We start from the raw sequence: 144179 nt of genomic DNA on the forward strand, positions 1-144179 counted from the left end.
AGATCCCCCACTGGCAATAGGTGATCTCATTGACCCTTATACACTATATACTCACAATCAGTTGAATTACATTATTCAGCAAAACAATCACATGCAAAACTACAGGGGTCAGTGGAGTGCATATGACCATAACCATGTGGATCAGCTTAACACTTTGGTTAATCGATTGACATTGAATGAATATGAGCAAAACTATTTCCAGTACCCATCAGAGTTTCATCCATACTAGTCACATCCCCCTCTCTCGCACCTCCATATAGATGTTGTATCATTGTTTGGGTAAGTCCTATTTCCTTTTATTTTTTTGTCACATAAGTTTGGGGGGAGAGTTTTTGTTTGTTTGTTTGTCTATTATTTTAGGGTTTTATGTTTTGTGTTAGTTTTTGTGTGTGTCAAGTTGTAATATGAGCTAATGTTACTAAATGCCATGCTATATGAGTGATGATTTGGAAACTGTTGTAAATTCGTGTCCTTAGTGAGACTTCTTTTTCGATTAGCTTTGATCTAAAAGTGTAACATCCCAAATTTGCTAATACGGCTTAGTGCCCTAACTAGCATTTCGGGAGGGCAATAATTGAATTAATTATGTTATTACGTGGATTAAATGATTATGTGATTAGAAATGCATGTTTAGGTGAATTAAATATGCATGTGGGCCCATTTTGGTTAATAGGGGCATATTTGTAATTTTGGCCCGTTGAGGGCATAAATGTAAATTATATGTGTGTTGTGCTTGAGACCACAAGATTGTGGAGATTTAATTGTGATGTGTGATCCGAGATGGTCCTAGGGAGCGGAGTAGAGAAATAGTCACAATGGGGTCGAATACCCGGCTCGGGGCGAGCCTAGGAGTATTTTGGGAATATAGCGCGTGTTCGGGGTTGCCGAGCAGTCATTTCACAGTTATTTTGTTATGCCGGGATTAATTGGGGATTTATAGGAATACTCGAGGAATTAGCGGAAATGGTGCAAATGACAGAGTTTTCCTGGTGGCATTAAAGGGGCTAGAATTGGTCTAAGGGGCGTTTTGGTCATTTTGAGGAAAATGATAGACTTGGATAGGCCAATAGAAAGTGACCAGAACACAATAGCACACTTTCAGCCTTCCTCTTTCTCTTTCTTCGGTTCACACTCTCTATTGGTGGCTTGGAGGGCTTTGGGAAATTTTGGAGGTAAAGCTTAGAATCAAGGCTAGGATTGCTCAGGATTTGAAGCTAGAAGTGTTGGGGAATTAGCTCAGGGTCAAAATCATTACAGAGGATTTTACGTCAAGGCTTGGTTTAGGGGATCGTGCTCGGGATCACATGAATCAGTTAGCTCGAGACACAAGTAAGAGAATTGTTTGTGCCCGTAGAGCAGGGCATGACCTGATTATCTGTGTTTAATGTTTTATGTGGATGTTTATGACTTGTTATATTATGTTTGTATGACTGTGAATGAACGGCAAAGGCTGGGAATGGCGAAGGCGACGACAAAGGTCGGGTTCGGTATTAAGCATGCTGGATGCAGGCTACTAGGGCGAGACCCTCTAAGGGTGTTGTACTCACCCGCTCGGTGAAGACCGTGAACGCAGTGCCTAGTGAAGCACTTGGGTTGGCATAGGCTGCTATATGTTTAATTGATTATATGTTTAAGTTGTTTATTACTGGATTGAATTGTGATATGTTTTATGTTGAGTTTTCTTGCTGGGCCTCGACTCACGGGTGCTCTGTGGTGCAGGTAAGGGCAAGGGAAAGGTTGACCAACCATGAGTTGGAGAGCATGGAGCGATGTGTACATGTTTGGCCTACCTGGCTGCCACAACTGGGGTTGTTTTGAGGAATTTACTGTAGATGGTTGGCTTTGTTGCTTAGGTCGACAATATTGTAACTTTTGAATTGTAAAACATTTTTGAAATAGTATTTTGGGATCCTAATGTATAAATTTTATGGATTTAAATGAATGGCCAAATCTTTATAACTAACGTTCCTCAAATGAGTCTTTATTTCAATTTAATCACACTTGTCAACCTAAAACTCGATAAGCGAGCTAATGGCACATTTATAAAGCACATGGTAACAACTCTAAGGTAGTAGGGCATTACAAAAAGCATAATGATATTTGAGCCATTATTTTTAAATTTCTTGCAATTGAGTATTCTATGCATGTTGCATTGGGAATGTGGTCTGTTGGATGCTAAATATTTTAGAACTTACATTGGTTGCTGCTTGAGAAGAAATCGTAGAAAATGCATGTGTAAGGAAAATGATTTAGGCATTTTGTTTGGAACGTTTGAGCCTTTCAAGCCAACCTTGTAAAAATTTATAACCCCAGTACCTTATTTTGAGCCTAAGGTGATACCATTTGTTCTTAACACCAATTTTTCCTTAATCAAACCCTATTAATTTTTCCCTTCCTAGAACTAACTCATAAGTATATAAATTGATTCTGGGAAATTGTAATGGGGTTAATGGTGAGAATTGTGTTGAGAGAAAAATATTAAAAAAAATCTTTAAAAAATCCAAACAAAAAATATGTCATTGAGGTTCGCACTCCCTTAGGTTATAACTATGAATATAAATAAGTTTGGGGGGTGTTGCTTTTAAAGAAAAAAAATGAGAAAAAAATGATGATGATTGTCTTCTTCTTGATCCCAAAGAAAATGGGGTGTTGGGTTTATTATCTGTAATAGTGCTTGTTTGGTTCATATGCTTGTGGTTTGGTTAAGCCTGAATGACTATCTCATCTATTTGTACCTACGCCATTCATTACAAGTCACAAAGTCCTATTGATCCTTGAGCATGTGTTTTCTATATTAGTGTTGGTCAGTGAGTTATGCAAGCATATGAAGTATTTTGTTTTGATGGAAATAATTTGGTGAGATTTGACATGTATATGGTATTTCAATTGTGTGTTATTTATCGATCGTGGTTAATTAAGCATAATTAAGGATCAAAGTTGATTGTTGAAGTAATTTGACTAAAAATTTGGATGTAACTAACAGTTGAAAATTCTGAATCTTGTATTGCATGGTGTTCTCTAGGTTGAGGCTCGTTTTGTTAACAACTTGATTGAGTTATTGTGTTTAGGTTGTTTTAATGGGTTTGTGTTTAGTAGTCTTTACTCAAGGTTGAGTAAATGTTAAGTTTGGGGGAGTTTGTGTTGGGAATTGTTATCCCTCAAAAATCCAGGGATGACGTGGCGAATGAGAAAGCGGCACGTGATATCACAAATCAGGAAAAAACAACGACGTATTGAAAAAAGACTGATGAGAAAAAAAGATAAGTCTAGGACCTATAGGAAGTTGACCAGGCCTAAACCCCCTAGGGGTGGTCAGCCTGACCCCAACCCCTAGGAGTAGTCGGCCTAAGCATGCCCAAGAAACGTGGTCAGCCCGTCCTATCCTTCATTGGGCGGTCGCCCTACACTCCCAAAGACACTTCACTGGGTAAAACTCACGCTCGTTCAAACTAAGATCAACAAGCCTAACACCCATAAAACAACAGGCCTAGCACCCAAAAGATCAATAGGCCTAGCACCCAGAGGGTCATCAAGCCTAGCACCCAGAAGATCAGCATGCCTAGCACCCAAGCTCCAAAGGGTCGTCGGGCCTAGCACCTAAGTTCCATAAACCAATCAAGACATAGCATTTTATCAAAGGTCTCATTCGTGCATTATCAACCACGATCCAGAGAAACAAAGAGAAGACTCCACGATCTCATAATTATGGGGAGGTTGACACGTATCTCCACTCACAATGATTGTGTACTAAACCATGATCTACAGTACTACTGATCATGTAACAGCCCCTGGGTACTATAAATAAAGGACCCAAGGCTTCATAAAGGGGACTTTTTTGGGACTCTTTTCCCTGGGGCTCTTTTTCTGGAATTTTTGGGATTGATCTTTTTGACGAGTGAACTCTTCAATTCGTATTTGTAATTGTCAATCGAGTGATTCAATACTAAAGACTAAGTGGATTATGTTATTACTGTTCATCAGAATAGGGCTGAACCACTATAAATTCATGTGTGTTTGTTTGAGATATTTATACTCTGTCATATTTTGTATTCATTCTGTTCAAAAGGTGTCGTATATTGTACATACGACCGTTGGCCAATTTCACAGGTTAACATTTTGGTGCTTTCATTGAGAGCATGAAATCAAGAAACACACTTTCATCAGTTTAACGATGCCTAAAAAATCCAGTCAGACAAAGAAGATGACTCCCAGGGATTCCACCACTCAGGATCCCATCGATCCCGTTAACAAACCTTAGGTGGAGGTTGGAAATCAACCTGATGAGAAAGATCCACAAGATGCTCACCAAGAGGAAATAGCGCAATTTCTGGCGAGGCCGTTCCTGACTTATGAGTCAACACTGTGTGACCAGTGCCCAGTACCACTGCCGAACTTGACTAATGAATCATAGCTTCACAGTTGATACTGACACCTTTGCCAATTCTGACTAATTAGTCAATGCCATGCACAAGTAAGCAATGCTACCAAGCATATGTCATATGTCGAATATTCAAACGTAGGGCATTCAGCATGCTTACTTAATAGTTGCTAGCACAATTATGATCATCCACAAACACAGAGACTCAAGCTCTGATCAATCTCATAGTCAATATTCATGGCATGACCTAATCACATGTTTCTCGAGCATCACATGCATCACACTTAATCATCCAGCATGCCTCAATAATAGCCATATGCAAATGAGCAAGATTGCTAAGCATTCAATATGCTATCAATGTTCACATTTAAACATCCAACATGCATCAAGAATAACCATACATGTCACATATCGGGTGCAGTTTTCTTACCTTTGGTCCAAGCACAGGTTACCAATAAACAAGCCACAAGCACGATCTCGATTCCAAGTCTCTAGAGATAACCTAGTCACAACCACAAATGGTGATCCAATGAGTTCAAGTTCAAAACCAATCCCGGAACCAAGACCTAGCCTCCAAGACATCAAACCCCCACTAATCCAGGTAGTAGGAATGATCCTGAGGCCTAAAACTAAGTTCCCGAGGTCAAAACACCCAAACGGGCTAAAAAACCTACCTGAGTCGCGACCCTAGCACCTTGGGCCACGGCCCCAGCCATCCTAGGAGAAAGGTCCGCGGCGCCCCACACATAGGGCTGCGGCGCCCAGCAAGGCCAACAAGCCCCCACCAGCTTCTTCGAACTAGGGCCATTGCGCCCAAGAACAGGGTCGTGGCCCCTAACCCAGAACCATCCATAAACCCGATTTTAACGTTTTAAAACCACCCAAAAACATACCTAAACACCTCCAAATCCAAACCGAAACATCCCCATGATCCAAAACCCATAAAACCCAAGCTTCAAATCTAACAAAAACTCATCAAAACACAAAGTCCAATTCAAGCTTAAAAACTTTAAAAAACTTAAAACTTGAATTACCTCCAATTGAGTTGTTTCCAACTAAATCCTTCGGCTAATAAGATTCTAATCTTCCCTAGGATCGCTATGCCTCGATCCTCACTTGAATCTGAGTCTTAGAACTCAAGTTATCTTCGAAAATGCGATTAGGAGACGAAAATGGAACTTAGAGGGAAAGAGAACGTACATAACGTTCTTTTATTCTTTTAAAAGGTTACTTCAAGCTTAAGTAGCCTCAACCAAATCCTAACGCTCGGGGTCCCGAAAACACCCCCGGGGACAAAATAGTCAAAACCTCCAGAATTTACCCTTGATCTGACTAACTCCCAATTTATCACCAAATATTAATTCCCATTACCCAATAACCCGGTAATGCTCTAAATACCCCCTCGACTCACTCCGAGTCAAGAATAAATCTCGTTGTGACTTTCCCATTAGCTTACCTCCTAGGATCGTCTTGTGCAGAGTAACCCTAGCATAACCAAACAATAATAAAGCACCACACACATATCACATATATGCCAAATATGCCTGAAATGGCCAAAATATGAAAATTACCCAATTACTCAAAAATGGGTTCACATGCATATTTAATACACCTAAACATGAATATAATCATTTCATAACACAATAAATCAATTATGGCCCTCCCGACCTCCTAATCAAGGTCCTAAACCTTATTAGGAAATTTGGGGCATTACAACTATCCCCTCGTTATAGAAATTTCATCCTCGAAATTTATTTAAACTGTCGGAATATCAATTCCGCACAACTGATTCCAGTTTCCCAGGTTACTCCCTTGACCTCACTGTTTTTGTAAAATTACCTTAACTCAAGGTACACTTTGTTCCTCAGAATCTTATTCTTTCTGTCTCATATCTGGACTGGCTATTCTTTACAGGATACCTTAGCCTCAATCTCCAGACTCTCATGACTCAACTCATGAGTTTCTTTCAACCCATGTCCTCAGCATGTAAATACAAAATACATTGTTCACAACTGACAGTGCCAAAGACAAGATCGAATCAAAGTCAACCTAACCAGTCCTATCCATGACTCAAACTGTTATACTTTTCTAGGGCTCAACTTGCCCTTAACTCATCACCCCTTTCCATGGTGATACTTGTAGGAAGAAATGATCTTCTACTTGAAACTCTATGTTCCAGCTTTTCAATTCAGTAAGACTTTTCCATTTACTCTAAGAAGTGAGCATCGAAGCTCCAACCTCTAATAGTCTCAATGGTCCCTTGAACCATCTCATGATCTAGATATAACATCTCACCCATCTTATTCCAATGAATGGGTGACGAACACGCTCTACCATACCTTATCTCATAAGGTACCCTTTCAACACTGGATAACTCTCTTCCTCTCTCAAAGAGATCTGAATATTGATTAGCTGTGATACTTATCCTTACAGACAAAAATAAACTCACTTGGACTACTGGTCCATAATGACTCAATGCCAACTCACACTGGCCCACTAACTTGGGCAATCCCACCACGATACCCATCGCGATGCTTTCTTATTTCCATTATAAAATACTCAAAGGCTACAATGGCTTCACCGATTTCCGATACTCTGACTTGACCTGCTAACAGGTTAAGAACTTTACCACGCATTCCATTACGCCATTCTCCATCTCAGACCATCACTATAAAGCTTTCATATCCTGTTACATTTCCATGATGCCTGAATGAAGAGAATAAAAAAGCAGCATGAGATTCATCCAGAATCTCCCAATTAATCCTAGTGTCCATCGGATCCCAAATCCGATCCTTATATCACAATACGTTCATACCTGACACTGTTCAATCCTTAGCTAATCCAGCTAAGACTTTCCACTCAATCTTTCTTATCTGCAGTTCACTAAGTCATCTTTCCTTTTTATCCTTTCCGAAATGATAATCTCAAACATAAAACTGACCACCTGGCCCACCAGAAACTTTACTCTAGTTCTGGTTAGATCTTTTAATCAACATGTTGCATAAGCAAACTTTTTCTCTGTATCACTGAGGGGTCATAACCACCTACTAACTGATTCTGATATGCAAGAAGACTCATAAATATTTCCCAAAGTACATGTAATATCCTGCACGTCCAAGGAAACTCCTGCCCCTAAGGCGTTCCTTGACCTTGGCAAATTTTCGTCGAGAAAATACCACAATACCATCGTCTAAGACAATCACAAATCCTATTCAAATAATCCTTTGAATGCTTTGTTCATCTGATTCATAAACACTTGGCATTAAATAAATTCTCAAGACATACTCAGCACTCCCAGTGCCCTTATCTGATACAAACACAGTCTTTTATATAACTTCCTCTCTGATCTCTAACTGGTCCTAACTAGATCCAAGATCCACCTTGGAGAACACCATCTTACTCACTGACTGAGATTTTAATTATAACAACTCTGTTGAGCCATTAAAAACAATGCCCTAAAACCTGAATCCATTCCTGGCACCAATCCAATCACCATACTATCTCTCCATATAAAAGAAACCTTGGCAAACCACCTGGAAACACATTCAGAACTCACAGACTAATCCAATCTGTCTTGACTCCGCCGACACAATATACGTGGTATCCACCACACTAGCTAAGAGTTCTATGCATCTCACTGCCATAAAACTCTAGCTCTCAATACAAATGTCATCAGCATACCAAATCTATGCACGATGCCAACTGCCATAAGGCTTTCCACTCTCAAGCCCAAGGAATGCTATTCTTTCCTTGCCATTTAAAATTGCCCCACACTTACTTAACTTATCCATATCCCAGATCAAACCAAAGCCAGTCATAACCAGCTTTATCAAAACCACTGAGGAGTCCTTTTTATCACAACCCCACTTATTTCTTAAGTCACCAATACAGTATCATCTTCCCATCACAGCATGACCATGTGATCTACATATCATCTTTATGCTTCTATATATGCAACAAACAAAGGAACAGCATGGCACCAAAACCAATCAGCATAACTTAGAAATCAGAACTAGAAAACTGACCTACCACCCCTGAGGAACTAGTCTCCGTCTCAGACTCTGACGGCCTCGGAATAAACACTCAAGCTGGAGTCGAGCTATCCATCCCCTTTTGCTCATCTTTTTTTTAGCCTTGGGAAATTCTTCATGATATGCCCAACCATATCACATGCAAAACATGCCTTTGCTTTGCATTCTCCCAAATGTCATCCCCTGCACCGAGTGCATATTGGATAAGTCTTCCAGCTTTTCTTTTTGCTTACTCCAATAAGTGGAGATACCACTATCTGAGCTCTGTGCTCCCCATCATTCTTCTTCTCATTCTTTATGCTTTCAACAGCAAGAGCCTTCTCTACCACCTGAGCATAGGTAGATATTTCATGCACTGGGGCAACTCTAATGCCCTGAGCTATTCCAGGATTCAATCCCTCAACAAACCTTTCCTTCCGAGCTACATCTGTGGGTACCATGTCTAAAGTAAACTTGGCCAACCCATCAAATTTATTAACATACTCGGTTACTATTGCATTACCCTGAACGAGATTCAGAAACTCATCCATCTTAGCAGTCTTGGCTGCATCACAATAATAATTCTCATTGAACAGCTACCTAAATTCCTTCGAGTCCATCATAGCTGTGTCTCGTGTCTGGGATAATACTTCCCACCATGTCCGGGCATCATCCCACAATACATATGTCGCACAAGCCACCCTATCGTGACCTACCAGCCCCATACTGTCAAGAATGGAACTGATCATGGTCATCCATTGCTCAACTCCAAATGGATCTAGGCCTCCCTTGAAGACTGGAGGGTAATATTCTTGGAATATTCCACAAAGAAATTCCCATTTTTCCTCAACCCTAGGCTGAACCAAAGCTGATGCCACTCCTAGCATAACAAAGGAAGGGGTGCTCCCCAACAGATTTTGCTGTTGTCTCAGACACCTAATCTCTTCCTCATGCCTCTGCAATCTTGATTTCAAATTTGTGAACATCTGCAGAAAAATCTGAGAGGCAGATGAAGAACTCAACCCCTGATTGAAACTCCCAGCCTCTATATAACCACCACCAAGCCTCATTATCTGCCTTGGATATAAATCTGCTGATTGAATCTGCAGTCAATAACTTGACCCATTAATCATGAAGAGAATATCAAGAATTTTCCCCATGGGATCAATCTTACGACACCACAATCAAAAACCACTTGCAGTGCTAAAAACATGCCCACAGCATTAATACATCAATCATAATCCCTGCTCTTCAAACATTCACACCATGCCTCCAACTCCAGCATGCAAATATTACAATTATATATTCATAGAGCAGGTAATCATATGATCACATTCATATATATATATATTCACGGAGCATATAATCATTTAGTCAAGAGCCAGGCTCTATCAAAATCTCATGCTCCCTAATACAATGTGCAGGTAAAGCATTTACATTCTATTTAAGCAGTTAAGCACATAACTACAGAAATAGTTACCATTCCCTGAGTGAAGCTATCTTCAGTGACGAGTGTACATTCCCAGCTTGTCTTTAGGAACCCATAAACCTTGACAGGCTCTGATACCAAAATTGTAACGCCCTAAACTCTAGGGACTGTTACGGTGCACATTGCAAACAGTGCTAAACTCGCTAATCGAGTCATTTGGGCATAAACATGTAACTAAATATGATTAGCGGTTTAGGGACTAAAAATTTCGGTTAAGACATAACGTTTCACTAGAACGTTTACTGTATACATTGGGATCCCAAAAATATAATTTAAAGGTCTATTACAAGAAAATATTTACAACCAGCCGATCTAAGCGGCAAAACAGGGTTTAACCCTAGTTCATCTCCTTCAAACCTCGGTCGTGGCGGTCGAGCAGATGCATATGTACACATTGTCACCTAAGCTCTCCAACTCAAGGATGGTCCAGCTTTCTTTTGCCTTTACCTGCACCACATAGCACTCGTGAGCCGAAGCCCAGCAAGAAAAATCAATATGCTCATGAACAATCATATCTGGCATGCCTAGCAAACATAACTTTATTTAAGCATGCAAATAAATTCAAACAATGTTGGGGAATTGAGGATAAGAAATCTTGCCCTCCTGATTGGATGACTATCAAGTCAATCCTAATCAGATGAGTGATTTAACACTTGAGGTTCTGGTAAACCATACTGAGTGACTGACAAGCAAGTCACTACGGGGCTCAGCACCCAAAGCCATGCAAATGATTATCAGAATAATCAACCAGAGCTTATAGCTCTGAACAGATGGGTGAATATCACTTGGAGGTTCTGTTAACCATACTGAGTGACTGACAAGCAAGTCACTATGGGGCTCGGTGCCCATAGCCGTGTAATGAAACCGTTACCTGGGCTTTCCTACTATGGCTCTAATCGGATGAGTGACTGATGGGTAGTCACTAGCTTAAACAGATGAGTGACTGATGGGTAAGTCACACAAGCGCTTCTAGTTTTCATCGAACTTGAGGTCGGTCCGGCATTAATGCTCTTGTTGAGTCATATAATGCAGATGTCAATTAGATCTAATCTTTGTTGGCTTGCGTTAAATACGCTTAGGCCATTCCTGACTTATGAGTCAGCACTGTGTGACCAGTTCCCAGTACCACTGCCGAACTTGACTAATGAATCATAGCTTCACAGTTGATACTGACACCTTTGCCAATTCTGACTAATTAGTCAGTGCCATGCACAAGTAAGCAATGCTACCAAGCATATGTCATATGTCGAATATTCAAATGTAGGGCATTCAGCATGCTTACTTAACAGTTGCTAGCACAATTATGATCATCCACAAACATAGAGACTCAAGCTCTGATCAATCTCATAGTCAATATTCATGTCATGCCCTAATCACATATTTCTCGTGCATCACATGCATCACACTTAATCATCCAGCATGACTCAATAATAACCATATGCAAATGATCAAGATTGCTAAGCATTCAATATGCTATCAATGTTCACATTTAAACATCCAACATGCATCAAGAATAACCATGCATGTCACATATGGGGTGCAGTTTTCTTACCTTTGGTCCAAGCACAGGTTACCAATAAACAAGCCACAAGCACGATCTCGATTCCAAGTCTCTAGAGATAACCTAGTCACAACCACAAATGGTGATCCAATGAGTTCAAGTTCAAAACCAATCCCGGAACCAAGACCTAGCCTCCAAGACATCAAACCCCCACTAATCCGGGTAGTAGGAATGATCCTGAGGCCTAAAACCAAGTTCCCGAGGTCAAAACATCTAAACGGGCTCAAAAACCTGTCTGAGCTGTGGCCCTAGCACCTTGGGCCACGGCCCCCAGCCATCCTAGGGGCAAGGGCTGCGGTGCCCCACACACAGGGCCACGGTGCCCAGCAAGGCCAACAAGCCCCCACCAGCTTCTTCGAACTAGCACTACTACAAAAATGGATTTTTAGGACTCGCAGGGCGCGAGTCCTCTATTTGAGAGCCTTAAAAACTAAGGTTTTTTAGGACTCGTGTTGCGAGTCCTAAAAATCTGGTTGAGTGCCTTTAATTAAGTTTTTAGGACTCACATTGCGAGTCCTAAAAAATCTGGTTGAGTGCCTTTAATTAAGTTTTTTAGGACTCGCATTGTTAGTCCTAAAAGAATGTTTTTTGCGAGTCCTAAAAAATCTAGTTGAGTGCCTTTAAGTAATTTTTTAGAACTCGCTTTGCATGACCTTAAAAGTAATTTTTTTTTTTAAATGTAGCTACAATTTTCAGTTTGATTTAGAAAAAATATATCCCTTTGAGTGTCCAAAATGTATTATATATGTTAGATTTCTAAAAATTTCAAAAGAAAATACAACAAAATAATTTTTTATTAATTACTCAAAAATATAATTTGAGTCTCGGCTTACAAAATCATATTACATGATAGTTTATACTACAATCAAATTTTATCATCACCAAATATTAACACAAGAAATGTATCCAATGTTAGTGAAATATATTTTTTATTCTAAAAACTTCAACTGTCAATGTTGTTTAGTATTGCGCCAAAGAAATGCATCTCAATATAGACCTGCACATTATAAAAAAAATTCTTTAATTATAAATATATTATAATTCAAACTTATAAATAAGTAGACACACAACAATTATAAATATATATATAATAAATGCGAGAATTAAACTATCATTATCATTATAGGTATTCATATAGTCAAGGAGCAAATAATTTCTTGTTGGATAGTACTATTTCATAAAATGTTATTCATCCAGTACATAGAGGTATTTCAAAACAGTAGCAAACTACACCAAAATCAGCAACAAAATAGACCATAAATCTACCATATTAATCCATTCAACTTAGTTAACAAAATACACCAAAAATCTGTCACAAAATACACCAAAAAAACTAGTTGCACAATACAGAAAATATACCATTAAAACAATAGCAAAATATACTATTAACACTCTAGATCACAAGATCATGCTCCAATCTTTGACAGACCTCAGTTAGTCTCCATTGCACAATAGCAAACTAAATTTGTAACAAAATTTTAATAATTATACTATTTAATTTTGTTATAACTTTGTAATATAATTCGGCACTTACTAAGTTTGGGGGCTCAACTTCCCCTAATTTTCTCTTTGTATTTTAAATTTGTAAAAAAAATAGATATTAACATAAAATTTTATGAAAATTTGTTAAAAAAAGTCTCATTTTTTAAATGCAATTAGTCCCTTAAGAAAAACTTTTAGCTCCATCAATTATTATTAACTAGCATGTATATCTTCTGAAAAAAATAATTGAAAAATAATTTGTTAATTTGCCAAAACTTCGTGATAGCATTGATTTTATTATTATTATTATTATTATTAAGAAATGATAGAGTTGCATTATAATGTATTTCTCTTTTTTCTCATATATTTGACTCATGTCAAAGCCACAAATCCCATCTATCTTTCTCTATTTTGACAATATGATAATACAATTTTTACTTTTTATTGATCCAACTTTATGGATGCCAATAATACACATAGCCGACAATAAAAATAAAATAATAACTAAACAAAAAAACAAACAATGCACACATCATCATCATCATTTGGCTTTTAACAATCAAATCAAAGTGAAAATGCATAATTAAGCTACGCAAATTGCATTCAAATCAAATAGTTTTGACTAAATTAAGCATCTAATTAAGCATCTTTTAAGAGACCCTTTTATATATAATCCACCTCTTAATCTCTAATTTCGTTAAAACTTTAATGCTGGCTTATTACTTATTATGATGTTATGGTTCAAGTGGGAAGGAGCTTAAGTGATAAGACATTAGTACTACTTAGTTACTTGATTAATTAAGAAAGAAACATCACTAATTTGAATCCTATCTTGGATGTATAGTGGGTTTCAATTAAACATAATTTTTTTAGCCTATTCTAGTAATTAAAAATTTATCTCAGATCTAAGTATGTATTTAAAATTCTATAATCAACTTAATTATTAATTAGACCGTCAAATATTAAATATCCGGATCACAAATTTATCATTATGGCAGTCATCTTTTACATATTTCCACACAAAACTAAGTATAAAAAAATCTATAGAAAATCGGACAGCATATCCCCTAATTTACTAGTCTAGCCATCTGTCACAATCAACACCAACATGTCAAACAAATCAAACAACACACAGGTTTTCATCCATATATCACTGCAGCATACAAAATTCTCAGAACCTACTTCACTAAGACATGCAAGTTCTCAATCTTCCGTTATCACTGCAGCACACAGAATTCCCAGAACCTACTTCACTACGGATGAATATCTAAGATATTCAAACTCCACTAAAGTGCAATACTAAAGCAATTGGAGAATAAACACATACACATTCCTTCATTTGATCAAAGGGAAACATAATTACCAAATCAATTACTAATTCTATTGTTAAGAGACAAACTCAGAATAAGACATTATCCACTCTAAGTTTAAAAGTAGATATCAAGAGCTACATTAGATTTGAATAAATATTTTAATATCATGCCATGTAACTCATAAATCATGGATGATGAACTAGACTAGGGGTGAATTTTTATTGAAATGGTTTCAAAAATCCTTGATGGAAAAAATTGTCTAATAGAAAGCAACACCTCATTTATTTGAAAAACATTTCCCTGAACAACTTCTTAATGATTAAAAAAAAAGAGATGAAAAGGTTAACATGAAAAGAGTACTAAGTTATACTCATACCTGCTTCCATAGCTCTTCAACTTCCTTTATACAGACGCACATTTTTGCTCTATTAGATATTGCTATGGCCCAAAAGCCTATCCAGAAATACAATAAATAAAACTCGACTTAGTTGAGTTGCAGAAACCGCAAAAAGATTGGCTAACGATAGAAAAAAGGGACAAAAAATGATGCTAATTCCAAACTTAAACCCATTTAATCACACACCCATTACCAAAAACAAAAACTACAGAAGTTGAGAGTTGAAAAAGAATACATGAACAAGCTTTCCTTGGTTCTGTTGTTTAGGCGCAACAGCAAGTAATCTTCTTAAATTTACTTCCGTTTTGCTAGTTCCCATATTTCAAAAACCTACAAAAGCAAAACTCAATTTTAAGCCCAAAAATATCAATCAATTCAGAATTGACCAAATTAATCATATTAATCCATTCAAACCGGTTGCAAAATGCACCAAAATCCAGTCAACAAATATATCAAAAGCTAGTAGCAAAATACAAGTAGTAGCCATTAAAGAAGCAGCAAAAAAATGAGTAATTACACACAGCTACACATAGATACCCTATTTCACATTATATGGTACACATACTGGAGTGGTTTCCATTCTTTAGTTTGTCAATGATCTTGAATATGAAATCAAATATTCAAATATGTGTAATTACACACAGCTACACATAGATACCCTATTTCACATTATATGGTTCCTTTCCCTTTCATTTTAAAATTCGATTAAGACATCAAACATGAGATTGATTCTATAGAAAAAAATATGCATACTATTTCAAAGAATACAAAAAGGTCAAAACATGTAAGTTATCTTCCCAGATCTGCAAACCTTTAGTGTGATGACCGCCGTTCTCTTTCCTTGGTCCGTGCTGCAATTTTCCATGGTCCAAGTCATCGAATTGAGGTGCGGAAAAATTCCCTGAATATTAGTTGAAAGCCATTTATTTAAACGTGAGTCTCTAGTAGTTTAAACAAAGAGAAACTCATAATGAAGTTGCAACCAACTAAACCAAGAATTGATAAACCTCTAGCTCTAACATTTGATATCATAACAAAAGGTTTGATAAATCCACATTTATCAATGGTGTATACCAGGAATGTATGTGCTAAGAAATAGGTTGTCCAAAGCACAAAATACAATAAATCAAACCCCAACAAAAGAAATAAAGAAACAAACAAGTGAGAGGTTCCTCCTACCATGTTTTCAGGAATAATTGGTGCGGTAGCAGTAGCCCCAAGCCCAGCCATCGTCCCAGCCCGAGCCCCTCCCTGTACAGTCGACCCAGACCCAGCCCAGCCCAACCCGAACCCCTCCCTTCGCCGTCCTTGCACGATCGATCCCACCCCCCGAGACCCCTGCGCCATCGAGCCCAGCCAGCCCAGAGAACCCCACTCGCCGTCGAGCCCACCCCCTGAGCCCCAAGCCATTGTCGAGCCCTTGAACCCCTAGCCGACATCGAGCCCAGGCAGAGTGAGAGATGGGAGGACAAAGGAGTGAGAGAGCCGAGCCCCCTGCCTCTGCATCGAACCCGTCGCCGTGATCCAACCACCAGCCACCCAACTGTCATGACCCATGCACGCTGTCAAAGAGGAGGGCTTAGGGCTGGTTTTTGAGTTGAGGAAAAGAACGAGAGAGAGAGTGAGATTGAGGTTGAGGGATAGGGTTTAGTTATTATTATTATTATTATTTGTTAAAAAAATATATAGTTATTATTATAAAAATATATAAATACAAAGTATAATGATATTAAGAAAAAATAATATTAGTTTTTATTTTTTAAGTATATTTAAAAAATAACTTATAATTTTTTTTAAGAAATTATTAAAACATTTAACCACATATAAATAACTTACTTTCAACTATTACTTTCAGCCCAGCTGTTTTTAGGACTCGCAAAGTGAGTCCTTAAAGAGTATTAAGGACTCCCAAAGCAAGTTCTTAAAATTGTTAAGTAAAACACTCATTTTTTAGCCCAGATTTTTTTAGGACTCACATTTTTTTTAGGACACTCATTGCGAGTCCTAAATTGTATTTTTTCAGGACTCTCAATGAGTGTCCTAAAATCTCCATAAATATTTTTAAGGACTTGCATTTATGTGCGAGTCCTAAAAAAGTGTCCCGTAAAGGGTATTTTGTAGTAGTGTAAGGTCGCGGCGCCCAAGAACAGGGTCGCGGACCCAAACCAAGAACCAGCCATAAACCCGATTTTAACCTTTTAAAACCTCCCAAAAACATACCTAAACACCTCCAAATCCAAAAATCAAAGTTCCCAAACATCCCCATGATCCAAAACCCATAAAACCCAAGCTTCAAATCTAACAAAAACTCATCAAAACACAAAGTCCAATTCAAGCTTAAAAACTTTAAAAACTTAAAACTTGAATTACCTCCAATTGAGTTGTTTCCAACTAAATCCTTCGGCTAATAAGATTCTAATCTTCCCTAGGATCGATATGCCTCGATCCTTGCTTGAATCTGAGTCCTAGAACTCAAGTTATCTTCGAAAATGCGATCGGGAGACGAAAATGGAACTTAGAGGGAGAGAGAACATACATAACGTTCTTTTATTCTTTTAAAAGGTTACTTCAAGCTTATGTAGCCACAACCAAATCCTAACGCTCGCAGTCCCGAAAACACCTCCGGGGACAAAATAGTCAAAACCTCCAGAATTTCCCCCTGATCTTACTAACTCCCAATTTATCACCAAATATTAATTCCCATTACCCAATAACTCGGTAATGCTCTAAATACCCCCTTGACTCACTCCAAGTCAAGAATAAATCTCGTTGTGACTTTCCCACTAGCTTACCTCCTAGGATCGTCTTATGCTGAGTAATCCTAGCATAACCAAAAAATAATAAAGCACCACACACATATCACATATATGCCAAATATGCCCAAAATGGCCAAAATATGAAAATCACCCAATTACTCAGAAATGGGTTCACATGCATATTTAATACACCTAAACATGCATATAATCATTTCATAACACAATAAATCAATTATGGCCCTCCCGGCCTCCTAATCAAGGTCCTAAACCTTATTTGGAAATTTTGGTCATTACAAATACTATCATTCATGGATGCGTATTCTGGGTATAATCAAATAAGTAAGCTCCCTCCCGATGAGGAACATACCAGCTTCTGGATAGATAATGGATTGTATTGTTATAAGGTGATGCCATTCAACTTGAAGAACGCAGGAGCTACCTACCAGCATTTAGTGAATGGCATGTTCCAAGACTTAATCGGCAAAAATATGGAGGTATATGTCGATGACATGTTGGTCAAGTCCAAAGAAGCTGGAGGGCATGTTCAAGACTTGGAGGAATGCTTTGCAATACTTAGAAAGTATAGCATGAAGTTAAACCTTCTCAAGTGCTCGTTTAGAGTTGGTTCTTGCAAGTTTCTCGGATACACAGTCAATTCATGTGGAATCGAGGCTAACCCTGAGAAGATCAAAGCATTGATCGACATGAAGTCACCTACCACAATCAAAGAAGTGGAAAGCTTAACAGGGAGAGTAGTTGCCCTCAGTAGGTTCATATCAAAGTCTACGGACAGGTGTGTCCCTTTCTTTAACTTACTGAAGGGCAGCAAGAAGATCCAATGGACCAAGGAATGTGAGGAAGCTTTCCAAGCCTTGAAGGAGCACCTCGCTCAACCTCCTGTCCTAGCAAAACCAATATATGGTGAAGTACTATTCATGTATTTGGCAATCACCGAGCATGCAATCAACGCTGCTTTGGTAAAAGAAGAAAACAGGGTACAACACCCTATGTACTATATCAGTAAAATGCTAGTAGGTGCGGAGTCTAGGTATCCTTCTCTTGAAAAGCTAGCCTATTGTTTAGTAATCGCCTTTCAAAAGTTATGTCCATAATTCCAAGCTCACTCAATCCAAGTTCTGACCGATCAATCGCTGAGACAAGTTCTTCAGAAACTAGAGTCCTTGAGATGATTGCTCAAGTGGGCAGTGGAACTAGGACAGTTTGATATCATTTATCATTCGAGGACAACAATAAAAGTACAAGCATTAGTAGACTTTAGAGTCGAAGGTACCAACCTTGAAGACCCTTCCTACCAATCGGAGAATGGAGATACCGAGAAGGAAGAAGATACTCTTGTATAGAAGCTATATGTTGATGGAGCATCCAATGAACACAACTCAGGCACATGAATCATACTGATCCCTCTGGAGAATCACCGAATCCATTGTTCTCTCAGATTTGGATTCAACGATTCAAACAACGAAGCCAAGTACGAGGCATTATTAGCAGGGTTATGCTTGTCTCGAGATGTGCATGCACGATCCATGGAGATATTCAGCGATTCCTAGCTAGTGGTGTACCAGGTACTGGGGGAGTATCAAGCCAAAGGACTTAGGATGGTGGAGTACCTGAACAAGGTGAAGGACTTGTTGACACAGTTCAAGAGATACTCAATTACACAAGTCCTAAAGGAGCAAAATGTCAATGTTGATGCCTTAGCCAAGCTTGCCAGTGCCAAAGACGCGGACACCCTACATTTCATTCACGTCGAATACTTGGCAGACAGAAGTGTAGTTGAGCTGGAGGCAAATGTATTATTGTCGAATGATCAATGTAACCTCCAACGTGCTTCAATGAATGAATGAATTTAATTTCATAAGTTTCACTTAATTCTTTAAATTTCTTTCAATGAGGGACTGGTTACTTTAGACCTGTCAACCCCATCGGATCATGTTCGATTCTGGTCCTTGAGGGACCTATCGAACCATACGATCCAAAAGAGAGACAGGTCTTAGGACCTTGTTGTCAAAATTATGGATCATGTTCGATCTTCATTCTTGAGGAGCCTATCGACCCATACGAGGCAAAAGAGAGACAGGTCCTAGGACCTTGTCACCAAATTATGGATCATGTTCGATCTTAGTTCTTGAGGAGCCTATTGATCCATACGATCCAAAAGAAAGACAGGTCCTAGGACCTTGTCGTCATATTATGGATCATGTTCGATCTTGGTTCTTGAGGAGCCTATCGACCAATACGATCCAAACGAGAGACAGGTCCTAGGACCTTGTTGCCAAATTAATGGATCATGTTCGATCTTGGTTCTTGAGGAGCCTATCGACCCATACAATCCAAAAAAGAGACAGGTCCTAGGACCTTGTTGCCAAACTATTTGATATGTTCGATCTTGGTTCTTGAGGAACCTATCGACCCATACGATCAACAAGAGCGACAGGTCCTAAGACCTTGTCGCCAAATTATGGATCAAGTTCGATCTTGGTTCTTGAGGAGCCTATCAACCCATGCTATCCAAACAAGAGACTGGTCTGAGGACCTTGTCGCCAATTTATTTGATCATGTTCGATCCTTGTTCTTAAGGAACCTATTGGCCTATACGATCAACAAAAGAGACTGGTCCGAGGATTGATTGCCATTATTTGATCACGTTCGATCCTGGTTCTTGAGGAACCTATTGACCTATACAATAAAAAAAGAGACTGGTCCGAAGACCAATCGCCATCATCAGATCATAATCGAATCTGGTTCTTGATCTAAGACTCATTACATGCTCGATTAGCCAATCTAGACCCGATTGGTCCTACTTAGACACTTCTGTCTACAATCATTATAACGTGTACACGAGAGATTACATAGATCGTGATCGAAAATTGCTACACAATCTACATCTGTGTATAGGTATCATTACTACTGAGTATGAAACGATCACCTGATTACCAATGAGGGACAAACATTTGCTGCTTGCATCATTGAATGAAAAGGATAGTACTATGTGTCTAAACGCTCGAAGCAAGGCATAGTCAAGTAGTAAGTGACCAAGGCTTTTAAACCCATGATCACTTGGGGGGCATACAGTACATACTGATCGAGTTATACACGAGCAATGAGGGCGTGACCTTAAGTACTAAGAAAGCTCACGTTTTTCTAGGACATTTTTTCAACATATGTCATGAAAATGAAAAAAACAAAAACAAAAAAGGCATTGGTAGGGAGACTCCTAGCCAAGTCCCTTATAGGGTGGTCGGCCAGATCATTAACCCTATAGGGTGGTCGGCCTATCACCTATGGGGTGGCCAACCTGTTTTGTTCATGGTACTTGGTGAAGTATCATACTACTCACATTACTGTGGTTATTAGCATGAAAAACGTAAATGAGTAAGGTTAGTATGGCACGTAAAATACATGAACCAATGAGGGTTATGAGATGATATACTTAGTAAGCATTGGAAATAAAAAATTTCAATCAATACACTGAATACTCATAACAAAAAAAAAAGCATAATGGCATAAAATTTCATATGTAAAAATTGTCAAGTACAAGGTGCCCCACCAATGGCATGAAAGAAAAGACAGAGTAAAAGATCAAAGAAGACTAACTAGGGGGAGGAGTATCATCTGAAAGACCACCCTGAGCCTCAGTAGCCTCACAAGCTAGACACTTCCTAAGCTCCTTCGCTCGCGTTTTCTCGGGAAGGAAATCCAAGTTCAGATCTTTGTTGGACTTCCAGATCAAGTAGAAGCAAGAGAAAGTTGTCTCTAAATACTCCTCTCAAGCCTTGTCCCGGGCAACCTTGACCTCTTGCTCCTTCTCGACAAGAGCATTTTTTCGCAATTGCTCTATGTTAGCAATCAGCTTCTCTTTCTCAGCTTCGGACTGTTGGAGCTAATCGGCAAGTTTCCCCTCTATCTGGGTTATCCTGAGAGTCAATCGCTCACTTCCTGATGTTTGAGCTCCACGATACTGCGGAGGGTGTCAATTTCTCCATCCTTCGAAACAGTGTTAGCATCCCTAGAGCCAAGAACACGCCTAAGGTCTAGCACTTCCTGGCGAACAGCTTCAAGCTCAAAATGAAGGTTGGAGAGCGTAGAGGTATACTCTACCGACCTATCACAGACATGAGAGGCCAACATCAGTGCCTGCAAAAATAAATACAAGTGTTAAATAAACATCAGCACACAAGCTAACGAGACAAGGTGAGAACTGTAAAAGACTCACACTCTGAATGTCAATGAGTGAATTCATTAGGATGGTTCTCAATTCCTCATTCTTAATCCCATTAAAATTCGTTGTCGTCTGCTTCATATGAGATGCTCGGTACATGATGGCACCTAGGTTTCATATAGCAGACTGGTGTGGCTCAGATAAGGGAGCAGGCGCAGAACAGGAGGTACCCACATCAGTGAAGATGGGAGGAACCGGTGTAGGCAAAGATGCCTCTACCTCTATGACAGGACTAGATTCCAAAGGAATCAGAGGAGGCACCTCGGGAGGGACCTCCATCATCGACTCAGCCTCAACCCTGGCCCTTTTATCCACTCGGATAGAAGGACTGGCCTCGGTGGGAGTTGACCTCTACTGGGCATGAACAAAACCGAACATGTATGAACCTGCAAAAGAAGATCAAATGTTAGAAGGATATTAAGCATAGATGAATCATAAAATAAAGGTGATAAAGTGTCGAACCTTCAGAATGAGATCCGGGCTCGAACGTAGTCTCATCAAAGTCATGTGAAGCAAGTGATGAGTATGCAACAGATGCACCCACCTCATTACCCTCCTGCCCAGCTAGCACAGGCAAAGAGGGTACCTCCTCGACATGAATAGGTCTCGGGGATTCTATGTCATTCATGGGCTTGGGACCATCATCATCCGGAACATCGACTATAGTAGGAGGAAACAACTCGACCTTCCTAAGGTTCTCTGAAGTAACGAGGGTCTTGACATTCTTTTCCTCAGGGGTCATGGCAATCAATGTCTTGGACCTAACTGTCATAGCCTAGGTCGGGAGCGGTCTATAAAAAGCCCAACGTGCTTAAACTTGGAGTAGTTGTCCTTTTTGTCCTTAGTGAAGAAATAGTTGTCGGTATATCTAACCGCCTTACTATTTCTAGAGATCTCTTCCAAGAAGGTGTTGGTACCCTCGCTCATATAATGGTGGAAATGGAAATACCCCGAGTTGCATTGAGAAGGGTTCATCTTTAGGTCGAATAAGTAGTGGTTCTCGTGAGGCACTGGAGCAGCCCATTTTCTGCGGTGATAGATAATGTACAACACAGATAACACCAAGATCGCATTAGGACACAGTTGAGAAGAACTAATACCAAAATAATCTGCAACGCTACGAAAGCATGGATAAAGAGGAAGTAGGGCGCCAAACTTGATGGCAGAACGTGTCCAAGTGCGCATACCTAAAGGGGGGTCCTTAGCTTTATCATTTGGACTAGGGATAGTAATAGACAAGCCAGAGAGGTCAAAGGTCTTCCTTAAGTTCTTTACCTTCTCTTCAGTCATGTCAAAGGCAGCCCCCTTGAACCACACAACCTTGTAATCAGCAGGGCGAGGCTTCTCAACCAGTTTCCATATGATCTCACTAGCCAAAGTGGCTCCAGAATTTGATAAATGGAATTCTTTTTGTCGTCTCTTCTTCTGCTGTGCGGTTGGCGAGACTGTCTTGCTCTTTGAAGGAGGGCGAACCACCTTAGGCCAGAATTTGTGAATAGAATGCTCCTGAGGATGATTAGCATGAAGATGAGAGCCCTCAGTATGTTCTTGCTGAGAAGAAGAGTGACGGGGAACACAAATGGTATCCCGATGCAAAGGGCGTTGCAATGAATCTCGCTGACCCAACATATCCTGCTGAGAAGAATGACTTCGCTGAGATGTGCCTTGAGAGCCATGGGGCGTACTATGCTGAGAAGAAATTTGAGAAGAGCCAGGCGAAGAGTCCTGAGTAATGTGCCTGGAAATATGAGGATCATCTTCGGAAGGTTGTCAACTTGTATATTTTACTCTCGCCATTGGGCTATACCTTTTCAAGAAGTCTTCCTCACTGAAAAAATATAAAGCGGAGCGAGGAAAATCCTTTTCACCCATTCCAAGAACTCTTGGGGAGTATGCTCGCTTATAGACTTGTCTGACAAAGAGGGGCTGGACATTTGCAACAAAGGAAAAATACAGAGTAAAGTTAGTAAGTGAACATAATGAAGTCAATAGCTGGGGGCATATCCATGAAATAAGGAGCAAAAAGGAAGAAATCAGGGGAAATATATATATAGGGGGTCGGCCCATAGAGACTAAGCTCAGGTCAACCACCATAGGAATCCCCTAGATTTTGGAAAAATTGATCGAAGTCTTAAAGAGGGGGGTTGGCCTAGTGGAACTAAGCCTGGGCTGACCACCCTGAGTCCCTAAGATTATAGAACATGAAAGTAAGGGCATAGGTGGTCAGCCTACCACCTTATGCTGACCACCCTAGGGATGTAAACCTCAGAAAAATGATATAGGAATAAAGTTCAAGTCTCCAATAAATTTTACAGTACAAGGAAGACCCCAAAGAGATCAGTAAATGAGGAGAAATTTTTTTAGGGTCCCAGGTTGTCGACTTATGCTTGGGCCGACCACCCTGGATCCCTGGAAGTCGCACAGGGGTGTGGTGGTCGGCCCATGATGTAAACCCTAGGGTGCTCGGCCTGTGATAGGTATGTACACCTAGAAGTCACCAGGAGCATGAGGAATACGGCCTAGGCTTGGATTTGAACCCTGGAAATTTCCCAGCTAAGGAAACCTTAGGGGTAGTCAGCCTAAAACCCTAATCCCCTAGGCCTGTAAATCGCATAAGGCAAGGGAAATGCACGGGAAGTCCTAGAGGTGGTCGGCCCATGATGGAAACCCTAGGGTTGTTTGGCCCATGATGGAATTTACATCCCTGGAAATCGCCTATGCCTGTTTCTGGAACCCTGGAAATTGCTAGGCTAGTGAATCTCAAAGAAGTGGTCAGCCTAGGGTTTTACAAACCTGAAATCGCCTATGCTAGTGTTTGGAACCCTAGAAATCGTCCAGGCTAAGGAAATCATAGGGAAATCAAAGACTTGATTCAAAAAATTCAATTATTTTGGATCAAAATAAAGCAAAGTAAGGAGATTCAGACAGATTCATCAAAGATGTAAAGATTAGGAGAAAATACTTACCAAAGTAAAGATCTGTTTGATGAAGAATTGAAGAAATCACGCTTGGAGAACCCTACAGCTTAGGCGCACAGAGCAAAGACTGAGAAGTGAATACCTTACTTATAGCCTCTCAGGTTAACCATATATTTTTAGGCTTAGCAACCAAGCTCCAAAGGGTCGTCGGGACTAGCACCTAAGTTTCATAAACAAATCAAGACTTAGTATTTTCTCAAAGGTCTCAATCATGCATTATCAACCACGATCCAGAGAAACAAAGAGAAGACTCCACAATCTCATAATCATGGGGAGGTGAACACGTATCTCCTCTCACAATGATCGTGTACCAAACCACGATCTCCAGTACTACTAATCATGTAACAGCCCCTGGGTACTATAAATAAAGGACCCAGAGCTTCATAAATGAGACTTTTTTGGGACTCTTTTCCTTGGGGCTCTTTTTTCTGAAATTTTTGGGATCGATCTTTTTGACGAGTGAACTCTTCAGTTTGTATTTGTAATTGTCAATTGAGTGATTCAATACTAAAGACTAAGTGGATTAGGTTATTACTATTCATTAGAACAGGGCTAAACCACTATAAATTCATGTGTGTTTATTTAAGATATTTAAACTCTGTCATATTTTGTATTCATTCTGTTCAAAAGGTGTCGTATATTGTACATACGACCGTTGGCCAATTTCACAGGTCAACAGGAATAGTGCCCTTAAAGCAATTGTAGTTGACAAATGTTTTAAATGAAATAAATAATTGAATTGAATTATTATATATATAGACTATGTCCGATATTATATTGATAATATTAAGTGAATATCATAAAATTCTAAAGTTTATCTATGTGGTCTTAATCTCATATTGGTATGAGAGGATCGAGATTAAGATAATAAACTTAAAACAGTTCACAGTAAATTAAAGTTATGGAATATTTAGATTAATTACTGCTAGTACGGTTCGCTAGTATTATGAATACAAGTGACCTAGATCCGGGTCACTAGTGTAGTAGGACACTTTAGTGAATGTGCTTTATATATAGTGATATATAAACTATACCAAATGTGATTTGTTAATACTTGTTTAAACATTGTTTAATATTATTAATCAAACGATGATCATATACACGATGATCTTCATCTTGAGGTTGCTATGAACTCCTATATATGTCCTCTGATCCTTTGATTCATGAGTTAAGGTTTGTCAGAATGATCAGGCTAAGAACAATTGTTTTGGGGACTCAATGATATATGTGGCTGGGGACGTAGTTTAACAAACATGGAATTCGTACCTTCTTATAGATTGAATAATGGTTCCATATTGGGTTAACTTTTGGAACTCAAAAGGTTATGAACGCTCACATCGCAAACTTGTTGTGACACTGATTAGTGCTCGAAAATATCATTTTATTAGTCTTAAAGTTTAAAATTAATTAAGTTTTAATTAATATTTTCATGGATTTATTGTCATATATTTTATATTTGAAAATATTAATTTTAATTTATTTTGTGTTCAATTTTCAGGAAATAAAATGTATTTTGACACAAAGAAAAAAAAAGAAGAAAGAAAGGATTTTAATTGAAGAAATCATGAAAAAATGGCATTTTTGAAGATGAATTGGCCCAAATAAGCCTAGGATGAGCCCAGGCCCAAGTTTTTAGCTGTGCCCACTTGTCCAAGTCAAGCCACGGAGCCAAGCCGAGCCACCTTGACACCTGCCACCTGACGCGCCTGCCATGCGGGTCCCACGCCTCCTGACACGTGCCCACGTTGTCCCACCACTAGCCAGCCACGCCTGACGCGCACTGCCAGCCTGCCAGGCATGCCTGCCGAGCCAACTAGAGAATTACACGCATCCCACTCGCCTAGCGAATGTCCCCCACGCCCCAACAATTCTCTGCCGAGCCAACCAGTGATTGACACGTGGCCTCCTTGTCCCACATGGTCCAACACTACTTACCCCACTTCCATCAGTTTTTGTAGCCATTTCCCCACTATTTTGTACACGATTTTACATATTTTTTGGTCCTATTTCCACTATAAATATAGAGCAAAATGGAGAAAAAATCATCAGATTGTGGAATTAAGGTGGAGAGTATAATTAGAGAGAAAAACATTCTTTTTCCTATTTTTCTTTCATTTCTTTGAGTGAAAACAATGCCTATTTTAGGGTAAATTCTCTTGTGGAAAGGCTAGAGTGAAGTTCATGTTTCACATTATATTTTTAATATATTGATTCTTTATTTTGTTCTTCATTTCTATATCTTTGTTACAATTAAATTTGTTTTCTTCTAATTTTTACTAAATTTATTAGTGTCTTTTATATAAGTCTAGTCATGCTCTTCTTATGTAATTTAGACTCTTAATTTAATTTAGGATATTTGGTATATTATATGCTTTTTACTGCATTCTGCCATTGGTATTTTGTCACTCTAAGGTATATAATATGATAGGATTTTAAAATTAGAAGTTCGTATAATTTAATTAAAGAACATATTTTAAGGTGAGCTTTATTATATATATTTTCCAACTATAATTATGTAAAGAACGCCCTAAACTAATACTAATAAAACATTCACATAACATTGTTTGTAAAAGAATACCACTCATTATCAAGGTCTCAGTGGGGACTTGCTTAAAACCATGCAAGTTGGCGCAATTAGTTTTAAAAGAAAACATGAATTTTTATGCAAAGTTCAAAAGAAACAAAAATTAAATAACTAAGTCCTACTGATAATTTGGAAAGTCTCTTAAAACATAACATAATTTAAATGGCGTCCTAAGATGATTGTTTTTTCCGTCCATAGGATGCCCCACGCCATACACCCCACGACGATAGAACTCCTCACGTCACCACGCGTGCCATAAAGAAATCCTATTTTCTACCTGGAAGGAAAGTAAGGGGGTGAGCTAAAAGCCCAGTAAGGAAGTACAAACAATAAGCAAGTAAGGATACAACAAATACGAACACTAACGTTCATCTAACACATCATGGCATATCATAACATTATCGTAACATATCATCATAGCATATCATAACGTTTTCGTAACATATCATCATAGCATATCATAACGTAATCGTATCATATCATCATATCACATTCATACAGCATACATGATGAGCATGGCCCGCTAGTTGTCCATGTCACCCTATGAGGTAAAGAAGAGTCTCTGGTCCTTGAATAACCTCGGCGCGTCCGCCCTAGGAGTTACGTCTTTATATCCTTAGTAACTCGGGTTACGTCTTTATATCCTTAGTAACCCATTTGATGTGTTGCGTTCATCACGCTAACATCCATTCATAAACATATCATATTCATACAAGCCACACATTATCACAATATGGCATTCATAATTCATAACAATTCATTCATACAATAGTCTTACCATTCATAGCATAAAATCATAGAATCTATCTAACTTCCTTACCTCAGGTCCGAGCTAAGAAATTTCACAACCTCTCAACGAGCCTATACCATAACCAAAATAGCATTTCTTAGGTTCATAAAAATTACTATATTGCCCTTTCATACAACTCATGTGTGCATGGGTCATGCACACATAATAAGAGTTACACACATGCAATTATTCTTAACTACACATAAAGCCATAAAAGAATAATGCTCATTTTACCTATTTTACATGCATGATCTTTCTATAAAAACCATATAGTTGAATAATAAACATAATTTTGGACGTAAAAGTGGATTTGCATGTAACATGCATACGTGAGAACATTGCGTAATTGAGACATTTTAAAAATGATAATTCAACATTTCTTACTTTTATCGTTTTAAAATTAATTGACATATAACATGCTTTATTTTTCTTAAAATTTCTAGGTTGATTAAATTTCTCAAAACATTATTTTATTTTATAAAATAATTTGATTTAGCTTTAAAAAAAAAATATGTGACAATTTCATTTATTATTCTCAAATTACAAAGAAGTAACAAAAAGCTTTAAAATACCTATGATTAATATGTTTCTTTAGAAAAATCAAATTTGATATTGGTTAATTGTGTTACATAAATGATGTGAGAAAAATATATATTTAAGTGTGGGAAAAATATATTTTATTTAAATTATTTAAGACTTAGTTTTATGTAACATAAATCCATATGTGACAATTAAATAATCATTTTTAAACTTTTTAAATCAAACTTTCAGCCACTATTTAATTTCTTTAAAAATCACAAATAAATTGAATTTAAATATTTTTTCAATCAAAATAAAGAAAAATCATAACTTATCAAAATATGCATTCATACCATATTAAAATACCACTTTTAATATTACCATAATTCAGGGTATTAATTTTATTTCAAAAACTCATCAAATTTATTTTAGTGAAACACACTTCACATTTTTTTACAAAAATTCCAGCAACCATTTTTATCTTTAAAAATCACTATATTCAATTTAAAACCTCATATTTTTCTAAAAATACAATAAAAATTCTGTAGGTATTTATTTGAGTAAAATATCATTTTATTGTGACTTAACATACCTTTTTTAATTTCATAAAATTAACATAACCATAGCAATATAAACATAAAATATATCCTCATATAAACCCTATCGAATCCATTTTCTCAATCATTCCCATGAGCCCTTTTGCAACAAAACATATTCCCTTTAAAAATACAAATCACAATCATCAATCCTACAATAATCAAACCATTAACATCACCATCAACAACCTCAAAGATAAACCCATTAAAACCAATATATAGGCTAAGAAAAACCATTACCTCTCTTGATTGTTGAATCAAGAACACTCTAGCAAGAAAACCTTGTCACCTATAGAGGATTTCCAAACACCATACACCCAAAGAAAGAAACCACGAAATCAACCTTAGATTAGAGAAGAGGAGAAGATCCAAATGCACATATGTGAAACACTAGTTGATAGATTCTTACCTAGGGTTCGAAACCCTCTTCTTTTCCTCCTTCTCTTTCTTTTCTTCTTCTTCTTCTCTAGAAAAAATATGGCAGCCCTTCCTTTCTCTCTCTCTAGCTCGCCTCCCTCTCTCTCTATCTTCTCTCTAGGTCACGGCCAAATGGCCTATTCGCTTCTTAATCCCCTTTTTAAATTCTCATTTCCATAAAGTCACCATCAAGAGGAAATGGTAAGTTTCCTTTCTTCTCTATTCTCCTTTAATTTCTTTTATTTTTCTTTTATTATAAAAGATTAGAGTCAAATGGTGGTTTCCCAAAATGACTATCCTCATCCAATTAAATTTTATTCCCTTAAAAAGAAAAATGGAAAGATATCAATCAATCCCCCTAATATCCTACACTACACGTCCACACCACTTGCCTCTTTGTATTTTATTTATTTATTTTCCTATCAATTAAATAAAACTACCCAAAAAATATCAAGTAAATGGAAATTATAAAATGTGTAGAAAATCCCACATGTGCACCTTATTACCATATACTTGCACACACTAAATCACTAGGGTGCATCACTATCTACCATGCACCTTAGTGCATTCAACCAAATCCCACATAATCACATCAATTTTCACACTTATATAAAATGTAACACTAATAGTAAAATAAACATGTTACACAATTATTCACTTATTAAAATAATTAACCAAACAAACAATTAACAAATTTAAATTCAAAAGATTATACCAAACAATTCTAACAATTAAATCAAACAAATCAAATAAAACAAACAACAACTAAATAAAATAAACAACATTTAAATAAAACAATTCATCACACTTAACATTTAAATAAAATAAAACACAGAATTTAAATAATCTAAAAAAAAAATTTGGTGCACTACAAATTAATGGTGTAGAATTATAGTTGAGTAAAATGAATTAATTTTATTAATATATATATATATATATGTTTGCATGAATGAAACTTATGCCTTCCATATTTTCTTTCTGATTCTAATTCCTCAATTTTGTTTATTTAATGTTTAAAAAAATATATTCTTTTCCAAAGTTACATTATTTCAAAGTTTATTATTTCTAATTTACTAATCTTTATTTTTACTTGTATTTTACCTCTCTGTGGATATGACATAGCCTGATAACAACTGCGACCGCTTAGGAGTTATTGGCGGATATCAATTTTTGGCACCATTGTCGGGGAGGTAATTCTACAATTAAAGGTTTGCATAGTAAATTAATTTTTATTTATTTCTCTTTCATTTTATTTATTTATTTTATTTCTAGGTTTAGAATTTCATTTTCTAGATTTAGGTTTTTTATGAAAAAAAAGCATAAAATTTAAAAAAAAAAAAGTAATGAGAATATTTGTGTAATTTTTGAAATTAGTAAAAACCAAACTTGTTCTGTCTTAGAAAAATTGGTTCTTAAATAAGATCTATGTTAGCGTTACCCTCCAATCTTTTCTACGAACCTCGGGGAGTTCTAGAAAAGCTCTTGGGCCTAAAGTGGTACCTTGGCAGCCTTCCCAATTGGCCTGGGAATATTTTTGGTGTATACTTATTACACTATTACACACTTGTGCTTATAATACTTACAAAATAAAAAAAAAAATTATGTCACAAAATAGAGACGCATTAGGGAGATTCATGAGACAACAAGTAGAAACTTTAGACTTCCTGAACCACCCATGATGGCTCATCAAGATGAAGTCCAACCAAGAACGCTACAGGATTATTTACATCCTACGCGTACAGCCACACCTTCATGCATAATGTATCCCAACAATATGCCAAATTTCGATTTCAAACCCAGCATGATTAACCTCTTACCAACCTTCCATGGGTTGGAAAATGAGAGTATGTACGTGCATATAGGGGAATTCGAAGAGGTGGTGGCTACATTCAACAACCGAGCTGATGTCACCAACATTGTGAGATTGAAATTTTTTCCTTTCTCTCTGTTGACGCGGTTCTTCGCCAACAGGTAATTAAGAAAATAAGAGAAAGAGATTAGTGCTTAATAATGAACCGAAATAGATAAATGATCTTTTAATGGACTGATGACACCACTACGTTTTTAGGTGGTTCAAAGGTTAAAATCCTTCTACTCCACCAGCCAATATTATTGCTATATTTCTGGTATTCTTTACAGGGTATTTCATTACACAATAGAATCCAACCCCTTCCAACTCCTAGGGTCTCCATATTTATAGGAGAGGGCACCTAGGAGTTGGTAAGGGGGGTCATCCCGTGACCCCCTTCCCCATCATGTCACTTCTGTGACATTCATGATTAAATCCTAAAACCTGACAAATGAAGTGTGGTCTAATCAATAGGTAAGGGGGATAATGGGCCGCACGGCCTAACCCAGTCGTGGGTGCCTGAATACGCACGTTCATGCTGCGTGTCCAAGAAGTCAGGGATATATCAGACATGTGATGTCAGATATATGCACGTTTACATTGCGTGGTTAACTTTATAAAAGTCATAGCTTCCAACTCCAGCTCGTACCACGAGCTAGATGCCTCCCGGACCTGCGGCCTTCATAGTCCTGACTCGGTCCTTAAGTAATCTTGGTGAACCCTTGGCTACCTCGAGCTAAAGAGGTAGGACCTGACGACGACAGCTCCGGTCATGGGGTATCCACGTGGCTGATATAATTAGGCCATATCTCAGCTCGCTAATAGCCCGTTGGAAAATCAAGGCGTACATTTGCCCCCTAAGCCCCTGCTCATGGTACACGACGTCGTGTAAGGCCACAGTAGAGGCTTTTAGGCTTCTCCATGGACTCTCCATATTCCACCTTTTACGCAGGCGCCGAATACGTGGAACATCGTGGTTGGCGACGGTATGTCTTCCGAGAACCGCATTAAATGGCCTAGCCTATACTCAACCGTCGTTTCGCCTTTCGAGTGGAGAGCCTTGGATCCTACATCAAGGCAATCCAACGGCCCTCCTCACGTGGCCTTTCACGTATATAAAAGGGGTGGCCACCTTACGCATGGGCCAACCGTTTATTTGAAAATTTTCCAAATCTCCCATCTTCTTCTTTTTTTCTCATCCTTAAAAAACCCTCTTTTTCTCCCGGTTACCATTCCCAGCATTCCAGAAGTTCATGCACAAGGGTCCCTTTGAGGTTTTGGAACCAGTCACTCCGTCGACGCCACAACCCAGACGATCCCTTCATCCTTCCCACAGCAAACTACTTCGTAAGTTCTCTGACTGTGCATGTTTTAAATTTTCTTTTCACTATAGCCTAGGTAAATAGTTCCTGTAGCCGCATGCAATATTCTGTTGGTTTTTTGTGGGTATGAAGGGTGTAGGTTTTTACTTTAGGCATCGATGGTAGAAGAAAACCATTAAGGGGCATGGCTTATAGGGTGCATTTTCTGGGGAACTCTTCTGGGTAGGATTTTAGGTATTCTTGTTTAAAATATCCAGTACTTTGGGTGCAAAACCGGGTAGCTTAGGGGACACGCTTCACAGGTGGTTTTTCACCTCTTGCGTACTGAAACTTTCCTTCCAAGGAAAATTTATATCCTGACCCTCCTGACACACGAATTCCGAGTAATCGGGGATCTGTTGGGAGCACAGGCACGTGTTCATAGAACCGCGTGGTCTCACTCTCCACGAGCTGAGATTACCTCAGCTCGTGTAAAGGAAACACCTCTTTTGATTCTCCCTTATGCTTAGGTCGCCTTTTCTGAAATTTCTTCTTTTGTTCGCTAGGCGACCAGATGGGACCCAAGAAGAACGCTCCTAAGAGGATCGCAGGCAGTTCGTCCTCCCAACAATCCAAAGGAAAAGGAGGTGATGACAGACTACCAAATCCCTGTCTTCGGGCCGGCCGTGGAGCAGGAGCTCGAGGTGGCGCCTGATGCTTTCTTCGAGGCCGAGAGGATCGTCTCGAAGATCACTTATCAGGGGAAAGTGAATAAAATATTCCTTTCCCACAACATCGAACTGGGGAGGGGCGCCCTGATCGCCCGACCTCCCGCAAAAGGTGAGCGGAGCTGTGCGCCACTCGACAGGGAGTTCGCGGCCTGGAGTGACGAGCACTTCAAGGCTGGGGCTTTCCTCCCACTGGACCAATACTTTGCGAACTTCCTCAACTACGTGAGGTTGGCTCCTTTCCAGCTCCCCCCTAACTTATACCATTTGTTGGCGGGGTTGAGATATTTGTTCTTGAAACAGGAGTGGGAGGTCCCTACTCCGGCAGATATCCTATATTTATTCTGCCTCAAGGCCATCCCAGAGTAGCGGGGGCGAGGCGACGGGTTCTACTACTTGACCCGATTTCCAAATACGGCTGCGGTCATCGAGCTGCCCAGCCACCCCAATGACTTCAAAGACCAGCTCTTTATGTCCAAGGGGTTTCGCAACTGCAAACTGCACTACTTCAACCGTCCTCGTAAGTTAAGTATTGGTTAGCTCCCCCTTTATCCGTTTCTGACTTAGAATAATTCTACAGCCATTTTCGCGAGGACAGACAAGTCTGTGATCCTCAGGAGTCAGTACGAGACACTGGCGGGTTTGCCCCCCAGTGAAAAGGACTATCTCCAGCTCGTGACAGACGAGACGATGCTGGCATGCAAACTGATCTCTCCAGGCCAGACTTTGGCCCTGAGGAGACCTCGGGGGCTTCCTCCAGCTCGCGAGATGAGGCCCATCCCCCAGGAGGAGGCCGCAGGGGATGAGGGCGAGGAGGACGAGGTGCCCCTCGTGAGGAGGAAGCGGGCACTGGAGGTCGCCCAAAGGACAGACGAGGAGAGGATCTGGTCCGAAGCAGCTGCAGGTCCCTCCGGCTAAGGTAACCCATATCTATTTAGGAACTTAGATAGGGCCACCGCAGACCCCCGGCTAGCTAGGTTCAATCCCAACCAGCCCGTCCAGCGCCACCGAAGCGACCCTAACCTTGACATAACCCTGCTTCATTGTGTCGACCGGCTCGTGCTAGATTACGAAAGTAGCCGTCCTAGGGGTACTGTAGTCGTAGACAAAACTTTAGCCTTTAGGTCGGCCTTATTTGAGGAGTACGGGACCAACCTTCGGTCATGGCCATCACTCCGGGAGGGTATCGTAGCTCGAGGTCTTAGGCAGTATGTAGAAGAGTCTAGTCCTGAGCCAAATTCGGACCCAAAGCCCGAGCCAACTCGCGTAATCATTGACTTAGATTCCCCAGCGGAAGCTCCGGGGCCGATGGTCGTGACCATAGATTCCTCTCCTACCTCGGGGGGTAGGATACCTTACGATACATGTTTTTGGATTATGTTCTCCTTATATTTGTTGTTTTTGCATAAATGCTAACTTGTGTATTAATAATGTCTTTGTTTTGCTAGAGGAGATGTCTCAGCCCGGAAACAAAGATTTCCGGGCTAAGTTCGTCGGAGGGAGCTCCTCTGCTGGGGCTTTCAGGCCCATGGCGAAGAAACTCCGGATGGCAAAGAAAGCCATCGGGACATCATCCAAATCCCCTACAAAAGGGAAAGACCAGGGCTCGGCTGCCCTGGCCAAGGTACCTCCTCCTCCGCCAGTGGTGAAGATGCCCCCGCCCCCTCAACGAGCTCTGTCCCTGCTCGGGACATGGAGGCGAAGGCCGGGACTCTAACGGCCATAGTCCCAGATGTGCGCATTCCCGTTGATCCCTAGGCCTTGGAGAAGATTCCTGACGTCTTCCGGGGGATGGTGTATGAGACGGCGAGCTACGCCGTCGACCACTTCTACCGTGCCACCAAGAGAGACCTGCGGGCCATCGAAACAAGGAGCCCGGAGAATGTAATGGATTATTCCTTGGGAATGGCTCTAACGGTAAGCTGACTTTACCCTTTTATGATCTTTGATTACCATGCCTTGCCCTGTTTCTCTTTTTTTTTCTAAGGCAGTTTCCTCTTTGTTTTTGTAGAGTGTCTTTGCCCTTCACCGGAGCATATCCAGGTCCAGGGCCCGGCTCGAGGAGATGAGGGGCGAGCATCAGATGGTTTTGGCCGCCCATCAAACTACCTTGGTCGCCCTGCAGACGGCCCAACATAAGGAAAAAAAAAGCCAAGGATGCTTTGGCGGCCACGCAGGCCGAGCTGGATGAAGCCCGTCCTAAGCTTCAAGAGGTCGAGGCCACCAAGGCCGCCCTTGCTGCCGCGCTGGTCGAGCTAGACTCTGCGAAGACTGGGGCCGAGGAGGCCAAGGCCTCCCTAGAAACAGAGAAGGCAGCTTCCAGCTCTGCCATGGAGGACATGCTCTACCACTGCTGGGTCTATAACTTGGACGGCGACTTCTCCTTCTTAGGAGCAGACTGGGAGGTCTTCCAGAAAGGGTTCAAAGCTCGCCTCCAGCAAGAGGCACCTTCTGAGACCGGGGAGGCCTTCGCAGCGGCTGAGTAGGAGGGCGAGACGGCGACCTCCACGAGGCAGCCCGGTGGAGCCTAGGGCCTTTCTTTTTCGCACCCACTCATTTATGATTATCATTTTTTTTTGGAACTTTTGTATGAGGTTTTTCCACCTCGAGACAATTGGTTTTATCAATTTTTACTTTTAATTGGTTTATTTCCTTTTGCCTCTACGCATTTTGGTCATTGCTTTGAAAAACTTAGTTCGTGTTAATTCTTGACTAATATTTTGTGCTTTTTAAGAAAAACACTGATTAATCTATTTGAATTAACTTCTAAGCTTTATGATCTGGTTATGTCTAGGACCTTAGTTTGAAAACTTAGTTCGCGTTAATTTTTATCAATATCTCGTGCTTTTTAAGAAAAACAACGATCAATCAATTTGAATTAACTTCTAAGTTTTTAGGACCTAGTTATATCCAGGACGTTAATTTGAAAACTCAGTTCACGTTACTTCTTGACTAATATCTTGTGCTTTTTAAGAAAAACACCAATCAATCAATTTGAATTAACTTCTAAGTTTTTAGGACCTGGTTATATCCAGGACGTTAATTTGAAAACTCAGTTCGCGTTAATTCTTGACTAATATCTTGTGCTTTTTAAGAAAAACACCGATCAATCAATTTGAATTAACTTCTAAGTTTTTAGGACCTTGTTATCCCAAAAAAATGGAGATTGATGACGTGGCAATAGAGGTGAAAAATGGCAGTACATGGTCCGTAAAAGACACATTAAATAGTCAATAAATACATTGACTCCTCAGAGTTGTGATAAAGTGACCTGGTAGACTGGTGAAGAGTTTGGACTGCTTGAAAGATGTCATAACCAAGCCAAGTGCATCCTAGGAGAGTTAAGGAGAGTGCATCCTAGGAGAGCTAAGGAGAGTGCATCCTAGGAGAGCTAAGGAGAGTGCATCATAGGAGAGCCAAGAGAGTGGTGGAGACCCCAAGGATGTGGTCAGAGGAGAGCCCAAGGGACTTTGGTCCGAGGAGAACCCAAGAGAGTGGTCCTAGGAGACCCTAAGAGAGTGGTCCTAGGAGACCCCAAGGATGTGGTCCGAGGAGAGCCCAAGGGACTTTGGTCCGAGGAGAACCGAAGAGAGTGGTCCTAGGAGACCCCAAGGATGTGGTCAGAGGAGATCCCAAGAATTTGGTCTTTATGCGTATGTCCAACAAGTTCATGGTTGTCCAAATAAAGAAAGGGCATGCTAGAGGAGAGTGTCATGTTAGAGGAGAGACATGGCATGCTAGAGGAGAGTGCCATGTTAGAGGAGAGGAGTGCATGTCCTACCACCATGCACAAGTCCTACCAGCAAGTGTATGTCCGACCAGCATGTGTATGATCGACCAGAGTGGAGGTGAGGTGGATCAACTAGCTAGAGGAGGACTAAGTCAAGATTCCCAGAAACAGCTTCAACAAGAACCGGTCTTGGCGCGCGGGAATCTCTCATTCTTCCCACAAATTGGGGGTTTTGTTACATTTTGAATGTTTTTGTAATTTAAATGTAATAAATATAATAAAATATCCCGATTCTAGGGGATATCAGATGTATGATCCTAAGCCTATAAATATATGGCTTATGGGATCAGAATGGGGGTTCTGCTTCTTTTTAGACTCTTTTGGAAAATTTGGGTCTGAGTATTCTAGAGAGAGAAAGTGCTGGCATTTGAAAGAATTCTTGTATTTTTTCAATCTGTACTGAAGAAACTAAGTTGGCTCAGTTCATCTGATCTTGAGTACAGATATATAATCACAACTCTAAGTGGATTAGGCTATTACCGACTGATCGGGGCTGAACCACTATAAAATCTCTTGTGTTATTTACTTTTCTTGATTAAACTGTCTGTGTCGTTTACATTCTCTTGAAGGCTTGTCGTTATTGACGTTCTCACATCGTTGGCTAAAAACACAGTCAACGGACCTGGTTATATCCAGGGTAGAGCTTAGTTCGCGTTAATCCTTTATCAATATCTTGTGTTTTTTAAGAAAAACAACGATCAATCAATTTGAATCAACTTCTAAGCCTTTAAGGCGACCTGGTTATATCCAGGCACCATATGCCCCCCAAGTAACTAGGAAAGGGTCTTTTCGTGGTTACTTGAGATTATACCCACAAATGTTCACAATGATAAACAAATATTTAATTTTCATTGCTTAAAAAAAAGGAAATGGCTTTTAAGCCTTACAAGGGTGTTACTAGTAATATCTCTTCAAATGGATGGCGTTCCAAGTTCGTGGGACCGTTTCTCCATTAAGCCGGGCTAGCTTGTAGGTTCCTTCCTTTATGACCTCGGCTATTTGATAAGGTCCTTCCCAATTTGGTCCCAATACTCCATCTTTGGGATCCTTGCTGGCTAAGAAAACTCTCCTGAGGACCAAATCGCCAATGCTAAAAGCTCGTTTTCGAACCTTTGAGTTGAAATAACGCATAATTTTTTGTTGGTAATGCGCGAGCTGGAGCTGTGACTCTTCTCGCCTTTCATCAATCAGGTCGAGGGACGAGAAAAGCAGTTCATGATTGCGATCCTGGTCATATGCCTGGACTCTATGAGAATATACCTTGATCTCGACAGGGAGGACAGCCTCACTCCCAAAAGTCAGAGAAAAAGGAGTATGACCCGTAGAAGTCTGATGCGAGGTCCGGTATGCCCACAGAACCTGGGGGAGCTGTTCCGGCCAGACCCCCTTGGCTTCGTCTAGTCTTTTCTTAAGGCTCGCCTTTAGCGTCTTATTGACAGCTTCGACCTGACCGTTCACCTGAGGATAGGCCACGGAGGAGAAACTTTTCACGATTTCGTACCTTTCACAAAATTCGGTGAAGAGGTCGCTGTCAAACTAAGTCCCATTGTCGGATACGATTTTCTTCGGTAGCCTGAACTGGCAGATAATGCTCTTGACCACGAAGTCGAGGACTTTCTTGGAAGTTATTGTTGCCAAAGGTTCAGCCTTACCCCACTTCGTGAAGTAGTCGATAGCCACCACGGCGTAGCAGACCCCGCCCTTTCCAGTGGGGAGGGTGCCAACCAAGTCGATTCCCCATACCGCAAATGGCCATGGGGACGAGATCATCTTCAGCTCGACTGGGGGAGCACGGGAAACTGTGGCAAATCGCTGGCACTTGTCACATTTCTTGACGTATGAGATCGAGTCCTTTGACAGAGTGGGTCAGTAATACCCCTGCCTTAAGACTTTTAGGGCCAGGCTTTGCCCCCAGTGTGAACCCCGCAAAAACCTTCATGCACTTCCTGCAGGATGGCCTTTGCTTCGCCTGGCAGAACACATCGTAGGAGAGGTAGGGAGTGCCCACGCCGGTATAGCACCCCATCTACCATCGTATACCTTGGAGCCTGGTACAGTACCCGCCGTGCGTCATTACATCCTTCGGGTAACTTCACCTTGGTGAGGTACTCGAGGATGGGAGTCATCCAGGTCGGTCTGGCATGAATCATCTTGACCTCCGCCCGTACCACTTCTATACTTGGTTTTTCCAGGAATTTCACCGGTACTAACCCCAGCATCTCTGTCTCCCCGGAGGTAGCGAGCTTGGCGAGGGCGTCTGCGTTAGCGTTCTGCTCCCGAGGTATCTGCTCGATTGAGCCTCGCCCAAACGCTGACAGTTCAACTTTTACCTTGGCCAGGTAAGAAGCCATCTTGGCTCCCCGTGCTTGATATTCACCTAGCACCTGGTTTACCACGAGATGGGAGTCACTGAAGCATTGAACGGAGGTCGCCTTCAGCTCCTGGGCTATTCTTAGCCCGCCCAGCAAAGCTTCGTATTCGGCCTTGTTGTTGGAGGCCTTGAATCCGAATCTCAGTGCCGAGTGGAATCTATGTCCCTCTGGGGATATCAAAATGATCCCAGCCCCTGAGCCGTTCTCATTGGATGAGCCGTCCACGAAGATCTTCCAAGACGTCTAGGCCGAGGTGACCTGGGGTGAGTCTTCCATAGGATCCTCCCTGAATCTTGTGCACTCTGCCACAAAATCGGCCAGGGCCTGACTTTTTATAGAAGTTGTGGGGTGTACAAAATCTCGAACTGACCGAGTTCGATAGCCCACTTTAACAGGCGTCCCGATGCTTCAGGTTTTTGCAAAACCTGCCTTAAAGGCTGATCGGTCATGACGTGTATTGAGTGGGATTGGAAATATGGCCTGAGCTTTCGGGAAGCCGTGATAAGACAGAACACCAATTTTTCCATCAACGGGTATCGGGATTCAGCCCCGAGAAGTCTCTTGTTGATGTAGTAGACCGGTTTTTGAACCCGGTCTTCTTCTCGGACCAACACGGCACTAGCTGCATCCTCTGTGACAGCTAGGTAGAGGAAAAGGGGCTCTCCTGCCTTTGGTTTGGACAATAGGGGCAGTTCGGCCAAATGTGCCTTCAGGTCGAGGAAAGCATCCTCGCACTCCTTGGTCCACTCAAACTTCTTATTTCCTTGGAGCAGGTTGTAGAATGTCAGGCACTTGTCAATGGATTTTGAAATAAACCGATTTAGGGCCGCCACCCTTCCTGTCAGGCCTTGGACGTCTTTACGCAACCTGGGTGAAGGAAGCTCGAGCAATGACCTGATCTTATCGGGATTAGCCTCGATTCCTCTAGTGTTGACAATGAAACTCAGGAATTTTCCAGACGCGACCCCGAAAGTGCACTTCTGTGGATTAAGCCTCATGTCGTACTCCCATAGTATCTTGAAGCATTCCTCCAGGTCGGAAACATGGTTATCGGCAGTCTTTGACTTGACCAGCATGTCATCAACGTACACTTCCATGTTCTTCTCGATCTGGTTGGCGAACATTCTATTTACTAACCTCTGGTATGTAGCACCGGCGTTCTTCAGCCCGAATGGCATGACCTTGTAACAATAGACATTAGTCAGGGTCATGAAGCTGGTGTGCTCCTGATCCACCGGATTCATGGCGATCTGATTATAGCCTGAGTACGCATCCATAAAGGACATGAGCTCGTGCCCCACCGTGGCGTCCACCAATTGGTCAATCCTTGGCAAGGGAAAACAATCTTTGGGGCAGGCTTTATTCAGGTCAGAGAAGTCGATGCAGGTCCGCCACTTCCCGTTGGGCTTCGGGACCAGCACGAGGTTGGCGACCCAAACCGGAAACTTGGCTTCACGGATAAAGCCGCATTTCTTGAGCCGTGCTACTTCTTCCTCTAAGGCCTCAGCCCGAGTTTTTCCCAGGCGCCTCTGCTTCTGGGACTTTGTAGGCACGCTCTTATCCAAATGAAGGGTGTGCATGATGACCTTTGGACTAATTCCCACCATGTCCTCGTGTGACCATGCAAATACATCCAGGTTATCCTGCAAAAATTTGATTAGCTCCGCTTTCCTCTTGTTGCAGAGGTTTTTCCTGAGCTTGACCGTCCGTGAAGGATTTTGTGGATCAATGTTTACTTCCTCGAGCTCTTCAATAGCTTGGAGCTCGGACTTGTCCTCGACTATTCGGGGGTCAATATCCTCACTTAGGACGATACTCTACCCCTCGGCACCCTGAGGTTTTTCAATCTCCGGATTAGTCAAAGGTTCCTGAGATTCCTCTCCTCCACCTTGGATGGCCATCGTTAGCTGCCCAGGTTTCGACTTTCCCTTCATGGAAATGCTGTAGCATTCCCTGGCAGCGAGCTGATCGCCACGGACCGTGCATATCCCCATGGAAGAAGGGAATTTCAGCGCGAGATGGCGAACGGAGGTGATGGCCTCAAAAGCTATAAGTGTGGGTCGGCCCAAAATAGCATTGTATACAGCGCGGCAGTCGATGACCACGAACTCGAGGAGTTTTGAGACTGTCCGAGGTCCCTCTCCTAAGGTGATCACCAGCTCGATCGTCCCTATAGCCGCTGATCCTTCTCTCGAAAAACCATACAGCATCATGGAGGTCGCTTTCAGCTCGGCGATAGTCAAACCCATCTTCTCTAGTGTGGATCGGAATAGAAGATTTACCGAGCTCCCATTATCGATTAGCACTCTCCTAACCCTCCAATTAGCGAGCTGCACTGCTACGACCAGAGGGTCGTTATGAGGGAACTGAATGTGGCTGGCATCTTCTTCAGTAAAAATGATTGGTTGCCTCTCCAATCGCTGCTGCTTTGGCAGATGCTGCTCGGGGACGAACTCTACTCCATTATGCGCCTTGAGTTCGTTTACGTACCTCTTTTGGGCACCTCGGTTCGTGCCAGCCAAATGCGGACCTCCTCGAGATTGTGGATATCTCTCCTCCCATCACTGGAGGAGGGACGTCTTGATCTACCCGAGACCCGAGCTGACTGACCGGGACTTCCGGAGCAGGTCGGCCTGTCGGAACCCTGTTCCGCGCGTATTGAGCCAAGGGGCCGGCTCTGATGAGAGTTTCGATCTCATCTTTCAAATGCCTACAATCATTGGTATTGTGACCAACGTCGTTGTGAAAACGAAAAAACTTGGAGGTGTCTCTCTTCCCCTTCTGGTGTTTTAACGACTCCGGCTTCTTCCAGGGGAGGCGAGCAGAGTTCGCTAGGAAGATGTTCTCCCTAGAGTGGGTGAGCTCTGTATAAGTCGCGTAGACCGGCTTAAATTTTTCTACGGACTTATTCTTCTTTGGGCCATGCTGGTTGCCCTCACCGTTCCCCTTTCTTTTGCCTCCACCGAACTGATTATTCTGTGTAACGTTCTGGGTCATGGTCACGACCTCCGTTCCCACTCCAGCGAGCTGCTCAGGGACCTGGCTGGTTCCTGCATCTGAGGCTTGGGCCTCCTCCAAGTTGATTTACCCTTGGGCCCTATTTAGGAACTCGTTTACTGAGCTGACTCCCTTCCTTTGTATTTCATTCCAGAGTCCCCCTTCGATGAGGATTCCAGTTCTCAAGGCCATGAGCTTGGAGCTGTCATCTGCGTCTCTGGCCCGAGCAGCGACGTTCGCAAACCTGCTCAAGTAAGCCTTCAAAGGCTCATCGGGTTGTTGCCTCACATTAGTCAGGGAGTCGGCCTTGACGCGAGCAGCCTGGGAGGCTCGGAATGCCCTTTGGAAGTCAGCAGAGAAAATTTTCCATGAGCTGATTGATTGTTTCTTACTTTGTTTGAACCACTGTCTAGCAGGTCCAATCAGTGTGGAGGGAAATATCAGACACCTTAGCTCAGGGCCAATGTTGTGGGCCATCATCAGGGTATTGAACATCCCCAGATGATCTGACGGATCTCTGTCTCCGTTGAATTTGGACAGGTGTGGCATACGAAAACCGGGTGGGTATGCCATTGCTGCTATGCTGGGGGCAAAGAACTCCAGCTCGTCCCCCGAATCATATTCGTCTTTCTCTTTTTCTGACAGGATCTTCCTCATTAGCTCCTCCATCTGAGCCAGGTGCTCAAGGGTTTTGTCCTGATTTCCTTGGTTACTCCGGGGCTGTTCAATAGCTCCGGATCCATCGTATACGTTTGTTGGGTTATTTCCCCTCCTATCTTGAGATAGGTTATTTGGGGCATTCCCGCCGTTACGTACCTCGGACAGGTCTCCCCCTGAGCGAGCATGGCTGCCACCTCCTACCGGTTCCCCCCTATGAGAGTTAAGGCGATCTCGTAGGTCACCCCTTAGGGTGGCTTGAAGACTTTGCGCTGAACTTAAGCATTGACGCAGGTCTCCTCCAGAAAGGTCACTCTGACGACTGCCAGTCCAGTAGCTCCCGTTAGAGAAGCTCGGAGTCCGCCTCTGGGGGAGAGGATCCGGGCTCCCTCTGGGCGCCCTGCTACGACGAGAAGGTCCTGCGGATGGCGGGTTTCTCCTGCTGCTTCCATAAGCTGGAATATCTCGGATAGGCCGAGGAGGAGAAGGATACCTTATTGGTGACTAAGGATGCCTGACCGGGGATGCAATCCTGGTTCCATCAGGGTGGATCAAGTTAGGTGGGGCCCTTTCGGCCCTGCCAACCTGCGGGCCCCGCGCCTGGTGATCTGGACGAGGCGCAGGACGGCTGGTGGGGACAGGCTGGTGCTGTGAGCCCTCCCCAAATCTCCTTCTAGAATTCCCTCGAGCCCTCCTGGGCGCGCTCGAGGCTGGCTGTGAGCTGGGAGTTGAAGTTCGGACCGAGCGGCTATACTGTAGTTCGGCTCTAGGTATTTCTTCGAAGTTTGCCTCTCAACGGTGCGATGAGGGAATAGAGTTGGATGTCGGAGGTCTGTCCAAGCGGCTAGGCCTGGACCGATTACCCCGGCGGGACTTACGAGTCACGCCTTGCCTCTTTCCGACGTTAGCGTCGGTTGTAAGAGGGGGTAGTCGGGCCAACACCTCCTTAATCTGCTGACTAGCTTTTGCCAGTTGCCTCCTCAGCTGAGCGTTCTCCATCTCTACTGCCGTGTAAAAATCCGGGTTCGGATTAGGTGGTCGGGGTGCCGAACTTCCAGTGTCATCCTGGCCCACCGGCTGCTTTCCCGGCTGCTGCTGGACTTCAGGATTTTGCTCACCGGAGATGGCGGCATGATGAGCCTCCTGCCCATCATGTTGTTCCGCCTCGTTATCGTGTCTTGATCGAGTGGTCACCATAGTTAGATGTTTGCGATAGCACCAATCTAACTAGCTCTCAATGAAAGCACCAAACTGTTGACGCGGTTCTTTGCCAACAGGTAATTAAGAAAATAAGAGAAAGAGATTAGTGCTTAATAATGAACCAAAATAGATAAATGATCTTTTAATGGACTGATGACACCACTACGTTTTTAGGTGGTTCAAAGGTTAAAATCCTTCTACTCCACCAGCCAATATTATTGCTATATTTCTGGTATTCTTTACAGGGTATTTCATTACACAATAGAATCCAACCCCTTCCAACTCCTAGGGTCTCCATATTTATAGGAGAGGGCACCTGGGAGTTGGTAAGGGGGGTCATACCGTGACCCCCTTCCCCATCATGTCACTTCTGTGACATTCATGATTAAATCCTAAAACCTGACAAATGAAGTGTGGTCTAATCAATAGGTAAAGGGGATAATGGGCCGCACAGCCCAACCCAGTCGTGGGTGCCTGAATACGCACGTTCATGCTGCGTGTCCGAGAAGTCAGGGATATATCAGACACGTGATGTCTGACATATGCACGTTTACATTGCATGGTTGACTTTATAAAAGTCATAGCTTCCAACTCCAGCTCGTACCACAAGCTGGATGCCTCCCGGACCTGCGGCCTTCATAGTCCTGACTCGGTCCTTAAGTAATCTGGGCGAACCCTTGGCTACCTCGAGCTAAAGAGGTAGTACCTGACGACGGCAACTCCGGTCATGGGGTATCCACGTGGCTGATATAATTAGGCCATATCTCAGCTCGCTAATAGCCCGTTGGAAAATCAGGGCGTACACTCTCTCAAAGACAAAGCAAAAAGCTAGTTGTATTCCTTAAGGCCTAGATCTATCGAAACATGGGATGAAATGACAAAAGCATTCTTTGCCAAATATTTTCCGCCCCATAAGACTAGCAGCCTTAAGAGGCAAATCTCTACCTTCATCCAGAAAGACCATGAAACTTTCCATCAGGTCTGGGAGAGGTTTAGAGATTTGATAAATCAATGCCCACATCATGAATACGAAAGCTAGCGTCTAATCACTATTTCTATGATAGTCTCACAATCGAACAAAGACAATTCGTACAAATGATGTGCAATGGCGAATTCCTTCAAAAAGATCCCGATGAAGCTTTCGAGTACCTCGACGATCTCGCTGAAAATTCCTACACATGGAATGGACTGAGTCCTATGGACAAGCCACGATCAACTTGAATCTACCAATTAAGGGAAGAGGACAATGTCAAAAGCCAAATTGAATCATTGAGACAACAATTCGAGGCTTTCAAATCTCAAGAAGGTAGAGGAATCCTTATGGCTGCAAAGGTAGAGACACAAGATCCATGCTTCATATGTGGAGGGACGGAACATCAACCGCAAGAGTGCCCAACTCTTGGTGAGTTAAGAGGAGGAAATGAGGAACAATGCAATGCTTTAGGGGTTTACAAGAAGCCTTATAACCCTTTCTCAAACACTTACAATCCCGGTTGGCGCAACCATCCAAATTTCAGCTGGAAGGATTCAAACCAAGCATCTGGAAGCCAATGGAGACCTGAGCAGCAACAACTGCCAAAAGCATACATTGCTCCTCAAAATAACATGCAGTCAAGTAATTCTCTTGAGAATACTTTGCAAATGCTTGCGCAAACACAAATAGCCTCAACTCAAGAGCTCAAATCTTGTTTCACACAAATGGTAGAGGAAATGAAAGACATGAAAATCCAAATGACAAAGCTAAACACTACTTTGGAAATTCAAGAGCATGGTAGACTTCCCGCTCAACCTCTAATCCATCAAAAAGGGCAACACATGGCACAAACCTCCTCTTCTGCAGATACAAATTTCAAAGAGGTTATTGCCATCACTACTCGAAGTGGTCAAAGTACGGTTTCACCATTAACTAAGACAACGAGTACGTCAATGCCTACTCCAGAGGAAGATGTGCCAATAAGCATTCCAGTAAAGGCGCCCTTTCCTCAAGCTTTGAAATCTACTAGAAAGGTACTTGAAAATCATGGTGAAATCCTAGACCTTTTAACACAAGTGAAGATCAACTTGCCATTGTTGCATGTGATCAAAGAAGTGCCACCTCATGCCAAGGTTATCAAGGATTTGTGCACCGTTAAAAGAAAGCACCATGTCAAGAAAATTGCATTCTTGGCAGAACAAGCTAGCGAGGTAATTGACTGCAAGACACCGCCAAAATACAAAGATCCTGGCTGTCCCACCATCTCATGCCAAATTGGGGAGCAGGAAGTTGGTCAAGCCCTTCTAGACTTAGGAGCAAGTTTAAATCTCATGCCATATTCAATATACTTGCAATTAGGTCTAGGAGAACTCAAGCCCACATCCATGGTCCTACAACTGGCTGATCGATCAGTTAAGAAACCTCGGGGAATAGTAGAAGACGTTCTGATTCAAAATGAAAAATTCTATTACCCTGTTGATTTTCTCATCTTTAACACTCAATCTAAAGTGAGTATAGATTCCAAAATTCCCATCATTCTCGGTAGACCTTTCCTCGCAATAGAAAATGCACTCATTAACTGTAGGATGGTCTCATGAAAATCTCTTCAGGAACATGACTCTAGAAGTGAATATTTTCCATATCAGCAAACAACCACCTGATAACGATGAGTGTTTCCAATCATCACTACAACAAATTTGATATACAATGACTCCCTACAATGTCTTACACCATTGGTGTAAGACATTAAAACTTATCAGGGGTTTTAAATGTCTAATGGTGTACGACATTGAAAGTTTATATTAATGGCTACAATTGGAAGACATTAAAAATGGTGGAAGACGTTGGAAATAGGCTGGGGAAGTGGTCATGGGTACATCCAACGTCTCCCACTGGGAGACGTTGGATGTACCCCCGTATACATCCAACGTCTCCCACTGAGAGACGTGGGACACGTGGCACGTCTCCCAGTGGGAGACGTTGGATGTCCCCCTGCTAATTTAATCACCCAATGCCTTCTTCTTCCTCTCATTCGAACCAAAGAGCAAACTAGAGAGAAAAAAACACAAGAAGGGGGCTGCATTTTTAGGGTTTTAAAGGTAAGTTTTTTTTTAATTTTCTTGCTTTTTAGTTAATTATTTGGTAAAAAAATCATAGGTTTAGTATTAGGATGAGTAATATACATGATTTTGTGTTAATTTTTCATTTTATGCATTATTTTATATACATTGTAGGATTAGTTTTTCATGAATGTGATATGACTTTTTATGGAGTAGTTAATGAAATTTGGGAGTTAGATTATATCACAACTCGAGTACCTGTTTTCTTTTGTGATTGGGTGAAAAGTGACAGCAGCATAATATATGAAGATTTTGGTTTCACATTAGTTAATCTAAAACAAATTGGGCACAAATCTGATCGATTTATATTAGCTTCACAAGCGAAACAAGTATTTTATGTGAATGATCCTTTAGACAACCAATGGTCAATTGTTCTTCCAACGCAAACAAGAGAATGGAACATTAAAGATGGTGATTTACATGATATACCTCTCGAAGAAGAACTTGTCACATTCACCGCAATAGAAGATAATGACGAAGTTAATGATGATTGTATTTGTTTCCGTGAAAACGGTGAAGGATTATGGGTTGATGATAATGGGTCTTGAGGTACCATTTAATAGGTTTCATATGTTTATGATATGTGAAATTTTTAGTTTCATCTTTTGGTTTCATCATTTTGTTTCATCTTTTGATTATTAGTGTCCAAAATTGTTATAATAATGATATTTATGTTTCACAGATGGAGGCTGATCCTTTTGGTGGTAGTTCTGATGAGGGGGAGCAACGCCCTCATTCTCAACCAATGGAACAAGAAAATAAAACTGTGAGAGGACGTACATGGATGTCTAAAAACACCAAAAAAAGGAGTGAAGGACATCTTACTCGTGTTGAATACAATGAGTATGGTCAACTAGTGGGTGAATCTAGAAGTAATGTTTCATCACAGCTTGGAGCAATTGTTCGAGCAACTGTGTCCATCAACATTAACAGTTGGAACGATGTTAGTGTGGTGGATAAAAATAAAATATGGGACACAATGAAGGTATAATTTTATTAATTATATTTCATTTAATGTTTTTAAAATATATATTATTTTGATAATATGCTTCTTATTACTTTCAAACTTGCAGAAAACTTTTGATTTAGACCCCAAACAAAAGAAATAGATGTTGAAGGATGCGGGAAAGTACTTCCGAAATTGGAAGACTAATCTTACAAGGGTACACGTTTACGACGCTTTGAAAAAATACCCAAATGAGTTCCCGCCAGCTATGCCGTTTGGATTTGAGAATGCATAACTTTGGATGAATGGTTAAAGTTTGTGAACTCAAGATTAACTCCCGAGTGGTAAAGAAAGAGAGAGGAGATGCAAAATTATCGAGCATTGAATAAATACAATCACAACCTCTCTAGAGGAGGCTATGTGCGTATTGAAGAGATGTTAATGGAACAAAGTGCGAAAAGTCTGACTGAACTTGATAGGGCAGACTTATGGAGCATGGGTCGTCGAAATGCAAAAGGAGAGCTAGTTGGAGAGGCCTCTGAGATTCAAAAAAATATTGTAATATTTAATAATGTTGATATATCAAATTATTAGCTTATATATATAACTTTCTGTGAATATTGTTTCACAGGATCATTATCGGCAACTCCAAGCTGAGGGTAAATGGGAACCTGATGGCCCTGATGATGTGCTGACGAGGGCGTTGGGGCACTTCTGAGCCTCGAGGACGTGTTAGGGCTGGAGGACACGGTGTGTCCCGCTCAGTATACTGGAATACTCCAACACCTACCTCAACAAAAAATAAATCAAAAGCCTCTTCTTCGAATGACGAAATTAGAAAGGAGTTTGAAGAAAGATTTCGAAAACAAGAAGAAGAGCATCGTCAACAAGCACAACGCCTAGAAGAGCGCCTTCAGCAACAAGATGAGCTCTTGAGAAAATTATTGGCCCAACAGAGCGGGTCAGGATCTAACGTTGGAGTCCCACCAGCGCCATCATCATACTATGTGCCCGACCCACCAGTGCCACCAGCGCAGGCGTCCTACTATACTCCAGACCCAGTAGTGCCTCAAGCAGAACACCACATTATTGCACCACAACCGCTTTTGCAAGAGGTAATTAAACTTTCTTGAATATTTTGAAACCAAATAAATTTCTTTACTACTTCAACATGATTATTTGTATATAATATGTTTCTTACGCAGGGCCGAGCATGCCAATTAGCAATTGGTTCGCTTTCAAACATTTTTGCATCAGGTAAACTCATTGAAAGAGAGGCAGGCAACAACTTCCAAGTTATGATTATGAGTGTTCTTAAGCCAACTTGTCCTCTCCCTTTTGCATATCCTGATTTGGACATGTACATAGTTGCTCAGGCCATTGGGACGCCAATAGCGTGGCCTAAGGATTTTGTCATTATATCTGAAGATGTATATCATGAGGTGATGCCAAATTTTTACATAATTATCTTTACAATTCTATATTTGTTTGCAATTTTTTTAATTGTTGATATTATTGTATACAGACTCCCTCTACAAGTAGGACCAAATTACAACGACCAAGAGCTCCATCAACACAACAACCTCGAGAAAGAAGACGACAACAAACTCCTCCAACACAATTGGCCCACACTCCATTGGAACGATTACACAATATCGTATCTCATTGGGATGATGGCAAGTGTGTCAATCTAGGCATAGAGTCTGAAGTTTTTGATCAAGATATGTCTCACTGTTATATATTTAAGGATGACATACTTCAGTTTGCTCGAAAGGAGAAGATTGGACAAGCAGTAGTCGTCAGCTACATGAGGTATATATCTCACAAATAAGTTTGTTCATTTAATTTTCTAATTTTATTTATTCATTCATATAACATTTTTTTCGTATTTTTGTATTAGGTTCATTTACAGATATGTGGTACAACAAAGTCGTCAAAATAAGTTTTTATTTGTCAATCCTAATATCGTCGCCACTCAAGGGAGTTCATTCGACGATCGTGTTCAGAATCTGTTCAGACGTTGCAATGACGTAAAATTAAAAGAACAAGTTATGCTTGTCCCTTGGAACCATAGGTAAGTTTAAAAAGTTGTCATTTTTCCGACCCATATCAATAATTTCTTTGTTTAACATTTGAGCTATAATTTTTTGGTTTTTCTTATGCAGTGAACATTGGATGTTGCTTATTTTGGCACCATATGCATATCATGTTTATTGTTGTGATCCAGTGAATTCAGACCTAAATAACCATGAGGAGATTGTATCAGTGATCGTCAGCGCTTTCAATCTTTTTTTCTCTATGAATCTTCCTGATGTCGAGATCCCTGATACTCTACGCATTAAGCAACCTCAGGTAAGTAACTTCAGCAGAAATTTTTGAACATTTATAATAATTAAGTAGAATAATATGTATGCATTTTTTAATAAGTTTCAATTTAATAATGAATTACTCGTACTTTTAAATAATTAGTGTCCACACCAACCGGACAATGTGGCATGTGGATACTACTTAATGAGGATATTGAAGGATTTGATTGAACATGCGAGTCCCGGACATTACTTGAGAACGGTATTATTAATTAAAATTTACAAATTATGTTTTAAACTATAAATGTAATCAAATATTTAATTAATATATTTTACTTTATATTTTTTGCAGCTAACAAACACATCATATACAGAGGCATAAATTGATGAGTTGCGACAAGAATGAGCGACATATATGTTGCCGATAATCCAAAGTTACCGACCTTGTTGATAGGTTTATTTTTTTATTTTTTACCTCTTTCTTCATACACAATGCAATATTTGTTCACTTTGAATATGTCTAACAAATATTGTATTTCTTGTATATGTCTAACAAATATATTGTGTTTCTTGTATATGTCTAACAAATATTGTGTACTTTCAATTTAATTGATTATTAAATCAATTTAAATTAAAATTAAAATCATTTCAATTTAAATTAAAATAATTTCAATTTAATTAATTATTAAATCAAATTAAAATAATATTAATTATAAATTTATTTAATTTTTTTTTAAATGTGGGAGACTTTCAATGTCTCCCACTGGGAGACGTGGGAAGTGACTCACCTCTCTCAATGGGAGATGTTGGATGTCTCATAGGGACTTCCCACGTCTCCCATTGGGAGAGGTGAGTCACTTCCCACGTCTCCCATTAGGAGAGGTTGAAAGTCAACGTTTGACTTTCAACCTCTCCCAATGGGAGACGTGGGAAGTCTCTCACCTCTCCTATTGGGAGATGTGAGATATACACCTACAATGACCCTAGAAACAACGTCTCCCCAATTGGGAGACATTGTATACTTTCAATGTCTCCCAAATAAAGTCATAAAACTCTTATTTTCTTGTAGTGCATATTTGATCGATACACTTATTTTGGAAGAGGTCGAAGCAAAATACATGTCTAATCATTTTAATCACCTCTTCCAAATTTCAAAAAGTTCTGAGCCTGATGAGTCTAAAATCAAACCTGAAATCGTCAAACACTCACAGGCTAGAAGAACCATGTTTTGGGATCCAATCTTTGAGGAACTCTCTCAAGATCGAGAAACACCAAAACCCTCCATTGAAAAAGCTCCTCAACCAAAGTTGGCCCAACTTCCCGACGGTCTTAAGCGTGTTTTCCCGGGAGCTGACAACACTTTTCCTGTCATAATATCTTCCAAGATCAATGCCACACAAGAGCACCAACTCATTAATGTGTTGCAAGAACAAAGAGATGTATTAGGATGGACGATAGCTGACATCAAAGGTATTAGTCCATTAATTTTCTTCCATCACATTCAATTGGAAGACGGGGTTATACCACGTCGTGACCCTCAAAAAATATTGAACCCAACGATGAAGGAATTAAGGTGGAGAGTATAATTAGAGAGAAAAACATTCTTTTTCCTATTTTTCTTTCATTTCTTTTACATTTCTTTTAGTGAAAACAATGCCTATTTTAGGCTAAATTCTCTTGTGGAAAGGCTAGAGTGAAGTTCATGTTTCACATTATATTGTTAATATATTGATTCTTTATTTTGTTCTTCATTTCTATATCTTTGTTACAATTAAATTTATTCTCTTCTAATTTTTATTCTAAATTTATTAGTGTCTTTTACATAAGTCTAGTCATGCTCTTCTTATGTAATTTAGACTCTTAATTTAATTTAGGATATTTGTTATATTATATGCTTTTTACTGCATTCTTCCATTGGTATTTTGTCGCTCTAAGGTATATAATATGATAAGTTTTAAAATTAGAAGTTAGTATAATTTAATTAAATAACATATTTTAAGGTGAGCTTTATTATATATATTTTCCAATTATAATTAATGGTGTAGAATTATAGTTGAGTAGAATGAATCAATTTTATTAAACTATATATATGTTTACATGAATGGAACTTATGCCTTCCATATTTTCTTTTTGATTCTAATTCCTCGATTTTGTTTATTTAATGTTTAAAAAAATATATTCTTTTTCAAAGTTACATTATTTCAAATTTTATTATTTCTAATTTACTAATCTTTCTTTTTACTTGTATTTTACCTCTCTGTGGATACGACGTAGCCCGATTACTACTGCGACCGCTTAGGAGTTATTGGGCGATATCAGACACAACCTTCACTAGTAAAGTCAATGGTACTCTAGGAACAAGATATAGCTAAAAGGGTGAAACGGTAATTTTATTCACTTTTTATTATGAACTATTAATTGAGGATTAACATTGTATGTAATGATTATATCAATGGACACTTTATTCTTAAATAAAGTACTTAGTAAATATATGTCTATAATTATCAAGAGTTCAATCTCATATTTATAGTGGAGTAATAATGAGATTAATAAATATGATTATCTAATCAAATAACTTTGATTATTAGTCTAATATTTATTGGAGCTTGATATTATAGATCCATAGGTCCCCAGAGTGGCTCTGTCAACACCAAATCAATGTAAGAGTTGATACAAGGGTAAAACTGTAATTTAGGAATTTGAGAAGAATTTTATTATTCGAGTCAAATATACAATTATATGATAATTAAGGCTGAATAATTAATTTAGAATTAATTATTAATTTTCGAAAATATATTTATTAATTTAAATATATAATTTTTGAAATTCATACATATAAATAAATTAATTAATTTTTTGAAATTAATTATTTTATTTGAGTGGGAGAAATAAAATTGGTAAGTCAAAAATAATTTTTGATTTATTGAATTTTAAAATATGAGGATAATGATGATCATCAATTTGAATTTAAAATTTAAATTTTGAAATATGGTTGTCATCTTTTTCTTAAAAAGATAAATACCTTATTTTGTGGGAGATTGATTTTAGTTAAATAAATAAAAGAAAAATGCAATATCCCTGCAAAGGGATATATCAGTACACGCATGACACAGTCCAATGACTGTGCCATGCGTGTACCAATTGCACTGATATTGTATCAATGTTGTTTATATTTTATTAAATAATTTGAAAATAGTTTTTTCAAATTTGGTAAGTTTGATATTTACCTAAATCAAATCATATCACTATTATTATTAGGAATAATAGTGTAATAGAATAATCTCTATATAAATATGATATAGAATAATAAAAAGAAAAACACAACAACACAATACACAATTCAGAATAATTCTCAGAATTTTTATTAGACAAAAACTCTTTCTTCTTCTTCTTTATTCTAGTCATTTTTAGACCATAATAAAAGTTGTCATGTGTTGAGAAATAATTGTAATTCCTAAAATTAAACTCATGTTCTCTATGTGCCCACACACATCTTGAGGTGTAGAGAACACTCTGGAAGATCGTGGTTTGAGTACTCAAAACATTGGATATGAAGATCGATAAATATACGAAAAGATTCAAGGACACTTGATAGGCTTCAAGAGGTAATTGTTCTTGTTCTTGAATATTCATATATTTATGTATTTATATGTTATATATAAATATATTGTATATTTATATATATGTTTCATGATTAATAATATTGTATGTCAATGTTTTTGTCTGGACGTCTTGTTCATATAAATTGTATATATGAATAATGAAATTTTTTTATTGTTGTACCCAATGAGCCCACCACGCCCATTTCGCTGTGTGCTCTGAATGTTTTTCCAACAGTTGGTTAGGTTAGCTTTTGTAGTGATTTATAGTGTGTTTTAGGGAGACTTTAAGTCTTTAAGTCATGTTTTGTGCTGTATTATGCTTGCTTTTGCTAATGTTTTCAGGACTATGCGGGAACTAAGGGAATGCAGTGGATTATGGAGAAATCGTGCAATTCTGAGTGCAAAGGGCCCACTGATAAATGAGGTTTAGGCTCATTTATGGTCTAGCTTTTAGGAAGGTTTTCATTAGAGTATGGCTATTTTATTGCAGAATTATGCTTGTTTGTTCATGTTTCAGGTTTTTGATGCTAAGATGGTGAAAAGAGTGGAATGAAGTGAAAGTGGAAGAAAATTGAGTTATTTTGGAGAAAATCGAGTCATTCGGGAGCAAGAAGTCCGAGTAATGTTTCTGTGAATAGTGCTACAGCGCTATCATAATGGCACTACAACGCTAGAAAGAAGACTTCAAGGCTTGTGTTTCTGTAAGTAGCGCTACAAAACAAGCACTACAACGCTTGAAGGGTCTGAAGATTAGCGCCCCAGCACTAGAATACTAACGCTACAACACTAGTACCTCAATTTTTTATGCAATTTGACTCTGTTAATGACGCTACAGCGCCCAAAACCTAGCGCTACAGTGCTATCGACGCGGTTTTAAGATTTTTTAGCCACTTTTAGAAGGACAAAATGATATTTTCACTTGGGAGCATCGAAAAACTAGTTAAGGGACATTATTCTGCGAATTTAGGAGGCAGTTTTAGTTTTATGAACACTAGATTTAGAAAAGACTGATGTAATTAGATTTCTTTTTCTGGTTTATGAATTTCTAGATTTCTTCTTCATCTAAATTCTTTAGGTTATTTTCTATGATCAATTATTTGAATTTTATTGTCATTATGTTATCTATGAACTAAATATTTTATCTAGGGATTAATGTAGTCACTTGAATTTCAGTATAAATGTTACTATGGTGTTTTATTGATACTTCTTCTCTATTCTAATTTATATGATGTTTTCTTAATGCTACTAAATACTTGATCACTATTTACTTGATTTAATGGTTTTGATTCAAAATTTGAAAGATGAGAATTGAATATGCTATCATTATATAGACATAGGTTGAATATTGGACAAAAGTACCTGTATGACTTGTGTAGTAATTAGGTTTCCATGCTTAATGCCTTCTATATGTTTAAGTTTATCACAGAAATGTAGAAAACATGTATATAGACTGAGATCTTATATCTTGAAAAAGAATAGGAATCAATTATGTTAACATACTATTAGAATAGGAAGAAGAGATTTAGAATTGATTAGTAAAATTAATAGAATGAAAAGTTGATGAAATTAATTCCTAGGCTTTTTATTATTGATTATTAATTCGTTGATTTATTATTTAGTTTACAATTATTTAAATTGTGTTCATAGTTTAGAATTATTCATCTTTATTTTAATCACCAAATAGAAAGTGAAAAACGATTATTGGTAATTGGTTAATAGTCTCTGTGGGGCGATCTCTGTTCTTACAGACTTTATTACTTGACATGACTACATATACTTGCGTACAGATTTCACAGATCAAGTTTTTAGTGCTGTTGGCGGGGACTAATAATCAATATCAAATATAATTGTTTTTCGATCTACTTTGATCTTAATTTAACATTTTCTAAATCGAGTTGCTTTTAAATTTCTCAATTTCAGGTGAACTATTTTATGCGACGTAAGGGTTCGAAAATACTAGTACCCGTTGATCCTGAGATTGAGAAGACCTGCAAAAGAGAAAGAAAAGACTTGAAAAGATGGCCCAGAACGTCAATAATGTTGCTAATAACAATCTGAATCAAGGTAATGCGGGGAACACTGCAGCTGAGGCAGACTTACCCCTGAGGGACTACGTACTCCCTACTGTTACAGGGGTACATTCTAGTATTCACTCACCTACTATGGAGGCGGACAATTTTAAGATCAAGCCTTCGATTATCCAAATGGTTTAGAATTGCGTTCAGTTTGGGGGGCTACCTAATGAGGATCCAAACCTCCCAACTTTTTGGAGTTATGTGATACTTTCGAAATGAACGAAGTAAGTAATGATGCAATCCGTTTGAGGTTATTTTCGTTTTTGTTGAGAGACAGAGCTAAAAGTTGGTTGATTTCGCTGCAAGAGAATTCCATTGCGACATGGGAAGACCTTGCTCAAAAATTTCTCGCTAAGTATTTTCCTCTTGCTAAATCAACACGGATTAGAGGTGAAATAAATAATTTCTGTCAATTTGAGGGGGAATTGTTATATGACACTTGGGAAAGGTTTAAAGAGCTACTTCAAAAATGTCTACATCATGGTATAGTGAAATGGATATTGGTGCACACTTTCTATAATGGACTGAGGGGAAACACAAGGACAATAATTGATGCAGCAGCAGGTGGAGTATTTATGAGCAAAAGTGCTAATGAAGCTTATGAGCTTTTAGAGGAGATGGCCATGAATAATTATAATTGGCCAACTGAGCGAGAAAATAAGAAGGCGGCAGGAGTTCTAGAAGTTGATCCTATTGCTATGCTCACTGCTCAAATTGCTTCGCTAACGAAACAAATGAAACAACAAAACAACATTTCAGGTCAAGCGATGCAACTACAACCCTTCCCTATCAGTTGTGAGACATGTGGAGGCCCTCATCACTTTCATCAATGTCTAGCGACGAGTTCTTATTCGGTAGATGATATCCCACTTGAACAGGTTCAAGCCATTGGTAATTTCCCAAGGCAACCGAATAACAACCCATACCCTAACACTTATACTCCAGCATATAAGAACCAATCAAATTTGTCATGAAGTAATAATCAAGGGCACCAACCATAGTACCATCCAAATCCACCTCAATATCCTCCAAATAGACCATCTTATGGGCTAAACCCAAGACCCTTTTATGATACTCAAAGGCCACAAATGTCACAACATCAACAACCATCGCCTCAAATGACTAAACCAGAGGTATTTGCTGATTCATTGAGCCAATTTATGACGAAAACCAAATCCTCTATTCGGAGCTTAGAAACACAAGTTGGCCAACTTGCAAAGTTAATGGTGGATCATAATCAAGGGGCTTTACCTAGTTCAACAGAGGTAAATCCTAAAGAGCAATGTAATGTAATATCCTTGAGGAGTGGGACTAAGTATGAGGAGCCTACAGTAGAAAACAAGGGCAAGAAGATAGAGGATCAACATGTCACTAGTCCATCACAAGAGGAGGTTACTGAAGACCTTCCAAAGAAAGATAAGCAAAAATACACCGAGCCTCCACCAAAAATTCCATATCCTCAACGGTTCCAAAAGGCTAATCTTGGCAAACAATTTTCTAAATTTTTGGATATCTTTCGAAAACTACACATTAATATCCCTTTTGTAGAGGCTTTAGAACAAATGCCAAGTTATGTGACGTTTATGAAAGAAATTTTGTCAAGAAAGAGGAAATTAGAGGATTATGAGACAGTTGCATTAACTGAAGAGTGCGGCGCAATACTTCAGAAGGAACTACCTCCAAAGCTTAAAGATCCTAGTAGTTTCAATATCCCATGTTCTATAGGGGGTTTAGTAGAAACAAAGGCTTTATGTGATTTAGGGGCCAGTGTGAATTCGATGCCTCTATCAATCTTTCAAAAGTTGAATTTGGGAGAAGCTCGGCCAAGTACGGTATCTTTACAGATGGCAGATAGATCAGTTAATCACCCTCTTGGAGTGATTGAGGACGTATTGGTAAAAGTGGGTAAATTCATCTTTCCTATGCACTTTATTATTTTAGATATGGAGGAAGATGAAAATATTCCAATAATACTTGGAAGGCCATTCTTAGCGACAGGTAGGGCTTTAATTGATGTACAAAAGGTGAATTAAAGCTGCAAGTGCAAAAAGAGTAAGTTATATTTAAAGTTTTTGCAACAATAGAAATGCCAACTTGTTGTAGAGTTGAAGTGGTAAACCAAGAAGGGAACAAGTTGGAAGTCTCTAAGAAAAGCTCCATAGTTAAAACCGAAATGAGAAAGGGATGTAACCGGTTAAAAAATTACTTTAATGAAAGGATTCGAATGTTTTATGAGCGAGGGAAAGTTCCGATAATTTCTAATCACAAGAAACGAGGGCCAACTCATGATATTGTGGCTCTAAAAGATGTGAGGGGAGGACTTGATTCGAGTTGATTATGAATGAAAACAAGAGTCCTGCTAAAAGACGTTAAAGACAGCGCTCTTAAGTGGCATTCCTATGTTTATTTTTAAATTTATGTTATCTGTTTTTGTTTTTCTTTTTATTGGAACAATGTTTTTAGAGATTTTGTTTTAGTTGTTTTTAGTTTTATTTTGGAAAAATTGTGTTGTAACTCGTAACCGGTGAAAAACGTGAAAAAAATTGAAGTTTAGGTGGTTATAGCGCTACAGCGCCACTTGCCAAGCAGAGACTGGGGTCATTTTTTTTGAAGAGATAGCGCTACAGCAGCAGCCGCCGTCTCAACCGTTTGAGGGACCTTCGTCCCAACCTCCACAGTCGCCATACTGATGTGGTTGTTCAGATAAGTCTCTTTTCTCATTCTTTATGCTTTTTCACATTGCAGACAATGTTCAATTTTAAGTTTGGGGGAGGGCTTTTTTTTTAGTTTTATGTTATTCGATGTGTTTTTTAGTTTGGTTTTCTAGTTAGTTTGTATTGAGTTGTGTTTTAGAGTGTAAATTAAGTTGATGATAATTGCCATTTTAATATGATTGACTGTTATGTTGTATAATCCAAAGGAAAAGTTGATGTGCTTCTGAAAACAATATGTGTGCTTGGTTGGATTACTTTGTTTTTTCACTATGATCTGTTGACATTAGAGATTTATTGCTCATAAATTGCAAATGTTATAATTGAGAATTTTATGCATGTCGAATTTGGATTGTGGATTGAAAAAGATTGAAAAAAATCTAGAACCTATTTGCTTACTATTTGAGATGAAATTTGAAATAATGCACATTTAGGAAAAGGATATAGGCAATTTTTTTGGACTGGTTGTGCCTTTCAAGCTAACCCTATTAAATTTTATCCTTAGTCAACCCTTTTGAGCCTTATAACTGTTTTCTTCTTTTGAGCCTAGCTATGAATTGGATTACCATTTATTCTTTTAACCCATACCATGAGCATGAAAATTATTTTGTGAAGGGAGTGAATGTGTAATGGGATGTTATGTATCATGTGTTATTAAGAAAATTCCTTGTGATTGAGAAAAGAATAAAAAAAAGTGAGAAATGATTACACTCCCAACCAGTTATCTATTGAAAAATAAAAGTTTTTGGGAGTGTAATATGAGAAAGAAAAAATTAGAATGAGTTGGTTTTGCATAGTTTTCTTAGTTGTTGAAAAGAAAGAAAAAAAAAAGGTGACAAGGGATGATTTGTTTGAAATTGTTGGGGAAGTTGTTTAGTTGGAATGCTTGTGGTATGATTAAGCTTAAAGTGTTTCTTTATCTACCTGTACCTAAGCCTTTGATTACAACCTTTGTAAAGTCCTATTGATTCTTATTTGTGCATTTGTTTATATTAATGGAGGATAGTAAATAGTGCAGGCATATGGAAATATCTTGGTTATGTGGTTAGTTGGTGAGACTTTGATTTACATAAAGTGGTTCAATTATTTTATTTGCAAGTTATGAGTAAATGAGCTTTGGCGGTGATAGATTGCAGTGAAGTGGTGAAGTATTTTGACTGAAAATCTAGATGAATATTTAAAATAGCATGTTGCTTTCCTGAGAATTATATGTGTATAGAAGTCTTGAGTGTTGGAATTAGTTAGTTATGTCAACTTGGTTTGCTTATGTTTGAGTCTAGTTAGATTCTTTACTTGAGGGCGAGTAAATGATTAGTTTGGGGGAGTTTGATAAATGAGTTTTAGGCTCGTTTATGGTCTAGTTTTTAGGAAGGTTTTCATTAGTTTAGGGCCATTTTATTGCAGAATTATGCTTGTTTGTTCATGCTTCAGGTTTTTGATGCAAAGATGGTGAAAATTTTGGGTTTTATTCCCTTATAAAACCATGTTGGACATGTAGCACGATTTCATATTATCAATAAAAGTAGTAGAAATCATTTAGTTTGACAACCGTGTTGCTTACTTGTTTTATTACATGATTATTGAAATAATACAAACATTTATAAAATCCCGAACATATGGATAGTTACAATTATAGTGACTAGGTCACAGTGGATTATAGTTGTAATTATATGTTCAAAAGAACCAGTCCTAAGATTAGATTAGTGCATTGGATTTTCATTGATTAGGCAATCTACGATATGATCTACTTACACATTCAGGGTGTGATGTCTTGTCCAAGGCATCGACCAAGTAGATAAGATCGGATGTATTTAGTTACATCGGACTAGGACCGATATTGATTCTTGATTGATAAATAAGTATCGTTGTTATCAAATCTAATCAATGTCACAACGTTGACCATATGTTAAGTCGATCTTAATTCTGAGTGATAATTTTCTGCTAATTATATTATTTAAATCTTTTGACTTGTTCGTTACCAGCTTACCCTACGGTCTAGCCCATACTTACATCTTGGAGATTTATTAGTGTAATTGAGTGGGAGTATTATTCATAGATACGAAATCTATAACTTCTGTATGAGAAGTGAAAAGATGATTTCCTTAATTGATTTGTTCAAAAGGTTAAATGATTGAGATCTCATTTCTGTGATTAAGTTCACGAAAATATCATTTATAAGGAACTTAGTGGGAGTTAAGGATAAAATACTGATGAGGGGTAAAACGGTAATTTGAACCCAGCTCGTTAGTAAGTCATCGATAGAGGATTGATTGATTGTAATTGTTATAACAATGGATAACGTATTTATGGTTTTGAAAATACGTTCTATGAATTCAAGAGTTCAATTCCAAGTCTATAGTGGAGTCACGAGGAATTAATAAGGTAGTGAAATTATTCGTAAATAAATTCACGGTAACTTGTTGGAGCTTGATTTCATGGATCCATGGTCCCGGCATCACCTTTGAGTAAATCATCTAGAATGCCTCAATTAATTGATTTAATTATCAATATTGATAAATTGGTATTAATATAAATAAATAATATTAAATCAAGTTTCAAATTATAATTAGTTAATTTGAATAAGGATTTAAAACTGCACAGAGTTTTTTTTGGATTGTTTTTTGCAGTGTGTGTGCTAGGCACGCATGGAGCCGCCGCCGGGACCCGGGCGTACGGACGTCCGTAAGACGTCAGTGCCGGAACCCACGCGCGGCATTTTTTTTCAAAAAAAATATAATTTTTTTAAATTGAATATTTTGTGCAGTTAGGTTTAAAATATTTAAAATTGATTATCTGATAATTTTATAGATATTTTTGCTTTTTAAAATATTTTGAATTTGTTATCTAATAATCACGACATTTTAAGATATTTTTTATTTTGTTATAAATAAAATATTAAAATTAGTTATCTGACTATTCAAGATATTTTTATTGTTTAAAATATTTATAATTAGTTATCAGATAATACTAGATATTTTAAATTTGGTTAAAAGATATTTTGATATTTTAAAATTTGTTAAAATATTTAAAAACAAAATATCTTGTCATTCCTAATAACTTAACAACCTTGGTTAAATTAATTATTTGAAAATTGAATTTTGTTTGATAAATTCTATTTTAATTAATTTAATATTTTGTAACTTGTTTAATTAATTATATTGAATTTTGTCCGATGAATTCTATGTTAATTAATTATGGTATTTTGCAAAATAGTATATTGTTGTGGTATATTTGCATAATTTAATAATACATGCTTATAGAGTAGCATGTTAGGCCCATCCAATTATTAACATATCAAGCATCATTATTAAGTTATTTTTTGCATATGGGCTTTAAATATAAGTATAATGATGGCCCAATTTTTGCGTTTAAAAAATGTGGGAAAACTCAAATAAAACTTTCATAAAATGTTAGGTTTTATTTGGGCCCAATTGAACATGTAAAGTTTAAATTCCTCTCTTGTGGGTGGTTCCACTTGTGAAGGCTCATTTGCTTTGCATTACTAGATTGAGCCTAATCAATTGAATAACAATTAATAAAATAAATGTTCAAATTCCTGTCTTTTTGGGCTTTGTGTGGAAGTTAGGGAACCTTAGTAGTGGGTCCGACATACTGAACCCAGCTCTCCTCCATGCAAGCTCGAATTGTTAAGGCTCATTTACCTAAGTTGGACTTAATTTTATTAGGTTATTCCTTTTAGTTGGACCTAATAATTGATTAGAAACATATTAATTCTAATTTTTAGATTAATTTTCAATGGTAATTTTAGAATTAATGGAAAAATTATAAACTATGGTTTGTTGATTATTTTTATAATTTGGCAAACCTTAGTTGGTTTATTGATTATTTTGATAATTTGGAAAACCTAAGTTGATATTTTCAAAAAGAATAAAATACTAAAATATTTAATAATGAGTTTTAAAAAATTTCAATTCAATCTCCACCGTTGATTTAACAAGGTTAGAGTTCAGTGGGGCCTCATGGCGCTTTGATTTCGTCTCCCTACGGAAGGTGTTCATTGGAATTCTTAACATGGTTAAATTTCTTAGGATAGATGGTTATAGATGGACCTTCTATAGACTCATCCCTACGGTGACTATAGGAATTAAGTCTATAATAAGCAAAACCGTGGGTCAAACTCATAAAGTAAGAAATATTTGTGACTCTCGCCTACCAAGACACATTAGTTTCAGTTACTTTGATCAGATGGAATAGGTAGTTAATAAAAGTCTTTGACGTTTTATTAATTGATATGTTTCTCTATTTAACTACGTGAATATTTGTGACTCTCGCCTACCGGGACACATGGGTTCATGGCTAGCTAAAGTACCTAAGAAATAGAAGATAAGTGTTTTAGTATTTTGCTTATCTCAAAACATTTGGTATGTTATGCTATTTCTAAAAAATTTAATGAATAAATGTTTGTCAACCAATGCGTTGATTTCTACTTAGTTGATAATAGAAGCTCTAGGCTTCCCACCTCATACTCTCTCTAATCTCTAAAATGTTACTCTATGGTGAGAACCTCACGAAATGTTTGTCCAACATCAACATGGTGTTGATTTTAGACAACATCGAGTTCGTGATAATCAAAGATGTTCCTATTTTTCCCATGCAACGATCACCAAATCCTTCAAAGAGGATTGTTGATGGTAGTTCGAGCAAATGAAAGAATGCTAATACTACTAAACAAGCTCAAGGAGAAGCTGCTTTAAGCTTCTTCTTCGAAGAGCAAGAGAGGAAGAAATTCACACAAAAAGAACAAGAAGTCAACTGGAAAGGCACCAAATTCTGCAAAGCATCTTGGATCAAGGCCTGGTTATAAGTACACAAAAAGGGGAGTGTTTCCATGTAACGACCCAAAATCACTAATATGGCTTAAGGGCCCTTGTTAGTGTGTCGGGAAGGCATAATTGACTTATGAGTGAATTTATTGATTTAATGCATGTTTTTATGCTTATTTGAATATAAATGTGGTTAAATGTTATATCTGTGAGAACCACATTATTATGTGGGTAGATTTGCAGTGAGCGACTTGAGGCAATCCTAGGGAGCTAGATAGCGGGAAAAGTCACAACGGGGCTTAGTATTTGACTTTTGATAAGTCAGGGGTATTTTAGGTATCGGGTGGTTATTTAGACTATCGGGTTATAGAAATAAATATATGGAGATATATTTGAGGATAGGAAGCTTAGGCGAGAATATTGGGAAAATTTACCGTTTTGCCCTCGGGGACGTTTCCGGCACCCCGAGCCTCGGGATTGACTTAACTGAGTAGGATTAGACTAAGTTAATGAAAGAACAGGGGAAAAAAACACAAACCGACTCATAATCTCTCTCTCTCCTCTTCTCTTCTCTTTTCTCTCCCAAGAAACCACAGAAAATTCAAGAGAAATCATCTGGAATTTAGTGACTTGGGCTGGAAACTTGTAGGTTAAATCCAGTGCTCAGCTAAGGAAACTTAACCAAGTTTAAGGTAAGTGCTTAATCATATCTCTGAGTATTTGAAATTTGAGTTTTGACTGGGTATTAAGGGAGTTTATGGTTTTGATGTTTAAGGGTTAAATTAAGCTGAGAAGCTTGGATTTTAGCTCAGGAATTCGTCAAGAAGGTGGTTCAGTAAAAGAGGTAAGCTTCAATTCGTATTCAGAGGTTAAAATTTGAGTTTTGCATGACTGTTTTTGGTGTTTAGAGTTGTTGGGTTTCAAAGAATCAAAATGGAGTTTTAGTAGGATTTTGGGCTGAATTTCTGTTGGATTATGTTGCTAGAGTCATGACAAAAGTTTTGTGATTAATGGATTTTGAGTTAGGGTGCTTTGGAATGGTTATGGATGGGGTTAGGATGCTAGAAATGGTGATTTTTCTGGGCACGAAGGGGAGGGCCGCAGCTCTGTTCTAGAGCATTTGCGGCCCTATGAAGCAAGAGAGCCAAGGAGGCTCGGCCACGGGAGAGCGTCGCGGCGTGTGTCTACTTGTTGGGGGGGGGGGGGGGGGGGGGGGGGGCTTGGGCTCTGTTTTAGAGGTGGGTCGCGGCTAGGCTTCAAGGGCCGCAGCCCTTGGGTGCATTCGTCAACATTTGGGGCTTTTAGGCGCGGGAGTCTAGCCTAGGGTGCTCGGGATCGATTTCCCCACCGTGCTTGGTGGAAATTCGATGTCCCGGAAGCTAGTACTGTACCCAGAAACCTTTACTTGAATATTGATGGAACCCAATATCTTGGTTTTGACTAGGTGTTAAAGCTAAGGCTCGGGAACGGATCGTGCTTGAGGAGCGTCGCTCGTAATCAGTGAACGTAAAAACTAAAGGTAAGAAAACTGCACCTGGTTGTATATCTGTAATGGGACTAAGGGTTCCCTAATGTGTATGCTTGAAAGGATGGTATTATGCCATGTAAACAGTGAACCAACGGCCTAAGAGTGCCAAGGGTTACACTAGCACAAAGGGCGCGGCTTGGCCACTGGTAGCCGAGGACAGCTTATTATGCATTGAGCTGGGTTTAAGCGGGCCGAAGTCAGTGGAGTAAACAGAGGGTGCGGCCTAAGTTGTCGGCCCTGACTATTATGTGACCTGATTATTATGAGACTTGAATGTTGTTTGTGATTAGTTGCATCTTTGATTCTGAGTATGTGCTGAATAGTTAGTGTGGAAGATTTAATGACTGATCATGCTTAAAGAATTGACTATTTGTTATTGTTGTTTGAGTTGCACATTATGTTTTCTTGCTGGGCCTGGGCTCACGGGTGCTACGTGGTGCAGGTAAAGGCAAGGGCAAGCTTGATCAGCCCTGACTTGGAGAGCTCTGCGAGCCGAATGTACATGACCAGCTGCTCAGCTGCCACAGTTGGGGTTTAGGCAGGGACGCGAGAACCAGAAATGTCTATTTTGCCTTAGTATGGCTGATAGTTGTCTGTATTTTGGAGATTCTGTAAAAACAACTTTTAAACTCTATTTCTTTTTGGGATCCCATGTATAAAATTGTTTAGTTATATAAAGTGAAACTTTTGGGACCAAAACCTTTTTAACCCTAGCTCATACCTATTTAGTGACACGTTTTTAAATTAATGACTTGATTAGCAAGTTCTGCACCTTTATAAGTACACAGTGTAGTGGTCTTGGCTATCCAGGGCGTTACATTCCAACTGCAAGGAGACTGGGAATTGGAACAAGATTGCTCAGAACTCAAGGCATATGGAACCCAAAATAATTAAATTTGTCTTGGATGCATGTGATTTTAGAGGATGATACTTCGGTTTTGGATCGCTGAATCACAATCTACTAAACATGCATGTACCTTTTTACACTTTTATCATTGGGAAAACCATGAAGGATAAAAAGCCACGACTTGGTATCCATCAAGGGTTGTTCGTATCAAACAAGGCAAAAGGATAAGCTTGAATGAATTTTGGAAATAAATATATTGTTTTAAGACAATGTTTATTTTATTTCGATTTTCAATGGAAATTTTAATTTAAGTTTTTCTTATTACATCAACAAAAATTTGTAGTTATTTTCACAAGTAATAAAATCCTATTTCTTTAAATGAATGTGAATTGTGGGGTGGATGTATGAAAACAGGCTATACCTATTGCAACTAAATGAACCCTATGTTATAAATAATGAGTTGTTTAAGACAGCTAATTCTAGGACCGTTAAACAAAAAAATGTCAATAACGTTAGAAATGATGTACCTTTGGCATTTTCGCTTTGGTCATATTTTTTATGATAGGATTCAAAGACTAACAAAGGCTGGGCCTTTGAGGGAACTCACCTAGGGTGACCTACCTGTTTGTGAATCTAGTCTCGAGGGCCGAATGACAAAGCGTCCATTCTTTGTGATAGGAGAAAGGGTCAAAGAACCACTAGGGCTAGTATGTTCAAATGTCTGGGGACATATGAATGTTCAAGCGAGGGGTGGTTATGAGTATTTTGTCACCTTCATCGACGATTGCTCTAGAGACTCATGTAAGTACCTAAAGCATAGGAATTCTGCGAATTTGTTAAGAAGTTCAAAGAATTCATTGCTATGGCTTTAAAACCAAATTAGGTAAAACGTTAAAGATCTTGCGATCTGATAAGGATGGAGGATATTTGGATAATCAGAACCAAGATCATTTAATTGAACTTGAAGATTTGTCTAAAACAACTGCCCCAAGGACTCCGCAACAGAATAGTGTTACTGAGCAGTGTGTATCGCACGTTTATGAAAATGTGTGTTCTATGATAAGCTATTAAACTCTACCAACTTCTTACCCAGATCTTTTCTGGAGACATACTACATAGGCCGCATGTGATATTTTTTTTAAATGTTGTGCCATCTCAAAAGTTGTCTCCAAGACACCAGTAGAATTATGAAATGGTCGTGAACCTGGTTTACGTCATTATGGAATTTGGTGGTGTCATGTTTTTGTCATGAGGAAAAAGGTAGAAAGCTAGAACAATGAGCTGAGGGTTTGTTTGTTTGATGGCTATTCTAAAGGTACTCAGGGTGGTCTGTTTCATAGTCCAGTAGACAAGAAAGTGTTTGGCTCTACAAATGCTACTTTTCTGGATAACGACTACATAATGAATTTCAAGTCTCATAGCAAAATAGTATTAGATGGAAAAACAATAAACTATTGTTCCATCCTTACCGACGCAAGTCGATGAAAACAAGGTACATTTAGAAACCTCTAATCCAAGTTAGAAAGTTACGATGCCTCGTCATAGTGGGAGGATTTCTCGAAACCTGGTACCTATGATATGGATAGTGAAACCCACAAGTTGGTTGGGGACACAAGTAACAATGATTCGTTGGCCTTTAAATAGGCAATGGGTAAGTCTGAAAGGGATTTTTGACTCGAAGCCAAGTACCAGGTAATAAAGTCTAAGTACTATTAATTTGTCTGAGATCTTGTAGATGTGTCATTGGACTTTAGGCCCATGGGGTGCAAGAGGATCTATAAGAAGAAGATAGGAGCTGATAGAAAGGTCGAGACATTAAAGGCTCGACTCGTGGCAGAGAGAGAAATTTGACTTAGAGAAAAAAATTTCTCCGGTAGCCATGTTAAAATTCATTTAGTATACTCTTATCCATAGCCACAACTCTTGATTAAGAGATAAGGCAAATGGACATCAGAGAAGCATTTTTAATGGCTATCTTGATGAGACAATTAACATGCATCAATCAGAAGGATTTAAAGTAGTTGGACAAGAATTTCGGCATGCAGAGTAAGTCAATCTATGGACTTAAACAAGCATTGCGCTCCTGGAACTTAAGGTTAAATGGAAACATTAAGACCTGAGTTTTTGAACAAAATGTAGTTGACCCTTGTGTTTGACAACTTAGGGAAAAATACATTGTGGTGTTTTGAATCCTTTATGTAGATGATATCTTATTCATTAGAAACAATGTCAAGAAATTATCAAACATAAAGAACTGGCTAGAAACGAAATTCCAGATTTCGTTGTAGCAAGTCGTGTTCTTGGTATCCAGAACATCAGGGAAATAAATAACTGAACTTTAGCTCTAACTCAAGCGACCTACTTTAGTGAGGTGCTTAGTCATTACGCTGTAACAAATTCCGAGAAAGGATGTTTAATATCTTGACATGGAATTTATTTTTCTAAGCAGCAGTCTCCACAGACTCCTCAAGAGAAAGAAAAGATGTAACGAATTCCCTATGCATTTGAAATTAGAAGTCTAATGCTTGCTATGTTGTGCGTTGTGATCGAAGATCTTCTATGCAGTGGGAGTGGTGAGCAAGTGTCAGTAAAACCTTGGAAATAAACAATAGATGGAAGTCGGTATCTTTGATGGACTAGAGACTATATGTTAGTCTTTTCGGGTGGATCTTTGTACCTGTTAGGCTACACATATTCAGATTTTAGACTGATGTTGATGACAATAAGTCTACTTCTGAAAAATGTGTTTACTCTTGGGGGTGGAGCTATGATTTGGAGAAGCGTTAAGCTATCTGCCATTTTAGAATCCACTTTGGAGGCTGAGTACATAGCTGCGTCTATGGCGGCTAAGGAAGTTCTATACGGATCTCGGTGTTATTCCAGAAATGGACAAACCACTCATTTTGTCTAGTGACAGTAATGAGGCAATAGCGAATTCGAAAGAACCTCGAAGCTACAAAAGAGCAAAGCATATAGAGAGAAAGTACCACATTATCGAGGATGTGTGGCGAAGGTGTGAAGTGAAGGTGATGAAGATAGCATTGTAAGGTAATCCTTCATATCCCTTTACAAAGATATAAGCAAAAAACATAATTGTGAAGCATGTAGAATGCATGGTTTTGAGAAACATGTCCCATTTGTTTTAAAAGGGCAAGTGGGAGTTTGTTGGGTTTTATTCCCTTATAAAACCATGTCGGACATGTAGCACGATTTCATATTATCAATAAAAGTAGTAGAAATCATTTAGTTTGACAACCATGTTGCTTACTTGTTTTATTACATGATTATTGAAATAATACAAACATTTATAAAATCCCGAACATATGGATAGTTACAATTATAGTGACTAGGTCACAGTGGATTATAGTTGTAATTATATGTTCAAAAGAACCAGTCCTAAGATTAGATTAGTGCATTGGATTTTCACTGATTAGGCAATCTACGATATGATCTACTTACACATTCAGGGTGTGATGTCTTGTCCAAGGCATCGACCAAGTAGATAAGATCGGATGTATTTAGTTACATCGGACTAGGACCGATATTGATTATTGATTGATAAATAAGTATCGTTGTTATCAAATCTAATCAATGTTACAACGATGACCATATGTTAAGTCGATCTTAATTCTGAGTGATAATTTTCTGCTAATTATATTATTTAAATCTTTTGACTTGTTCGTTACCAGCTTACCCTACGGTCTAGCCCATACTTACTCTTGGAGATTTATTAGTGTAATTGAGTGGGAGTATTATTCATAGATACGAAATCTATAACTTCTGTATGAGAAGTGAAAAGATGATTTCCTTAATTGCTTTGTTCAAAAGGTTAAATGATTGAGATCTCATTTATGTGATTAAGTTCACGAAAATATCATTTATAAGGAACTTAGTGGGAGTTAAGGATAAAATACTTATGAGGGGTAAAACGGTAATTTGAACCCAGCTCGCTAGTAAGTCATCGATAGAGGATTGACTGATTGTAATGGTTATAACAATGGATAACGTATTTATGGTTTTGAAAATACGTTCTATGAATTCAAGAGTTCAATTCCAAGTCTATAGTGGAGTCACGAGGAATTAATAAGGTAGTGAAATTATTCGTAAATAAATTCACGGTAACTTGTTGGACCTTGATTTCATGGATCACTGGTCCCCGCATCACCTTTGAGTAAATCATCTAGAATGTCTCAATTAATTGATTTAATTATCAATTAGGATTTTTAAAGTTGACTTGGTCAATTTTGGAAAATTTACAGAGATATGAGATTTAGAGAATAAAAGAGAATCTTTGGGTAAATTTATTAATATTGATACATTGGTATCAATATAAATAAATAATATGAAATCAAGTTTCAAATTATAATTAGTTAATTTGAAAAAGGATTTCATTAATTAATTAAAAAAAAATAAAAGGTTTTGAATTTAGGCCCAATTGGGATTTAAATTCAAAACAAAGAGATTGGGCCCAAGTCCATTTATGGCAGCCCAAGGCTTTTATTTTTGTTTATTATTTTTAATTAATTTAAATTTAAATAAATCTCATTAAGTTGCCTATATAAGGAGTATGATATCTAGGGTTTTCATAAGGAAGTGAGTTGCAGTTGATTGGTAAGTGAAAACCTAGACAGTCTAACCTTTCTTGGCCACTCTCTCATCTTCTTCTCTTCAAGATCTCTATCTCATGTGTTGAGAACCAGCCCACACTAGTTCTAGGTTGATCAAAGGCTTGGTGAGGAAGACTGTGTTGCTGATCTTGTTCAATCTCTTGATAATACCCTGCTACAAAATGGAATCAAGGGTTAGAGAGATTGAAGGATGGAGTTGTTCCAGTTCCGCTGCGTAATGTAAGTTTTTACTTTACTCTGTATTTGTATCAATTTCATAGGAGCATGTTCTAGGAATTTGCATGTTTGTTTGATAATATGTAAATTGCTTGAAAATAAATAAAGATCCTATAATGAGTTTTTCCTACAGAAAAGAGTGGAATGAAGTGAAAGTGGAAGAAAATGGAGTTATTTTGGAGAAAATCGAGTCATTCGGGAGCAAGAAGTTCTAGTAATGTTTTTGTGAATAGTGCTACAGCGCTAGAAAGAATACTTCAAGGCTTGTGTTTCTGTAAGTAGTGCTACAAAACTAGCGCTACAACGATTGAAGGGTCTGAAGATTAGTGCCCCAACGCTACAATACTAGCTCTACAGCGCTAGTACCTCAATTTTTGATGCAATATGACGTTGTTAATGGCGCTACAGCACCCAAAACCTAGCACTACAGCGCTATCAACGCGGTTTAAAGATTTTTTAGCTACTTTTAGAAGGACAAAACGGTCTTTTCACTTAGGAGCATTGGAAAACTATTTAAGGGACATTATTCTGTGAATTTAGGAGGCAGTTTTAGTTTTATAAACCCTAGATTTAGAAAAGACTGCTGTAATTAGATCTTTTTTTCCGGTTTATGAATTTCTAGATTTCTTCTTCATCTGAATTCTTTAGGTTATTTTCTATGAACAGTTATTTGAATTTTATTATCATTATGTTATCTATGAACTAAACCTTTTATCTAGGGATTAATGTAGTCACTTGAATTTCAATTTAATTTTACTATGATGTTTTATTGATACTTCTTCTCTATTCTAATTTATATGATGTTTGCTTAATGCTAGTAAATACTTGATCATTATTTACTTGATTTAATAGTTTTGATTAAAAATTCGAAAGATGAGAATTGAATATGCTATTATTATATAGACATAGGTTGCATATTGGAAGAAAATACATGTATAACTTATGTAGTAATTAGGTTTCCATGCTTAATGCCTTCTATATGTTTAAGTTTATCACAGAAATATAGAAAACCTGCATATAGACCGAGATCTTATATCTTGAAAAAAAAATAGGAATCGATTATGTTAACCTGCTATTAGAATAGGAAGAAGAGATTTAGAATTGATTAGTAAAATTAATAGAATGAAAAGTTGATGAAATTAATTCCTAGGCTTTTTATTAATCATTATTAATTCATTGATTTATTATTCTGTTTACAGTTATTTAAATTGTGTTCATAGATTAGAATTATTCATCTTTATTTTAATCACCAAATAGAAAGTGAAAAACGATTATTGGTAATTGGTTTATAGTCTCTGTGGGACGATCGTTGTTCTTACAGCCTTTATTACTTGACACGACTACGTATACTTGCATACAGATTCCATAGATCACCCACATTGAATTAAATGCAGTTAAGAGATCTCTAATGGAGCAATTTTGGAGAATGGCTAGGTTCCCAGGATTGAAAATGTGAGTTTAGGGAAATGTGAATTTTAGTCGTGGTGCCATGGTGTACAGAAAGGGGCAAGTTCCTAGGAACATTTGGGTTGTGGCGCTGGAATTTGAGCTACGACGCTAAAAGAAGCTAAATTGAGCTGCAGCGATTGACCATTTGTGCCACGACGCTAAAAGAAGCTAAATTGAGCTGCAGCAGTCGACCATTTGTGCCACGACGCTTGATGATGTTAGAGAGAACCCCAATTTCCCATTCGAAGTAGAGTCGTAGTGCTTACTTCTTGAGATGCGACGCTCTATTCCGTGGGCAGAAAGAAAGTGCGTTTTAGCGAGGGCAGAAGCAAGATTTTGCGCATAACACTTTGGGACACTATATAAACCACCTCTATTTCGACTTTAGAGACTCTTGAATCCTAGGAGACTTAAAGTTACAGTTTGTGGAGGCTAAAGTTAAAAGATTCAAGATTCACCCATTGTTTTCTTCACTTCTTCTTCTTAATTTCTGCAATAGTGAAGTTTAAACTTAATTCTATGGATTCTTTATGTGAAGCATGAACTAATTTTTCTATTAGGGTGTTAATAAATTTATCTTGAAACTCTATGATTATCTAATGCAATTTATATGAATTTCCTTTCAACGTTGTGATTTATTCAATTCTTGTTTAATGCTTGTGATTGATTGGCCTCCAATTACATGATTTATATAATTTTAAGCAAAAATCTAAAAAGTGGGGGGTTAATTATGCTTTAGTTGAATAATCACAAATTCAATATTGGACGAGAGTACATGTATGATTTGTGTAGCTTAGGGATTGTTTGCTTAGTGCCTGCGATATGTTTAATTTACCACAAAGATGTAGGAAGTTTACATGTATAGAGTTATATGTCCTAATAATAATATAATTTGCAATTTTTAACCCCACTATCACAATAGAGATAGGAATCCTGAAAATTTTGATATAGATGTATAGAATGGAAAGTTGAGTAAATTAATTTCCCTGTATTTAATCCATTGAATTATTCTTTAAATTTGTTCTTGAGTTTTTCTAGCTTCTTGAAGTTAATTGCATTTTAATTTTGTTAATTACTTTATGCAACTTGATTTTCATTAGACCAATTAGAATAATAGTTAATTTTTGGTACTTAGTAAACAATCTTTGTGGGTTCGACACTCTATTTTCATTATATTACTTGTTTAACGATTACGTATACTTGCGTATTGGATTTTTAACGACAACCTCTTAGTCTTTAAAGCAGAGAATGCCCTTACCATATGCTTCTTTGTCTTCAAATCAAATGGATTTGGGGCATGAAATGCTTCTTCGTCTCATTCGTAGTCGAGTGCTAGGATATTTTTGGCTTACTTTGATTTCTTGTTTTTGGCTCGCTTTGTTTTGATTTGTTTTCTAATTTTTGTTTCTAATTGTTTACTTAAATGGTTTATTTTTTTAAATAAATAAATAAAAGAAAGTATTTTTTTAATGTGTTTCTAAATAATAAAATGTTGAATTAATCTACATTGTACACGTGGACAAAATGAAACGGAGTTAGAGTATGTGGTAACGGAAACATGGTTTTTTTGACATTGGGTACTTTTCCATAGGGCTTTATTCATATTTTTTCAACCCATCCAACCCAATTAATTCACCCAACCCACCCAAAAAAATCGACAAAAACCCAACGAAAAATTAACCAGCCAAATAATTAAATTGGGTGGGTGGGAAATCAGTTCAAACATACCCAATTAACAATATTTTTATTTTTATTTTCAAAATTTGATATTTATATTATATGAATAATTTATATGTAAAAATAAATAAATAAATTGAGTTTGGACTTTGGTTTGCACTATGAATATTTTCTTTTTATTTTAAGAATGAATTTTTATTTAATACATTAATATGATTCAATTAATATTTTAGAAACTTATTCAAATATATAATTAAATAAATTCGGTTTTGTTTCATTTTTTAACAAATGAATTTAATGTATTGATTTTAAGCTTGGAAGATAAGTTTTATACTTGTATTGAAAGGAAAAGAGTACTAAAAATTTAATTTAAAAAAAATTGAAGATAATTCAGTTTAGGCGGGTTAACCAAACCAATCCGCCCAAATCATTAGACTAGTTAATTTTGTTTTTCTTAATTAGGCAAGTTATGGGTTGGTTGTCCCCAACCCGATTAAGTTATTAGACAGTTGAAAATATCATGCAACCCGACCAACATGCCCAATGAACTGTTGGGGTTTTATGCCCTAATTAAAACCCAAATTCTTTGTAATCTCATTTTATTATCAATAAAAGAATAGAAATCATTTTTTGACTTGATCAATCACTTTGGTCACATGTTTTATGTTCATGATTATTTGTTTAATATAAACTTCTATTAAATCTCGAGCATATAGCTAATCTTATTTATAGTGACATAATCACAGTGGAATATAAATATGATTATATGTTCAAAATAAGTTAGTCCTAAGATTAGTCAGTGCACCGGATTTACACTAACTTGCCAATCTACGATATGATCTACTTACACATTACAGTGTTATGTTCTTTCCAGAACATTAGCAAAGTAGATAAGATCGGATGTATTTGTTACATCGGACAGGACCGATATTGACAGTTGATAAGATAAGTAAACATACCGTTATTATCTATTCTGGTCATATCATATAGTTGACCATAGGTCAATTCAATCTCAATTCTGAGTGGTTAGTATTCTAACTGATTGTATTATTTGAGTTCTTTGACTTGTTCGTTACCAGCTTACCCTACGGACTAGCGTATACTTACATCTTGGGAACTCGGTAGTATAATTGAGTGGGAGTGTTAATCATGGATATGAACATCTATATAGCTACTGATGAAGAAGTGAAATGATGGTTTCCTTTTAGTTTGGTTCAAGGTGTTAAATGATAGAGATCTCATTTCAGTAATTAAATTAGTTTACTGAAATATCATTTACAAGGAACTAAGTGTTTTAAGGATAATATACAATGAGGGGTAAAACGGTATTTTAGTCCTATCTCATTGTAGACCGTCTATAGAGGATTGAGTGACAATTATGGTTGTAACAATGGATAATTAATAGCATATCTATATTTTTTATAGAGCTTTCTATGAATTCAAGAGTGCAATTCCAAGTCTATAGTGGAGTCACGAGGAATTAATAAGTTAGTAAATTTATTTGTTAGATTTATGATAACTTATTGGAGCTTGATTTCATAGGCCCATGGTCCCCATTGTACCTTGGATAAAATCATCTAGATAGTCTCAATTAATTGATTTAATCATCAATTAAAATTATCAAAGTTGACCAGGTTGATTTTGGATAGTTTCATAGAGTTGTGTAATTTTGAGAAGAAAAAAGAAATTATGGCAGATTTATTAATTAAGATAAATTGGTATCTAAATTAATAAATAAATTTAAATCAAGGTTCAAATTATAAATAATTAATTTGATAAAGGATTTAAATAATTATTTAATTAATTAAATCAATAGAAAATAATACAAGCCTTTATTTTAAGTCCAATGGGCTTATAATCAAATGGGAAATTTCAAGGGCCTATAGCCCATGATAATTTCGACCTAGGGCTTCAAAATGACTATTATTTTATTGATTTTTTAATTAAATTAAATGGCCTAATTGAGTCTATAAAAGGAGTGCTTAGAGAGAAGTCAAAAAAAAAAAAGTTTGATAAGTCACAAGTCAAATTTTCTGATAGTTTTATATTCTCTCTGAACACAAGTCATTTTCTAAGCCACTTTGTTATTTTCTCTTCTTCTCTCTATATCTATCTCATGTGTTGAGAATTGCCCACACTAGTCTAGGTGGTTCTAAGGATACATTGGAAGATTGTGAAGAAAATAGAAGATCGGTTCAGTTTCTTGATAATACTCTGCGACAGAGAGGATACAAGAGTTAGAGAAACTGAAGGAATGACTCTTTAATTCCGCTGCGTATACTGTAAGTATTCTATTCTTTGTTTCTCTTTGAATTCAATTTTATAGAAACATGTTGTAGGCTATCTCGTATTAATTTGTTTAATATTAGATATACATGAAAATAAATAAAGATCCTGTATAAGCTAATCCAACAACTGGCCTCAGAGCCTTTGGTAATCTTTATTTTCATGTATGAACATGTTTAAAATTGGATTATTTGATATGTTTGAATAATTGGATGGTTTTTTTCATATTTTTATGAACATATTGATTTTATGTGAATTTTAGCATTTTTTAGGTTATTTTGTTGTGTTTTCTATGCTATTAATTTTTATATATGTTTTATTTTGTGTAAAACATGTTAAAAATTAATTAGAAAATGGTTTTGGTTTGAAAAATTGCTCAAAAAAAAAAATTTGGAAAAATTTGCACTGGCTGCCATGCGCGCGCGCACACCGTGCGCACCACCCGCGCGCCCCGCGCGCACCACTCGCACGCCACCCGCATGCACGCCCTGCAGCCGCGCGCGCATGCCCTGGCCGCGCACGCACGCGATGAACAGTACCTAGTACTGTTCATCCATTTTTTTTTTAATTTAAAGAAAAATTAAAATTTGTAGAAATAAAATATTTATAATCAAAACCAAAAATATCTTTTTTGTTTCATCATTTAATTTTTTTTTTAAATTAAGATATTTTTGTTAGTTGGGATTTAAATAATTAGATATTTTCTACAAACATTCAAATTCAAATTTAAAAATAGACTAACAACTTAATTTTAAATCTTTTAATATATTAAATATTAGAATTATGATATCAGGTATTTAAGATATTTTCATTTAAATTCTTGATTTTTTTTATTAAATCTTTATTTGAAAATATAAATATCTTTTTATTCTATAGTTTTTAATATTTAAATTATTTGAAATTTGAACATTGTTAGTTAGATATTTTTATGGATATTTGAATTTGTTTAACTATTTGAGATATTTTAGGGTTGTTATAACTATTTGTATTTTATTATTTTTAAATGGTTAAAATATTAGATAATAGTTGTAACAACACAAGATATTTTTTGAAAATAGTTTAGATATTGATTTTAAAATTTAAAATTAGTGAAATTTTGAAAAATATCATGTTTTTCAGCCAATTAATAAAATATTTTTTTAATAAATGGGATTTAAATTAACTTTGGTTAATTGTTGATAAATCCTATTTAAATTAAATTAATATTTTTTTCAAATTAACCTAAAACCAAGTTAATTGTTGATAAATGAAATTTAAATTAACTATTGTTAATTGTTGATAAATTTCATTTAAATTGACTTATTTTTTGTAAAAATTTAATTAATTTGAATTTTTTTGATAAATTCTAGATAATTAATTGTTGTATTTTTGCAAATGAAATAAATTGTGGTATTTTTGCATAAATTCATAGAATTGCTCATATAGTAAGATGATTAGGCCCATCCAATTATAACATGTCTGTTTACACTATATGTGGTATTTTTGAAATTGGGCTTAGATGCATATAGTGGCTCATATGTTTGTTAGATATATGGTATTTTGCCAAATAAAATATTCATAAAATGATAGGTTTTATTTGGGCCCATTAGAAAATGTAAAGTTTAAATTCCTCTCTTGTGGGTGATTCCACTTGTGAAGGCCCATTTGTTTTGCATGACTATAGTGGGTCTAATCAATTAATAACAATTAATAAAACGAATGTTTAAATTCCTGTCTTTTGGACCTTGAATGGAAGATAGGAGGCCTCTGTAGTGGAAACGACATACTGGACCCATTCCTCCTTCATACAAGCCCAGTTGTTAAGGCCCATTTACTTGAGTTGGACTTAATTGTATAGGTTCATTATATTAGTTAAACCTAAATATTGATTAGCAACAAATTAATTCTAAATTAATTGAATTTGTTTCAATGTGACACTTTAGAATTAATAAGAAATTATAGGACTTTGGTTTTAAAAATTTTAATCTGTTTATTTTTTTTGGAAAACCATAGTCATTAATTTTCTAAAAATAAATAATAAAAATACTATTTTTAATTTAATAATGAGCTTATTTTAAGATTTGTATTTGATCCCCACTGTTGGTTTAACATAGTCAATAGCTTAATGGGGCCTCGAGGCGCTTTGATTCGTCCCCCTACGGAAGGTGTTCATTAGTTATTTTGACAAGGTTAGATTTCGAAAGATAGATAATTATAGGTCAAATTCTACTAGACTCACCCCTACGGTGACTACTAGGACTAAATCTATGATTATTGAAACCGTGGGTCTAGCTCATAAAATAAGAGATTTTGTTTTCTTATTTCGATCGAATAGTAGGTTGTTAATAGTGGTGTCCATTATTAAATGAGTTTACAACTCTATTTAACTAGTGGTATTTTTTTATTCCCGCCAACCGGGACAAGGATATCATAGATTAGTTAAAAACCTAAAGAAATAGAGATATGATTGTTTTTGGTATTTTTTCTCATATCTTACATATTTTTGGTATATGTTGTGTTATTTCTTGAAATTTGTGTGAATAGAAGTTTTATTGAGCAAATGTGATTGATTTCTATTTTATTGATAATTTGTAGTTTTAAGCTAAGCAGTGTCTGTGTCTACTCCCATCCTTTCTCAACTTTCGATGGAGAAACTCTCTAGAGAAAACTTCCTTAATTGGAAGCAGAACATCAACATTGTGTTGATAGGTGACAACTCCAAGTTCGTCATGACTGAGGAATCCCCGGAAGTTCCAGCTGAAGGAGCTACCAAGTCTATGAGGGACAAGTATGAGCGTTGGCAGGCGGCTAACAACAAGGCGCGGTACTACATGTTGACTATTATGGTCGACACTCTCAAGACAAAGATGGAGAATGTCGAGACAGCCTACGAAATCATGGATCAGCTCCAAGACATGTTTGGTGCCAAGTCAGCGCAGACTCGTTTTGAGGCCACCAAGAAATATGCCAATGCTCGAATGGCACCTTCTCAACATGTTCGTAATCACCTGATCAAGATGACAAACTACTTTCAGGAAGCTGAATAGCACGGAGCCATAATAGATGAGGAAACTCAAGTTGGCTTAATCCTCAACAGTCTTTCTCCAGCTTTCCTTCCATTCACCACCAACTATGTGTTGAATAAACTCAACTATGGTCTGACGCAGCTCATGAATGAGCTTCAGACTTTTGAGTCTATTATGGGTGGACCTAGTAAGGGAGGAGAAAAGAAGACAACTACTACTACTGCTGCTGATCTAGCTAAGGTTGAAGCTCATCAAGCTTCGTCTTCGAAAGCTGGAAACAAGAGGAAATGTGGACAAATAAACAACCCCAACCCTGCAAAGGCTGCAAAGACGAGTGCACAACCAAGTGCACAGACGCCTAAGGGGAAGAACAAGAAAAACAAGAAAGGTAAAGATAAGTGCTTTCACTGCAAAGAGAAGGGCCATTGGAAACGAGATTGCCCCAAGTTTCTAGTAGCGAAAAACAAAGGTAATGATTATAGTTCATTTATCTTGGAAACATGTGTTTTAGAGAATGATAACTCGGTTTGGATTATTGATTCTGGAACTACTAACCATGTTTGTAACTCTTTACAGCTTCTTGAATAGTGGGAGGAAGTGAACGAAGGCGGCTTAAAGCTTAGAGTTGGGAATGGAGCGTTCGTTAAGGTCCAAGCTAGAGGAATAACTCGTCTGAAGTTCGAAAATAAATACTTAATTTTAAAAGATGTATTTTTTATTCCGAATTTTAGTAGAAATTTAATTTAAGTTTCCATGTTGCAATTAGAACGATTTGTTATGACTTTCACAAGTTTTAATATATCTACTTCTTTCAATGGATCACAATTGTGTATTGCATGTTTGGAAAACGGGCTTTATATTCTGCGACCTAACGAACCCCTCGCTCTTAATAATGATTTATTCAAAGTAGCTAAACCTAGGACCAATAAACTTCAAAAGACCGACAACAATAATATGACGTATTTATGGCACTTGAGACTAGGTCGCATTGGCTATGATAGGATTCAAAGACTTACAAAGGACGGACCTTTGAGGGAACTCACCTTAGGTGAATTACCTGTCTGTGAATCTTGTCTAGAAGGCAAACTAACCAAGCGTCCATTCTCTGCAAAGGGTGATAGGGCCAAAGAACCACTTGGTCTTGGGCATTCAGATGTTTGTGGACCTTTGAATATACAAGCCAGGGGTGGTTTTGAGTATTTCATCACTTTCATTGATGATTACTCTAGATAATCATGTCTTTACCTAATGCATAGGAAATCAGAAACATTTTCAAAGTTTCAGGAATTCCTAGCAATGGCCCAGAACCAATTAGGTAAAAGGTTAAAGATCTTGCGATCTGATAGGGGTGGAGAACATTTGGATATGCAGTTCCAAGATCATTTAACTGAACTTGGGATTTTATCACAACTTACTGCCCCAGGTACTCCGCAACAAAATGGTGTAGCGGAACGCCGAAACAAAACTTTATTGGAAATGGTTAGATGCATGCTTAGTTATTCAACTCTACCAACTTCATTCTGGGGACATGCAATTGAAACCGCGAATGACATTCTCAATGTCGTGCAGTCAAAATCAATCCCCAAAACACCTTTAGAATGTTGGAATGGTCGTGAACCTAGTTTACGCCATTATAGAATCTGGGGGTCTCCCGCTCACGTCCTGAGGAAAAAGGAGGGAAAGCTAGAACCGCGAACTAAAGTTTGCATGTTTGTTGGCTATCCTAAAGGTACTCGGGGTGGACTTTTCTATAGTCATTCAGAAAAGAAAGTGTTTACTTCTACAAATGCTACTTTTCTGGAAAATGACCATGTCCAAAACTTTAAACCTCGCAACAAAGTAGTTTTAGAGGAGATGGTTCAAGAATTGACTCCAACCAATGTTCTATCATCATCAACGCAAGTTGATGATGAAATTCCCACTCTTCATGTACAACCGACGCAAGTCGATTTAAATGAAGAAAGTACCACTGTTTCTGAGCAAACAGTCACGAAGCCTCGTCGTAGTGGGAGGGTTTCTAGGAACCCAGTTCGCTATGGTTTGGATGGTGAAACCAATATGGTTGTTGGTGACACTAGTGATGATGATCCGTTGTCTTTCAAACAGGCAACGGCAAGCCCTGAAAAGGAACTATGGCTCGAAGCCATGAAACAGGAAATGGAGTCCATGTACTCAAATTCCGTCTGGGATCTTGTGGAAGCACCTAGTGACTTTAGGGCCATTGGGTGCAAGTGGATCTACAAGAAGAAACGAGGTGTTGATGGAAATATTGAGACTTATAAAGCTCGATTAGTGGCAAAGGGTTATACCCAAAGAGAAGGCGTGGACTATGAGGAAACTTTTAGTCCAGTAGCCATGCTCAAATCCATTCGCATCCTCCTATCCATAGCAGCCGCTCTCGACTATGAGATTTGGCAAATGGACGTCAAGACAGCTTTTCTTAATGGAAAGCTTAACGAGGTCATTTATATGGATCAGCCAAAAGGATTTAAAGTATTTGGACAAGAAGGAAAAGTTTGTAAGTTAAATAGGTCCATCTATGGACTTAAGCAAGCTTCTCATTCCTGGAATCTTAGGTTTGATGAAATAATCAAAACCTATGGCTTTGAACAAAATATTGATGAGCCCTATGTTTACCAACTGAAGGCAAATCAAATAGTGGTATTCCTGGTTCTTTATGTAGATGATATCTTACTCATTGGAAACAATGTTAAGAAATTATCAGATGTGAAGAATTGGTTGAGCACTCAATTCCAAATGAAGGATTTGGGTGAAGCAAGTTATGTTCTAAGTATCCAGATCATCAGGGATAGAAAGAACAAACTTTTAGCTCTATCTCAAGCAGCTTACATTGATAAAGTGCTTGAACGTTTCTCAATGACAAATTCCAAGAAAGGGCGTCTACCGTCCCGCCATGGAATTCATCTTTCAAAGAAGCAGTCTCCCCAATCTCCTGAAGAGGACGATGCAATGAGAAAAGTTCCTTACGCATCTGCAGTTGGAAGTCTGATGTATGCCATGTTGTGTACTAGACCAGATATCTGCTATGCAGTGGGAGTAGTGAGCAGGTATCAGTCAAACCCAGGACCGGAACATTGGATAGCAGTTAAGCATATCCTGAAGTATTTGAGACGAACTAGGGATTATATGTTAGTCTACAAGGGTGGTGTTTTGAACCCTGTAGGCTACACCGATTCAGATTTTCAGACTGATGTCGATGACAGAAAGTCTACTTCTGGAATGGTGTTTACTCTTGAGGGTGGAGCTGTGATTTGGAGAAGCGTAAAGCAGTCTGCAATCTCAGATTCAACCATGGAGGGGGAGGCTGAGTACATAGCCGCGTCAGAAGCAGCTACGGAAATAGTCTGGCTAAAGAAGTTCTATTCGGATCTTGGTGTTATTCCAGAAATGGATAAACCGCTTGTGTTGTTTTGTGACAATACAGGAGCGATAGCCAACTCAAAAGAACCTCGAAGTCATAAGAGGAGTAAGCATATAGAAAGGAAGTATCACATTATTCGAGAATATGTGGCCAGGGGAGATGTGAAGGTTATGAAGATTGCAACTGAAGACAATCTTGCGGATCCGTTTACAAAGACACTACCAGAAGCTACATTTGATAAGCATATCAAGGAGATGGGATTAGTAGAATTAAGACATTAGTTTCAATTAGTGCAAGTGGGAGTTTGTTGGGGTTTTATGCCTTAATTAAAACCCAAATTCTTTGTAATCTCATTTTATTATCAATAAAAGAATAGAAATTATTTTTTGACTTGGTCAATCACTTTGGTCACATGTTTTATTTTCTTGATTATTTGTTTAATATAAAATTCTATTAAATCCCGAGCATATAGCTAATCTTATTTATAGTGACGTAATCACAGTGGAATATAAATATGATTATATGTTCAAAATAAGTTAGTCCTAAGATTAGTCAGTGCACCGGATTTACACTGACTTGCCAATCTATGATATGATCTACTTACACATTACAGTGTTATGTTCTTTCCAGAACATTAGCAAAGTAGATAAGATCGGATGTATTTGTTACATCGGACAGGACCGATATTGACAGTTGATAAGATAAGTAAACATACCGTTATTATCTATTCTGGTCATATCATATAGTTGACCATAGGTCAATTCAATCTCAATTCTGAGTGGTTAGTATTCTAATTGATTGTATTATTTGAGTTCTTTGACTTGTTCGTTACCAGCTTACCCTACGGACTAGCCCATACTTACATCTTGGGAACTCGGTAGTATAATTGAGTGGGAGTGTTAATCATGGATATGAACATCTATATAGCTTCTGATGAAGAAGTGAAATGATGGTTTCCTTTTAGTTTGGTTCAAGGTGTTAAATGATAGAGATCTCATTTCAGTAATTAAATTAGTTTACTGGAATATCATTTACAAGGAACTAAGTGTTTTAAGGATAAAATACAATGAGGGGTAAAACAGTATTTTAGTCTTATCTCATTGTAGACCGTCTATAGAGGATTGAGTGACAATTATGGTTGTAACAATGGATAATTAATAGCGTATCTATATTTGTTATAGAGCGTTCTATGAATTCAAGAGTGCAATTCCAAGTCTATAGTGGAGTCACGAGGAATTAATAAGTTAGTAAATTTATTTGTTAGATTTATGATAACTTATTGGAGCTTGATTTCATAGGCCCATGGTCCCCATTGTACCTTGGATAAAATCATCTAGATAGTCTCAATTAATTGATTTAATCATCAATTAGAATTATCAAAGTTGACCAGGTCAATTTTGGATAATTTCATAGAGTTGTGTAATTTTGAGAAGAAAAGAGAAATTATGGCAGATTTATTAATTAAGATAAATTAGTATCTAAATTAATAAATAAATTTAAATCAAGGTTCAAATTATAAATAATTAATTTGATAAAGGATTTAAATAATTATTTAATTAATTAAATCAATAGAAAATAATACAAGCCTTGATTTTAAGTCCAATGGGCTTATAATCAAATGAGAAATTTCACAGGCCTATAGCCCATGATAATTTCGACCTAGGGCTTCAAAATGGCTATTATTTTATTGATTTTTTAATTAAATTAAATGGCCTAATTGAGTCTATAAAAGGAGTGCTTAGAGAGAAGTCAAAAAAAAAAGTTTGATAAGTCACAAGTCAAATTTTCTGATAGTTTTATATTCTCTCTAAACACAAGTCCTTTTCTAAGCCACTTTGTTATTTTCTCTTCTTCTCTCTATATCTATCTCATGTGTTGAGAATTGCCCACACTAGTCTAGGTGGTTCTAAGGATACATTGGAAGATTGTGAAGAAAATAGAAGATCGATTCATTTTCTTTTATAATACTCTGCGACAGAGAGGATACAAGAGTTAGAGAAACTGAAGGAATGACTCTTTAATTCCGCTGCGTATACTGTAAGTATTCTATTCGTTGTTTCTCTTTGAATTCAATTTTAGAAACATGTTCTAGGCTATCTCGTATTACACTACAAAAAATTTCATTATTAGCGGCGGGGGACTCCGCCGCTAATAAATGCCACGTCCGCCGCTAGTAGGCTTTAGCGGCGGGCCTCCGCCGCTAATACCCCGCGCCTAAAAAAGTGTCGCTAATAATGATTATTAGCGGCGGACTGACACACCCGCCGCTAATAAGCAATTATTAGCAGCGGACATTAGCGGCGGGTTCCGCCGCTAATAACTATGTCCGAGGCATTAATATTAGCCGCGGGGTCCACCGCTATTATTGTATTTATAATTTTTTTTAAATTAAATTTTAAATAAATTAATAAATTAATATTTATTAAATTTAATTATTTTTAAAAATAATTTATAATATAATTTAATAAAAATAAACATTTAATTAAAAAAAACATAACTAACATTAAAATTAATATAAATAGTTTTAATATTTATCAACCTAGTAAATATCACTATAGTCATTAAAAATAAATAAAGTATTAATTCAGTCCAAATATATAAACTAGTAACTAAAGAAAGTCATTAAGATTAATATTGAAATTGTCCTCATCTTCAACATTTTGGTCTGGCTGTGAGGATGATGGCTGTGACGATGGCGGTGGCTGTGGCGGCGGTGGCGGTGAAGGAATATATGGTGGTTGTGGTGATCGTCCGAGCGTGAGGTCCCCAAACAGATCTCGAGGCTGTGGCTGTGGCGGAGGCTGCATCGATCCTCCTGGAAAATCGGTAAAACTAAAATATTGTGGAGGAGACTGAGAATGGGGTCCAAAAATGTATTGGTTTTGATACTGAGGAGGTTGTTGCGACGACATATGTGGCGGATACATTGGATGAGGCTAGTACAGCTGTTGCGGCGGATACTGTGAAGGAGGCTGGAACTGCTGCTGTGAAGGAGGCTGATACTGCTGTGACGGAGGCTGATACTGCTGTGACGGAGACTGAGAAGACGAAGCACCTTCGGATTGTGGTGGCAAATGCCTCTGCAGAAAACTGTCAAACATTGGGTTATACAGTTTACTGGGATGCACAGTTGTCGAAGTCTCAAACGTCTCATGAATTGCCTTCACCAGCAAAGCCATAACTCTCATATCTTCATTAGGCAAAGCAGCAGTATTTGCTTGGGACTGACTTTGATCTGTAGAGCTAGAGGATGTCCTTTTTGCCTTCCCTTTCGCCCTATAACCCACTCCTCTTTGGTAGTCAGATCTCTCCCCGAGTACTTTACTTAGTATCTCGTATTGATCGACCGGGGACGAATCAACATCAGATACATTTAGAGATGCCTCACTCTGCTGTTGACTTTGCCTCTCATTCTGTGACCTCTCAACCTCAGCCGCCATTTTTTCCTGTATAAAGATAACATTATAAACAAAAATTAGAAACATTAGAAACAAGAAAACAATACTATTCACTTACATAATCTTGTTGAGCTGCCTCATTGACAAAAGATTTTGTCGATTTTCTCATATGAGCATCCCTCCAAGTATCAACAACATGCGCATCCGGGTTCTCCTATACAAATGTAAACAAAATGTTTCAAAATGTGTTATTTTATAAAATTAAATTAACATCTTCACTTACATATTCGTGACGCTTAGCTGCCAACGACTTTGTGCCTTGTGTTGTTACATACTTCATTTGTCTTCTGTTTGCTTGATTTTTAGCGGAACGAGCCAAAAATCTTTCGCTCAAAAACATTTCACAAATAAGCTGCCAAGCCTCCTTAGTGCAATGGTTAGGTGGCTTAGAGAGGACATTCTCCAAATCTTCTGGTCCAGCATAATGATTTTTGAAGTGTCTATGTCTATAGTTCTTTCTCTCGCGATATCTTTCCTCCATCTCCTTGTTGAGAGTTGCCAGAACTGACTCACGTTGTGGATGACCGTCTATATTATAGTAATACTGCATTAGGAAAAAAAATATTAGATAACTTGTAAATAATGGAATTAAATAATGAAAAGTACAAGATTTGTAATTTTTTTACCCTCATACGATCAAGCACTTGATCCTTAAACTGTTCAGGTACATCAGCAAAATCCAAATAATGCCCCGGACACAACATGGAAACTAGAGTTCCCAACATGCGAATAAAAGCTTGATCCTCCTGTCCAACCACTTTGTTGGTCACAGGATCAAGCTCTAGATCCAATGGTTTCCCAGCTTTTTTCCTTCGTTCTTCAAGAACATTATTACTAGCAAGGCCACGACCTTTTCTTCTCGTCGACGGAGCTTTAAAATTTATTAACAATAATCAGTATTAGTATTGATGTTATATTTATCTAACAATATAATTTCTAAAAATAATTTTGATATGCAATATTTAACCCGACTCGCAAGATGTTGGTACCCTAGAAGGATCTGGCGGGTCTTGACCCCCACCATCTCCGCCATGATAAGTAGCTATATCAGCTGACATTATACTTCAGTTTAAAATTTATTAGTTAGTAATTAGCATTAAATAGAAGTATATCACATCGAATTCATAATAATAATAATTACAAAAAAAAATTCATTATATTTAAATATATAGTTCTGTTACACAAATAGAAAAAACTAAACAGAGTAATCACTATCATTTCCATCAGTAATCAGAGATACATTTTCATCTTCACAAAGCTCAAAAATCTTATATTATAATTACAAAAAAACACTTCATTATATTTAAATACATAGTTCTGTTACACAAATAGAAAAAAACTAAACAGAGTAATCACTGTCATTTCCATCAGTAATCGGAGACACATTTTCATCTTCACAAAGTTCAACAACCAATTCATCTTCTGCATCTGCAACGTCCTCATGTTCTGACATATCAGCTTCGTCGTCACCATCTTCATCAGCTCCAACATATGCAGCAGGTTGATCAGATTGCATAATCAACTCTCCGAGGTCCACAGTCAACAAAAAATTTGATGAACTTGTTTCATGTACAACATCAATAACATCATTAACCTCATCAGAATTGTCCTTAATGTCCCAAATCTGTCGATGATTCACATCTTCTACAACTTTCCAATCACGACCTCTAAGTAAATCATCGAGATAGAAAACTTTCTTAGCTTGAGTAGCAAGTATGTACGGCTCATCTTTGTACCATTCACCATTGACGTTTATACTGGTGACATTATTTTCAATGACTGTTTTCTTCATTCTTGGATTTGTATTAAACCATTTGCACCGAAATAATGCCACTGAATATGCACCAGTGAAAGAAAGTATCACCACTTCTTCAAGCGTACCGTAAAAATTAAAACCTTCTGTTCCGGCAGCAGACACTCCACTATTCTGTGTGGTGCGCTTTTTGTCTCGATCGTGTGCAATAAATCGAACACCATTGACTATACAACCTTGGTAAAAGGTTGACAAATGATCTGACCCAGATGCTAAAGCTAACAGTTCATCACCGTTATCCAAAGACCCAAGCTTGTGCAGGTCATATATCTAAATACATAGAATGATATTAGATTCACAAAATATATCATTAATAAAATCACTGTTCAAAGTTCAAAGTTCAAAGCTACATTTTTATGAAACCACGAACGGAAATTTTTCCTATGCAAACGATCATGATCACCATCTGGGTATTTTTGTTTAATCTCTTGTAGGTGTTCGCTGTTAATTAGAATAGTGTTACGATTCTTGATAACAAAAAAAATGATAATAACCACACATGTTCTAATTTATAAGAGAATAAACTTACTCTAAATAAGGCTCAATTTCAGGAGAATTCTCAAGTATGAACCACTCAGCTATTTCACGAGTCTTATGATCGAGAGTCTTCAAAGTTCCCTTTGTGAGTGGACGACATTGAGATTGGAAAACTGCAAGATTTCGTGGGATATAAGTTGCATCTTCATTTCGATCAAGACGGTTAAATCTTGTTTCAATGCCTTTGAAATACATTGAACAAAAGGTCAAAGCCTCGTCTGCAACATAGCCTTCGGCGATCGACCCTTCAGGGCGAGCTTTATTTCCCACATAATTCTTTCATTTTTTCATGTATCTTTCAAAAGGATACATCCACCTCATAAATACCGGACCACCCAATATTGCTTCTTCTGGCAAATGCAATACCAAATGAATCATTATGTCAAAAAAAGCTGGAGGAAAAATGAACTCTGTCTTGCACAATATCTGAATAAGATCATTTTGTGCTTCCTCCATATCTTTAACACTTAAAGTCCTCGAACATATTTGCCTGAAGAAATTGCACAATTCTGCAATAGTGGTCGATATAGATTTTGGAAGAAACTTACGAACACCGAGAGAAAGTAATCGTTGCATTATCACATGACAATCGTGTGACTTCAACCCAAGAATATTTGTATCATTCTCGGACACTTTCTTCTTCAAATTTGAACAAAAACCATCTGGAAATCTAACTCTTTTTATAAACTGACAAAACTGTTGCCTCTGCGCCGGAGTTAACACATAAGGAGCGTGCGGCTTCATCAGCTTCCCATTCTCATCTTCATAAATCCACAATGATTCTCTCACACCCATCTTTTTCAAATCATGTCTGGCATTAGTGATGTCCTTAGATTTATCACTGTCTAAGATGGTGCCAAGGAGACTATCACACACATTCTTCTCAACATGCATGACATCTATATTGTGTTTTAATTTGTTTGTACACCAATACTCAAGCTCGTAAAAAATACTTTTTTTCCTCCAATTGCCTTCATCTACTCCTCTTTTACGTTTCACACCCCCAAACTGGACATGTTTTCCTGGAACTTGCGCTGCAAGAGCATTAACTTGTTCTAGTATATCCTCACAAGTAAACCGTCTCGGAGGACGTCTTCTCTCAACTTCTCCATCGAACTCTTTGTCTCTTCTCATTCGATGAGTACTTGGCAAGAATCTTCTGTGACCAATGTAACGCCCTACTTCCTTAGAGCTGTTACTAAGTGATTTTTAAGACAAAACAGTGTGCAATGAACTCGCTAACCGAGGTTTTGAGACAAAAGTGTGACTAATTAAAATTTAAGGTTGTAATCTTAGAAAATGCGTCGTTTCATTTAAAACTGCTAGTATTAAACATTTGGGATCCCAAAATAAGGTCTGAAAACTATTTACATCTTGAAATAAGTTTACAGTTGATAAATCATAAAATCATAGATTATTACAGCCATTTTTCAAATAAACCCCCAACCAAAGCAGTCGGGCAGGCCAAACATGTACGCGTCGCTTCACGCTCTCCGTACTCATGGTTGGTTGACTCAGCCATTGCCCTTACCTGCAACACAGAGCACCCGTGAGCCGAAGCCCAGCAAGAAAACTCATGCAGAACATAACATATGCAAATAATAATATCACTGGCATAATTCACTGATAAATAGGAAAACCATCATAATAAACAAGTACGGCCGTGCCGCCCCCGAGGCCTTACCAAAGCCTGGGGTTTCGGTTCTCACCGCGAGGATAACTCATGTATCCCTTGGGTCCCACCCTGAATATAAGCATCCCATGTGCTGTGTGTTACTTTCGGCCCCACGGCCGTACCCAGCCTACGCCGCACTCGGCCCTTGCCGTTCATTTCATCATAACCACACATAGCATAAATCAAGCAGCATTCAAACAAATGCTAATTCAATTAAATCTGCACCCTAACATGTAATGCATTATAGGGCCACGCCCGTCAATCATCTCATCATGCAACATGCAATATAGGGCCGTGCCCCGCAATCACACTATGGGCCCACGCCCCATCCTACGGGTGTTATAGTTTTCTTACCTGACAATTCGATAGTTAAAATCACCTGACTCCTTGAGCACGATCCCACACGAGCCTTAGCGCACACCTAGGCACAAACATAGGTCAAAGTCAACACCGAACCCCAAGTCTGAAAACCTAGCCTCGGGACCAATCCCGAGCCCCCCCCCCCCCCCCCCCCAGGAAGTCCTAGATCCACAAAACAAGGTGGCGGAGTCGAACCCCGAACCCTAGGTCAAAATCCTCACAAATAGCCCAAAAACCCCATTCTGGGCGCAGGGTAGCGCTACAGCGCTCAAAAGAGAGCGCTATAGCACTACAAGCAGAATCAGCACCTCCCCAGAAAGAAGGCCTAGCGCTACAGCGCCCAAAGACTAGCGCTGTAGCGCTAGTTGCAGGCAACCAAAACCAAAAATCGCTTCTTGCGATTTTCTTCTCTCATTTCAACTCCAAACTTGTCCAAGTCTTTCCCAAGCCCAAAAAAAAACTTATTGTAACGCCCTAGGTACCCCAGAACAGTTACGGAGAACGGTGAACCAGAAATTTGACTCGCTACCCGAGTCCTTTGGCTAAAAACGTGATCTAAGTGTTATTATCAGGTTAAGGTGGAAAACCAGTAAAAGGAAAGGGTACATTTCATTAAGTAAATAAACTGCTCATGAGCCTTTCAAAATGTTTACAAGTAGTTCGTAATACAAAAGAGTCGCTACAGTTCCAAATTTACAATTCCCGCCGGCCTAAGCGGGAAAAATAGGGTAAACCCCTAGTCCCTCTGAGAACTCCTTGACCGTGGCGGTCAAGCGGCCCTGTATGTACATCACATCGCCCAAGCTCTCCACTCAAGGCTAGCCAAGCTTTTCCTTTCCTTTACCTGCACCACGTAGCACCCATGAGCCAAGGCCCAGCAAGAAAACACAATAAGATACGGTATAATATCAACAACGATCATAATAATCATCCAGGACTATCAGTCCAACAGATAGGTGACAATAGCCAAAAGTCACAGTAATGAGAAACGCTCCCTCTAGCCATGTGACGATAGGGTCACCAGGGCTTAATCGATAAGTGTCTCACTCATAAGTTTGTTCAGGACAGGTGCATGGTGATTGGTCACCAACATAACCTTCCTCACGACTCTAGAGTCGAAACTGTGGACAACGTCCCTTAGCCACGTGACAAATGGTCACCGGGGTCATATACCTTGGCTATAGTCATCTGGTCGTAGACCAGGCAAGCGCTTATAAGTTCATCGGCCTTAGGGCCGGTCCCGCATTAATGCCATAGAGCCATTCAATGCGTGATCATCGACTTTAGAGTCGGTCCCTGACTAGTCAGTGTCTTAAACAGGTGATTAGCAATCATTAGCATTTGATATGCAATCCACATTCACATATAACAAACAACATGCCTCAATATCAAACCATGCATGTCATATACCTGTACAGGGTGCAACTGTGTCCATACACTGTTTTCTTACCTCAAGTTTGAGCGAGAAGTATGATAAAGACGACCCCTGAGAACGATCGATCTTTTAGCTCCTTAGCGGTTACCTAATCACAACCAATTATAACCTCCATTAATGAGAATCCACAATAATAGGGTCTTAACCTAAGCACCACCCTCGGGACCTCGAAACATGCCCACACGGTGAGTAGAATCGATCCCGGGCCTTAAGGATTGAAACCCCAAGTCAAAAACCCTTAAAAACACTCAAAACGGGGTTTGGAAGGAACAGGGTAGCGCTACAGCGCTCAACCCCTAGCGCTACAGCGCTATACTCAGAACCGCCCAAGTGCCAGAAACCCTCCTGAGGAGCGCTATAGCGCCCTAGGGTGGGCGCTGTAGCGCTACCTCCAGCCCAGAACACCCATGAACCGACCTTCTTCATCTCCTTCGATTCTAACTCGATTCCCAAGCTTCCAAAGCCTATTCTTGATGCCAAATGAACCCAAAAACCATCCCAACACATCCCAAACATCACAAGCATGGGAACCCTAGCCAAAACTCCCAACAAAACCCATGAATTCACCCTAAACATTTCAGCTGCAAAACAAAACTAAAACAGAGCAAACCAGAAAAACTATGGTTAGAAACTTACCCAAAGCTTGGCTTATGAAGCTCTTCAATGATGGAACACACTCCCAAACTCCCAAGGCTTGCTTCCCAAGCTAGAATCCTCAAAGTTGGCTCAAAAACCACAAAGAACAGAGAGAAAAAGAAAGTACGGGAGAACTCTCAAAGATGCTCTGTTTTTCCATCACCTTTTCAGCTAAGTAAGGTTATATCTATCCTAGGGGTGAAATGACCATTTTACCCCTAGGTCAATTAATGGTTTCTAAAGACTCCCAAGGGCATTTTTGGTACTTTCCTCCTAACTCATTAATCATAATTAACGCTCTCCAATTCCCGTTATTCTCAATAATCTCAAACACCAACAGTTCACATCCCGTTACCCTTTATTTCCCGGTAACGCTCTAATCATCAAAATCACCCCGAGACTCAACCCAAGTCCCGACACTTAATCCCGTTGTGACTAAACCGCTAATCAATAATCTACGATCGTCTCATGTCGAACAGCTCGAACAAACCCACATCATAATGTGGTCTCAACATATATCATTGACATGCATACAATTAACATTATATTATAATATAATTCTCATAAACGTACATAAACACGTTTAACAACATAATTAAGCAATTATGGCCCTCCCGGCCTACTAATCCAGCCGTTAAACCACATTAGGGAATCTGGGGCATTACACTTATACACACCTCACACTCATCCCAAGCATCCCAAGAACTCAATCCCAAGCTCAAGCAACCCAACAACTCAAAATCTACCATGAACAACCCTAAACCAGAAATTCATGTAAACCACAAAGATAGAGTCTTAGAAATCATACCATTAATGCAATTTCGACCTTGATTCAACCCTAGGCCTCCTTAGCTTGATCATCATCAAAGCTTGACCTGCTTTTCCCCAAAAGTCCCATCCATTTAGCTCAAAACACACAGCTCAAAACCAGTAAAGCCCTAAAGCTGAAATCCTCAAGAACTTACCTCAAGTTTCAGATGTTCTTGCTAATCCTTGCCAAGTCTTCAAGTGTAACCTTAAGATTCTTGATGCTCAGCCTATCCTAGCTCCCCACTGAACTTGACCTCAAGAAAAATGAAGAGAAGAGGTGCTAGAACCCCCAAACCGATCCCTTAGAAAACCCATCAGTTTTCTCTCTTTTCTTTCTTTCCTTTTTCCTTTCTTTTTCAGCCCCTTTACTCTATTCTACAAAATCCACTAAGTGTATAAAGCCTCATTTATTCTATCTTCAAAAGCCAATTGACCAAAATGCCCTCCCTATTAATTCTAAACCCTTTTACCCAAGTAGGGCCATTTTAGTCATTTACCCAATTCCCGATAATCCTCAAGTGTCTTTAATATTTTCCCGTTGCTTCCCAATACCTGATAAATCACCAAATAATTATCCCCCATCATCAAAATAAATCTCAATCTATTTCTCTGAATTCCTGTTTATACCCCCAGGCTCGCCCCGAGCCGGGTATAAATTCCCGCTAAGACTTTCCGCTAGCCTGCTCACTGGGATCGCCTCGAGTCACAAATCACTGATACACCCACATACCACTGTGGTCTCAACAATCATCACATATCGATGCAGTTATGCCCAACATGGCCAAAATTACAATTATGCCCTTCTAACACGATCCGGGCCTACATGCATACTAACATACATAGTCATGCATCTCAGATAAACAAATGGTCATATAACATGCTTTAAATCATAACCATGCATTTAAATCATTAAAATCACACATAAATCCCATCATGCCCTCCTGGCACGCTAATCAAGGCCCTCAAGCCTTATTAGCGGATTTGGGTCGTTACAACCAACGTAAGAAGTCTTACCGATCACTCGGATGGAAGTTGTGTCCTCATTACACGTAGGACAAGCTTTGTATCCCTGACCACTCCATCCAGACAAACTACTGCGAGCTGGAAAATCGTTCACTGTCCACAAAAGGGCTGCCCGCATCTTGAACATCCTGTTGGTCATACTATCTCTTGTATCAACTCCGTTAACCCACAGATCCTTCAACTCATCCACCAATGGTCTCAGAAATACATCCATGTCCTTACTGAGTGATTTTGGCTCAGGAATAAGGAGGGTCAACATGAAATAATTGTCTTTCATGCACAACCAAGGTGGCAGATTATAGTTTGCCAACACCACAGGCCACATGTTGTATGCAAGATTCATGTTGCCAAATGGATTAAATCCATCAGCAGCTAAGCCCAGACGAACATTTCTGGGATCCCTTGAAAAATCAGGATGCTTGGCATCAAAGTCCTTCCACGCAGAGCCGTCCACCGGGTGTCGCATCACCCCTTCATCTTTTGATTTCCCGGCGTGATGCCATATCATGTGTTTTGCTGTAATCCTTGAACTGTATAATCTTTTCAACCGAGGGGTCAACAGAAAGTAACGCATCACCTTGTGTGGCACTTTTTTTCCTTTCGTCATTTCGGAAGTAATCCATCTACTACTTCCGCATACTGGACATGTCTCTTTAGATGCATGCTCATTGTAAAATAAGCAGCAATCATACTGACACACATGAATGGACTCGTATCCCAACCCTAATTTTTTCAATCTCTTTTTCGCCTCGTAGTACGATCCGGGGATTTTGTTCTCCTTAGGAAATGCAAGCTTTAACAACTTCAGCAATTCATCAAATATGTTGTTAGGCATCTTCCCTCTAACTTTTAGATGCAATAACTTTGCTAAAAAGTTCAGGGATGAAATCCAAGCACAGCCAGGATACAACTTAGCTTCAATCTCCTCAAATAACTCGTCATAATACTGACTCCCACCGGGATCCCTTTCTACTTCCTCAGTTGTCGGTAAAAGGAAGTCTTCCACAACTTGAATCATCTCATCGTCTTCATTCTCATCAACCACCTCATCAGCAACAATTTCTTCCACCTCACCATGAAAAATCCACTTATCATAAGCTTGATGAAAACCCCTATCGAATACATGTGCCCGAACTACATCCAAAGATTCAAATCTATTATTATTGCATCTTACACACGGGCACCTAATTCTTCCATCAGAATCTTTATGTTCCGACGCCATCCTCAAAAAAGCTTGCAGACCATTCCAATATTCTTGACAACCACGATTTCTCAATGTTGTCCAAGTCTTGTCAATCGCCATCTAAAGTGTTATAAGAGTGTGAGTTTTAGTAATGTGAATAGAAATGGATAACAAAGGAGATTTGTTATCATTTTTGAAATCTTATGCAATATTATAATATCTTATGCTATTTTATGATGTTTTATTTGATAATGTTATTTATAAACAAATTAATTTTTTTTTCCTAAACTAATTTATTATTTATTAAAATTTTATTAAATATTATATCTAACTTTTATTATTTAATTAATTACATTATTATAAATTAATTAAAAAATAAATTATTATTTATTCTTAATTTTTTAAACTTTTATTAAATATACTTATCAATTTCTATATTCATGTAATTTATAAATTATTATTTATTCATAATTTTTTAATTTGTAATAATAATAATAATAATTTTATAAATTAATTATTATTTGACTTTAAGACTAATTTATATTTTTAAATAATTAGATAAATTTTATTAATAATATTTTAAACTTATCATTTATGTGCCGATATCCATGTAATTGATGGTTGTAGTCAACAACCATCAATCACAAACATACCAAGACTAAGAAAATAAATTAACTACTAATTAATTTTTTTGTTCTATTTTTACAAATAATAATAATAATAATAATAATAATATATGTTCAAGCAAAAAGGAGAAAAAAGAACAAAATAACATGATAATATGCACTTATTGTTGTTTTTTTTTCTATACTCACTTTTTTTATTAAATAAACTATCTTAAATTTGTTTCAAAAAATTTCACAATCTAAACAAAATTAGTTTCTCTATTAAAAATATCAAGTTGCGGTGAAAGTTAGTTAGTAGTATAAAAGCTTTCACTTATTTGACTAAATACATTTTTTTTTTGACAAAAATTAATAAGTAGTTCAAAAAATTTGGTGTGGCCGCTAATAATGGCAATGGAGTAACACAGACGTGATATAATTAGTTTGTTTCAATTTTAATTTAAAAATAATTACAAATTTTTTTAAAATAAAAAATAATTCAAAATTTATTACTAAAATTTAAAAATGATTTAAACATTAAAAAAATATTTTAAAATTTAAATTAATTTTAATTGAATTTGTATATTTTTCTAGCACTTAGTTTAATTAATATTATATAATTAAGAAAATGGTGATAAAGAAAATATGGGTGCTAATAATCTGATTGATCAAGTTTAAATCTTCTTTATTCAATATTAACAAAAACACTATATTTTACTTAATAATAAATCATCTATTATTATATTTTATAAATTAATTTAAATTATCACTTAAATTTTGTTTTTAACCAAAACAGTCCTATAATTATTTACATACCAAGATTAAAAAATAAAGTAAGAACAAACACATATATCTTAACAATAGATGTCAAGATTTACATACCAAGGATACTAACTAAAGGACTCAAAACTCAAATATTATACACTAAACAAATACAAAATAAATTATTCAAAAAATACAAAAGATATTAATTACAAAAAATATATCCACACCTGTTGAGGGTGTGCCAAGGTCGTGTGTGTGTCGGGGTCGTGGGTGTGTCGCTGTCCTGATAAAAAAAAATTAATACCAAAAGATACACGAAAAAAATTCAAACCAAAATAATATAAAACTAAGTATAAAAAAAATGCAATATGTTGGTTAGGCATTACATTGCAAATAAGTATAAAATACACCATTGAAGATGATTAAAGCAGAGAGCACAAAAGTAGCTAGCATAAAACAAGTGTTTCTATACCACTTACAACAATGACATACACAAGTATATTTATTTTAGTCAATTTATTAATCTAACTTTTACAAGTGCTTAAAATGCATGCACTTGTTTGATTTAAATTAAAATAATAAAATCAATTACATTGAGTAACTAAATTCTAGGAATTAAGTTTATGAAAGTATAAAATATGATATGGATAAGTTACATAAAAAAATATAAAGAAATTTATTATTGTTGATATAAATGAAAGCTACCAACAAATATATGAAATAAAAACTTCACATGAATAGAAATTAAATTATTTATTTAGATAATATTATATCAAACTTTTATTATTTAATTCATTAAATTATTAAAAATTAATCAAAATTAAATTATTATTTAAATAATTATTTATTCTTAATTTTTTCTACTTTTATTAAATATTATTATCAATTTCTATATACACGTAATTTATAACTATTTAATATTAGATAATATTATTCAATAAACAAATTAAATTAAATTATTTATTTAGATAATATTATATCAAACTTTTATTATTTAATTCATTAAATTATTAAAAATTAATCAAAAAATAAGCTATTATTTATATAATTATTTATTCATAATTTTTTATACTTTTATTAAATATAATTATCAATTTCTATATTCATGTAATTTATAACTATTTAATATTGGATAATGTTATTCAATAAACAAATTAAATTATATAATTTAATTAGATATTATTTAATTAATTAAATTAATAAAAAATAATTAAAAATAAATTATTATTTATTCATAATTTTTTATAATTTTATTAAATATAATTATCAATTTTTATATTAATGTAATTTATATTAAACAATATTATTCAATAAACAAATTAAATTAAATTATTTAATTAAATAATAATATATCAAACTTTTATAATTTAATAAATTAAATTATGAAAAATTAATCAAAAATTAAATTATTATTTATATAATTATTTATTCTTAATTTTTTTATACTTTTATTAAATATTATTATCAATTTCTATATTCATGTAATTTATATTTAACAATATTATTCAATAAAAAAATTAAATTAAATTATTTATTTAGATAATATTATATCAAACTTTTATTATTTAATTCATTAAATTATTAAAAATTAATCAACAAATAATTTATTATATATATAATTATTTATTCTTAATTTTTTATACTTTTATGAAATATAATTATCAATTTCTATATTTATTCTTAATTTTTTATACTTTTATGAAATATAATTAATATTTCCACAATACAATATTTAAAACCTTATACACAAAATTTACAGATAATAATCTAATACACATAAAGTCTAAAGTAGAAGAAACAAATAACTTTCATCTATATTCTTCATTTTTCTCTTTTTCAATTTCTTGGTCTTCAATGAAACCTTCCATGTCATGTATGGATGCAAAATAAAAAAAATCACAAACTTAAACAAATTAAGCATAAAATCAAGTCACAAACTTAAACAACTAATTGCTAAATTTTTAAATAATTTGACAAAGTTACATAGTTAAAAAATTATCTACAACCACAAAATAAAATTAATGTCATAAAAAATCATTACATTATATTTTCTGTATAAAACAAGTTCAATACAGAGACTCAGAAAATTGCTACAAAAAATTGCCCCAACCCCAACCGCGAACCCTACCAACCTCATCACTCAGCCACAACCCCAACCTCGAAACCTCCTCACATCACAACCCCAAACCCATGCCCCCGGTCCACCCACAATCTCAACCCCCCGACCTTAAACAACACACACAATCTCAATCCAAAAGCTTTTTTTTTTCCTGTCTTCTTTTTGTAAATATAATGCAAGAGATAGGAGAATAAGACCTTTCCTAAATCTCTCAATAGCTGTCTCACTAACATATATGAGCAAAATTTTTAAAAATATCTAAGAAGCACCAAATAAAAAATCTAACACTAATACGTGGAACAAGAAATATGAACGTAAAAAGTAGGCAAATATCAACACATTTTCCATGGCAAAAGCAATCATTATTAATAATATTAATCAATATTAGCATTTTTTACAAATAATAATAATAATAATAAAAGAATCTGTTCAAATAATAATCTCAGAGATTTAAAATATAAATTAACAAATTAATCTGAGAATTAGAATATGAAAATGGAGTTTGCTTGCTTACATTTGTAGAAAGCAGCTAAACCAGAGAGAATCAGATTGCAGTGCAAGCAGAGAGCCCTGAACCTGGACATATTTGACAGAGAAAGCAAGAACAGAGACAATGAGACTAAGAATGATTAAGAGAAGATGTAAGATTCAGAATCATATTGAAGAACTCAACGAAGAAGAAAATGGTTTAAGTTTTCTCAAGAAACTTACTTGTCTCAGATGTTTTTCTCTGCAACTGTGAAGAAACGTTGGAGATGAAGAAGAGAGAATGGTTGAAGAAGGGATGCGAGACGCGAGGAAGAAGAAGGGATGCGTGGAAAATTTAAACTGCTCAAGAGCATTAGCGGCAGGGCCCGCCGCTATTATTAGTCCCCGCGGCTAATATTATTATTAGCGGCGGGTAGTCCGCGGCTAATAACAGTAATTACCCGCCGCTAATATTATTAGCGGCTGGCCGTCCGCGGCTAATAATAGTAAATACCCGCGGCTAATATTATTAGCGGCGGGTAGTCCGCGACTAATAATAGTGATTATCCGCCGCTAATAATAAATGAAAAATTCCCGGGCTTTTTTATTATGGGTATTGGCGGCGGACTGTCCGCCGCTAATAATCGTATATCCGCCGCTAATAAAATATAGATATCCATATTTATATTTTACTTTTATTAAATATTATTAGCGGCGGAATATCCTAGTCCGCCGCTAATAACCTCTACAATGGCGGCGGACTAAGCCCGCCGCTAATGACCTCGCCGCAACTACCTGCATTTGTTGTAGTGTTAATTTGTTTACTATTAGATATACATGAAAATAAATAAAGATCCTGTATAAGCTAATCCAACATGAACATCCCTACTTTTCTCACCAAAATTAAACTTTAGGTAGATTTGATGCCTTTTTCCTTTTTTTTAAATAAATTGTTTTATTTCAATGTATTTAGTTTAACACACATAAAATTATTTGTTAAAAAAAACACACGTAAAACTATACTAAAAAATGAAGAATATGTATTTTTTGATATATTATTATTGTTTTAGTAGAAAATATATAACATTAAATAAGAAACGTATTACGTTGTATTGTATTGTATTATAATGAAATGTATTTTAAAACATATTTTTATATAATACTATGTTTGATATTGATTTGTATTTACATATAAATATATAATATTTTAGTAAAAATCATTACTAGACATAGTAGTATATAAAAATATGCTATGAAACACAATTCATTATAATATAACACAATACTACATAATATGAGATACCAAACGTATGTATATGGTGGAGAATAATTTATTTATTTATTTTTATTTAGAAAATATGAAAAGAAATTTTAAAATTTTACTAGAAATTCCTTTAAAAAGTAGAGAGGTATGAGTGTTGGTTTTCGAGGAAGGTTCTCCAGGTGGTTTCCAACTGGCTGGGTACATTAGTTTGGCCTGAGAATTATCAGAAATGGTGTAGCTGGCAAAATGAACCCAGGAAAGATATCTTGTCCAAGGTTGTTTGAGCTTCACTAGCTGCCTCAGTGTACTTCATATGGATTAACAGGAACAAGTGCTGGCTGGAGAGTAGTTGTTATTCTGTGGTTTTTGTTGCTGATCTCATAAGAGATTCAGTTAAGGCTAGAGTTCATAACTTTAGTCATAGATGTACAAAATTGACTTTAAGGGAGAAAATGATGCTTCAATTTTTTCTCTAGTTTGTTGTTGAGGGAGAGTTGATTTCTCCGGCCTTTGTTTGTACTGTTGGTTGATCAATATAATTTTCATTTCTTGATCAAAAAAAAAAAAAAAAAAAAGTAAAGAGGTAAAAATAAAGAGTGTAGTTATTTAATACATTAAGGTGTCCAATACCATATAAGATGACACTTTATGATTGGTTAGTGATATCCCATAATACTTATTAAATTAAAATATTTGAGACTCGATATTGAATTACACCAATAACAGTATATCACCTCTTTGTAGTGTGCGGAAACCATTGTACCCTTAACAATTTTAAAAAAAAAATAAATAGGAATCACTTTCTAATAAATTACACAAGTCTTAGGCATGGTACTAAGATAATAATGCGCTTAATGCATATACAAATTTAATTAGTGACCAAATGGAGCTTCTCAATTTGTTTTTCATTAATATTTTTTATTTTATTTTCCAATACTGTCCAAAATCAACTAAAAAATAACAAGTAATGCGAAAATTTAGGTTATGTTTGGTAAAATTTTTGTTTTTGAATTTTTTAAATACAGAAATAAAAATATTTATTTTTATTTCTTTATTTTTAAAAAATAAAAATATGTTTGGTAACTATTTTTTTTTTAAATAAAAAATAATAAATTTGTTTGATAACTTTTATTTTTATTTTTTGTTTAACAATATAAAATTAGGTGTTGATTTGAAGAACAGAAAAAAAAAAAAGTTAAAAGCGGTTTAAAAAAATTTTAAAAGTGAAAAAATTAAATTTAATAAATTTAATAAATTTTATTTAAAATTCTTAAAAATAATAAATAAAAATAAGGTTATCAAATATTATTTTATATTAAATTATCAAAATTTTAATTAATTAAATAAAAAATTAATTTTTTAAGTATTACCAAACATCACCTTAATAATATAAAATCCATGGTAAAACGATGGCTTCGTAACTGGCCCGATATTTTGTTCTAGCACTAGGTTGTACTTGTTTTGAATTGAAAGCACGTTCGAGGAGTACTAATTGTCAGTAATGTTTCAATACAGGCAATCAAATTTACAAAAAGATTAAGTTAATTAAACATGCTTTTATTTCTTTTTTTAAAAGAAAAAATTAAAAAACTTTGTATTAGGAGAATTTTTGTGATTTACCCGTGCAAATGCAGAAGGGTAGGCCTGCTTTTCGATCCAAGGAAAGTCCAAAACCTCCGCATTGGAAGTTTCTCTCTTTTGTACGAACTCAAAGCCAGAAAGCCGGATCACATCATGCTATCAAATTTTTATTAATTGTTTCCTTAAAATATACATTAAAATAAAAAGGTACAGCACAAAAGACAGTACTACATCTAAACTGCTTTATTTATTTGTCTCCATATTTTTTTTAACGTCCAACAACCATTATTTATTAAACCAATGTATATATGTATATTTATATATTAACAACCCATTTCTAAAACCGTTGTTTACTCAACAAGTCAACACTATCATCAGAAGATCATATATATTTCTATGTTCGTAATCATTACATTCTGGATCATGATCATATAAAATCATCAATGGCGGGATCATCTTCATCAACCAAAAGAAATAATAACAAGTTGATAAAGTGGAGCAAACTCTACTCCTTCTCATGCACCAGACCTTCGGCAAACGACGAAAACGACAACAATAGCTCGTCAGTCGTTTTGAGTTGTCGTCCGGGGTTTTCGCGGCTCGTCTTCTGCAATGAACCTCAACGGCACTGGGTGAAGCCGTACAAGTACGGTAAAAACGACTTGTCGACGACTAAATACAATGTCGTTAGCTTCCTTCCCAAGGCCATGTTCGAACAGTTCCGGCGAGTGGCGAATCTCTACTTTCTTCTGGCGGCGGCTTTGTCGCTGACGCCGTTTTCTCCGTTTGACCCCGTTAGTTTGATCGCTCCTTTGGTTTTCGTAGTTGGGGTTAGTATGCTTAAAGAGGCTGTCGAAGATTGGCACAGATTTTTACAGGTAATTATCACTTATTTTCACTTGAATTATATTTAGGGGCACATTTAATATTATTAAATCGGCAAATTATTCCTCAGTTTGTTATTTCTGAAAATTATAATGATAATGGTGGTTTTTTGTTCAGATCTTGCGTGTCTATTTAAGTTATTAGATAATTATTATATAAACCCTGGTAAAGACTAAAGAATCATGACATTGTTTTGTGTGAAAATTTCCCGGTATTTTTTTTCATATATTAATAATTTAACTAATTAGACATATATATTTTCGACCTGTTTGAGATTAAATGAAGATATTTATATTTATATCAAATAAATGTTAGGATTGTGATTCCTTAAACTTTTTTGGATTTTTTTTAATTTTTAATTATTTAGAGAGTTTTATCCCCTTAAAATGGTTTTTAAATTTATACAAAAATAAATAAATAAAAATTATATTAAAAACACATTTTGGTAAACAAAATTTACACCTTTTTTTATCATGTATTTTTCCTTTTTACCTATTTCCAACAAATTATTTTTTGGACTTTGAATTTTATAAAATGATTTAAATAGACTTCAAAACTCAATTTTGATAAAAAAAATTGAACTAAAATAAAAAATAATTGACCAAATTAACACTTCATAACAAAATTTCTAACCTTTAAAAAAAAATTCAGAATAAAAATAATCATTCTGCCTAATAACTGTATTGCTATATTCAATTTTTTCTTCGTTAAAATTGAGTTTAGGAGTCAATTTAAACCATTTTATAAAACATAGGGTCCAAAAAATAATTTATTAAAATACAGATTACTAGACAAATCACAAGGCCCAAAAATGTATATACAAAAAAATGCTGGTTTATTTCTTGTAATAATTAGCTGAAAGTTTATTAAGAAAGGTTTTATTTTTCTTGTTAGTAAAACGGCTTCTTAATTTGCCAAAAAAAAAAAAACTTCTTAAAAAACATTTTAATTGGTGTTCTCAATACTTATAATAAATAAAATAAGTGCCACTTCTAAAGTTTGCTAGTGAGAGTATTTGCAGAAAATTAATTTCAAGAGTTTTCTGACATAAAATTCTACTACATGCAAATGCTGTTTATGCTAGCTTGTTCATGATCAGTTGTCAGTGCAACTTTTGATTGCCTTCTTGACTGTATACATATCATTATATAATATCTACATGTGTGTGTATATATTTATAGCATATCATATGCAAATCTACTAGTGATCTAGTGACATGTATTGATCCTTATTTGTATATTTCAACTTATATGTAATTAATAAAAGACTCCGTACGTTTTCCTTTAAATTTCGTCATTGCAGGATATGAACGTGAACTCAAGAACAGTAGAGACTCACATAGGAGGAGGTACATTTGTGAACAAAGCATGGAAAGAAATGAGCGTGGGAGACATTGTTAAAGTACACAAGGATGAATACTTCCCATGTGATATTCTCTTGATATCATCCAGCTTTGAGGATGGAATTTGTTATGTAGAGACCATGAACCTTGATGGGGAGACCAATCTCAAAGTCAAAAGATGCTTAGAAGCAACACTAGGCCTCGACAAGGACCAAGAATTCAGCGATTTTCAAGCCATGATTCGTTGTGAGGATCCAAATCCTCAACTTTATACTTTTGTTGGGAACTTGGAGTTCAAAAATGAATCATTCTCATTGTCCCCTTGTCAACTTCTCTTGAGAGATTCGAAGCTTCGAAACACTGACTATATCTATGGTGTTGTGATATTTACTGGAAAAGACACCAAAGCAGCAAGAAACTCAACCATGGTTCCATCTAAGAGAAGCAAGATTGAGAGAAAGATGGATCATGTTATATATGTTCTGTTTTCATTGCTGCTTTTGATTTCGTTACTCACTGCGATTGGTTTTTCTTGGCTTCTGAAGTCTGAGATGGTTAAGTGGTGGTACCTCCGTTTAGAACAAGTTGTCAGTGATGATCTGCTTTTTAGACCATCTAGGCTTATGGTGTCTGGTTTACTTCAGTTTATAAGAGCACTCATATTATACGGCTACCTGATCCCTATTTCTCTTTATGTCTCCATTGAAGTTGTCAAAGTGTTACAAGCCATGTTAATCAATAAGGATATGGAGATGTATGATGAAGTGTCATGTAAGTCAGTTCATGCTCGAACTTCGAATTTGAATGAAGAACTAGGTCAAGTAGAAATGATACTCTCGGATAAGACAGGGACTTTGACATGTAATCAGATGGAGTTTAGGAAATGTTCAATTGCAGGAGTTTCATATGGAGGTGATACCAATGAAGTTGATCTTGAAGCATCCAGAAGAATTGAAATTGATTCTTTTCAGTTTAGTATAGATGATTTTGACACTACAAGAAGCCAAAGATTTGACTTCTCAATTGCTGATATTGGAACAGAAATGGAATTTTTAGGTGGCCAAAAGAGTATCGGAAATCCAAGTAAAGAAAACTCAGGAATGCCTTTATCTAAAAATTCTAACCTCAAGGGTTTCAACTTTTGGGATGATAGAATTATGAACAAAAAGTGGATTCATAGCTCCAATATGGATGATATAACAATGTTCTTCAGGGTCATGGCTTTGTGTCACACAGGAATACCTGTTGAAGATGAAAATAGTAATAAGCTTAAGTATGAGGCTGAGTCACCAGAAGAAGTAGCTTTCCTAATTGCTTCGCAAGAATTCGGATTCCAATTTTTTCAAAGAACACAATCCATAATACATCTCAAGGAGTTGGACCCTTCCACCAGAAAGAATGTCACTAGGTAAAGAATATCCTCTTCTTACTTTCTTATTTTGGTTTTTATAATGCCTTGACATGTGTGGAAGGTTGATTTCAGGGAATATAAGCTTTTAAATCTATTAGAGTTCAGTAGCTCAAGGAAGAGAATGTCGGTTATAGTAAGCAATGAAGATGGGCAAGTCTTTCTCCTTTGCAAAGGTGCAGATAGGTATGTAATTGATCTCAATAATAACTACCTGTATATTTGATTTTTTCCCCCTTTCTACTATTTTAGATAAAAGAAAAGCTTTTGATTGTTACTCTCTTTAGTTTAAAATGAGAAAGCTCAATGTCCTCCATTAATTTGATACCTTACATGAATTCTGCTTTCAGTATTATTTTTGATAGGCTGGCAGACCATGGTAGGAAATATCAAGAGGAAACAACCATACACCTTTCAAGCTATGCAGAAGATGGTTTTCGAACTCTAGCTTTTGCATATCGACTACTTGATGTGTTTGAGTATGAAAACTGGAACAAAATATTTACACAAGCAAAGACAACAATTGGTCCTGAAAGAGAAGAGTTACTAGATAACGCATCTGAAATGATTGAAAAAGATCTAACTTTGTTAGGAGTTGCTGCTATTGAGGACAAGCTACAAAAGGGGGTAATCTCTCTCAATTATCTATACTGAAAAATCTCATAAGATTTAGTTTCTTTTTCTCAAATTTTATATTTCGTTCTAGTATATATAATTCAGAAAAAATTATTCCACTCAAATGAAGGATTTTCCTTTTCTTCTCAATTCTTTTGGATAGAGATATAGAGATGACACCTTCTTGAACAACATTTTAATTTTATGATAACATAATTCCCTTTCTAAGGGCATATATCCATTTTTTACCATTGTATGTTATAAGAATTTAGATACAAGTGTTCACTTCTTTTTTTATATATACATACCAGGTTCCAGAATGTATAGATAAACTTGCCCAAGCAGGGATTAAAATATGGCTGCTCACTGGGGATAAGAAGGAAACAGCAATTAATATAGGGTAAAGATCACTTTTAACTACAAGTCAAGTACTTCTACTTGTGAATATTTAAACATGAGCTAAGGGTGTTGTTCATTTTTTGTTTAAGATTTTTTGTTTGCTAAATTTCCCATGTTGGCAGATTTGCATGCAGTTTACTTCGGCAGGACATGAAACAATTTCATTTGAGTTTGGGCAAAGAAACAGAAAGAAATGGCCAACTAAAGGTGAAAATTCACTTAAGAGAATTGTCTATCATAAGCTTATTTTTGCATTTGGAATCTTTCTATTCTCTTCCAAGTTCCACACAATGGACTTGTATGCATCACGAATTCTAATTTCCATTGACAGTTCAATTTGATCTGCGTAGGCATCTTTTGTTTTTGGTGTTTTTGTGGGGTTAAAATTAATTTTTTAAAAGCTAACTGTTTGGTATAATATGTGCTTAATTACACATTCAAATAGATGTGGAGTTGGTGATTACAACTTTTGTCTTTCTAGTTTTCAGGCTATGAAAGAAGACATTTTACACCAGATTGATAGTTTCTATAGAGTCATGGCAAAAGAAAATAATCTATGTACACCCTTGGCTTTGGTGGTTGATGGTAAAGCTCTTGAGATTGCCTTGAAAAGTGATGTGAAGGATCATTTCTTACAATTGGCTGTTATGTGTGCCTCTGTCATATGCTGTCGGGTTTCTCCAAAACAGAAAGCTTTGGTACGTCTACAATATTCATTCTTTGTTCTAAAATAAAATATGGACAATATCCGAGCTTGGTTTAATGCAATTTTAACCTTTCAACTATTTCCAATTTGTTTCAAGTTAATTGAATCAAACTTTATGTTTCAAGCAATGAGTTTCCTTTATGATTATTACAGATTACTAGATTAGTAAAGGAACATACTGGAAAGACAATCTTGGCAATTGGAGATGGAGCTAATGATGTTGGCATGATTCAAGAAGCTGATATTGGAGTTGGGATCAGTGGCATGGAAGGAATGCAGGTAGGCTAAAACTTCATCTATGTATGATATTGTTAGTTAATCTTCTTTATCCCATTGTAGTAATTTTCTTTAAGCATTATATCAACTCATGTATTTTGGCTTTTGAGTACTTGTTCTGCAAGGAAAATATTGAAGAAACTTAGATTTTTTTCTTTTGAAGCTTTCTATAATTACATTAATAGGATCTGCATATTCATACATGTAGTTCCACTCAAGTTTCCTAGAACCTAGACTCAAATGTATAGTATGTTTATCATATTTATCCAGTTATGAGCTGCTTGTATTCAATTTCTCTCTTGAATATGATAAATGATATAAAATATGCACCCTCAAATACTTACAAACATTTTCATGAAATATGAAATTCAGGCAGTAATGGCCAGTGACTTCTCATTGCCTCAATTCCGGTTTTTAGGGAGACTACTCATAGTTCATGGTCACTGGTGTTACAAGAGAATTTCCAAAATGGTGAGTTGTTACTTCTAACATATCTCATCAACTATATCTTTCTATTTTGTTGGAGTTCTAATATAGATTTAACATCTCCCTGTACTATTGCAGATTCTCTATTTTGTATACAAGAATATTGCATTTGGCCTCACTCTCTTCTACTTTGAATTATATACAAGTTTCTCTGGGGAAGTCTTATATGATGATTGGTTCATGACATTGTTCAATGTGATCTTGACTTCTTTGCCGGTTATATCACTAGGAGTCCTTGAGCAAGATGTTTCATCAGAAGTGTGCCTTCAGGTAAAGAGAAGTTGTCCATTTTCTTCTAGGCGGCCTGCTAATGCAATTTAAGATTCTCATTTTGGTCAAACTTCTAGCTCTCCTTTTTTTTCCATGCAACTTAATGAAGCCATGATTCGACTTTCGAATTTTAACATACAAGTCTAGTAATGAAGCTCTTATATCTTCTTTTTACAAAACAGTTTCCAGCTCTTTATCAACAAGGACAAAAGAACATACATTTCACTTGGAGTCGAATCAGTGGCTGGATACTAAATGGCGTCGTTTCTTCTCTTGTCATCTTCCTTGCCAACATCTACATCCTCTCTCCAAACGCCTTTCTAGAGAATGGATTTGTTGCTGATCTCTCACACCTAGGTACCATCACATACACCTGCATAATATGGACAGTCAATTGCCAAATATCTCTCATCATCAGCCACTTCACTTGGATCCAGCATCTTTTCATTTGGGGAAGCATCTTGTTTTGGTACACTTTCTTGTTTGTGTATGGTGCACTCCCTCCTGCCTACTCTGAAGGAGGATTTCGCCTCTTGGTGGAGTCTCTAGGAGCTTCACCATTGTATTGGATGGTCACATTGCTTGCTGTGGTTGTTTCTCTTCTTCCTTACTTTTTCCACATTGTCATCCAAAGATTGTTCTATCCCATGGATGATCATGTGCTTCAAGAGATGAAGTACTGCAACAAGGATGTTGCTGACAGTGTAATGTGGCAGAGAGAGCAAGAGAACTCCAAGAAGTCAACACAAATTGGGTTTTCTGCAAGAGTTGATGCAAGGATTCGAGATTTTACAAATAACTTACAACACAAGAAACAAGTAATATATAAATCATTAACAAAAAGCCCTTTTTTCAAATAATTGTAATATTTTGTCGATTCATTTAGGCTAAGGAGTTCCATAATTGTAATATTAGTTGACTTATTTAGTGTCTGTTGTTCCATTATGTATCCAATGTAATCTTGTCTCAATTAGTTGGCTCCTTTTTTCATCCTCCGTTCCTTGATTGAATTTTTATCTTCCAAATTAGTTTGACCATCTCCAATGTGAGATGTAAATATTGTGTTATATTTGGTACAAAAAGTCAATATATTATATATTTCGCACAATTTTTAGCATTATGCTTCAATGTACAATTGTAAAAACTGTTGTAAAATTTAATATTTCATTAATGTTAATTGGATATTTATTGAAAATATACAAAAAGTAATTATTTTTCTTTATATTTTATTGTTGATAGTATAAGATAATAATAAAATAACAAGGTAAAAAATATAGTATTTAATGCAAATAGATAAAAATAATACTAAAATAATAAAAATAGCATAAAAGTAAATAAAAAAGTGTAACATTTATGATGATGCACAATATGCACAATGTTATATTGTGTGCCAAATTTGGCACAACTTTTAGCACACCATTAGAGCAAGTTTTTTGTAAGGTGAGCTATATTTTAGCAATGTATCACCAATTTGTCACTTCATTGGAGATGTTCTTACATATATTAAACTAACATATAAGTAGTTTAAGCTTTTGACAAATATGCATACATACATTAATCATTTAATATTGTAAATAAAGAAGATATTATTCCTTATTGATCAAGTGGTTCTCTTTTTTCTTTTTTTCTACTCGGATGATAATATCATTAAGTTTTGGGGAAGAATTCATCATGTTTAAATGTCTACAAAAATTTTAAATCCAAGACATCATGTTAAAAAAAATCAATGTTAATTAATTTAAATTTATTTATTTTAATATATACTCGAATGCAAAGAGATAACGAATTACAATTTTTTACAATTATATATTAAAATGATAAACTATATAATTACAATAATAATAATAAATATTTTTTGAAAGTAAGTAAGAAATTGATAATAAGAATACTTTAAAAATTGTCAAGAAATTTCAACTTTGAGTGTCACTCTTCTTTAGGTCCAGTCACTTATAAGTGTACACTACAGACATGCAGCACTAAGCTACCTCAAACAAAATAAGATGTCATAACTCTACCATGAAGGTGGAAACTTAGAATGGGGACAACCGGTGTCCAGTGTAACATGCCAACTTTGAGGGCATGTTACAAGCTAGGTTGGTGCTCGGTCAAATGCACACGCAACGGTGCAAGCTGATGGGCATGTTGTTGCCTGGTTTGTACGATAGTGACATTTTCATAAATATATTCAATATTGCTCGAAAATGGACGGGACTGGGTAGTTCCCATACTGAAGGGTCAATGGGCGCAATGGTGCGATCAAATTTTGGAGATTCAAATAATTGGCGAGCTATGAGCTAAATATGTCTCCTAACAAAAAACCATATATGTTCCTGGTAGAAGGCTAAAAGCTCAGAAGGCTCTTTGTAGGGGGAGCACTGTTAGGAGAGAGTGAGACTACACCACCACGATAACATGAATCTACACACAATAACACTTGACTATTTGTTAAAGTTTATCTTTTAAGAAAGTATTTTCAATTTCAAGCATGGAATGTGAATCAACAATGGGCTTTGTTTCCTTTTTGTTGATGCGGTTTTTCGCCAACAATGGACTAAGAAGTCTGAAATAGATAATTAGGAGTTTTGGTAAACCGTAAGTAAATATCGCACGAGAACTTTTATGTGATTCAGTGATTCAATTGTTTGGTAAACGAGTCTATGTTCTTCTCTTTAAGATCTCTGGAAATATTATTAAGACAAATTTGGTAGAGTTTTTGCATACAAAGTTTGGTCCCAACTCCCTCGTTTTCCCATCTATTTATAGGGGTTTCATGGATGAATTCGGTAGCCGTTTGAGATATTTAAAACATATTTGTCTAAGTTAATTCTCAACCGTACAAATAAATATAATTAATACACTAACTACTTGGTAATATACCTTTACCAAGTAGGGGGTTACAAAAGTTACAGGACAACATTCAATGTGTAACATCCCCTTGTCTATAGGAATTCAAATTTGTGTATCCCAACGATTCACAACGAGCTAATGCCATTTCAAGCTGGAGGTTGTTCACAGGCTTCTGCGACTTAAATATCGAGATGTTCAAACTATGGACTAGGCGATCTAAGAAGTCGAGGGGCGATATGCGCGACACCTTATCGAATCGTAGAGGCGGTCATCTTCGGGTTGTGGACCTGACCATTTATACAACACTCTAAGAGTCGAAGGTCTTTCATTAATGACTTGCCAGCTGTACTGCGAAAAAGACACTTTAGCTCGTATTTTTTTTAGGTGCAACACTTTTCATGCTCTAATGATGCTTCTAAATCTTTTGAAATCCTATTTGTATGCTTTTGAAGATCTTTTTTTTTTCAAAAGAAGTTTTTCATAATTTTTATGCAATTCATCTAGTGTACCAAGTAAATCATCATATGAAAGCTTACCAACATTAGAATCAACACTAGAATTACTAGAATCACTAGAGTTACTAGAACTTACTTCATCATTGCTAAAAGATATGAGACACATGTGAGGTACTTCTTCTTCCAAATCTTCTTCTTGTTTACATTCTTGGTTCATGATGGAATCTATTAGCCCTTCCGAAAGTTGTTCATTTGTGTTATTTGCTTCTTGGATATCCACAACTTTTCCTTTTGAGTTGTCTCCAAAGGTAACTGTTGACCCTGATTTTGGCCAACTGACACGGAGTCAAATATGCTTGATTTGGGCAAAAGCGTTGAAATGAATGTGATGACGAAACAATAAAGAACACAAGAGTTTATAGTGGTTCGGCCCCAGAATCTGGTAATAACCTACGTTCACTTGAATTGTTATTGATATAAGATTCAAAGGAGTGATCAAAGAACTAGGGTTCAATGAGTTTCACAAACCTCTGAAGAATAAGACAATATATCAAATAGAATAACTCTAATCTCAAGTGATCAGAAAGCAAAAAGATCATTTCCCTTGAGCTATCTTTCTCTATTTATAGGCTCAAGGAGGATTTACATTAATTTGTTATAGATATTATTTCCTAAATAATCGGATACTCAGGAAATCCTGGGAGACAATTTCGGATTCTATCATAACTGCATGAGATTCTCTCCGTGTATAGTATGCGTACGACCAGGCTGGTCGTATATAAAGATCGAACGTTGTGACAATAAATGTCTTCCTGGTCGATAGTCGAACACTAATTCTGCCAGATGTCAGCCATGTGTATTAAACGTTTGCCACGTCATCCACGCCTGTTTTTTGGATAACGTTTGCCCCCCAAGTTTGTTTAGTGCGACCAGCAATAAATAAACTTTAGGAAAACAACCTTTCATATCCCCATGATGTCTGTCAGGATCCCCGTGCGTTTTTGAAAGCCGTGACATAATTATGTCTAATCAAGTCTTTTCAGTTTTCAAGAAAATAATTTGACGGCTTATACACTTCCCCACGTTTCAAAATGGGAAGTAATGATTACCACCTTTTGCCATACCTCACCCCTATAAGTAGCTTCTTTTTCTTCCCCATAATTTTTTACTCACCATCTTTGTCAAAAACCTCAAGAACCTTGCTTCCAGAATACAGAGCTTCGAAACCAGTCAGACGTCCAGCCGAAGGCCTTTTCAACTCGAAATCTCTACTTTTTTCGAATCTCCATCTTCGCCCAGGTAATTACTTTGTTTTTTGAACTTTTTTTTATGCCATGCACACCGTTGCTATGCTCTGTGATTTCCGTGTTCTTGAGTAGGGTTTTATGAGGATTTTTTGTATAGACCTTTCAATGCTTGGTAAGGGGGTGTCTTTTTGCTTTGTATAAGTTAGGACTTAGTTTGATAGTAAGGATCATAGGCTTAGGGCATAAGATCGACGTAAAAATTCAAAAGCTAGGTGAAAAAACTGGGTTTTTTCCCGCCCTTCAGGAGTCAAAACAGTTCTCTTTCAGAAAACAGTTTATTTCCTCTTTGATCCGTTTTTCAAACCACTAGTGTCGAATCTTAGTGTAGGAGTAGGATGCTGCTGGTTACCTAGACGTGAGCAACCTTATCCCAATCTTCCACACTACTTCGCAGACTGTGTCTTATCTCCTCCATTGTCTATTTGCAGTTCATATACAAGACCCTTGGGGAGGAGAAAGACCTATTGAAGACAACCTCTTGGCCCAACTACTTGAAGGCGAAGAAAACCTATCCATTTTGATATCAGAAATCCATTTTTCTCGCCCTAGCTCAAACCGTCCTCCAACCCCAACCCAGAGAATGGCCCGAACAAAAACAAAAGCTTAAAAAAGGAAAACTCCTAACTCCTCAGGCCAACCTTCTGCTGATGCCCCCTCGACTAGCGATCGAGGCGAATTCGCTCCTGAGACCAATGTCCAAAGGCGTGCCCTGGAGAAATGGAGGGAAAGTTCCGTACTTGTCACCCAAGAGTGTAAGCAGCATGGATTTGATCTGACCGCTAGCAGGGAGGAGACGAGGAAGCTTGAAAAGCGAGTGCAGAAGCTCGAGGAGGAAGGGGTCAAAAATTTGAAGAGGTACAAGGAAGCTACTCACCTCTGCTTCTACGAGTTCTGGAAGCACAACTGGGATGCCAACTTCAACTATCTGTCCGAGTGGTTGAAGAAGACTCTGATGGCGCAATGTGCCATCCGGTTGGAAGAAGAGGAGAAGGCCAAGGCACCTACCGCTGATGCTGAAGCTGGTCCTCCTGCCGACCAGGGCACTCCCCCTAATCCTCAAGACACTCATGCTCCTTAGTAATTTTTTTTCTTTTATTTCGTTTTTATGACCCACGGGTCGTTTTGTAAAGACAATTAGTTTTTATTGCTTCGAGGGCAGCTCTTTTACTTTTAATTAAAAAATTACATCCGAGCAGTACTGCTTGCGGTGTAACAGAATGCTTTTTTTTTATATTATAATATTTTTTGCCTATTATAACATATGTTCATATGACCGAATTTAGCATAGTACTTTGGTTTGATTTAACAAAATATAAATTTTGAAAAATACTCTAAGTACCGTAGCATGCTTTCACTCATTTTGTTCATGTGTTTACATACCTCTTGGTATGCTTTGCGATCGATGTACCTTATATGCCCCCCAAGTGATCGAGGAGCTTTAGGCCCTTGGTCTCTTGCCTTGACCACGATCTGTGCGAACATTACTGCTCGATAGTAAACATAACACTTATAATACAGCAAAACAACACACGTAATGAACAAATACTTGTAAAAATAAATTTACAAAGGTTGGCAAGAATGACTAGCTGCGCACAGTCCCTTATAATCTCGTATTAAAAATGGACTAATCATATCTTTACGAGTGATCTTAAAAAGATCTTACACTTATAAGCGATTAGCCATACAACGTGGCTAACCCTTTTTCGAAACTTGTAACAAGTAAAAATTAATACAAGCCAGTCCTTTAACAAGGATTGTTTATTGGTAGTACTTGCGCAGGTGTTCATCGTTCCAATAGCGTGGAACGAGATCTCCATTTAAGCATGCAAGTTTGTAGGTGCCCGGATGAAGGACTTCTTCAATCTGGTAAGGTCCTTCCCAGTTTGGTCCGAGCACTCCAGCAGTGGGGTCGCAGGTATTCAAGAAAACTCGTCGTAGCACTAGGTCGCCGACGTTGAATTTCCTTTCTTTCACCTTTGAGTTAAAATACCGGGCGACCTTTTCCTGGTACACAGTAACTAGGAGTTAGGCTCTTTCTCGTATTTCTTCAATTGAGTATAGGGACTCCATCATCAGTTGAATATTCTGGCTCTGGTCGTATGTAATGCGCCGAAGTGAGGGGGGATCTAATTCGACAGGTAACATGACTTCATACCCGTATGCCAAGGAAAACGGGGTGTGACCTGTCGCTGTTCGATGAGAAGTTCTATACGACCAGAGGACTTCAGGCAACTGTTCTGGCCATGCTTCTTTAGCGTCTTCAAGTCTTTTCTTCAGGGTGTCCTTAAGCGTTTTATTCACTGCTTCGACCTTCCCATTTTCTTATGGATGCGCGACTGAAGAAAAGCTTTTAATAATCCCGCGCCTTTCGCAGAAGTCTGTGAATAAGTCACTGTCAAATTGGGTTTCGTTGTCTGAGACAATCTTTCGAGGCAAACCATATCGGAAAACAATGTTCTTGATGACAAAGTCAAGAACTTTCTTGGTCGTTATGGTAGCGAGTGGTTCAACTACGACCCATTTGGTGAAGTAGTCGACTGCTACAACTGCGTACTTCACTCCGCCTTTTCCCGTTGGCAGGGATCCAATCAAGTCTATACCCCATACTGCGAAAGGCCAAGGACTCTGCATCTGCTTTAACTCGTTTGGAGTTGCGCGTGGGATTTTGGAAAATCTTTGACACTTATCGCACTTTCGCACAAACTCCATTGAATCTTCGTTCATAGTCGGCCAGAAATAGCCCTGCCTTAGAATCTTTTTCACCAAACTTTGCCCCCCAGCGTGATCCCTACAGAAGCCTTCATGTACTTCCTTCATCAGCTCCTTAGCTTTCTCTGGTGTAATACATCTGAGCAGTGGCATGGAATATCCCCTTCGGTATAGAACACCATCGACCAGTATATACCTAGCAGCCTGCCTTTGAAGAGTTCTTGCCTTGTTCCTATCTGCCGGTAGTACACCATTTGTAAGATACTCCAAGTAAGGCGCAATCCATGTATCTTCCATTCGAATTTCCATACTAGTTTCATTTGCTCGTATGCTTGGCTCGCTCAATCTTTCCACTGGCACAATATTCAAAGTGTCAGCATCTTTTGCGCTCGCGAGTTTGGCTAAGGCATCTGCGTTCGAATTCTGATCCCGAGATATTTGCTGGAGGGTATACTTCGTGAACTAGGCTAACAGGTCTTTAGTTTTGTTCAAGTAGGCCACCATTTTTAGGCCTCGTGCTTGATATTCCCCTATAACTTGATTCACTACTAGCTGTGAATCACTGTAAATATCCAGCACCTTTATACTCATGTCTTTTGTCATTCTTAATCCAGCGAGGAGTGCTTCGTATTCGGCTTCATTATTTGACACTGTGAAGTCGAACCTAATGGCGCAGTGAAATTGATGCCCTTCTGGCGTTATCAAGATCACCCCTGCTCCCGCGTGAGATTCGTTGGATGACCCATCTGTGAATAACTTCCACGAAGGAGCTTCATCTTGAGGCTCAGGCACACTAGGCTTTGTGCACTGCTCGTTGTCTGGGAGTTCGGTGAACTCTGCAATAAGATCAGCCAAGACTTGTCCCTTTACTGCTGCTCGCGGTGAATATGTAATATCTAACTGCCCATTTTAATAAAAGCCCAGCCGCCTCTGGTTTTTGGAGGACTTGCCGAAGGGGCTGGTCAGTTAAGACTATAATGGGATGGGCTTGGAAGTAAGGACATAGCTTCCTTGAGGCCAAGATTAAACAATACGCTAACCTCTCAATGGGAGGATACCTCAGTTCTGCTCCGATTAGCCTCTTGCTTACATAGTAAACCGCTTTTTGTACGCCTTCTTCCTCTCGTACTAGTACCGCACTAGCAGCAACTTCAGTGATCACCAGGTAAATGAACAAAGTTTCTCCTTCGATAGGCTTTGATAAAATAGGAGGTTGTGCCATATGGGCTTTAAAGGCCTGAAAAGCTTGCTCGCAGTCTCCTGTCCATTCAAACTTCTTGTTGCCCCTAAGTAGATTGAAGAAAGGGACGCATTTATCCGTTGACTTGGAAATAAATCTACTTAGGGCTGCAATTCTCCCAGTTAAACTTTGTACATCCTTGATCTTCTCTGGCGATTTCATGTCGATTAGGGCTTTTATCTTGTCGGGGTTGGCCTCGATTCCTCTTGAATTAACAATGAACCCCAAAAATTTCCCTGATCCAACTCCGAAGGAACATTTGAGAGGATTTAGTTTCATCTGGTACTTGTTCAATACATCGAAACACTCTTGTAAATCCTTCACATGTCCTTCCGCCTTTTTCAACTTTACCAGCATGTTTACTCCGATCAATTCTTTAAACATGTGGTTAACCAATCGCTGGTAAGTCACACCTGCGTTTTTCAGTCCGAAGGGCATTGCTTTATAACAGTATAATCTCGTATCGGTCCGAAAGCTGGTGTGATCCTCGTCAGGGGGATGCATGCTGATCTGATTGTAGCCTGAGTATGCATCCATGAAGAAGAGGATCTCATGTCCTGCAGTAGCATCGACCAGCTGGTCGATCCTTGGGAGTGGGAAGCAATCCTTTGGGCAGGCTTTATTGAGGTCTGTGAAATCCACACAGGTTCGCCATTTGCCGTTAGGCTTGGGAACCAGTACTGGATTAGAGACCCACGATGGATAAAACGCCACCCTGATGAACCCATTCTCCTTTAATCTTTCAACTTCTTCTTTTAAGGCTCTCGACCGATCCTTATTGAGCAGCCTTCTTTTCTGTTGCACGGGTGGAAAGCTCTTGTCTATGTTCAGGACATGGCTGATAACTGCAGGATCTATCCCAGCCATGTCTTTGTGCGACCACGCAAAGTCTTCCTGGTTTTTCCGCAAAAACTCCACCAGTGCATGCTTCGTGGTTGGTTCTAAGTTTTTTCCGACCTTCACGACTTTGGTCGGGTCTTTCTCGTCAAGTTGGACCTCTTCCAGGTCCTCGACGGGTCCAACATTTTCTTTATAATCCCCAAAGTGAGGATCTAAATCTCTATCCTCACTTTGGGCAACACCCTATTTGGTGACTTCATCACCGGATTGGGCTTGTGTATCAATTTCCATCTGCAACCTATCTGGGGGAGTGCTCTTTGACGTTCCCTTCTTCGCCTTCGTGACTGAGGCATTGTAGCACTCCCTGGCCTCCCTCTGGTTTCCCAACACGCGCCCTACCCCTGCGTCTGTCGGGAATTTCATGGCTAAGTGCCATATAGAGGTGAAGGCCCGTAGATAAACCAGTATAGGCCTCCCAATGACGGCATTGTACGCCGAAAGACAATCGACTACTATGAAAGTAGCGAGTAATGTCCTGGTAGCAGGTGATGTACCTGCTGTCACTGGTAGTCTGATTGACCCTGCTGGGGCGAGTCCCTCACCAGAGAAGCCGTATATTGTTTGGTTACAAGGCTCCAGGTCCTTAATGGACAACTTCATGCGTTCCGGCAAAGACTTATACATGATGTTCACCGAACTTCCTGTATCAACTAGCACTCTCTTCACCATCATATTGGCCATTTGGATATCCACGACCAGCGGATCGGAATGTGGGAACCAGACATGTTGGGCGTTGCTATCAGAGAAGGTTATTTCGCCCTCTTCTGACCGAGCCTTTTTTGGCGCGCGGTCATCCACAGTCATCATCTCGATGTCCTGGTTGTGGCGCAGAGTCCGAGCATATCGTTCTCTGGCATTTTCGCTATTTCTCGCGAGGTGCGGGCCTCCACAAATGGTTAACAATGTGCCAGTTACGGGATCAGGCTGCAAAGGGGGCGAGCGTTGGCGTGTGGGCGCTTGCTCATTGCCACCTGGAGCTTCTCGTTGGGAATTTCCCGAGGCCCGTATATATCTTCTCAAGTGTCCTTGTCTAATAAGGAACTCGATCTCATCCTTCAGCTGGTTGCTTTCGTTGGTATCATGTCCGTAGTCGTTATGATAACGACAGAACTTGGTAGTGTCTCTTCTCGAAATATCCTTTCGAATGGGATCAGGTTTCTTATAAGGAACACTGGAACTCGTGGCCTGATAAACCTCTTCCCGAGACTTAATAAGGGCAGTATAGTTAGTGAACCGAGGTTCATAACGATTACCCTTGGCTCGTTTATTGTCAGAGGTGGAAGGCTCATTGTGCGGCCGTTTCCCCCCATTCTTGCCATTGCCGTTGCCGTTCCTGTTGCCTTTGTCGTTGCCGTTGGGCTTGGACCCATTGGCGGCTTTGGCGGGCTCGACAGTCCCCTTGTCCTTGCCTGGGGGCTTCCCTTCATTGGCAATGGCATCTTCGAGCTTGATATATCGATCAGCTCGATCCAAAAATTCCTGGGTAGTTCTAACCCCATGTTTTCTGAGGCTGTCCCAGAGAGGCATGCGGCGCTTAACCCCCGCGGTTATGGCCATCATCTTGCCTTCGTCTCCCACTGTTTTCGCCCCAGCAGCTGCTCGCATAAAGCCCTGGACGTAATCCTTCAGTGGCTCTCCGTCTTGCTGGCGTATTTCGACCAGCTGATTTGCCTCAATCGGGTGCACACGACCCGCATAGAATTGTCTGTAAAACTCCTTTACGAACATTTCCCAGGAAACTATACTTGCAGGAGGGAATTTGAAAAATCACTCCTGTGCGGCATCAGAAAGTGTTGCAGGAAAGATCTTGCACCGAGTGTCTTTGGACACTTTCTGAATGTCCATTTTATCTCAAACTTGTTAACGTGAGATACCAGGTCACCATACCCGTCAAAGTTCGGAAGCGTAGGCATCTTAAACTTGCTAGGAGTTTCTGCCATAGCTATCCTCTGGACGAAAGGAGTGCATTTTCTCCTATCGTGGTCGATATAAGATGTTCTTCCCCCGACCAGCTGTTGCACTGCCTGGTTGAGGGCATCTATCTGGGCTTGCACGGCACCAGGAATCGTCGGGGCCTCTGGTGCCGGGGGGACGTACTCGTCGTGCCGCTCCCGGCGATCGTTGAGTACGTCTCTTAAGTCCTCGTCTCTTCTCCGCTGCTTGCTAGCTCCGAGCCGGTTGAAGATGTTATTTTGTCTGGGCTGCCCCCCAGCGTCCCGTCTTTCGGGTTGGTCATCCCGAGGTGGCAGGCTTCTGCCTCCACCTCTTTCTTCATTCCTCCGACCGACATTTCCTCTGCTTGAGTCAGCCTCGTTATAACCATGGCCATCTCTGAATCTTGATTGGCTATGGTGGGATCGACTGTTCCCTCGGTTGCCTTCCCGGGCTGGAACCTCCTGAGCGTTAGAGGGTGGTCTACGTTGGTCGGTAGGTCCCCGTGCATTATCATGTCGTGGGGGGCCTCGGACCGCAGAGCCTAACTCTGAGTTCCTCCTATTACCACGTGGACGCTGTCCTCTGCTTGGAGGGTTTGGCTCGTCGCCCCTATGGTGTCTAGGACTGCGAGGCGGCTGCCGAACCCTATTCTACCTCTGTTGCGGGGGATTGCCGCGACCAGCTTGGGATAGAGGCTGTGCCTCAGGGTCCCTCAGCGGGACATCGTCCTGAGGTGTCGGTGGCTGCTCGGGCCTTTGGGGGCTCGAGGGTTGGATAGGCGGGCTAGGATTAGGACCCCTGTGGGGTGGCCCATTCGTAGGTTGATCAGGTTGCGAGGCAGGTGCAGCCTGATTCCTAGCCAGTTGTAGGGCTTCTTCGAGGGCTGCCATGGCCTCCCTCTGGCGACGGTCCATCTCCGCCTGTCTTTCACTCAGCTCTAGGCGCTGCCATTCAATTTCTTGTTGCTGCCGCGCCATGATTTCGGCAGCACTTTCCTGGCTGGCCCTCAGATTGGCCAGTTCGTCCTGCAATACCCCCAGGGTATTCTTCAGCGTCTCGAAGTCCATTTCTTCCTCATCAAATTCCAAATGTGGCTCATCCTCAGCCACGTTTGGAGGAAGAGGAGGCGGGTGAGATGGTGTAGCACCGGCCGCCTGTCCAGTTTTCTTGGTAGTTTTCGCCATTGATCTTTCAACGACAATGTATCAAGCTCTCAATGAAAGCACCAGAATGTTGACCCTGATTTTGGCCAACTGACACAGAGTCAAATATGCTTGATTTGGGCAAAAACGTTGAAATGAATGTGATGACGAAACAATAAAGAACACAAGAGTTTATAGTGGTTCGGCCCCAGAATCTGGTAATAACCTACGTCCACTTGAATTGTTATTGATATAGGATTCAAAGGAGTGATCAAAGAACTAGGGTTCAATGAGTTTCACAAACCTCTGACGAACAAGACAATATATCAAATAGAATAACTCTAATCTCAAGTGATCAGAAAGCAAAAAGATCCTTTCCCTTGAGCTATCTTTCTCTATTTATAGGCTCAAGGAGGATTTACATTAATTTGTTACAGATATTATTTCCTAAATAATCGGATACTCAGGAAATCATGGGAGACAATTTCGGATTCTATCATAACTGCATGAGATTCTCTCCGTGTATAGCATGCGTACGACCAGGCTGGTCATATATAAAGATCGAACGTTGTGACAATAAATGTCTTCTTGGTCGATAGTCGAACACTAATTCTGCCAGATGTCAGCCACGTGTATTAAATGTTTGCCACGTCATCCACGCCTGTTTTTTGGATAACAGTAACAAATCCAATTTCCTTATTCTCGAAACTTGAGAATCTTGTTGAATCATCGGTCATGTGTTTTGAGCAACCACTATCCAAGAACCATTGACTATGATCATTCTTTGTCGATTCATCATTGTCTATTTCCATTACACATAGCCTTTGTTCATCTTCTACTTCTTGTGAGGGTACCTTGTCAATGACATTTAACATACCATTAATATTTGAAGAGAGATTTTGATGTGAGTCATGCAAAGTGATATTGGGTTCAAGATAGAAACCATTTAGCATATTCCAAAGATCATGTGCGTTAGAGGCATCTTTAACATTCTTGAAAATATTTTCATCTAAATTGCTAATGAGAATGTTCATAGCCTTAGCATTTGTAGAGATCCAAACTAAATCATGCATTTGGATGTGAGGTTCTTCATCAACTATAATCCATAATCTATAATCAATTGATTGGATATATGTTTTCATCTTAATCTTCCAAAATCAAAATCTATTACATTGAAAAATGGAGGCTTAGTGATGTAATAACCTTCTAATATGCAATGTGGTGAAGTTCTTGAAAAAGCCATACTCTGGATGATTAAATCTAATGCAAATATGAGTACTTGGTTCTGATACCAATTGTTGGACCGTGAATGAATTTCTAGAAGGGGGGATGAATAGGAATTCTAGGCCAAATGCTAAATTTAAAACTCTAAGACAATCATAAATGCAAATATTGAAAATATAATGCAAGTAAGAGATAAACACAAGTAAAAATCAAAAGACAAATATAAATATAAAGATGATAAGGTTGGAAAGATCAAACTCTTGATTTTTACAAGGTTTGGTGGAACTAAAGCCACCTACGTCATTGCTCTTCAAAGCTACTTCCTAGCTTTGAGTTCTACTATCTCTAGCCAAGTTATAAGTCTTGACCAAACCGATTACAGCCAGGGATTTTTACCAAGGTGTACCCAAACCTCTTACAACATATTGTTTCTTCAAGTTTCAATCTCACTTCTCTCTAGTTGTTTCTAAGTGACAACCAAACTCTTTCTTTGGTTTGTTATAGTGACAACCTCACACAACAAGTAACAAGTGAACAAAGAAGGATAGGAGTTGAGTACAATATGTTGGGGATATAAGGCTTATACTTTATTAAATCAACAAGTAATAATGGGAATAGTATAATATTTCAAACCCTAGATGCTAATCAAGAACCTTATTCAAATTATGAGTACAAATCTTGATAATTATATAACCATGTTCATGGTACGAATGCAAATCTTGATTATAAAGGATTAAATAAATATAACATGAATTTAGAATGAAAACAACACAAATAAGATCAAAATAAATAAGATCAAAGTGTAGAGTGGACCTTTCTTGAAGAACAACCCTTAGAACATAAAATCATAAAGCAATAATTTTATGTGAAACACAAAAGTTGCAAGGCTTGACACAAATGTAGATTTGTTGTCCAAAAATCTTTATTCCTAGCCTTCTCTATGGAAATTCTTGAAGCTACTACAATGGGATGAGATTGGGATACGCAAGCCTTGATCCTTCATACAAGCCAAGCTTTCTTGATGAAGATCTTGGAGAGAACTAGTAATCTTGGAGCTAGAGAGATAGAGAGAGAGAGAGAGAGAGTTCTTCATTTAGAGAGAGAAAGGTAAGTCATCAATGTTGGGAAACTTATATAGGATCTTTATTTATTTTCATGTAGATCTAATATTAAACAAGTTAATATGAGACAACCTAGAACATGTTTCTAAAATTGAATTCAAAGAGAAATAATTATAAGAACACTTACATTATACGCAGCAGAATGAATGAGTCATTCCTTCAATTTCTCTAACCCTTGTATCCTTTTTGTCGCAGAGTATTACCAAGAAACTGAACCGTTCTTCAATTTTCTTCACAGCCTTTCAAAGTATCCTTAGAATCATCTAGACTAGGGTGGGCAATTCTCAATACATGAGATAAATACAAAGAGAAGAAGAATAAAAGAGAAAATTTGAGGCTTAGAAAAGGACTTATGCACTAGAGAGAATCTAAAACCTAATAGATCTTATGATCTTCTTAGAAACTTGTGATTCAACTTATGTTTTCAACTCTCTCTTAGCATTCCTTTTATAGGCTCAATTAGATAATTTATTTAATTAATAATGTTGACGCGGTTCTTCGCCAACAGATAATTAGAAGAAGAAGAGAAAGAGATTAGTGCTGATAATGAACCGTACCAGATATATGATCTTAGAAAATGAAAGAGGTGACTCGAGACACGTTTTTTAAGTGGTTCAAAGGTTAAAATCCATCTACTCCACTAGTCGATATTATTGATATATACTGGGTATTTGATTACAGAGTATTTCTTACAAGAGATTATTCAACCAACCCTTTATCAACTCCCAGGGTCTCCATATTTATAGGAGAAGACACCTGGAAGTTGGCAAGAAGGTCATCCCGTGACCTTCTTACCTGTCATATCAATCCTGCGACATTCATGATTAATTCCTAAACTTGACACATAAGTGTGGTCAAATCGATAGGTAAGGAGATAATGGGCCGCACGGCCCAACCCCATCGTGGGTGTCTGAATACGCACGTTCCTGCTGCGTGTCCGAGAAGTCAGGGGGATATCAGACACGTGATGTCTGATATATGCACATTTACCTTGCGTGTGCAGACTTTACAAAGGGTCATAGTCTCCATATCCAGATCGTACCACGGGCTGGATACTTAACTCGACCTTCAGCCTTCAGAGTCTGGACGCAGGTCCTAGGCAATCTTGGCAAATCCTTGGGTTATCCCGAGCTCAAGAGGTACGACCTCTTGACAGGAGCTCCGGTCTTGGGGATGTCCATGGGATAATCATGATTAGGCCGCAGCTCCGACTGCTAATCAGCCCATGGTAAAATCAGGGCGTACAAATAAAATAACAGTCAATTAACAGCCCTAGGTCGAAATTATCATGGGCTTTAGGCTTGTGAAATTTCTCATTTGATTATAAGCCCGTTGGACTTAAAATCAATGCATGTATTATTTTCTACTGAATTAAATAATTATTAAATTCCTTTATCAAATTAATTATTTATAATTTGAACCTAGATTTAAACTTATTTATTCATTTAGATACCAATTTATCTTAATTAATAAATCTGCCATAATTTCTCTTTTCTTCTCTAAATTGTATAACTTTGTAAAACTATCCAAAATTGACCTGGTCAACTTTGATAATTCTAATTGATAATTAAATAAATTAATTGTGACTATCTAGATGATTTTATCCAAGGTATAGTGGGGACCATGGGCCTATGAAATCAAGCTCCAATAAGTTATCATAAATCTAACAAATAAATTTACTAACTTATTAATTCCTCGTTACTCCACTAAAAACTCAAAATTGCACTCTTGATTCATAGAACGATCTATAAGCAATATAGATACATTATTAATTATCCATTGTTTCAACCATAATTGTCACTCAATCCTCTATAGACGGCCTAAAATGAGATGAGACTAAAATATCGTTTTACCCCTCATTGTATTTTATCCTTAAAACACTTAGTTCCTTGTAAATGATATTTCAGTAAACTAATATTAATTACTGAAATGAGATCTCTATCATTTAGCACATTGAACCAAACTAAAAGGAAACCATCGTTTCAGTTCTTCATCAGAAGCTATAGATGTTCATATCTATGACTAATACTCCTACTCAATTATACTACCGAGTTCTCAAGATGTAAGTATGGGCTAGTCCGTAGGGTAAGCTGGTAACGAACAAGTCAAAGAACTCAAATAATAAAGCCAGTTAGAATACTAACCACTCAGAATTGAGATTGAATTAACCTATGGTCAACTTTATGATATGACTAGAATAGATAATAACGGTATGTTTACTTATCCTATCTACTGTCAATATTGGTCCAGTCCGATGTAACAAATACATCTGATCTTATCTACTTTGCTAATTTTCTGGAAAGAACATAACACTGCGATGTGTAAGTAGATCATATCGTAGATTGGCAAGTCAGTGTAAATCTTGTGCACTGACTAATCTTAGGACTAACTTATTTTGAACATATAATCATATATATATTCCGCTGTGATTACGTTACTATAAATACGATTAGCTATATGCTCGAGATTTAATATAAGTTTATATTAAACAAATAATCATTACAATAAAACATGTGAGCAAAGTGATTGACCAAGTCAAAAAAAAATTTCTATTCTTTTATTGATAATAAATGAGATTACAAAGAAACTGGGTTTTAATTAGGGCATCAAACCCCAAAAAACTCCCACTTGCACTAATTGAAACTAATGCCTTAATTCTACTAATCCCATTTTCTTGATATGCTTATCAAATGTAGCTTCTGGTAGTGTCTTTGTAAACGGATCTGCAAAATTGTCTTCAGATGCAATCTTCATAACCTTCACTCTCCCCTGGCCACATATTCTCAAATAATGTGATACTTCCTTTCTATATGCTTACTCCTCTTGTGACTACGAGGTTCTTTCGAGTTGACAATCTCTCCCATGTTGTCACAAAACAACACAAGCGATTTATCCATTTCTAGAATAACACCAAGATCCGAGTAGAACTTCTTTAGCCAGACTATTTCCTTAGCTGCTTCTGACGCAGCTATGTACTCATCCTCCATGGTGGAATCTGAGATCGCAGACTGCTTTATGCTTCTCCATATCACAGCTCCACCCCCAAGAGTAAACACCATTCCAGAAGTAGACTTCCTGTAATCGACATCAATTAGAAAATCTGAATCAGTGTAGTCTACAGGGTTTAGAACACCACCCTTGTAGACTAATATATAATCCCTAGTCCACCTTAAATACTTCAGGATATGCTTAACTACTATTCAATGTTCCGGTCCTGGGTTTGACTGATACCTGCTCACTACTCCCACTGCATATGCGTAAGGAACTTTTCTCATTGCATCTTCCTCTTCAGGAGTCTGGGGAGACTGCTTCTTTGAAACATGAATTCCATGGCAGGACGGCAAACGTCCTTTCTTGGAATTTGTCATTGAGAAACGTTCAAGCACTCTATCTATGTAAGCTGCTTGAGATAGGCTAAGAGTTTGTTCTTTTTATCCCTAATGATCTTGATACCTAGAACATAACTTGTTTCATCCAAATCCTTCATTTGGAATTGAGTGCTCAGCCAATTCTTCACATCTGATAATTTCTTAACATTGTTTTAAATAAGTAAGATATCATCTACATAAAGAACCAGGAATACCACTATTTAATTTGCCTTCAATTGGTAAACACAATGCTCATCAATGTTTTGTTCAAAGCCGTAGGTTTTGATTATTTCATTGATTGACCCAAAACGGGTAAGTTTTAAAAATTTATACTCGCAAGCGCACAAATCGTATATGAAATATAGTGTTCGTGTAAGCACGAGATCGAACCCAAAGGAGTTGTCTATAATAAAAAAGAAAATTATTTTAAACCAAAATTAATAAATTCTAACCTAGCTCCAAAGATTGATGAGTTTTAATGTTAGGAACATAAAATAAAAGATATTAAAGTAATAAAAATAAATGAGATAGGAATTGTAAACAAGTTGGTAAAAGAAGATTATTAAGGTATTAGAATCCACAAAATATAAGTTCAATAATATTTATAAGTACATTGATTTCCAAGTTTTAGTAATAGTAGAAATTAATCAAACCATCACTTATTCAAATTAGATATTCTATTTAAGCACAAGTTTTTATAAAAATATAGGATTTATCTTCACTTTTAAAATTATAATTTCAAAGTATTTAATGTAAATCGATCTAATGAAATAACAAATAAATCAATGAATATTATTTATAAGGAAAAACATAATATTTTTGTTCTAAGCATTTGATGTGCACAATTTAATGGCACACCTTAATAAAAGAAATTATGATTTTGCACTAATGAAGAACAAAGTGTAAATATGTTCTACAATAAAAAATACAAGATATTTAAGATGAAAGAAAGTATTTGAAGAAGAAAATCCATAAACTTTAATTGCACAAAATGGGAAATCAACATATAACATAAATACTATCTAGTTACATATTGTTTCATCATCACCTTAATAATCTTAAAAAGATTAGAAACTCATAACTAGCATATAAACTACAAACCAAATAATTACAGACATAAATAGGAAAATTTGGAGGAGGAACCCCCAAATTTTTCCTCTAAAAACTCATAGAAAAAATGACCAAAAAGAAGAAAAAGATGAAGAGAATGGAGTGGTCTTCCAAGTGTAGGAATTTTGTGGTATCACATCTCCTCCAAAAAGCACTCTCAAATCCCTTATTTATAGCAAAAAAAAAGTGTTTAAAATAATCAATTTAAATTAATTAAATTGATTAAATTAAATTTGAAATGAAGAATAATAAGGTAAGTAGGGGTAAATTTTAGGTGTAATGATGATTTTGGGGTAAAATGTGTAGAAAAGTTTAGGTAAAAAATTAGTATTTTAGGGACAAGGGGACAAAATGTATTTGTTGGGCTCAAAAAAAGGGGTGGCTTTGTGGCTGGGCCAGGCAGGGAAGGAGGCTGCTGGGAGAAATTGGAGGCTGCTGGGTGAGTTCGGTGGTGGGTCGGTTGGGTTGTGGGCTTCGGAATGCAGCAGGCGGCCCAGGGTGGCTGGGCGTGTGGGCTTCAGGCATGCGGGCCTTGGGCCGAACTGAAGGGGTAGCTGGGCCATGTGGGGACGAAGGCTGTTTGGAGGACACGGTTGAAGGGAGATGCTGGAGCAGGAGGCTGGCATGGGCCTTGGGGGAGCTTCGGGTCTAGTTGAGGCTGTTTTGGGCCTTGGAAAAATGCCAGATTTTCCTTTCTTTTTTAGCTTTTTATCATTTTTTTCCAAACACAAAAATACCACAAATTTCCTAACAAAATAAACATAAAATAAATAATAATAAAATATTTTCACTATAAAATAAATCAATTTAATTATTTGAAAATATTAATTATAACTTAATTTATATTTAACATTTAAGTTCAATAATACAACATTTTTTTACCTCAAACTAAATAATAATAATTATAAAAACACACAAAAATATAGAAAATCAAAATAAACATAATAAATTCAAAATTACTTAAAAACTTAATAAATCCATTAAAAACTCAAGAATTAAGCAACAATTAGCACATAAAAAGTGGTAAAATAACTCTATTTTGTAGAGTTATCATTCATCAAATCTAAGGTTTCAGGAACGAGAAGCTTGCTTAAGTCCATAAATGGACCTATTTAACTTGCAAACTTTTCCTTCTTGTGCAGCTACTTTAAATCCTTCTAGCTGATCCATATAAATGACTTCGTCAAGCTTTCCATTAAGAAAAGATGTCTTGACGTCCATTTGCCAGATCTCATAGTCGAGAGCGGCTGCTATGGATAGGAGGATGCGAATGGACTTGAGCATGGCTATCAGACTAAAAGTTTCCTCATAGTCCACGCCTTCTCTTTAGGTATAACCCTTTGCCACTAATCGAGCTTTATAAGTTTCGATATTTCCATCAACACCTCGTTTCTTCTTGTAGATCCACTTTCACCCAATGGCGCTAAAGTCACTAGGTGCTTCCACAATATCCTAGACAAAATTTGAGTACATGGACTCCATTTCCTATTTCATGGCTTCAAGCCATAGTTCCTTTTCAGGGCTAGCCATTGCCTGTTTGAAAGACAGTGGATCATCATCACTAGTGTCACCAACAACCATTTTGGTTTCACCATCCAAACCATAGCGAATTGGGTTCCTTAAAACCCTCCCACTACGATGAGGCTTTGTGACTGTTTGCTCAGGAATAGTGGTCCTTTCTTCATTTAAATTGACTTGCGTCGGTTGGACATGAAGAGTGGGAATTTCATCATCAACTCGCATTGATGATGATGGAACATTGACTGGAGTCAATTCTTCAACCATCTCCTCTAAAAATACTTTGTTGCGTGGTTTGAAGTTTTGGACATAGTCATTTTCCAGAAAAGTAGCATTCGTAGAAGTAAACACTTTCTTTTTTGAATGACTATAGAAAAGTCCACCCCAAGTACCTTTAGGATAGCCAACAAACATGCAAATTTCAGTTTGCGGTTCTAGCTTTCCTTCCTTTTTCCTCAGGATGTGGGCGGGACACCCGCAGATTCTATAATGGCGTAAACTAGGTTTACGACCATTCCAGCATTCTAAAGGTGTTGTGGGGATTGATTTGGACGACACGACATTGAGAATGTCGTTCGTAGTTTCAATTGCATGTCCCCAGAACGAAGCTGGTAGAGTTGAGTAACCATTTCCAATAAAGTTCTATTTTGGTGTCCCGCTACACCATTTTGTTGCGGAGTACCCGGGGCAGTAAGTTGTGATAAAATCCCAAGTTCAGTTAAATGATCTTGGAACTACATATCCAAATATTCTCCACCCCCTATCAGATCGCAAGATCTTTAACATTTTACCTAATTGGTTATGAGCCATAGCTAAGAATTCCTGAAACTTTGAAAATGTTTCTGATTTCCTATGCATTAGGTAAAGACATGAGTATCTAGAGTAATCGTCAATCAAAGTGAAGATCATAAGATCTATTAGGTTTTAGATTCTCTCTATTGCATAAGTCATTTTCTAAGCCTCAAATTTTCGCTTCTATTCTTCTTCTCTCTGCATCTATCTCATGTGTTGAGAATTGCCCACCCTAGTCTAGGTGATTCTAAGGATACTTTGGAAGACTGTGAAGAAAATTGAAGAACGGTTCAGTTTCTTGGTAATACTCTACGACAGTTTGGATACAAGGGTTAGAGAAACTGAAAGAAATACTCTATTATTCCGCTGCGTATAATGTAAGTGTTCTTATCATTATTTCTCTTTGAATTAAATTTTAGAAACATGTTGTAGGTTGTCTCATATTAACTTGTTTAATATTAGATCTACATGAAAATAAATAAAGATCTTATATAAGTTTTTCTAACAACTAGCCTCAGAGCCTTTGGTAATCTTTATTTTCATACATGAACATGTTAAAAATTGAATTATTTGACGTGTTTGAGTAATTGGATGGATTTCATGTTTTTATGAAGCATATTTGAATTTTATGTGATTTTTTGTTGTGTGTTTCTGTGCTATTAATTTTTATATATGCTTTATATTTGTATAAAAATGGTAAAAATTAATTAGAAAATAGTTTTGGTTTGAAAAAATTGCACAATTTTTTTTTTTTCGGAAATGGCTGCCAACACACGCGTGCACCTGCTCGAATCGCCTGGCCACCGCGCGCAAGCACGCGCATCGCACAGCTACCGCATGCGCACCTGTGCGCAACCCTCGGTAGCTAGAAGGCCTCGCGCGCGCGCGCTTAACCCTGCGCCCCTCGGTGAACAGTACCCGATACTAGTACTGTTCATCACATATATATTTTTAGTTTTTTTAATTTTTTTTAAAAAAATTAAAGAAAATAAAATTGTGAAATTGATTATTTATAACAAAGCCAAAAATGTCAAATTTATTTTATCATTTAAAAATATTTTTAAAATAAGATATTTTTGTTGGTGGAGATTTAAATAATTAGATATTTTCTACAAAGATTCAAATTCAAATTAAAAAATAGACTAACAACTTAATTTTAAACCTTTTAATATATTAAAATATTATAATTAAGATATAAGATATTAAAGATATTTTCTTTTAAATACTTGATATTTTTATTAAATGTTTATTTTGAAAATATTAATATTTGTTTATTCTATAGTTTTTAATATTTAAATTATTTTTAATATGAAATTTGTTAGTTAGATATTTTTATGGATATTTAAATTTGTTTAATTGTTTTGAGATATTTTAGGATTGTTATAACTATTAATATTTTTTTATGGTTAAAATATTTGCTTATAGTTGTAATAAAATAATATATTTTTTGACAAACAGTTAAGATATTGATTTTTAAATTTAAAATTGGTTAAATTTTGAAAAATATAATTTTTTTCCAATCAATTAATAAAATATTTTTTAATAAATGGGATTGAAATTAACTTTGGTTAATTGTTGAAAAATCTTATTTAAATTAAATCAATATTTTTTTTCAAATTAACCTAAACCAAGTTAATTGTTGATAAATGAAATTTAAATTAACTATTGTTAATTGTTGATAAATTTCATTTAAATTGACTTATTTTTTTGTAAAAATTTAATTAATTTAAAATTTTGATAAATTCTAGATAATTAATTGTGATATTTTTTGCAAATGAAATAAATTGTGGTATTTTTACATAAATCTATAAACTTGCACATATAGTAACATGATTAGGCCCATCCAATTATAACATGTTTATTTGCATTATATGTGGTATTTTTGCAATTGGGCATAGATGCATATAGTGGCCCATATGTTTGTTAAATATATGGATTTTGCCAAATAAAATATTCATAAAATGATAGGTTTTATTTGGGCCCATTAGAAAATGTAAAGTTTAAATTCCTCTCTTGTGGGTGGTTCCACTTGTGAAGGCCCATTTGCTTTGCATGACTATAGTGGGCCTAATCAATTCATAACAATTAATAAAACTAATGTTTAAATACATGCCTTTTGGACCTTGTATGGAAGTATGGAGGCCTTAGTAGTGAGAATGACATACTGGACCCAGCTCTCCTCCATACAAGCCCAATTGTTAAGGCTCATTTGCCTGAGTTGGACTTAATTGTATATGTTCATTATATTAGTTAAACCTAAATATTGATTAACAACAAATTAATTATAAATTAATTGAACTTGTTTCAATGTGACACTTGAGAATTAATAGGAAATTATAGGACTATGGTTTTAAAAATTTAATCTTTTCAAATTTTTTGGAGAACCATAGTCATTAATTTTCTATTAATAAATAAAAAAAATACTATTTGTAATTTTATAATGAGCTTATTTTAAGAATTATATTCGATCTCCATCGTTGGTTTAACAAAGTCAATAGCTTAATGGGGCATCGAGACGCTTTGATTCGTCCCCCTACGGAAGATGTTCATTAGTTATTTTGACAATGTTAGATTTCGAAAGATAGATAATTATAGGTCAAATTCTACTAAACTCACCCCTACGGTGACTACTAGGACTAAATCTATGATTATCGAAACCGTGAGTCTAGCTCATAAAATAAGAGATTTTGTTTTCTTATTTTGATCAAATAATAGGTTGTTAATAATGGTGTCCATTATTAAATAAGTTTACAACTTTATTTAACAAGTGGTATTTTTTTACTCTCGCCAACCGAGACAAGGATATCATAGATCAGTTAAAAACCTAAAGAAATAGAGATATGATTATTTTAGTATTTTTTCTCATATCTTACAATATTTTTGGTATATTTTGTACACATTTCTTGAATTTTGTGTGAATAGGAGTTTTATTGAGCAAATATGATTGATTTCTATTTTATTGATAATTTGTAGTTTTAAGTATGGTTGTGTCTACTCCCATCATTTCTCAACTTTCGATGGAGAAACTCACTGGAGAAAACTTCCTTAAATGGAAGCAAAACATCAACATTGTGTTGATTGGCGACAACTCCAAGTTCCTCATGGCTGAGGAACCCCCGGAAGTTCCAGCTGAAGGAGCTACCAAGTCTGTGGGGATAAGTATGAGCGTTGAAAGGCGGCTAACAACAAGGCGTGGTACTATATGTTGACTAGTATGTTCGACACTCTCAAGACAGAGACAGAGAATGTCGAGACGACCTACGAAATCATGGATCAGCTCCAAGACATGTTCGGTGCCAAGTCAGCGCAGACTCATTTTGAGGCCACCAAGAAATATGCCAATGCTCGGATGACACATTCTTAACATGTCTGTGATCATCTGATCAAAATGACAAACTACTTTCAGGAAGCTAAATTGCATGGAGCAACAATAGATTAGGAAACTCAGGTCGGCTTAATCCTCAACAGTCTCTCTCTAGCTTTCTTGTCGTTCACATAGTCTAACGCAGCTCATGAACGAGCTTCAGAATTTTGATTCTATCATGGGTGGACCAAGTAAAAGGAGGAGAAAAGAAGACAACTACTACTGCTGCTGCTGATCCAACTAAGGCTGAAGCTAACCAAGCTTCGTCTTCAAAAGCTAGAAACAAAAGGAAAGGTGGACAAAACAACAACCCCAAGCTTGCAAAGACTACAAAGACGAGTGCAGAACCAAATGCACATACGCCTAAGGGGAAGAAAAGGAAAAACAAGAAAGGTAAAGGTAAGTGTTTTCACTACAAAGAGAAAGGGCATTGAAAACAAGATTGCCCCAAGTTTCTCGCAGCGAAAAACAAAGGTAATGATTATAGTTCATTTATCTTAAAAACATGTGTTTTAGAGAATGATAAATTCGTTTGGATTATTGATTCTGGATCTACTAACCATGTTTTTAATTCTTTATAGCTTCTTGAATCGTGGGAGGAAGTGGACGAATGCGGCTTAAAGCTTAGAGTTGGGAACAGAGCTTTCGTTGCGGTCCAAGCTAAAGGAAGAGCTCGTCTGAAGTTCAGAAATAAATTTTTAATTTTAAATGATGTATTTTTTATTTTGGATTTTAATAGAAATTTAATTTCAGTTTCCATGTTGCAATTAGAACAATTTGTTATGACTTTCACATGTTCTAATATATCTATTTCTTTCAATGGATCACAATTGTGTGTTGCATGTTTGGAAAACATGCTTTATATTCTGCGACCTAACGAACCCCTTGCTCTTAACAATGATTTATTTAAAGTAGTTAAACCTAGGACCAATAAACGTCAAAAGACCGATAACGACAACATGATGTATTTATGGCATTTGAGACTAGGTCACATTGGCTATGATAGGATTTAAAAGGACGGGCCTTTGAGGGAACTCAACTTAGGTGAATTACCTGTCTATTAAACTTGTTTAGAAGGCAAACTTACCAAGCGTATGTTCTGTACAAAGGGTGATAAGGCCAAAGAACCACTTGGACTTGTGCATTCAGATGTCAGTGGACCTTTGAATGTACAAGCCATGGGTGGTTTTGAGTATTTTGTCACTTTCATTGACGATTACTCTAGATACTCATGTCTTTACCTAATGCATAGGAAATTAGAAACATTTTCAAAGTTTTAGGAATTCTTAGCTATGGCTCAGAACCAATTAGATAAAACATTAAAGATCTTGCGATCTGATAGGGGTGGAGAATATTTGGATATGCAGTTCCAAGATGTAAGCATGGGCTAGTTCGTAGGGTAAGCTGGTAATAAACAAGTCAAATAATACAATCAGTTAGAATACTAACCACTCAGAATTGAGATTGAATTGTCCTATGGTCAACTACATGACATGACTAGAATAGATAATAACAATATGTTTAATTATCCTATTTAATGTCAATATCAGTCCAGTCCGATGTAACAAATACATCCGATCTTATCTACTTTGCTAATGTTCTGGAAAGAACATAACATTGTGATGTGTAAGTAGATTATATCATAGATTGGTAAGTCAGTGTAAATCCTGTGCACTGACTAATCTTAGGACTAACTTATTTTGAACATATAATCATATTTATATTCCACTGTGATTACGTCACTTTAAATACGATTAGCTATATGCTCAGGATTTAATAGAAGTTTATATTAAACAAATAATCATGAAAATAAACGCAAAGTGATTGACCAAGTTAAAAAATGATTTCTATTATTTTATTGATAATAAATTTGATTACAAAGAAATTGGGTTTTAATTAGGGCATAAAACCCCAACATTCACATGGTCGCACTCGGATATGAATGGGATTAGTCCCAATGTTATGAGCCATGCATTAAACATCGACAAAAACTCCCCTCCAAAGCAGTAGAAGAGAAGACTCCTCGAGGACGAGAGGAAGAAAGCCTTGAAAGAAGAGATCGATAGATTAAAAGCAAATCAGTTTATCCGAGATGCTTTCTACACAGAATGGATTTCCAACCTAGTATTGGTCCCAAAACTCAATGGCAAGTGGTGAACTTGCATCGACTAATTGGACCTCAAGAAAGCATGTCCAAAAGACTATTTCCCTCTACCTTGAATCGATCAACTTGTGGATGCAACCTCGGGTCATAACATCATGTTATTCATGGACGCATATTCTGGATATAACCAGATAGTCATGCATGCACCCGAACAAGAGCATACGAGCTTCATGACCGATAAAGGGTTGTATTATTACAATGTGATTCCCTTTGGGCTCAAAAACGTCGGGGCAACATATTAGAGACTGGTAAATAGAATGTTTGTCGAATAGATAGGAAACAACATGGAAGTTTATGTGGAAGATATGCTGGTCAAGTCCAAGCACAATAATAACCATGTTGATGACCTCACAGAGTGCTTTGCTATACTTCAGAAGTACAACATGAGACTCAGCCCACAGAAGCGCTCATTCAAAGTATCTTCGGGAATGTTTCTTGGATATATATTAAACACTTGAGGCATCGAGTTAAACCCAGATAAGATAGGGGCCTTAATTGACAAGCCTTCACCTTGAAAGCATAAAGATGTCTAGAGTCTAATTGGACGTATGGAGGCTTTGAGTAGGTTCATCTCGAAATCTACGGACAAGTGCTTACCATTCTTTAATCTTCTGAGAGGGGGAAAGAGTTTGAATGGTCAGACGAGTACGAGCTTGCTTCTCAAGCTCTCAAAAAGTATCTCGCTGAGCCACCTATCTTATCCAAACCAGTTACAAGGGAAATATTATATTTATACCTCGCTACAACCGAGCATGCAATCAGTGCAACATTTTTCCAGAGGATAAAAAAGTACAAAAACCTGTCTATTATGTCAGCAAAAGATTACAGGGGAAAAATCAAGGTATCCACTTATGGAAAAACTCGCATTGTGCTTAATACATGCGTTCCAAAAAAATCGACCTTACTTTTAAGCACAGCCCATACATGTGTTGACTGATCAGCCATTGAGACATATATTATTGAAACCTGAAGCATTCGAAAGACTATTGAAATGGGCAGTCCAACTTGGGTAGTTCGAGATTACATATCACCCGAGAATGACGATAAAGGGTCAGGCCTTGGCTGACTTCATAGTTGAATGTACAGGGATAACCAACGAAGAAGTCGTAACCCCAGCCCACGAGCTGTGGAGACTAAATGTGTAACGCCCTACTTCCTTAGAGCCGTTACTAAGTGAGTTTAAAACATGCATTTAACTCGCTAATCGAGGTTTTAAGGAAAAAGTGTGAATAAACCATAAACCTGAGTCATAAACTTGAGAATAATTCTATTTACTGAAAATCATAAAACGTTTAACATTTAGGATCCTAAAACACTATTTAGAAATATTTACAACTCAAAAATATAATCAGAGTCGGCTAAACGACAAAATCTAGTTTCAGTACAAACATCTCCCAAAATACCCCTGGCTGTGGCAGCCAGGCAGGCCAAACATGTACATGCCGCTTCACGCTCTCCGTACTCATGGTTGGTCGACCTTTCCCTTGCCCTTACCTGCACCACAGAGCACTCGTGAGCCGAAGCCCAGCAAGAAAACCCTCACAAGCAGATAACATATGCACATTTAACACTTAGCATATAAACAGGCCATCAACAGGCTATACACATACGGCCATGCCATCCCAGGCGCTTTACCAGGCCCTGGGTTCGCGATCTCCACCGTAAGGATATCCCAGGTATCCTTTAGGGTCTCACCCAGGCAACTCGCACTCCGCGTGCTAAACGATGCTCCCAACCTCTTGCCGCACTCGACCTTGCACTCCAAGTGTTTTACGCCATTCTCGGCCCCTTGCCGTTCCCGGCCTTGCTGACCTCGGCATGCGCCGTTCCCGGCTCTTGCCGAACATTTACACATATGCATACATAGCATAATAAAGCAAATACTAAACATGAACAGATTTAATGAAAGGGCTATGCCCTACAACACAATCACATAGGGCTCAGCCCTGCATACGAGCTCTATGGAAACAATGGTTTTCTTACCTGTGTCCCGAGCTTCCCAAGCACAGCGATCACGAGCACAGTCCTCTATCCCGAGCCTCGAAGAAATCCAAGTCACAACGCATGAACCATAATCAACCATCACATTCTAATCCACTAAATAGTTGTGAGTCATAATTCTAACCTCCAAGACATTGGTTTCTACCAAACCGGGTAGTAAGAACCTTCCCGAGCCTTAACGTTCAAGTTCCCAAGCTAAAAACCCTCATTTTGCCAAAAAAATCACATTTGGGCCGCGGCTCAGCCTCCCTTAAGCATCGCGGCGCGCCCCTAGACAGAAGCAAAATTGCCTCATATCTGCCAGCCTAGGGCCGCGGCGCCTGGGAAATTCCCTCGAAGACCATTAGCCTCAAAACGCAAGCAGGCCGTGGCACTGAAGAACAGGGCCACGGCGCGAGCCCGAAACCCAGAATTCCCATGCAAACTTTTCAAGCTAACACCCCTGGAATCATTCTAAACACATCCCAATAGCATAATTGAGTCCCACACTCATACTAGTACACTTTAAGCAACACATAACCTTAGAGAAACCAATCAAAATCCTGCCAAAACTCAAACTCAATTCCCTAAGTTCTAACTCCTCAAACTTCAATAAAACAGAGAAAAACTTAGATAAAACTCAAGCTTAAATCCTTACCTCAAGAACAATTCGACCCTTAGCTGTCTTTAACCTTGCTCCTTGCTTTGATTCCCCAAATTGCAACCTCAAATCCTAAGCTTTCCCTCAAAATTCCCTTGGCAAGTTAAGAGAGAACAAGAAAGGAGGAAGAGAAAGAGAGAGAGAGTTTGAGTTGGTTTCTACAATTCTGAAGGTTCCTTATATTTTGTTTTATTTAACTTAAGCTTTAAGGTTACCTCAAGACTCGGGGTACCAAAAACGTCCCCGAGGGAAAAATGGTAAATTTCCCCAATATTCCCTCCTAGACATTCTAACCTCAAATATATCTCCAAATATTTATTTCCTTAACCCGATAACCCCGTAAAATATCTAATACCCGAAATACCCCTCGACTCGCCCCGAGTCGGATTCTCAACCCCGTTGTGACTTTCTGGCTAACGGCTTCTTAGAACTGTCTCGGATCGTGCTACACAGATATATCACACATATATTGCATTTATGCCCTCAACGGATAAAATTACATACATGCCCCTAATAACCAGACGGGGCCCACATGCATATTTAATCCACCTAAACATGCATTTTAAATCACATACTCATCAAATTCACATATAATAACAATAAATCACTTATTGCCCTCCAGGCACACTAATCAAGGCCCTAAGCCTTATTAGAAAATTTGGGACGCTACAACTATCCCCTCCTTACAGAAATTTCATCCTCGAAATTACCTGAACAACTCAGGATACCGCTCCCTCATCTTTGATTCAAGTTCCCACGTCTCCTCCTCAACCTTGATGTTCCTCCATAGCACTTTCACCAAGGCGATGGTCTTGCTCCGCAGGACTTTATCCTTCCGGTCAAGAACCTGAACCGACTTCTCCTCAAAGGAAAAATCCTGATCCAGCTCCAAATTCTCATAACTTAGAATGTGCATCGAATCTGACACATACCTCCAGAGCATGGATACATGAAAAAAATCATGAACCCCTGATAAAGCTGGAGGCATCGCTAGCCTGTAAGCTACCTCTCCAACCCGTTCCAGAATCTCGAAGGGGCCAACAAACCTAGGGCTCAACTTGCCCCGAACACCAAACCGTTTCACTCCCCTCAAAGGTGAAACCCTAAGGAACACATGATCACCAACCTGAAATTCCACGCTCCTGCGTTTCAGGTCTGAATAACTCTTCTGGCGACTCTGGGAGGCGAGCATTTGCGCTCTAATCTTCTCAATTGCCTCATTGGTCCTCTGAACCATCTCAGGACCCAAATAGCTCCTCTCACCCGTCTCGTCCCAATGAATAGGTGATCTACACTTTCGCCCATAAAGCATCTCATACGGAGCCACTCCGATAGTTGCTTGATAGCTGTTGTTATACGAGAACTCAATCAAAGGGAGATACTTACTCCAAGATCCACCAAAATCTAACACACAGGCTCGTAGCATGTCCTCCAATATTTGAATCCTCCTCTCAGACTGTCCATTTGTTTGAGGATGATAAGCGGTACTAAACCGTAACTGTGTGCCCATTGCCTTTTGCAGACTCTCCCAAAACTTGGAGGTGAAGGTGGGGTCCCTATCGGATACTATCGATCTCGGAGCCCCATGAAGTCAAACAATTTCCTTCACATATAGCTCAGCATACTGCTCCACAGTATAAGTTGTCCTAACAGGCAAAAAGTGGGCGGACTTGGTATACTTATCCACAATCACCCACACCGAGTCATGCTGACCTACAGTCTTCGGCAAACCAACCACAAAGTCCATGGTGATATATTCCCACTTCCATTCCGAAATCCCCAGAGGCTGCAGCAATCTCGCTGGCCTCTGATGCTCAACCTTGATCGGCAGACAAGTTAAGCACTTGGCCACATACTCCACCACATCCCTTTTCATGCCCGACCACCAATACAAAGCTCTCAGATCTTGGTACATCTTCGTCATACCCGGATGCAAGGAATAGGGAGTGGTATGTGATTCATCAAAAATCTCCCGTTGGATATCAGAATCCATCGAAACACAAATCTGACCCTTGTACTTCAGCAACCCCATCTCTGAAATGGAAAAGTCCTTAGTCACTCCGACTAAAACGTTCTCCCTGTGACCTCTCAACTGGGAATCTTTCTCCTGCGCCTCCTTGATCCTCTCGAGGAGTGTAGACTGAAGAGTGATGTTGGCTAACCGGCCAACCACTAATTCTATACCCGCTCTAGTCATCTCCTCAACTAGCTTATTGGATATCTATCTCAAACTGAACAACTGTCCTAGGCCTTTCCGACTCAATGCATCAGCCACTACATTAGCCTTCCCAGGATGGTATAGGATATCACAGTCATAATCCTTAACCAACTCTAGCCACCGTCTCTAGTGCATGTTCAAATCCTTCTGAGTAAAGAAGTACTTCAAACTCTAGTGGTCGGTGTATATCTCACACTTCTCACCATATAGATAATGTCTCCAAATCTTAAGTGCGAACACCACCGCTGCCAACTCCAGATCATGAGTGGGATATCTCTGCTCATATTCTTTCAACTGCCTCGATGCATAGGCTATCACCTTACCAGCTTGCATCAGCACACACCCCAAACCCTGCCTGGAAGCATCACAATAAACCACGAACTTCTCATTATCTGTTGGCAGACTCAACACTGGCGCGGTGATCAATTGCCGCTTCAACTCTTTAAAACTGTTCTCACATCTGTCTGTCCAAACATACTTTGTCTTCTTCTTTGTCAATTTTGTTAACGGCGTAGCTATCCTGGAGAATCCTTCAACAAACCGCCGATAATATCCTTCCAATCCCAGAAAACTTCTCACTTTGGGAACGTTACTCGGTCTAGGACAATCTCTCACTGCCTTAATCTTACTTGGGTCAACCAGAATCCCCTCCTTACTGACAATATGGCCCAGAAATGAAACTTGTGATAGCCAAAAATCGCACTTGCTGAACTTAGCATATAACCTGTGCTCCCTCAACTGTTGCAATACCAACCGCAGATGCTGCTCATGCTCTGATTCTGACTGAGAATACACTAAAATTTCATCGATAAATACAATCACAAACTTATCCAGATAGTCCTTGAAAACCTTGTTCATCATATCCATAAAAGCTGCTGGGGCATTGGTTAATCCAAAGGACATAACCAGGAATTCATAGTGTCCATACCTTGTGCGAAAAGCAGCCTTTGGTATGTCCCCTTCTTTGATTCTTAACTGGTGGTAACCTGACTGGAGATCAATCTTGGAAAACACTGTCCTTCCCTGTAGCTGATCAAATAAATCATCGATCCTTGGTAGTGGATACTTATTCTTAATGGTCAACTTGTTTAGCTCCCTGTAGTCAATACACATCCTAAGAGATCCATCCTTCTTCTTGACAAACAACACTGGAGCACCCCATGGCGAAGAACTCGGTCTAATGAACCCCAAATCCAGTAACTCCTGTAACTGAATCTTCAACTCTTTCAACTCTGCCGAAGCCATTCTATAAGGTGTCCTGGATACTGGCTCCGCCCCTGGTGCCAACTCAATAACGAACTCAATCTCCCGCTGTGGCGGCAAACTTGGCAGATCTGCTGGAAATAAATCCGGAAACTCACACACTAGTCTGGTCTCACCCGGTCCAACCGACATAACCCTAGAAGCATCCACAACATTCGCTAGGAATCCTATGCAACCCTCCTACATCAGGTCCCTAGCCCTCAATGCTGGTCTCACCCGGTCTTTAACCTTGCTCCTTGCTTTGATTCCCCAAATTGCAACCTCAAATCCTAAGCTTTCCCTCAAAATTCCCTTGGCAAGTTAAGAGAGAACAAGAAAGGAGGAAGAGAGAGAGAGTTTGAGTCGGTTTCTACAATTCTGAAGGTTCCTTATATTTTGTTTTATTTAACTTAAGCTTTAAGGTTACCTCAAGACTCGGGGTACCAAAAACGTCCCCGAGGGAAAAATGGTAAATTTCCCCAATATTCCCTCCTAGACATTCGAACCTCAAATATATCTCCAAATATTTATTTCCTTAACCCGATAACCCCGTAAAATATCTAATACCCGAAATACCCCTCGACTCGCCCCGAGTAGGATTCTCAACCCCGTTGTGACTTTCTGGCTAACGGCTCCTTAGGACTGTCTCGGATCGTGCTACACAGATATATCACACATATATTGCATTTATGCCCTCAACGGCTAAAATTACATACATGCCCCTAATAACCAGACGGGGCCTACATGCATATTTAATCCACCTAACACATGAATTTTTAATCACATACTCATCAAATTCACATATAATAACAATAAATCACTTATTGCCCTCCAGGCACACTAATCAAGGCCCTAAGCCTTATTAGAAAATTTGGGACGCTACAATATGTCGATGGATCCTCTAACAAGAATGGATCAGGGGCAGACATTATCCTAATAACCCCATCAGGAAACAAATTTCATTCAGCTTTAAGGTTTGACTTCGAGGCCTCTAATAACGAGGTTGAATATGAGGCACTATTAGTAGGGCTCTAAATAGCTTTCGAGCTAAAAGCTAAATCCATTCACTGCTATAATGACTCTCAATTGGTCGTCAACCAAGTCCTAGGAGAATACCAGGCTCGAGGCACTAAAATGGCAGCATACTTGGAAAAAGTCAAAGCAGCACTCAGACAATTTGAGTTCTACGCAATTGAATAGGTTCCATGAGAACATAACTCAAATGCAGACGTTCTAGCTCCACTCACGAAGACTAGGGAAACTGATACACTTAATGTGGTACCAGTAGAATTTTTGCCAAAACCAAGCATAACCGAGCTTGACAAAGTCGAGATCGATATGATACACTCACAGCCTACTTGGATGACACCCATAATCGACTACCTCAAAATTGGAAGCCTCCCAGTAGACCGGAACGAAGCTCGAAAGAGGATATTCCATGCCATTACTAAGATGTGTAACTCCACTCGAAGCTAAAAAGATCCTAGAAGAAATTCACAAAGTATTTTGTGGAGATCACACTGGGGGGCATAACCTCTCAAAGAAGGTAATTAGGGAAGGATATTTTTGTCCTACTATAAAGACAGACTCATTCGAATATGTCAAGTGTTGCGATAAATGTTAACGGTTCGGCTCAATACCTCGAGCTCCACCAACCGATCTCACCATGATGAGCTCCCTGTAGCCATTCATAGTATGGGGAATCGACCTCATAGGATCTTTACCAATGGGAAAAAGGTGGAGTCAAATATGCTTTGGTTGTTGTGGATCACTTCACAAAATGGGCAAAGGCTGAACCTCTGGAAACAATCACTTCAAAAAAAG

General features: G+C 37.6%; 2 protein-coding genes, 1 long non-coding RNA gene and 1 other non-coding gene across 4 annotated transcripts; 1 reads left to right on the forward strand and 3 right to left on the reverse strand.

The window, feature by feature from the left end:
* Positions 1 to 45326: 45326 nt before the first annotated feature.
* Positions 45327 to 45433, reverse strand: LOC133802761 (small nucleolar RNA R71). Its single transcript, XR_009877508.1, has one exon. It is a non-coding gene; the product is annotated as a small nucleolar RNA R71 (small nucleolar RNA).
* Positions 45434 to 59067: 13634 nt separating this feature from the next.
* LOC133799648 (uncharacterized) lies at positions 59068 to 86893 on the reverse strand. Its single transcript, XM_062237646.1, has 5 exons — positions 86621 to 86893; positions 86456 to 86551; positions 86311 to 86385; positions 85964 to 86019; positions 59068 to 59155 (listed from the first exon to the last, which is right to left on the reverse strand). The coding sequence occupies exons 1-5, from the start codon at positions 86876 to 86878 to the stop codon at positions 59068 to 59070; spliced, it is 573 nt and encodes a 190-aa protein (XP_062093630.1). The 5' UTR covers positions 86879 to 86893.
* Positions 86894 to 90917: 4024 nt separating this feature from the next.
* On the reverse strand, positions 90918 to 94181 carry LOC133800927 (uncharacterized). Its single transcript, XR_009876658.1, has 3 exons — positions 93819 to 94181; positions 93519 to 93728; positions 90918 to 91242 (listed from the first exon to the last, which is right to left on the reverse strand). It is a non-coding gene; the product is annotated as an uncharacterized LOC133800927 (long non-coding RNA).
* Positions 94182 to 103114: 8933 nt separating this feature from the next.
* LOC133799649 (probable phospholipid-transporting ATPase 4) lies at positions 103115 to 109981 on the forward strand. Its single transcript, XM_062237647.1, has 11 exons — positions 103115 to 103549; positions 104859 to 106306; positions 106382 to 106492; positions 106657 to 106933; positions 107233 to 107321; positions 107443 to 107527; positions 107809 to 108018; positions 108180 to 108245; positions 108675 to 108773; positions 108867 to 109058; positions 109241 to 109981. The coding sequence occupies exons 1-11, from the start codon at positions 103115 to 103117 to the stop codon at positions 109916 to 109918; spliced, it is 3690 nt and encodes a 1229-aa protein (XP_062093631.1). The 3' UTR covers positions 109919 to 109981.
* Positions 109982 to 144179: the final 34198 nt, after the last annotated feature.

The sequence above is a fragment of the Humulus lupulus genome, chromosome 9 (genome assembly GCF_963169125.1).
Source record: "Humulus lupulus chromosome 9, drHumLupu1.1, whole genome shotgun sequence".
Lineage (NCBI taxonomy): Eukaryota > Viridiplantae > Streptophyta > Magnoliopsida > Rosales > Cannabaceae > Humulus > Humulus lupulus.

What these genes read in the sequence shown, in the direction of transcription:
- LOC133799649 (XM_062237647.1), top strand. Translation starts at nt 103,115, where the DNA reads ATGGCGGGATCATCTTCATCAACCAAAAGAAATAATAACAAGTTGATA. An exon ending in ATTGGCACAGATTTTTACAG is followed by an intron (nt 103,550 to 104,858) that starts GTAATTATCACT and finishes TCGTCATTGCAG; the next exon opens with GATATGAACGTGAACTCAAG. An exon ending in ACCAGAAAGAATGTCACTAG is followed by an intron (nt 106,307 to 106,381) that starts GTAAAGAATATC and finishes GGTTGATTTCAG; the next exon opens with GGAATATAAGCTTTTAAATC.
- LOC133799648 (XM_062237646.1), bottom strand. Translation starts at nt 86,878, where the DNA reads ATGGAGGAAAGATATCGCGAGAGAAAGAACTATAGACATAGACACTTC. An exon ending in CAGCTAAGCGTCACGAATAT is followed by an intron (nt 86,552 to 86,620) that starts GTAAGTGAAGAT and finishes ACATTTGTATAG; the next exon opens with GAGAACCCGGATGCGCATGT. An exon ending in AGAGTGAGGCATCTCTAAAT is followed by an intron (nt 86,020 to 86,310) that starts GTATCTGATGTT and finishes AGTTTTCTGCAG; the next exon opens with AGGCATTTGCCACCACAATC.